Consider the following 113,609-nt stretch of genomic DNA (forward strand, 5'->3'; position numbering starts at 1 on the left):
GCTGTATATTGTCACCTTGCTTATTTAACTTCTATGCAGCATACATCATGCAAAATGCTGGGCTGAATGAAGCTCAAGTTGGAATCAAGAGTGCCGGGAGAAATATCAACAACCTCAGATATGCAGATGATACCACCCTAATGGCAGAAAGTGAAGAGGAACTAAAGAGCGTCTTGATGAAGGTTAAATAGAAGAGTGAAAAAGCTGGCTTAAAACTCAACATTCAAAAAACTAAGATCATGGCATCTGGTCCTATCACTTCATGGAAAATAGATGGGGAAAAAAATAGAAACAGTAGCAGATATTATTTTCTTGGGCTCCAAAATCACTGAAGATGGTGACTGCAGCCATGGAATTAAAAGATGCTTGCTCCTTGGAAGAAAAGCTATGACAAGCCTAGACACAGTATTAAAAAGCAGAGACATCACTTTGCCGACAAAGGTCTATATAGTCAAAGCTATGGTGATAGCTGGACCGTAAGGAAGGCTGAGGGCTAAAGAACTGATGCTTTCAAAACTGTGATGCTGGAGAATACTCTTGAGAGTCCCTTGGGCAACAAGGATATCAAACCAGTTCATCCTAAAGGAAATCAACCCTGAATATTCACTGCAAGGACTGATGCTGAAGCTGAAGCTCCAATACTTTGGCCACCTGATAAGAAGAGATGACTCATTGGAAAAGACCCTGATGCTGGAAAAGACTGAGGGCAGGAGAAGAAAGAGTGACAGAGGATGAAATGGTTGGATGGCATCACTGATTCAATGGACATGAGTTTGAGCAAACTCTGGGAGATAGTGAAGGACCAGGAAGCCTGGCATGTTGCAGTCCATGGGGTTGCAAAGAGTCAGACACAACTTAGCAACTGAAGAACAACATAGAACTAAAAATGCAAGAAATGGAAGATGTCAGCATTCTTCACACCCAGAAGACCACCTGAGGCCAAATTAAGTTAACCAGAGAAGCTCATCAAGAGATTACCTGAGGGACTTCTCTGGTGGTCCAGTGGTTAAGACCCCATGCTTCCACTGCAGGAGGGCTCGAGTTTGATCCCTGGTTGAGGAAGGAAGTTCCCACATGCTGCAGAGCCAGTTTAAAAACATAAATTACCTGAGACCAGATTGAAGGAGTGCAATCCATGCACACTCCCTCATCTTATCAGCAAATCACCCTTGAATCACTGCTATGAAACTCCTCACCCAATCTTTCTGGTTTGGGACACACAGTTTTCAAGGGCAGGAGCCTGCTGTGTCTGCTTTTGCCTGGCAAAGCAATAAAGCTATTCTTTATTCTACTTCACCCCAAACTCATATACAAGATTCGATTTAGCATTGGTGCAAAGAGGCCAAGTTTTTGGCATCCACAGTAAGACTAGATTGTGTAAGGCCTTATGGACCACTTAATGTCACTGGCCTTTTTTTGAGCAGTGGAGGATGTATTTGTCTTATGTTTCAACAGAATCCATAAGGCAGGAGATGGACTGTAAGAAGGCAAGAGTGGAAGCAAGGAGACCAGTTTGGAGGCTACTGTATTGACTTGGGCAAGAGGTGACTTTGATATGGACCAGGGATTCCCTGGTGGCTCAGATGGTAAAGCGTCTGCCCACAACACGGTAGACCTGGGTTCGATCCCTAGGTTGGGAAGATCCCCTGGAGAAAGAAATGGCAACCCACTCCAGTACGCTTGCTTAGAAAATTCCATGGGTGGAGGAGCCCAGTGGGCTACAGTCCATGGGGTCGGAAAGAGTCGGACACGACTGAGCGACTTCACTTTCTTAGGGTGGGAGCAGTGGAGGTGGGAAAATTGTATGATTCTGAATCTATCTTGAAAATAGAGCTCCCCGTCAAGTCTTGTGGTCTGAGCAACTGGGAGACTGCTGCTGGATTTTATTTAGAGAGGGAAGACTGTGGGAGGAAGTAGTTGCCTGCTAGTCTTTGCTCCCTCATAAAAAGACATTATACAGAACAGAACAAACATTTTCAATTTGATATTTTTCCTGAATGCTTAACCATAAACACTGAGATACTAAAAAGAGTCCTCATAATGACCACTTTTGAGGGCTGTGTGCTGTTCCATTCAATTCATTTACCCTAAATTACAAAACCATTTCCTTGTAATTCTCTGGACTGTTTCAGTTTACTTTTAAAATGATAGATAATCCTATAATGAATATCTCTGTGCTTTTGTGGATTTTTCTTAGATTTCTCAAGGGATTAATTCTCAGAAGTAGATTTACTAGGTGAAAGAGTAAGAACACTTAATAGCTCTTAAAGACACATTGCTAAACTGTTTTTACAAAGATTGTGGCAGTTAATAAGGCCAGCCAAAACTTAAGAGTGTGACAGTTTCACCATAAATTATATAGTAAAGGATATTAGTATTTTATTTACACTTTCTAATAAAAAGAGTAAAAGCTTCAAATTTAAAAATTTTTGCATGTACTTGATTATGGTTAGGTTGGACTTTTAAAAAGTTTATTTATGGGACTTTCCTGGTGGTCCAGGGGTTAAGAACCCTCCTGCCAACGTGGGTCAAACCTCGAGTTCAGTCCTTGATCAGGGAAGATTCCACGTGCCAGAGAGCAACTAAACTCATGAACCACAACTATGAGCACAGCTAGAGCTGGTGCTCTGCAACAAGAGAAGCCACTGCAATGAGAAACCCCTACTCATAGCAACTAGGGAAAGCCTGCATGTGGAAATGAAGACCCAACACAGCCAAAAATAAAAAAATTTTAATTAAAAATTTTAAAGTTCTGCTGACCACTGCCAAGGACAGACCCTCTAGTCATCTGTTGCAATCCAAGGAGGCCTGTCCATGTGGCAGGCAATATCGAGTTTCTACTGAGTCAGAGATCTCTGTTGTGTTCTTGTGCACTGGCGTTTGGAACTCAAGTAAAGGCCCTTTTATTTCAGGTGAAATTCCTCTTGGTAGAGTGGACCTACGCTGGTCTTTGGAGAGAGGTTAAGCCCTGAGCCTTTGGAGTGGGAGCACTGACTCCAAGATCCTAGACTACCAAAGAACTAACCCCAGGGAGTATCAAATAGTGAGAACTCACACAAAGGAAACCACTTGAATACAAGACCTGGCATCACCCAACCACCAGTAGCACCCTGTGCAGGACCCCTCATGTAAACAACAAACAAAACAAAACTACAAACCGAGTCATCAGCAGACAGGATTACCACCTCACTCAGCCTTTCCCATCACAGGAAAAGCAAACAAACAAACAAAAACTCAGCACAAATCTCACCTTATATGAAGCTTACACAAACAACTGGACCAATCTTAGGAGGGCAGAAACCAAAAGGAAGAAAGAATTCAACTTTGAAGCCTGGGAAAACGAGATCTCAGACACAATAAGTTAAAAAAATAATGAAAAGGCAGAGAAATACTGCACAAATGAAGGAACAAACTAGAAACACAGTAGTCCAAATAAATGAAGAGGAAATAAGCAAACTACCTGAAAAAGAATCAGAATAATGACAGTAAAGATGATCAAAACCCTTGAAAACAAAATGGAGAAAATGCAAGAATCAATTAACAAAGACCGAGAAGAATTAAAGAATAAACATACAGAGACAAACAACACAATTACTGAAATTAAAACTACTCTAGAAGCAATCAATAGTATAATATCTGAAGCAGAAGAACAAATCAGTGAGCTGGAAGATAAAATGGTGGAAATAACTTCTGGAGAGCAGAATAAAGTAAAAAGACTAAAAGGAACTGAGGATAGTCTCAGAGACCTCTCGGACAATATTAAATGCACCAACATTCAAATTATAGGGGTCCCAGAAGAAGAAGAGAAAAAGAAAGGCTATGAGAAAATTTTTGAAGAGATTATAGTTGAAAATGAAAATTTCCCTAACATGAAAAAGGAAATGATCAATCAAGTCCAAGAGGCACAAAGAGTCCCATACAGGATAAACCCAAGGAGAAACATGTCAAGACACATACCAATCAAACTAATAAAGACTAAACACAAAGAAAGAATATTAAAAGGGGATGGGGAACACATGTACACCCATGGCTGATTCATGTCAAAGTACAGAAAAAAACCACTACAATATTGTAAAGTAATTAACCTCCAATTAAAATAAATAAATTAAGATAAAACCAGCAGGGGAGAAGCAACAAGTAACATACAAGGGAAACACCATTCACTTAACAGCTGATCTTTCAGCAGAAACTCTGCAGGCCAGAAGGGAATGGCAGGATATATTTAAAGTATTGAAAGGGAAAAATCTACAACCAAGATTACAGTACCTGACAAGGGCCTCATTCAAAATTGATGGAGAAATAAAAAGCTTTTCAGACAAGCAAAAGTTAAGAGAATTCAATATCACGAAACCATCTTTACAACAAACGTTAAAGGGATTTATGTAGTCAAGAAATACAAGAGAAAAAAAAAGATCTACAAAATCAACCCAAACAATTAAGAAAATGGCAATAGGAACATATATATCAATAATTACTTTAAATGTAATCACTGCAGATGGTGATTGCAGCCATGAAATTAAAAGATGCTTGCTCCTAGAAAGGAAAGTTATGACTAACCTAGACAGCATATTAAAAAGCAGAGACATTACTTTGCCAAGAAAGGTCCATCTAGTCAAGGCTATGGTTTTTCCAGTAGTCATGTATGGATGTGAGAGTTGGACTGTGAAGAAGGCTGAGCACCAAAGAATTGATGCTTTTGAACTGTGGTGTTGGAGAAGACTCTCGAGAGTCCCTTGGACAGCAAGGAGATCCAACCAGTCCATCCTAAAGGAGATCAGTCCTGAGTGTTCATTGGACGGACTGATGTTGAAGCTGAAACTCCAATACTTTGGCCACCTGATGCGGAGAGCTGACTCATTTGAAAAGACCCTGATGCTGGAAAAAGTTGAGGGCAGGAGGAGAAGGGGACGACAGAGGATAAGATGGTTGGATGGCATCACCAACATAATGGACATGGGTTTGAGTGGACTCTGGGAGTTGGTGATGGACAGGGAGGCCTGGAGTGCTATGGTTCATGGGGTTGCAAAGAGTCAGACACGACTGAGCAACTGAACTGAACTGAACTTTAAATGTAAATGGGTTAAGTGCTCAAACTAAAAGACACAGACTGGGTGAATGGATACAAAAACAAGACCCGTATATATACTGTCTACAAGAAACCCACTTCAGACCTAAAGACACATATAGACTGAAAGTGAGAGGATGGAAAAATATTTTCCTTGCAAATGGGAAGCAAAAGAAAGCTGGAAAAAAAAAAAAAAAGAAAGCTGGAGTAGCAATCCTCATATCAAACAAAATAGACCCTAAAATAAAGAATATTACAAGAGATAAGGAAGGACACTACATAATGATCAAGGAATCAATCCAAGAGGAAGATATAACAATTATAAATATCTGTGCACCCAGCATAGGACTGCCTCAATACATAAGACAAACACTAACAGACATAAAAGGAGAAACTGACAGTAACACAATAACAGTAGGAGACTTTAACACCCCACTCACACCAATGGACAGACCATCAGAAGAGAAAATTAATGAGGAAATACAAGTCTTAAATGATACATTAGATGAGATGGATCTCATTGATATCTTCAGGATATTCCATCCAAATTCAGAAGAATACACCTTCTCAAGTGCACATGGAACATTCTCCAGGGTAGACCACATCTTGGGTCACAAATCAAACCTCAGTAAATTTAAGAAAACTGAAATCGTATTAAGTGTCTTCTCTGACCACAATGCTATGAGACTAGGTATTAATTACAAGAAAAAGCTGTAAGAAACACAAACACATGGAGATTAACAACATTTCTAAATAACCAACAAGTTACTGAAGAAATCAAAAGGGAAATCAAAAAATTTCTAGAAACAAGTGACAATGAAAACATGACAACTCAAAACCTATGGGATGCAGCTAAAGCAGTTCTAAGAGGGAGGTTTATAGCAATACAATCCTACCTCAAAAAACAAGAAAAACATCAAATAGACAGCCTAACTTTATACCTAAAACAACTGGAAACAGAAGATCAACAACAACCCCCCACACACACACACACACAAAATTAGTAGAAGAAAAGAAATCATAAAGATCCAAGCAGAAATAAATGAAAAAGGAACGAAAGAAACAATGGTAAAGATTAATAAAACTAAAAGCTGGTTCTTTGAGAAGATAAACAAAATTGACAAGCCTTTAGACAGACTCAAGGAAAAAGAGAGAAGAATCAGATCAACAAAATTAGAGATTAAAAAGGAGAGGTTACAGTAGACAATGCAGAAATAAAAAGGATTATAAGAGACTATTACGAACAACTGCTGCTGCTAAGTCGCTTCAGTCATGTCGGACTCTGTGTGGCCCCACAGACGGGAGCCCACTAGGCTCCCCCGTCCCTGGGATTCTCCAGGCAAGAACACTGGAGTGGGTTGCCACTTCCTTCTCCAATGCATGTAAGTGAAAAGTGAAAGTGAAGTTGCTCAGTCGTGTCTGACTCTTAGCGACCCCATGGACTGCAGCCCACCAGGCTCCTCCATCCATGGGATTTTCCAGGCAAGAGTACTGGAGTGGGGTGCCATTGCCTTCTCCGATTATGAACAACTATATGCCAATAAATATCAATAACTTCAGATATGCAGATGACACCACCCTTATGGCAGAAAGTGAAGAGGAACTAAAAAAGCCTCTTGATGAAAGTGAAAGTGGAGAGTGAAAAAGTTGGCTTAAAGCTCAACATTCAGAAAAAGAAGATCATGGCATCCGGTCCCATCACTTCATGGCAAATAGATGGGGAAACAGTGGAAACAGTGTCAGACTTTATTTTTTGGGGCTCCAAAATCACTACAGATGGTGACTGCAGCCATGAAATTAAAAGACGCTTACTCCTTGAAAGGAAAGTTATGACCAACCTAGATAGCATATTCAAAAGCAGAGACATTACTTTGCCAACAAAGGTCCGTCTAGTCAAGGCTATGGTTTTTCCTGTGGTCAAGTATGGATGTGAGAGTTGGACTGTGAAGAAAGCTGAGCACCGAAGAATTGATGCTTTTGAACTGTGGTGTTGGAGAAGACTCTTGAGAGTCCCTTGGACTGCAAGGAGATCCAACCAGTCCATTCTGAAGGAGATCAGCCCTGGGATTTCTTTGGAAGGAATGATGCTAAAGCTGAAACTCCAGTACTTTGGCCGCCTCATGCGAAGAGCTGACTCATTGGAAAAGACTCTGATGCTGGGAGGGATTGGGGGCAGGAGGAGAAGGCGACGACAGAGGATGAGATGGCTGGATGGCATCACTGACTCAATGGAAGTGAGTCTGAGTGAACTCCGGGAGTTTGTGATGGACAGGGAGGCCTGGCGTGCTGTGACTCATGGGGTTGCAAAGAGTCGGACACGACTGAGCGACTGAACTGAACTGAACTGACTGATATGCCAATAAAATGGATAACCTGGAAGAAATGGACAGAGTTCAATCTTCTAAGACTGGACCAGGAAGAAATAGAAATTATGAACAACCCAATTAGAAACACTGAAATTGAAGCTGTGATAAAAAATCTCCCAAAAAACGAAAGCCCAGGACCAGATGGCTTCACAGGAGAATTCTATCAAACATTTAGAGAAGAGCTATTGCCTATCGTTCTAAAACCCTTTCAAAAAATTGCTGAGGAAGGAACGCTTCCAAACTCATTCTATGAGGCCACCATCACCCTAATACCAAAACCAGACAAAAGTGAAAGTGAAAGTTACTCAGTCATGTCCGACTGTTTGCAACCCCATGGACTATACAGTCCATGGAATTCTCCAAAGACAACACAAAAAAAGAAAACTATAGGCCAATATCACTGATGTACATAGATACAAAAATCCTCAACAAAATTTTAGCAAACAGAATTCAGCAACACATCCAAAAGCTCATACACCATGATCAAGTTGGGTTTATTCTAGGAATGCAAAGATTCTTGAATATATGCAAATCAATCAATGTGACTTAATTGTCACATTATCATATATAATTGTCAATATATTAACAAATTGAAAGATAAAAACCATATGATCATCTCAATAGATGCAGAAAAAGCCTTTGACAAAATTCAGCCCCCATTTATGATTAAAACTCTTCAGAAAATGGGCATAGAAGGAACCTACCTCAACATAGTAAAGGCCATATATGATAAGCCTACAGCAAACATTATTCTCAATCATGAAAAACTGAAAGCATTCCCCCTAAGATCAGGAACAAGACAAGAGTGTCTGCTTTTGCCACTGTTATTCAACATAGTTCTGGAAGTCCTAGCTACAGCAATCAGAGAAGAAAAAGAAATAAAAGGAATCCAGATCAGAAAAGAAGTAAAGCTCTCACCGTTTGCAGATGACATGATACTGTACATAGAAAGCCCTAAAGATAGTATCAGAAAATTACTAGAACAGTGAATTTAGTGAAGTTGCAGGATACAAAATCAATACACAGAAATCACTTTCATTTCTGTATACTAACAAATAAAAATCAGAAAGAGAAATTAAGGAATCAATCCCATTCACCACTGCAACAAAAAGAATTAAATATCTAGGAATAAACTTACCTAAGGAGACAAAAGAATGGTATACAGAAAATTATAAGACATTAATGAAAGAAATAAAAGATGACATAAACAGATGGAGAGATATTCCATGTTCCTGGGTAGGAAGAATAAATATTGTGAAAATGACTGTATTACCAAATACAATCTACAGATTCAATGTGACCTCTATCAAATTACCAATGGCATTTTTCAAAGAATTAGAACAAAAAATTTCACAATTCATATGGAAACACAAAAGACCCCGAATAGCCAAGGCAGTCTTGAGAAGAAGAACGGAGCTGGAGGAATTAGCCTTCCTGACTTCAGATTATATTACAAAGCTATAGTCATCAAGACAGTATGGTACTGGCACAAAAGCAGAAATATATCCCAATGGAACAAGATAGAAAGCCCAGAAATAAACCCATGCACCTATGGGTACCTTATTTTTGACAAAGGAGGCAAGAATATACAGTGGGGAAAAGTCAGTCTCTTCAATAAATGGTGCTGGGAAAACTGGACAGCTACATGTAAAAGAATGAAATTAGAACACTTCCTAAACCATACACAAAGATAAACTCAAAATGGATTAAAGACCTAACTGTAAGACCAGAAACTATAAAACTCTTAGAGGAAAACATAGGCAGAACACTCGATGACATAAATCAAAGCAAGATCCTCTATGATCCACCTCCTAGAGTAATGGAAATAAAAACAAAAGTAAACAAGTGGGACCTGATTAAACTTAAAAGCTTTTGCACAGCAAAGAAAACTATAAGCAAGGTGAAAAGACAACCCTCAGAAAGGGAGAAAATAATAGCAAATGAAAACTGACAAAGGATTAATTTCCAAAATATACAAGCCGCTCATACAACTCAATGCCAGAGAAACAAACAACCCAATCAAAAAGTGGGAAAAAGACTTAAACAGACATTTCTCCAAAGAAGACATACAGATGGCTAACAAACACATGAAAAGATGCTCAACATTGCTCATTATTAGAGAAGTGCAAATCAAAACTACAATGAGCTATCACCTCACACCAGTGAGAATTGCCATCACCAAAAAGTCTACAAACAATAAATGCTGGAGAGGGTGTGGAGAAAAGGGAACATTCTTGCACTGTTGGTGGGAATGTAAATTGATACAGCCACTATGGAAGATGGTATGGAAATTCCTTAAAAAACTAGGAATAAAACCACCATATGACCCAGCAATCCGACTCCTAGGCATACCCTGAGGAAACCAAAATTGAAAAAGACACATGTATCCCATTGTTCGTTGAAGCACTATTTACAACAGCTAGAACATGGAAGCAATCTAGATGTCCATAGACAGATGAATGGATAAAGAAGTTGTGGTACATATATACAATGGAATATTACTCAGCCATAAAAAGGAACACATTTAAGTCAGTTATGATGAAGTGGATGAACCTAGAACCTATTATACAGAGTGAAGTGAGTCAGAAAGAGAAAGATAAATATCATATTCTAAAGCAAACATACGGAATCTAGAAAAATGGTACTGAAGAATTTATTTTCAGGGCAGCAGTGGAGAAACAGACATAGAGAATACACTTATAGACATGGGGAGAGGAGAGGAGAGGGTGAGATATATGGAAAGAGTAACATGGAAACTTACATTACCATATGTAAAACAGATAGCCAATGGGAATTTGCTGTATGGCTCAGGAAACTCAAACAGAAGCTCTGTATCAATCTAGAGAGATGGAATGGGGGTGGGAGATGGCAGGGAGGTTCAAAAGGGATGGGATATATGTATACCCATGGCTGATTCATGTTGAGGTTTGACAGAAACAACAAAACTCTATAAAGCAATTATCCTTCAATAAAAAAAATTGTTTTTTAAAGAAGAAAAGAAAATTTTTTTAAAGTTTATTTGTGAGATTTCCCAGTGTCCAGTGGTTAAGAATCCACCCTCCAATGCAGGAAATTCGGGTTCAGTCGCTGATTGGGGAACTAAGATTCCACATGCAGTGGGGGAGGTAAGGCCCTGCCAGTTACTCAACCCATGAACCTCAACTAGAGAACCCATGCACCACAACTAGAGAACTCCTGTGCTGCAAATACTGAGCCGGTGTGCTCTGAAGCCCTTGCCACAACTAGAGAGAAGCCTGAGCACCGCAATGAAGATCCTGTGTGCTACAAGTAAGACCCGATCCTGCGGCTGCTGCTGCTGCTGCTAAGTCGCTTTAGTCATGTCCGACTCTGTGCGACCCCATAGACGGCAGCCCACCAGGCTCCCCCGTCCCTGGGATTCTCCAGGCAAGAACACTGGGGTGGGTTGCCATTTCCTTCTCCAATGCATGAAAGTGAAAAGTGAAAGTGAAGTCACTCCGTCGTGTCTGACTCTTAGCGACCCCATGGACTGGAGCCTACCAGGCTCCTCTGTTCATGGGATTTTCCAGGCAAGAATACTGGAGTGGGTTGCCATTGCCTTCTCCAAGACTCGATGCAGTCAAAGATAAATATATTAAGTAAGTAAATATTTTAAAAATAAAATGTTTGCATTTCTTTGACTGTGAACTGGTTATTCAGAACCTTTTTCCATTTATTTACTAAAGCCCTAATAGGAAAATAAACTAGGGATATTCTGTTGAAATAGATTTGTGTCCCTTTGGTAAAAATTTTTTGAAAAGCTTTTGGTATGTGAATAATCATATTCCAGTTTTACCGACTAATTTAAAATTTGCCATTTTGGCTACAGAAATTTTACTTAAAGTAAAGCACACCTGGATCGGGTAGTGTTGTTGTCACAAATAAGGGCACACCTTCCAGATCCTCCTGGAGAAGGAAATGGCAACCCACTCCAGTAATCTTCCTGGAAAATTCCACGGACAGAGGAACCTGGTAGGCTACAGTCCATGGGATTGCAAAGAGTTGGACATGACTGAGCGACTTGACTTTCACTTCCCAGATCCTTCTCCTGAGAGGCAGTTTTCCCACTGTCTGGTCCAAACACGGCTCGCTGATGGGATCTCTGGACACTACAGAGCACAAGAGACAGGACAAGGCGGCTTTTCCAGAGGAGAGTGACCTGCATGTTGGAGAAACTCTGGAACGCGTATGAAGAATAGTGCCTGGCAGTTCTGGACTCAGGGAACAGGTCCTGGCTGCGGGGGAGGTAGCTTTCTCTCTCCCTGCTGTCCTTCCAGCTGCTCCAGAGTCAGGAAGCACCTTGATACGCGAGTTAGACTAGGAAACCTCTGAGGTCTTGTCAATCCCCAGAGCCTGAGCTTCCAAGGATTTGTCACTTTTCTGCCTCAAAGTCTTGGCTGGCCCTGGTCTTTCCTCAGGGCCCCATCTCAGGCTGCTGACCTTTTCAATCTCTTCAAAGTGAAAGTGAAAGTGTTAGTTGCTCAGTCCTGTCCGGCTCTTTGAGATCCCATCTGAGCTACCAGGGAAGCCGTCAGTCTCTTCAAGGACGATTCAAATGCCATCTCCGCAGTGGAATCTTCCCCAATCAACACCCCCTCTCGCCCTCCACTGCACCCCCTCCCCAAACTGTTAGAGCACCTGGCTGAATCTCTTCTGTGTTTCTCACTCACTAGACTCCAAGGGCACGGCTGGGGCTGATTCATTCCCTTGTCTTCACAGTGCACCTGAGAGGGACTCCACTTAGGAAGGATCTGGTGAGGTGAATGACCCTCCTTCCCAGGGGTAGTTTAACCGTGAGGAGAACTGCCTTGGTAATTAGGAAGCATCCTAGTACAATGTCAGCATCATCACTTACTAGCTATACCTCAGTTTTCCTACGGGACTGTTGTGAGGATTAAATAGACCTTGGAGAAAATCATTTCACATTTTGTTTTTCCATCAATGAGCAGCAAGTAGTTTCAGTCTATATTCCAGAAACAAAGACATAACAGGCTGTCTCTGAGCTTGAGGAGGCTCTTCAGTGGTACACAGCAGGGGAGAAAGCGATAAAGTTCCTGGAAGAGGTGGGAACCAAGTTCTACTGGCTCTAGGTACGGAGAAGGAACACATGCGTGAGTCTGAGGGGCTTCCCAAAGGAATCAACATCCGAACTGAGTCTTGACGAGTGACTGGAATGTCAACAGGTGGAAATGGCACAAAGAGCATTCAAGCAGAGGGAACGGCATGAGCATAGTGCGGGTAAAATATGGGAAGCATTTGTGGGCTGGCCAGGAGCCCTACTTGGCGGGCAGTCCAGGACTTTGGGGCTGGACGGAGTGACAGGAAATACAGCTGAATAAAAGACGGTGGTGAGAGATGAATGGGAGAGCCAAGAGGTGTTAGGGCGGCATGGGCTGTGGTCAGAGCTGTGAGAGAAGGAGAGGACTGTGTGGAGAAAAGATTGGAAGGGGCAGGTTGTCGGGGGAGGAGGCTGCTGCGGTTGTCTGGACATGAGATGGTCAGTCCTGAAGGAGGGCAATGATGGCAGTGGGGGTGGAGTGGAGGGGCACTGTGGAGAACACCTTAGAGGGGAACTGCCAGGGCCTGATGAGAGCAAAGGCCAAGAAGAGAGTGATGAGGTCCCTGTATCCTGATGAAGCCACAGACTTAGCAGTACTTTGTTACCTCATCAAAGCCACTGGCATCACTTGTGCATCTAATTCACCACTTCCCTAGGTAGATGGGTAGCTCTTCTCTGGAAAGAACCTTTTTCAGGGTGTGGTGTGGGAAGACTTGGTCTAAATCACCCTGACACCCAAATATGGGACCTGTGATCAGCAGAGCTTCAGGACTCTGGTTGCTGAGAAGATGAGGAGGGAGGGGAATATGACGTTATTTCCTCTTCCCTCTTTCTTAGATTTGAATCAAGTCCCCTGATTTTACCTTCTCATTGCTCCTTGCGCCTTCCCTTTCTGATACTTATCACAGTTTTCATTTACATATTTCTGTCATACTTGATTGGCGTCTGTCTTTTCTACTGGACTGTAAAATTACCATTGAGAACAGTGCCTGGTAACTAGGCGGCACTCAGAAATATGTTTAGAGCTTTGAAGACAGAAAGTAGATCGGTAGTTGCTGGGACGTGGGATGGGAAGCTGGGCTGACAGCTAATAGGCACAAGGAGCATTTTCACAGGTTGGAAAACTGGATTGTGGTGATGCTTGTGCAAGTGCTTACATTTATTGAAAATTACTGCGAAATTACAGCCAGTGAATTTTATTGTATATGTTATACGTATACGTTATACCTCAATAAAGCTGTTAAAATAATAAAACATTTGTGAAACGAGTAAATGATCTATCTCCCTCCCTGAGGTTGTAAACTCCGTAAGAGAAGCTCTATCCTCTAAATCCATAAGAGTGACTGGCATCCAGTAGACGCGGAACAAACAGCCCACCTAAACACTGAAATCTATGAATGAAGCGGCAGAGGAAGGACTCTGGCCAGAGATCCCCGCCAGCAGCTTCCGGGTCGCTGCTCTGCCCGCCGCCGCGAGACGAGCACGGCGATTGGCCAGCGGAGCCGGTTGTCCAGGGCCCGGACCAGGAGGGTGCTCGGAAAATCCCCTACGCGAACTCGCGGGGTGGGGCTTCCAGGGGGCGGGGCCAAGAGGGGGCGGGCTCCAGACGCTGGCTGGGCGGCTGCGCACTACTGCCGCCGCTGTCGCCGGGGTGAGAGGAGTGGACGCGATGGCAGGGCCCGCGTGGATCTCCAAGGTGAGCTCCGGGCAGGCCCGCATGTGGCTGGCGGGCGTGCTGGGTGCTGGGCGGGGGCTGGCGCGCGGGCCCCGATGGGAAGACGGCGGCGCGCGACTGGCTGGGAACAGACAGGGAGCCGGTCCCGGCCGCCCGTGCGCCTGGCTCGGTGGCCCGCAGGCGGTGTGTAGGCAGCCCCGCTCCCGGAAGGTCGCGCCTGGAGCGGGGACAGCATCAAGGTCAAGGCGGGGAGCGCCGGTCCTGTTCCCGATGAGACCCCAGTGCTACCGCCGGCATCTGTCCCGGCCGGAGCCCAGGCCTCGCGCGGAGCCGGGGAAGGTCACCAGAGTCGCCGACCAGGCTCCACCATCCCGGCTATTTCCGAAGCTGCGGCCCTGCAGCCTGCTGATCGCGCAGAGTCCGCCTCAGCACGACCCGGGCCTTCCCCCGGTCTCTACTCAGGCCCCGGCCGGGTAACCTCCCTAGCCACCGGCACGTGCGTTGGGCTTGAGAGGTTTTCTCAGGTGAGGGAATCCCGGGGTCATTTTCCTGCCAGATTTTTTTCTCCCTTGGAGCGCTTCCCAGTCTGCTGTTGTAGCTATTTCCCCTTCAAAGGACACGGGACACGTTGCACCTTGGAACCTGAGCACCCAGAGACTGGGAGAGGGAGACCAGCAACGCCTTTCCTTTACCTTATGTTGGTGAGAGTCCTGTGATCTCACCTTGACAGCTGGGATGCCTGCCAGAGCTGGAAAGGGTTGCAGACCGTCTGCAGTTCCTTGGTTCCTCAGTGGAACTAACTTTGCCTGAAAACGTAATTGCTCAAGGTCACACAGGAAATCCCTGCCAGAACTGGAAGAGGAACTCAGGTGTCTCAGGATTACCAGTTCCAAGTCCCATTTTGCCTGCTCTGTCTGTGGTCAAGGTCAGACAACAAATTATAGGCAGAGGGAAAAATGGGCCCTCAGGTCTCCTGTTGCTTTTAGAGAATGATCCCCTAAAAACCTACCATAAGCAGTTTAATTTTTTCTCCAGAAAATTTGATACTGTATTTCTCCCTTGCTTTGAGTTTAAAGTGAGGTTTGCATACATTTAATTTAGTGAAAAGTGCTCTACACCGGAATTTAGGAGACTTAGGTTTAAATCTTGGCAATGCCACCGACTGGCCATGTGACCCTGAGCAAATTACTTAACATTTGTGAGTCTTAATAAGCTATCTGTAAAATATCTATACTTGCTTCACAGAGTTGTTGAGGATTGAATAAAATAATGTGAGAGCACCTAATACATATAGGAGCAACACAAAAGTCTGAAGCTCTCCTACCTGTCAACATACTTATCTTACAGCCTTCAAGCAGACAGTTGGGCATCAGTAGCCGCATTTTATTTACTAACTGGGTTCTGCTTTGTTACCCTCTTCAGACCTGGGCTTGTGTGTAATGGTAACTTATTTCACATTCACTCCTTAAGGTAAAGCAACTTCTGTGTCATTGTCTAAAAAGAAGTCAATCCTTCAATCACTGACCTTACACCTAACACCTAATTATCTTTGATCGATACATAAGAGTTCAGAATGAGAGACTAAAACAGCTAGTAAAGTGCTAGTAAATTTGTTTTTCCCTTAGTGTGGTCTCTAAGGAAAAAACTATGCAGTAGGTATTCAGAAAGTGTTGGGTTGTGGAATCAGATGATGAGGTTCTCTGACATGGACTCCCAGTGTGACCTTTGGCAGTCATTTGACCTCTGGCAGTCATTTGACCTTTGTGGTCCAGTTTCTCCCTTTAGGGAGTGGAGTAGGTGGTGCCTTGGATGCTCCCTTTAGGGACTGGAGTAGGCAGTGCCTCTGAAGTTGACGTCCCAGGATGCTGAGCTGGGTTGTGAGTTTCAGTCAAAATAAGTCCTCTATTAAGAGTTCCATTTCAGGTTCTATTTGAAAAAGATCTGTATAAGCTTATACATATATATATATATATATTTTTTTTTTTTTTCTAAAGAAGGTTTATTTAGAGAAAATTAAAGGGTTTCTAAAGACCTTTCTGGCTCTAAAATTCTATAATTATAATGAGGCAGTTTCCCATTAGCAGGCTTTTATTGAGTACCTGTCATACTTTCAAGAGTGTATTTATATGTTTTTAAGTTGGAGGATGAAGGTAAAAAAGGAAATGAGGTGCTATGTGTGAAGTCACAGGTTCAGTCCATATTCTGTGAGCCTGGTCTTGGTCTCCTTACCTGAAAAGGGCTACTAATACAATCTCCCCAGGTTTTATAAAAAATAAAATGATGTAATATATGTATATAATACATATAACTATGTATGTATATTATACAAGTACAATATAAAGTAGAAGACAGTCTGTGCTTTAAAAAATCTTGTTTTACTTTAAGTTCTGGGTGATTTAGATGCAGTACTGCCTTACTTTTAAGGTCACAAAGGAGAGATGACAAATATGGAAAAGACAGGTTGTTAAGAGAAAGCTATTGCAAGTATTGAAGCTGTTTGCTGGAGTGGCTGGGAACTCATCAGATAGGGCGATACTTGAGACTGGATTCAGTTTTTCCAAAAGTATTCTGAGCACCTACTATGAACCAGGCACTTTCTAGGTACTGGAGATGGAAAAGCAGTGAACAAAACATGAAAATCTTTGCCTTGTGGATTTACATTTTAAATCAGTTAGTTTGGTTGGGTCTTTTGCCACAAAGACATGGGCCTGTTTTGAGTGAATGTTTTTTGTCTCTTTTTGAAGGGTGGGGAGAATGACCCACGCAGATTTTATAACATAGCCTTAAAGTGGTCTCCCTTCCTTCCAATAGCCCATTCGCTGGTGGATGAACCACGCTCTAGGGCTGAGTTTTTGGCCAGTAGTTTTGGCATAGCGTATTCTTTGGGGTCATGCCCTATCTTTTATTTTATTTTCAGTCCAGAGAGATAACTAGTTGCTGGGTTAGAGGATACAACCTGTTCTCAGCTCCTTGGCCGTTAGTGTCACTTTACTACATGCTGATATTACAGCCAAAGGTTCAGGACTTATAAGAACTGTCCCCCAAAAGGAAGACTAAGGATATAACAAATGTATCTTTGCTCATGTATCTAGCATGAAAAAAAGTTAACCTTTAAAACTTTTAATGAATTTTAGTTTTAATACCTTTGGTCTATGTAGCCAATTTCTTTTATTATATTCTGTGCATTATAATGTAATGTGACTTTGTACCAGTTTTCAAGAACTGAATTATTGAAGTTCAGAATAACCTTTTAGAATTTATATTTCTGGTATGTCATAGTGTTAAGTGGAAAAAGATGTGCCAATGGCAACATCTTTGGGTAGTGGAGTCGGTGGTGGTTGTGTTCGACTCTTGTGACCCCATGGACTGTAGCCTGCCAGGCTTCTCTGTCCATGGGATTCTCCAGGCAAGAGTACTGAAGTGGGTTGCCATTTCCTTCTCCAAATGGGGTTAGTAGGTCACATTTATTTATTTTTTTATATCTTTCCCCATACCACCAATTAACAATAATGATGGCATTACCTATATTGTCCGAAGTAGATAATTTATTTAAAATCTTCATTCTGTATGATGCATGTCAAGATGGTATTGAATAAACTTTGTTAGATTTTTATTACAAAGTATAATTTCTTAATCTTCATGGGAGAAGAACAGGCAGAGTGTGTAACTGGAGGAGCCCTGGAATAGGAGTTAGGAGACCCAGATTCTGGTCTGTTTGTGGTCTCTCTGTGGCTTTAGACAAATCCCTACTCTTTGGACCCACTGTTTCTACTGTATAATGAGTGAGTTGGGCTCTGGGATTCATAAGGACCCTGCTGGCTCTTAAAATTAGTGATAGTTTTCCTACGGTGTGTGTGACCCCCAAATTGATCCAGTGGTTAAGAATGTGGACATAAAACTGTCCAGACCATCTGAGGAAAATTCAGTGTTTGAGTTTAAAAAAAGTAGAGTTTCATTCTATTTTCAACATCTTTTGACGACTTATATTGATAAAATCGACTTTAAAAGTACATATATAGTACTTAAATTCTCAGAGCAAAGGTAAACTGAAAATTTTGGTTTTCAAATCCAAGAGAGCTTGCTACGTTGAACTAATACTTGAGAAAAATATTCCTCGGAAGTTCCTGAATTTATCTATGTGAGCTGCAGCATTGTCAGCTGTCAGGAACGGTGCCATGTCTGCCTTTTAACACTATGTGGTTAATTCTGTGCATGACATTTCTTTGTTGATATTAAATGTAGGTCTCTCGGCTGCTGGGGGCATTCCACAACCAAAAACAGGTGACCAGAGGTTTTGCTGGTGGTGTGAGTATAATTATGTCTTTTATTTTTTCCCTTTTAGAAGTTTCTCAAGAAAAGTGCTCTAATGCATTTATTATATGGCATTTAATCTCCATTTATTTAAAATTGGGGAAAAGTGGCCATACTTATACATTTAAGTTACTGATGAACATGTGTAAATCTATTAGGTCACTTGTACATTTTAAAAAAGATTGTATTATAGCTGGCTATATAAGCCTGTCACATTAATATCTTGAAGGAGGCTTGTTTAAAAATAGATAGAAATTACCCTTGAGCCTGTTACTTTATTTCACAGTCTCATTTGGATAAGACAGTTTTTTTCCAAACTAGTACAAGTTGAAAGAAAATTGTTGAGAAGCTTCAAAACCTGCTTCGCATTTTTATTTTGTAAGCTTCCCTGAAAACAGTAGATTGATCACCAATTAAGAATGCCTCAAATATCTGTAAGCCCTATAGGCTTATATGTATTGATATGTTCCTTACATAGTCTTCATAGACTTTCCTGTTAACGGATCATCTGTTTCTCATTAAATCTGCTGCTTTTAGAATTCCCTGCATTAGAGTTGTGTGCTTTAAAAACTGATACCACATTTTTAGAGCATTCTAAGACTGTGGGTCAGTGACTTCCCGTATGTTTTTATTTTACCTCCTTTTTACAGAATCTGATTTGGATTCATAATTCCTATACTCCCATATAATATCTTACCCCATGAGGTATTTATAAGAGCATAGTACTTTTTTTTTTTTTTTTTTTCCATTTACTTTCTGAACTCTGGAAGTAAAGTAGATTTTTCTGGTGGCCTGATGACATTTTGTATTACATGTTGGGAGAACAGGAAGAAGAAGCCAAAGGGGTTCTTTTGGCTCTGCTTTTGCTACAAAAGATGCAGAAAGAGGCTTGTTAGCATTTCAGATGCATTCTGAAAGCTAATGAGATGATCATTGCTCTCTGCTATTACTTAATTTTCAGGTTTTCCATTAAAATTTATGTTATACTGGTGGGAAGGCGGTTATATTTGAGAGAAATAAGAGAAACTAATTTTTAAAAAAGCATCCTTCCATTGTATAGCTAAATTCAGAAATAATTAGTCCACCTGCTTAGGGAACATCATGTGTGCTTGCTGAGTCCTGTCCAACTCTTTGTGACCCCATGGGCTGTGGCCCACCAGGCTGCTCTGTCCATGGGATTTTTCCAGGCAAGAATACTGGAGTGGGTTGTCATTTCCTTCTCCAGGGATAGTCCCAAGCCAGGGATCAAACCCCAGTCTCCTGCACTGGCAGGCAGATTGTTTACCACTGAATCACCTGGGAAGCCCCTTGGGCAGGATCACTGGAAGCTAAAAGACCAGGGAAATGAATCAGTGATTTTTTTTTTTAAATCTAAGTTTTTATTTTTTTAATTCTTAGAGAAAATTGTTTCCATCCTAGATTATTTTGTCTAGCTTAGCCAAACCAGCATAGGCAACTAGAACTGAGAAATGCCAGGGACCATTGTCTGGGCCAAACTTCTAAGTAGGGGAAAGTCCACAAATAATGGCATGTTTAGTTTCCACATGGAAGCCCTCACTTAAATCCTCTCATCATTTCCCTTTACATATTTTTTTTTTCCTGTGTTTGAAATGCTGGCTTTATTCTATTTGAAGCCTTTGCACTAAATCATTGATGTTACATTATAGATCACTTTGTCATTCAATGTGTGATTCAGACATTGCAGGCATGATCACATACCATATTCTTAATGGTTCCAAATTAACTTCACTGGGCTTATTTGGATTACTGCTGTCATTAGGGGCCAGTTTTATAAAGGAACTCAGGAAAACAGACCCTCTCTTGATGTGAAGTCTGATTTTCTGTGTGTCAAAATAGACCACAGTGCTACTCTGGAGGTGTCTGAGAGTGTTTTATAAGACTGAATGAGTTGCATGAGAAATGGAAATTTCTAGCCTCCTGTTGGAGAGGAATATGCCTGCCTTCATAGGAAACCCTCTAAATTTTAGTGAGAGAACACTGTTGCAATGTTTTGCTCTCCTTGGTTTTACAGACTTGAACAAAGTGGTCTCTTCGTAGTTTGTCTGAAAAGAAATTTCACTTGGGAAGTTTGCTTGGTAGTTTATTTTTGTTTTCTCTGGAGAGCATTGCTTAAGTTCTTTTTGAAACCTCTGGACTCAGCTAGGAAGTGGAGTTGTGGCATCTCTTGATTCTTGCCTCCACTTTGATGAGCTATTGGGAGGTAGGTCTGTTTTCTTAAAGGCATTTCTTATGAGTTAAGAACCCCTAAACTGGATTTCTTTTTGAACGATGTTCTTTTTTTAAACCTTCAAAAATCAGTTCTGACTGTCTCCTCTGATGATTTCTTATATTCAGGTTAAGACAGTAACTTTAATTCCAGGAGATGGAATTGGCCCAGAAATTTCTGCTGCAGTTATGAAGATTTTTGATGCTGCCAAAGTAAGTGGGCTTACATACTTTTGATAATAAATTGTACAAAAGTTTTCTTAGCCATTTGGAGTCTATGAACTCTTAGGATGAATTGTTCACATTTGTGTGAAGTTGGCGAGGTCTCTCATTAAAACTTCACAGATTCTGACTTGAAGAGTGTTGTTGCTGCCATCATTGTGAACGGTTTAAGCTACTGCATTGGCATCAGTTATGTGTAAAGGAATCCAAGTAGTACTGTAATTTTTATGGATTTTTGAACTCTGCCTTGGTTTAAGGTCTTTTAAGTCCTGCCAAGTCACCTGTCTCCGTCATTCTACCTTCTTAGAAAACAGAATAGATATTTCAAAAAACTATTGATATGTAGGCGATTCTGAAAGTTTTTTTTCTGGTGTGGTAATACCAAATATGAGATATTATTATCAAATAGTCTATCCTTCAATGCAGGTAGATATTTAAAAGTGGGAATTTAGGAAAGTTGGATTTTGTTTGACCTGATGCTTTATTATTGCTATTTATAGCTGCTAGGTGAAATAATATATAAAATTAAATAAGTGGTTAATTTTGATACCAACAGATAAAAGTCAAGGAATTTGATTTATTTGTGCTGAATATACATTGTTTTTCTATATGCATTTCTAATTAAAACTCCTACAGAGGAAATGATGCTTATGCAAAAGCGTTCCCTGAGGGAGCTGAACTCTGCTCACTGTCTGCTGTGAGCTCCCGGTGAGCCAGGACCGTCTTGCTCTGGTTCCTCTTCCTATGTTCCTCTTACTAGTGCATTGCCTGTTGGCTGTCAGATGTGTGTGTACACAATGAAAAGTGTGGGTGAAAAGAAAGGATAGCACTGGTTTATACCTTAAAATTCTTGCCTTTATAGGTTATATAATATTTCTTTTTTTTTTCTTAACAGCTTTATTGAGATTTAATTCATATACTGTTCAGTTCATCATGTAAAGTATGCAGTTCATTTCATTCATGGAGTTGTGTAATTATTACCACAATCTAATGTTAGAACATTTTCATCACTCAAAAAGAAACCCCATACTCATCAGCAGTCATTCCCCATGACCCTTATCTCTCCCACCCTACCCACTCCCATCACCAGCCCTAGGCAACCACTAATCTACTTTCTCTCTCTGTAGATTTGCCTATTCTGGACTCTTCATATAAATAGAATGTTAAAATTACATGGTTTTTATGATTGGCTCTTTGCACTTAGCATAATGTTTTCAAAGTTCATCCACGTATCAGTACTATGTGATACTTCCATGAATCCTATTTCTCTGCTCGTTACGATATTCTAATTATAGCCACGCTAAGAGTCATTGTGAAAAAAAGATGGGCAGGTGGCAGCTAGGAGTGATGACTGGACAAGGGTAATGTGGAGAATCCCTCTGGGCATGCTGGAGAATGACATCTCTTCTTGCATGCCAGGAACCTTCTGGACCTTTACTGTATGTGTTTTCACCAGTTGCATCCAAAGTTGAAGAAGTCTGTTTATAGCTGCAGTGTGAATGTGAGTCACATACAGTTCTTTCCAGTTCACTGTGCTCTGTGGTGTGGCATCTAGGCACCTATTCAGTGGGAGGAGCGAAACGTCACCGCCATTCAAGGTCCGGGAGGCAAGTGGATGATCCCTCCAGAAGCCAAAGAGTCCATGGATAAGAACAAGATGGGCTTGAAAGGTAGTGCTGATGTGATATGATCGTTATTATTGATTTCTGTGACAGGCGTTGTATTTATCTCTACCTGGGTTTATCTTTTGCATGATTTTTAATTTTGGCTTATACACGCTCCAGGCCATGATTCAAAACACTGGCATGTGACAGATTGGAATCAAGCACTGGGGAGGTGGTGTCATAGGATTAGCTAATGTCAGGGACATGATACAGTGCCTGGTCCTCAGGCAGTCGGTGTTCAGTGCAGTTGATACTCCAGAAAGCTTCACGAGGAAATTTCTTCCATATCTGAATCTGAAGCAGAGGGTCAAGTTAGAGGCAGAAGACATTTTTACAGGGTGTGTAGCGTGTGCTCACTGCTGCCTGAGAGTGACCAGCTATGCGTGGGCTCATTTATGATGAAGAGGGCATCAGACTTAGAAACAGAGCCCCTGTCTGTCCTTTCAAATGATGCTGGTAAAAGTGTCCCTCGTTTCATGAAGCATGCATGTTAGACGTGTCACACAGCTACTTCATGTCCAAAGAAAGGATCCTAAATACAGCTCTGATGGAATAGTGGAAAAAATGAAAATCAGAATTTCAAATACAGTTGGCCCTCCATATCCATGCATTGTGCATTCATAAATAACATGAACCAACCACGTATTGAAAATATTAAGAATTCCAGAAAGTTCCAAAAAGCAAAACTTGAATATTTCCACTGGCAACTATTAACATAGTCGTTTACATCATGTTAGGTACTATAAGTAGTCTGCTGCTGCTGCTGCTGCTAAGTCGTTTCAGTCGTGTCCGACTCTGTGTGACCCCATAGACGGCAGCCCACTAGGCTCCGCCGTCCCTGGGATTCTCCAGGCAAGAACACTGGAGTGGGTTGTTAAAGGAGGATGTGTGTAGGTTATATGCAAATACTGTGTTATTTTATAAGGGACTTGATCATCCATGGATTTTGGTTATCTGCTAGGTCCCTTCCCCTACTTGATGCTGAGGGACAAGTGTCAACATTATGAGCTTGGGTTTATAAAGAAAAAGAAAAGACCAGAATGTATTTTGTTGTCATCCGCATATTCTTCTTTATTATAGGCCCTTTAAAAACACCAATAGCTGCTGGTCACCCATCTATGAATTTATTGCTGCGTAAAACATTTGACCTTTATGCAAATGTCCGACCATGTGTCTCAATCGAAGGCTATAAAACCCCTTACCATGATGTAAATATTGTCACCATTCGAGAGAACACGGAAGGAGAATACAGTGGAATCGAGCATGTGGTATGTTCATTTGGATACTTTTTCATTTTTAGTTAGGTTGCTTTCTGTGTACTTGGGACTGTTGTTCAAATTCCCAGGTGAAAATATTTCCCAAAGACAGTTCCCTTTCACTCATTGAGGAGTTGTGGGTATTTGTCTTGTGGCCTCAAAAGGATGCCTGGGGGAGGGAGCGTGGTGCTTCGGGGCACAGGCTTGGGAACTTGTCCTCTGTTTGAAGTTTGAATCCTCAGCTTCATGGGTGACCATCTCTGTACCTCGGTTTTCCTCATCTGTGCAGTGGAGCTTATAATACGTGGCTCACTGGGCTGGGGTGAACATGACTAACCCTGCCGACATGCCATATGCATGATGCTCGCCTTGGCAGCTGGCGCCGTGCAGGCTTGGCACAGATGGTGTTGTCTGCACACACCGGCAGTCTAGAGCCACACCCTTTCAACAAGACAGGGCTTCCTCTCTTTCAGATCGTGGATGGAGTTGTGCAGAGTATCAAGCTCATCACCGAGGCAGCGAGCAAGCGCATCGCGGAGTTTGCATTTGAATACGCACGGAACAACCACCGGAGCAACGTCACAGCCGTGCACAAAGCCAACATCATGTGAGTCCCAGTGGGCGGTGCTCCCTCCAGCTGTGTGGGTGCCAAGCAGTGGCAGGGCTTGCTTTTCCTCTCTGCAGCTTGCTCACTGCTTCCTGATAGTTCTGGAAGATGGCCTTGCAGCCAGTCAGAGGGTCGGGCATTGCTCTTGTGTCAGAGTCTCCTATTTAATGTGTTTCCTCGGGTGGGTGATGAACAAGTTTGGAAGGAGCAGGAATTCCGGTCTCGGCAGTTTAAGGGAGGGGAAGAGAAGGAAGCCAGAGAGACCAGATCCCCAGATGAGGTGGCCAGTTAGCTAGTCACGTGAATAAAAGGGCAGTCGTTCCTGTGTTAGGAGGGGAATAGCAGGAATGTTTCTGAAATGGCCACCTGTTCAGGAGCTTAAAATAGTGCTCATAGCGCTAATCTGATCCAATGTATCATTCTAGCAATTTGAATTCTCCTCATCTCTAGTGCAGTAAAGGTTAACTTGGTGTGTTATGAAGCAGGTTTCCTAACCTAAGAAAAGTGTTGAGCATGTAAAATAGTAAAACTATTTAAATAATTGAGTAAGTTAACCTTGTTAAGGCAATTTTAGCATTTCCTTATTAATAGATATTTCTTAATTCTTGCTAGGTAACACTACAAAAATATAGTCTTCTTCATTATGATCAAACTACTTTACATTTTATACCCTTCTGTGCTTCCAGAAGTATCCCAACATTTAAATTTGCATTTTACTGATTGCCCCCCAAAATTTTTTTTACTATAATTGAAATCAGACATCTTGGCTTCTGGAACTTGAGTTTCTTGAACTTTACTTCTCTGATTTGATCTTTCTCTCTCTGCAAGTCTTTGCTTTCAACAATTTTTATTTGATTAAATACAGGCGAATGTCAGATGGGCTTTTTCTGCAAAAATGCAGGGAAGTTGCAGAAAACTGTAAAGATATTAAATTTAATGAGATGTACCTTGATACAGTATGTTTGAATGTAAGTATATATTCACACTTACCTGCTATGTTTTGTGGTGTATAGTGTGTACATGTGGTGCAGTTTTTGATTACTGAATGCACAAATGCATTTTTTGTAGATGGTCCAAGACCCGTCCCAGTTTGATGTTCTTGTTATGCCAAATTTGTATGGAGACATCCTTAGGTAAGTCTGGCTGCACCCTTTTAGCCTACAGTTTATTTATAAATGTTCTAAAATAAATTGTGGCTTAAGAATTTTAATCAAGGGTTATAAAAAATAGCGTTTGTTAGAAGATATGAGTTGAATTCTGATAGTGCAGGTGGTGATAATGGTTACATGTTGGGTAGGTTATTCCTTTGTTCATTTGCCAAATTAGCTCTGGACTGTAGTTCCCTGACCATTAGTTCCCTCTTCCCACTTTACAGATATTTTATTGGTTGGTTGGTTGATTTCAGTGTTTTATCATGTATAGCTAGGAAGGTGGGTGTTCATTTTTACAAGGTTTTTTTGGGGGTAACTTTTGGCATAATTTCAGACTTACAGGAAAGTTGCAAGAACAGCACAAAGAAATCCTGTGTACTCAGCACCACATTCACCAAATGTTAACATTTTTATCAGACTGACTTTATTACTCCCTCCTTCCTCCTCCTCATTTCTCTGTCTCCACACACATACATGCTGGTGGCCAAATGGTGCTTTTGTAAACCCATCATTCCTTTTACATCTATTAGTTGGCATTCTATTGTAAGGATAAGCTTTTCCTTCTGTCTGATTTGTTTACTGACTTACCTATGTCAGTTTGGACTCTCGGCTTCTGTTTTACTCAGGGGTTCTGTCCCTCACTATCGTCACTGATATCGGTGCTTAGATTGCACAGACTTGGCCAGTGTCAGTCCCTCGGAGCCGTGTCTGTGCCCTCTTGACAAAGCCCCTTATTTGCTCTCTGGCACAGTAAGGTGCTTCAGGCTCATCCTATATGTTCCTGACTAGTCCTGAAATCAGCTGTTTCTTCAAGGAGCCCAAGGTTCTCCTAGTGGAGAATGGTATGTAAAGATAGAAGTCTGACCACTAGGTGAGCTGTTTTGTTTTTCAAAATGTCCTTTGAAATGCTTTTCTGCCCGCAGTGACCTGTGTGCGGGATTGATTGGAGGTCTTGGTGTGACACCAAGCGGCAACATTGGAGCCAACGGAGTTGCAATCTTCGAGTCGGTAAGGATCCTGGTGACACCTGAAGCTGAATTCAAGTCAGAGTGACGTGAGAATCCAAGAGGGATTATCTGCATAAATATCTGTTAACTCTTGAGTTTTTCCAGTTGTCAAAAGAAAGTGAAGCTTTGTTTAGCTTTTTCTATAAGCTCAGTTGATTCATTCATTTCCCGCTGATTTCTTTTGTAATCCTTATTATTTATTGTGTTTCCTTCCTCAGTTAAAATATTTTACCAGAAGTTCACTGGATAAGATTGTTTGTTCATCTTTTTACACTTAAAAAAAATTACTTTAGCTCTTCATTTTTCTGAGGCTTTATTTCTAAAACCTGTGTCTGGATAGCTGTTCCGTAGCTATTTTCCATCAGAGAGGAAAGCTGATTAAGAGCCCAGCTTCCCTGGAGGAGAGCCGTTTGCTTCTGTCCCCCTTCTGACTGCCCCACCCCGACCCCTGCAGGTTCACGGGACCGCCCCGGACATTGCGGGCAAGGACATGGCCAATCCCACAGCCCTCCTGCTCAGCGCCGTGATGATGCTGCGCCACATGGGGCTTTTTGACCACGCTGCGAAGATTGAGACGGCGTGTTTTGCTACAATTAAGGATGGAAAGGTATCGGTGATCTTGCCGTACTTGGGCTGGGTGAAATTCATTTCCTCATTGGGTTTTGTATGTGAAGGACAGATGATGGTTCTTCTCAAGAAGGCCAAAGGATCGGACATCAAGCAGGCATTCCTAACGCAGGCTCCCTGGGTGAACTCAGGACGGGTGCACATGTTGCCTCTTCTGAAGGGAGGACCCGTGCGTTTCATCAGGGGAGGGCTGAGAAGCACCGAGGCAAGGGCACCAGTGTGCAGTGGGAAGGACAGTGATGTGGGGTCAGAGCAGGGCAGACCTGCGTATCCTGTTGCTACCCATGGGGTCTTGGCTAAGTCCAGGAATTTTTCTCAGTAGCTTTTTCCTCTTTCCAGCAAACATCTGTTGCATACATTATGAGGTATGGAGGATATAATAAAATAAGGAATAAGATAAGGTCTCAGACCTCAAGGAGCTGGAAATCTAGCAGTAGATACAGATATAGACGTGTCTGTAATACAGTGGTGCTCTGTGTTACTTTAAATGCATCTGTGATATAAAAGTAATACAGAAGTTTAATAGATGTATTAATGGCTAATACTTGAATACTTACATGATCTTATACTCTATATATATGTGTGTGTGTATATAAATATATATATAAAATCTGAGCAAATTTCTACTACTCTGTGGCATAGATACTGTAGTTAAGCCCATTTTAGAGATGAGGGCTTCCTACGTGGCGCTAGTGGTAAAGAACCCACCTGCCAATGCAGGAGACACAGGTTCGATCCCTGGGTTGGGAAGAACCCCTGGAGGAGGGCATGGCAACCCACTCCAGTATTCTTGCCTGGAAAATCCGATGGACAGAGAAGCCTGGCGGGCTGCAGTCCATGGGGTCTCAGAGAGTCAGACATGACTAAAGTGACTGAGCACATAGATGAGGAAGTTTGTCCAAGGTCTCACAGCTCCTAACTGGCAGAGTTGGGGTTCACACCTAGTCTGGCTCTTACCCAACAAGTTTCACTGTTTCCATAAGTGGTTGTGGCCTGTGGGAGGGTTGTGATCGATTATTCTGAAAGTGGGAGAATGGAGGAGATCATGGCTTTACAAGGCTGGGCCCGAAAGGCTGATCCTTAGCCTGAGATCTCTTCATTTTTTTCAAGTTATCATTTTAAAAAAGGATAAAGTACACATAATACAACATTGACCACTTTAATAATTTCTGAGGTGCACAGTCTATTGGGTATTAAATACCCAGTATTTTCACATTGTTGTGTGACCTTCACCACCATCCATCTCCAGACTTTTTCATTTTCCTGAACTGAAACTGTCCCCATTAAACAATGATTTCCCTATTTTCTGCTGTTGCCTCAGCCTCTGGCGAGCACCATTTTACTTTCTGTCTCTAGAAATCTGACTGCTCTAGGTACCTCACGTCAGCTGAGTCACACACTTGTACTGTTCAGACTGCCTTACTTCACTTAGCACAAGGTTTGCTGCTTATTTTTAAAAAAATTCTGTACTTTGAAATTTCTGTGGCCAAAATATAAGAAACCCAAGCTTGTTTTTAACAGCCTGATATAGTCATATTGAAGGGCATGTGCTTATACATATTTTTTGTTCTGACGCTGTATTAGAGAAGCTACTCATAGAACCCAGCAGAGAGATGCCTAAATTACACAGTAGGCTCTTTAAATTGCATAGGATGTGATGAGATGAGAGAATTAAATATATTGAGTTCTGTTTGGGAGTAAAGAGCATAAGCTGGTAGAAAACAGGGGAAATGGGAGGGTTTCTCTCCTGAAGAGGGGAGTTGAGTTAGTAATTTAAATACTTCCCTAGTATTGGTTTCTCGGCCTCCCCAAATAGGTCAAAATGTGTTTTTTAAAAAACAAACTTAAATTCCCCCAGAGATTTTTGCAACCTCTTGTTTAGATTTGCTGTCAATGAAATGTCCATGATCAAATGCTTCCTTAGAATCTATTGTACAGATCAAGGGAAAATTTTTGGAAAGCATCCCTCCTTCCCTTTGGGGTGAGAGCATCTTCTTTTGTTTTTCAATTTTGGCTGTGCTGGGTCTTTGTTGAGGCATGCTAGTGGGGTTCTTGTGGTGCGCAGGCTTAGTTGCTCTACAGCTCCTGGAATCTTAGTTCCCTGACCAGAGATTGAGCCCATGTCCCCTGCACTGGAAGGCAGATTCTTCACCACTGGGCCACCAGGGAAGTCCCAAGAGACTTGATCTTGTTCTCGCCGTGTTTCTGCATACACTATCCAGTTAGCTTTTCCAAGTCCGCCTCGGGTAGGTGGATGGTGGTAGAACCTGTCTCACTTTGAAATGAGGAACTAAATGAGAGAGTAGCCAGGTAACTCACTCAGCTGGTGTCTCACTGAGGACTTTAAATAAAAACGTTTTTTACTTCAGTTTAACATGTGGGTACATTTTCTGTCTTTGCTTTTTCCTTTTCTCAGAGCTTAACCAAAGATTTGGGAGGCAATTCAAAGTGCTCGGACTTCACAGAAGAAATCTGTCGCCGAGTAAAAGATTTAGATTAAGGCTTCTACGGATGGTATCTGCATCAGTCACTCCTAGTGGACGCCACATCAGCCTGTGTTAGAATACTTCCCATTATGTATGCATTTATGCATTTGTTGCTTGTTTCTTGACAGAGTACATTTTTAGACCTGGCCTTTTTTCTTAAAAATCTGTGCAGAGGGTGCAGGTAATGTCCCCAGGCCTGCTTTCAAAGGACTTCTTCCAAGTGCTTGTTTTATTTATTAAACGTCTATCTGGTATACATTTTTTTGTAAACTCTCAAGTGAACGGTTATCATTTGCTGTTGTTAACCATTTTATGCTTCAGTTAAAATAGTTTTTCTTTCACTGTAAATATCATGATACAGAAATACTAAGAGAAAACATCTAACTTTTTAAAGAAAAACACTGATATTCTTGGTTTACGAAAAATATAATGGAGATAAAGTAGAATGTTGGCATAATAGCATGAGAGGATATTCTTATAAAACTAAATGGGCACAAGAGAAATTTCCTGGGAAAGTTTACATCAAAAACAGTGAATATGGTATATTTCTTAGTGATATGGAAAGTAAAGACTAATTTGTACTTTACATGAATTACTGAGTATAAATAAAGACTTTGGATCGGAGAATATATAATGAGAGATGTAATTTTTGTTCAGAGGATACGGGTAATATATTGGGTATAAAGACACAAGTGGATCGTGTGTTCAGTTATTTTTGTTATCTTGAGATTTACTGTTCTTGGTAAGAGCTTTTAATGAAGTGAAGGGGTGGTCCTTCCTTTTCACTGGACATATATCAAGCATGGTGCCTAACACAGCCCTCGATCTCCTGTCCCTTGGTCCCTTGGGGGACCCTGACTCGGACCTGGGAGCAGTCCCTCTTCCGCAGCCTGTATGGCGCTGTCCAGAAGTGGACCATGCTCCCACTGATAGGGCTAACAGGCCTCACCATATAAATTTTGACTGCAATTGAGGAACCTGGAGTACTGGCTATTAATTTTACATTTCACTGGCTTCTCCTTCCCCAAAGCACCAAATCACCACCCTCTGCCTCAGCACCACCAGGGAAAGAGGAGCTGCAAACTCAGCCTGAATTGATTCACAAAATCGTGCCACCCTGGGGCTTGGCTCAGCTTTTGACCTTCAGGCACCTCCCCATCCTTCCTCCAGTCCTCACCTTTAGCATGATTTGTCTTTAATCTTCAGAAACTGAGTCACTATTTTCATGAACTCTTTGGTCCAAACCAAAGGCAGCTCATGTCCTCCTTGGCCCTCGTGTAACATCTCCAACCTGCGGCTTTACGTTGTCACGGGGGGGTTTTAACCACAACCAATACTCCTGTCTGGGTCCTTTTTTGAAGCTCGAAACCAGACAAATATCTTATATGTATTTTATTCTGTTTAAACTGCTGCTGCTTCTGTTTTATTGAATTGTGCTAATCATCGGTGACCCTTCGGTTTACACAAATAAAGAATTCCCAAACGAATTGAGCTGTATGCTTTCCTCTACCCATTTAGATGCCTTGTTTCATCTTGGCTCAGCTTGCTACTAAGGATGGCTGCTCCAAGTATTCAGAGTGGGCAGAGGGGCATGGTGGTCACAGACTGGCATGCTTTCATGAGAACATTCCCCTTGACCCCCTCCCTCACCTTTGCTTATTCCAGGGCACTAAAGGTCACTCGTATACCTATCGCACACTATCCTGTGGGCTGAATACCCACCACTCTGGACTCATCTGTTGCTCAGTTGACAAAATCAGGTGCTTGTTGACAGTTCTGTTAAAAAGTTTAATTTCAAGTTACACATTAAATACAATCAAATAGGCAGCAGCAGTTTTATTAAGCATCAGAGTCAGTGGGCGTGTGCATTGATGGAACGCCTGGTAACGGGATGATGGGAGCGGCAGCAGCCAATGAGAGTCCACAGTAGGCCAGCCGGAGAGGGGAGTCACAGATGAGGGCTTTCCCGGTTGCACACTTCATCCAAGCTGTCATCCCTCTCCTCCCTCCCCTCAGCACCCAGTCTGCCTCCAGCTGGCCGGTGAAGTGAGCTAGCAGCGTGTTAAATCTACCTGAAAACTAAGATTCCCAAACTGTCAGCCCTTTAGTTCTGGGAAGGAGAGCTAATCCGTTGTCACCTGAACAAAAAGCACGCATGAAGCTTCTCTGGATTGTCGGCTATTGTTGATGTAAGGCCTGGCAGATACCAGGACTGTGCCTAACCTGGAGAACCTAAGAGACTTGCCAGAAGTCCGCGTGCCCAGACCAAAGAGGACCTGAGGGTCAGGAAGACGCTCCAGTCTGCCATCTTAAGGAAAAACCAGGGAGGGATGACCCCTGCTTACTTTTTTTGCTCTTGGTAAAAGGAATCGATGACATCTTTGTACTTCTCCAGGACTGCGAGCCGCTTCAGTTTCATTGTGGGACCTAAGAGAAATTGGAAGAGATGAGTGAGGCCTGGGCTCTGAGATGTTTGTGAAGGTTATGTGGTAAAGCTCTAGACTCACTAAGTTCCGTAACCCTGGAACTAAGCCAGACCAACGAGTAGCCAGCCTCCAAAACGGCCCATGGTGATCCCTGCACCTGGCAGTCATACCCCTTGTGTGGCTCCTTCCCACACTGTGCCAGGGTTGGTCTAAGTGGCCAGTAGAATACAGAGGAAGTTGGGTAGTTTACATGATGTAACTAATAGGCAGATCATCCCTGCATTTCAGTGATCACTAATACAATGTTGGACATTATGCTTTGATTGCTTGTGATGGGGGCAGGGGAAAGCCCTGGCCAGGGAGGGCCTCTGCCATGGTCTTTATGAGAGGTCTTCCTCGTTTCACTTTTCTTGGCCTTGGTTCTCTCCTTTCAGGCAAGGCTGAAAGGGCTCTGCTTTGGGTAGCTTAGATTCCATTTTGTGCTAACTCATACTTGGCTGTGTAACTGGAGACTTCAAGATCAAAGCCATTTATAGAAACTGCTTAGAGAGGACATCTGTCTGGTTGACCTTACATTCAATTTGTTAGCACCAGACAGCCAGATAAACTCAGGGTCTCTGATAGCAGCTCAGCATTACTGTAGATATTTGCCTCTGGGTTCAGCCTGACGGGTTGGAGGGAGTCTCATTGAAAAAGCCATTTCCACCTTGCCCTGTGTCATGAACACCCCAAGATGCTACAGCCAAGAGCGACTTCATCCATCTGGCTGAGGCCACCCCAGAGGTCTCTTCTGATTCTGTGGACCATTGGTCCAGAAGGGTTTCATCCCTTTACCTGTTGCATGAGCTGCCTTTACAAAAGATTATGGTGTTCTCACTCCCTGGAGCCAAGTGAAACTCTAGCCCAAACTCTAACAGGGCCTTGGTGTCTGCTTGGTGGTCCCATTGTGCTTTCAGAGGAAAACAATTTCTCAGTCAAAGCAAAGTTAAATGTCGTATGTTCAAATGAATGAGTTCCAGCACATGTACATTGAACAGGCTCTACCCAAACACAAGCCCAGGCACTGAGCAGTCAAGGTCCTCCCACAGGAAGGAGGTAGGTGTCACCTGAAGTGCCATCAGGGACCTTCGGTTTGCCAAGGCTGCTTCCTAGTGGGCACCTCCCAGGCTCTGCCATGGCCTCTGCCCACCTGCACAGCCCCTGCAATTGTGTAAAGAAAACACCTACCCAACTCTCCACCTGAAATGGAGAAGTCCTTCTCAAGAATGGCCCACTTCTGGATGTGGTAGGGTCGTGCAGCTGCATTCATGTTGACTCTCTGGATCCCTTCTTCGATGGCCTGATACACGGCCTCATCCTTCTTCCCCACAACCTCAGATACCGTGGTGGCTTTGCTGCCAACCCTCTGGCAGAACTCTACAGCTTGTTCCGTCAGATTATCCGTGGGCTCAAAGGTGTCAGGGTCCAGAGTGCACTGAAAAGCCAGAGACAGATCAGAACCAAGCCTCGCTCCACAGGTCGCATGCCCGGGCCTTGGAGGAGGTCTCACTGCTGATCATCATGGATGTGGATCACTGTGAGCTGTTTCAGAGAGATGGTTCTAGAACGAATAGGATGTGCTACTCAGACTGCTTGAGCCCCTTAGGGCAGGTAGAAGGAAGGGAGGACTGAGATTTAGATGACCTCGGCCAATGAGATCATCTTTTAAAACAGGGGCCACAACTCTGGGCCTGTCTACTACCCCAGAATCAGATACCAGACATCAAACTGGGAGGTATCTACAGCACTTTGTACACTGGACTGTACTAGAAAACAGGATCACCAAGACAGCACATTACTAACTCTAAAACGGGGCAGAGGGATTCCTTTATGCCACGGCTGCCCCGTAGTACAGGAAGAACTGACAACTTATTCCAGAATACGGTTGTGCCATCCGCACTGTCTTGGCCAAACGTTGCTTCTGCCTGGGGCAAGACCCACAGACCACCCACCGGCTGCTCCTTCCCCCACCCCCCAGACACACCTTCAAGGTTAGCAGCATGGACAGGAACTTCCTCTGGTCTCCAATCAGCATGGCATTCCTGATGATTGGCAGCTCCGTCTTCACGGCCTCCTCAATGGGCACAGGGGGCACGTTCTCCCCACCAGCTGTGATGATTAACTCTGAGGAGGCAAGGCCAGGCCCCCAGCATAGGCTTTAGTCCAGGGGCTCAGGACAAGTACACCCAGATTCTGCCCGGAGAGCTGACCCTCTATGGCCAGAAGGACCCAGGTTCGATCACACACCTGCCTGCATGATTTCCAGAAAGGTATTCACCACTCACTGAGCTTCAGTTTCCCCTGGGAAATTGAGGTGTGGGGTTCCCACAGGGATGCTGAGGGCATTGGGCAACATAAATAAAGCACCTCTTCCTCGGAGGTGCCCCCAGCTTTCTTCCCTGGGGGAGCCAAGTTGCTCATGGGAAATTTGAAGTTTCATGCTTTATTTTAAATTTTACGTCCAATTTGTTTTCTACTTGGCATCATATCCATGTTTGGGTCCATGTTTGCATATAGAAATACAAAATATTACCCCTCACGTCTCAGTAGTTAGGACTCAGTGCTTTCACTGCTGGGGCCCAGGTTCAATCCCTGGTAGGGGAACTAAGATCCTGCAAGTCGAGCAGCATGCCCCACCCTTCCCTCCAAAAATTACATCCTCCAATTTTCTGGAAAGGCTTGCCTTGTTTACAGAGGGAGTTTGAATTCCGGCTTTGTCATTTATTAGCTGTGTGACCTTGGGCAAATTACTTAACCTCTCTGGTTGTCCTCATTAGTTAGGTTGGAGTAATAGCAGTATCTTTCCCACGGGAGACAATAATAAGTAAAACAATGTCATTCATTCATTGTTTTTCATTGGCCATTCATTCATTCACCTAAAAACCTTTAACTGGCCCTACCTCTCAGCTCTGCAGCAGCCTGGCACCCACTACCTTGCTGCAGCTGGGGGTGGAGGGGCCCGGAGGCGTGGTCAGAGGGAGCAGGTTCCTCCAAGCCCTGGAACAACCCCACAGGGAGTACTGAGGTCCCCAACTTCTCAAATGTTCATCGATGGCAAGGCATGTGGCATTAACTAAGACCTCAATACTTATAGTGGGTACAAATAGTGGTTGCAGTATAATTGCTCCCACGTCCCATCACAGCCTCGAACCCAGCTGGCGGCACTCACCTTTGAGACGCCCCGTGATATAGAGGAAGCCATCGGCATCCAGGCGCCCCGTGTCTCCGGTGTGCAGCCAGCCCTCGGCGTCAATGGCCTCACACGTCTTGTCCTCCATGTTCAGGTAGCCCATGAAGATGGTGCGGCCCCACAGGCAGATCTCCCCGATGCCCTCTGCGTCCTCATTCACCAGCTTCACCTGGCAACCTGGCACCACCTTGCCGGAACTGGGTGTAGAGAGGCCAGGAGGGATGGTCAGAGGGAGCAGTTTCCTCCAAGCCCTAGATCAGTCCCTACAGGGAGCCCTGGGGCCCCCAACCTCTCAGTGTTCATCGACAGCTAGAATGTCCCCTCCTGGGATTTTTATATTTTAATAGGGTCCTCATAGCTAAGAGGTAGGGCCAGTTAAATGTTTACAGGTGAATGAATGAATGAATGAATGGGCAAAATCTTAATGGGATAACTTCATGTGCTGTGATGGGCAGGCAGGGAGGGGAGATATTTAAGTACAACAGAGAATCCTTCAACTCACTCCCCAGAGCTGACTGCCTTCCCAGTGCACCAGAGGACTGGCCCAGTCCCCACCAGCTCCCATCACAGTTGGAGCCTGGGCCATCAACAATGCTGGGACACCCTCTAACACACCCCATGCTACTGGAGGGAGGGAACAAAGGGATGTTCCTCCCTCAGAACCCTGCTTAGGGAGCCCCTGAGCTGCAAGGCTGTTTATATCCACAGACCCATGTGACACTGTCACAGGGACCACCCCCACAAGACTCAGGCCTGGCAAAGGGACTTGGCCCAAGATAGAGCTGTTGGCACTTAGGGATCCATGGTCCAGTGGTCTGGGCCCAAGGTCCTAATCAGCAGATAGGCACCGACAGGTATCAGCAAAGATGTTCAGGCCAGCATATGTGCCAAAACCTGGGACATACCTATAGAGTCGGTAGTTGTAGGGGCTGGACATGAAGTGGGGGCCTGAGGTCTCGCTGAGGCCGTAGCCTGCATACAAGCGGATGTTGAGGCCCAGGAAGAAGTGCTGTGTCTCCGCAGTCATGGGGGCTGCCCCGTAGAAGTTCTTCTGACACTTGGCAAAGCCCAGCGCCTGGCGGACCTTGGCTAGCACCAGGTAATCTGCCAGTCGGGTTGTGAAGGGCTTCAGATCGCTGGTAGGAGAGAGAGAATGGCTTGCAGAAGACAACACATCCACACACATGCATTAAAAGGGAGGGGGTGGTCAGTGGGTACCCTGAATGGCAATTTCAGTTATCTACTCTGATGGATGATGTGGTGATGCTGAATCCATCACTAAATATTTTCAATATTGGCCCTTCCTATGAACATGCATGCACACATGGGTGTATACATGTAGTTTTGTGCAAATACATCTTGAGCAGGAAGTCAGAAAAACAGATTCAGCTGTGTATGACAACACAGATGCACAAAAGCGAACATACAATAACATGCACATGTAGACACTTGAAGTATGTATGCACGGACACGTGAACACACATGTCTGATCCCATTTGAAACCCCGGAATAGAGTCGTTTATACATATTTACTTTTCACATCCTTGCAAATGAAATGGCACAGACACGTGTACACATCGCGTGTGACACGATACAGTTTCACAGACACACTAGTGGTGGAAAGCATTTCCAAACTGGAACAGGCCAGATTTATGCTGTCGACCCTCCTACAGCACTGGGTGAGAATTTAAAAGCAATCAAAAGGCTGTGGGTGGAAGATTGGGATGTTGGGAAGGCTGGTAAAACCCCCATCACTGTGGCCTCTACTTGAGCCACCTTCTGAAGTCAGGAGTCCCCTCAGGAGACTGCCAGAAGCTGCTCCCAGGGAGGTGAATGCTACTCCAGAGGGAGCAAGTCAGTTCTTGCAGTCAGAACCCAAAGATGGGGTTACTGTCTCCTGTGGGATCTGGGAGGAGAACAGGGGTTCAAGCCCAGCCACTGATGGGGCCTCTGAGAAGGGGTCGGGATAAGCCTGGCCTCTCAGATCCTACATTGTGTCCTGGGGTTACGAGCCAGCCCTGCTGCCTCCCCAGGCCTCTTCTTCCCTGGTCCCCTGTACCTGCTCGGGCAGGTGAGGTTCTGCTCCAAGGTCACCGACATGGCCCAGAGCAGCATCTTGCGCCAGATGAAGCCAGACTGAGCCGCCACCTCCTGGATCTGCTCCATGATCTTCTCCCACACCCGAGGCACCCCCATGTGGGACGTGGGCTCCACCTCCCGCAGCGTGTTCACCAGACTCCCCTGTTTGCCACCAGCGAGAGACAGGCTTGTGGTGGAGAGCCAGCTGGGAGCCAGGAGGCCTGTCCCCAGAGTCAGCGTGCACCCGTGCAGGCCCCCTGCACACAGGCACTCGCACAGGTGCACACCATGCAACTCACGTCCCATACTATTGGCTAGGACACAACAGCCATCCCTTCCCCGCTCCTCTTTGTTAACAGAACCCTGATGTTGCTCAGGTGCCAGGGTGGCCAGTCCTGGTAGCAGCCACTTTTCTATCAGTCTAACTCAGACATGGTCACCCCATTCCTCTAAGCAGTGACTGGGCTTCCCAGGTGGCACTAGTGGTAAAGAAACCATCTGCTAAATCTGTTCAATCCCTGAGTTGGGAAGATCCCCTGGAGGAGGGCATGGCAACCCACTCCAGTGTTCTTGCCTGGAGAATCCCATGGACAGAGGAGCCTGGTGGGCTACAGTCCATAGGGTTGCAAAGAGTCAGACATGACTAAAGCAACTTAGCACACACACACACACACAAGCAGTGACTAGTCGAGGAATGGACATGGGACATGATTTGGACCCATGTAGGGGGAGGAAGAAGCCTGTTAGAGGGCATCCGGGGATGTTCTCCTCAAGGTAAAAAGAAGGAGCCCAAGCACAGGTGTAGTGTATGAGACCGTGATGCAGGGCAGGGCTGTGGCCATCTGGGACCATCCTGTGATCTTACACTGAGGGTGGCCTGACCTTGCTGGTGTTGCGGACCCACAGAACCACTCTGACTCAACTTCGCTTTACGTAATATCATTGAGTTCCCTTCTTGTTTGGTCATCTGAGTTAGGCTGTGAACACACAGGGGACCGGCAGGCTCACAAATGCTCGCACAGGGCCCACAGACACAAGCACACACATGGGCACACGTACAGGCAGAGGCAGACTGACCTTCAGAGCATCAGGCTCGGCAAAGCAGACCTGGGCCCCCCACTGGATGCCTGTCCACAGGTCATAGATCTGGGCGGCAATGTGGCTGAGAGGCAGGTAGCTGACCACCACCTCCTGTTGGATTTCCGCAGGTTGGATGTCACCGGCCTGGCTGCCGTACCGTGCTGTCCACGTGATCTGGAGGATGGGCAGATGGGCGCCGGGCAGTATCTTCAAGTCAGCTCTGGAAGTGCCCACACCTGGAGCCACCCTAGGGGCTTGGGGTACTTCTTTGGAGTGTTCTTTGAACACCTTCCTGGGCATCTCTGCAGGCACCCCTCTGGGCCAGGCCTTGCCCTTCCATCCCGCTCCACTTTGCTGGGCTCAGTCTGGACCACAGACTTAAGAGCTGTCGTACTTATCTCAGATCTCTGAACGGAGGGGCTGAAGGAGCCCCCTCGAGGGCTGCTGGGGCAAGGCCATTGCCCAGATCCACCCTCAGCCCACCCCCACACATCTGGGCATCCGTCCTACATTGTCCTGACTCAGCATCACACCCTTGGGGTTCCCGGTGGTGCCCGACGTGTAGACCAATGCACAGCACTGGTTAGGCTTCTGGGCGTTGATGATGACGTCCAGGGCCTCCTCAGGCACCTCATTCCCCAGCTCCATGAGCTCCTCCATCTGCACCAGGTGGGAGAGTGGGGGCAGTCCCGGTGAGCTGGGTGGGCTCGCACAGGCCCCCGCTGCCCCCCAGGCCCCCTACCCGTACCGTGTACACGCTGGGCATCCGCATGGGAGGCGCTTCTCTATATATCACTACTGCCTTCAGATGTGGTAGGTGTTTCCAGATCTGTGTGGACAGAGAAAATAAGTGGGGTTTCATTAAAAATAAAAGTCACTTCTTAAGAAGAGCCCCATCCCCAGGTGTTAGCCAGCCTGGCAGGCGTCTTGTGGCAAAGGTTGTTGGTCCCCAGCTCTGACCTTCGACTCAGCAGGACACATGCCACCCTTAATGCCTGATTTCCCATCATGAGAACTTTGGAGCATCAGAGGTGGAATAAACAGGCGGCAGGGAATGACTTCTCTTAAAGGAAAGCCAGACAAGCTGGGGCCTGGCTGAATGGAACAGAAGACTGTGTAACTATGGAAGAGAGAAGCAGAGAGGAAGGGGTAGAGGAAATCAGAACTCAGTTATCTCACTGAGTTGAGGTGTCAGAGGTCAGAGTTCAGGAAAGCTGGGGTGCCTAGAATTTGTGAGATAGAATACCAGACAAGAGAGAACTGGCAGAGAAAGAGTTCGATGAATCTCTTTAGGTGTCTTCTTGAGTCTTTGGCGGAATACCAATCCGCACAGGCATAGGTGAAACTTCAAGAAACTGGAAGAATAGATGCTGGAGGAAGATCAATGGCTGGGGCTAGAAGACAAACAAGAGCTTGTATGGGGCCAGAGATATTTGTGTTTCCATCAGCCAGAGTGAAGGGCCCTTAGGAGGTATGAAATACAGACTTCAGAAGCGACAAGTGTTAGCTATGGGGCTAAATCAGCCTTAGAGGAAAGGCTATGTAAACCTGCCCTGAAAGGCTTCATTAAACACAAGTTTCAAAATGAAGTTGAGAAAGAGAAAAAAACTTGAATAAATTAACATGGGTGAGAAAACTAAGAAACCTAACATACATGTAATTGGAGTCCCAGGAAACATTTTTTAATTGAAAAAAGCCTGAGAAATTTCTAAATTTGATTAAAACTGTAAATCCATCAACTCAAGACTCCCAGTGAATTCCAAGCAGGGTAATCACAAAGGAAAACCATTCCAAGACACAGCATGATCCCATTGCTGAAAACCAGTGATAAAAGAAAAAATCTTAAAAGAGGTCAGAGAAATAAGATATACCATGTGGAAAGGAACAAAGATAAGAAAGTACAGACTATTTATCAGAAGTTATGCAAAGTAGAAAACATTGGGATGGAGTCTTTAAAGAGCTAAAAGGAAAAAAAAAAGAAACCCCATTAACCCTGAATTCTAAATCAAATGAAAATATCTTTTGAAAAATGAAGGCAAAAATGAGAAGCTGACAGAAGGCAATTGCCCTTGGACTTGTATTCCAAGAAATGTTGAAGAAAACTCTTTAGGAGGAAGGAAGACGAACCAGATGAAGGGGAGGACATGAAGGGATGAAGAGAGCCAGAAACAGCATATATGTGGGCAAACCAAAAAGAACATCTTCCCTTTCTTTAAAAAAATTTTGAATGATACATGACTATTTAAATACTACATTGTAGTGACTTCTCTGGTGGGTCCAGTGGCTAAGACTCTGCTCTCCCAGTGCAGGGGCCCAGGTTTAATCCCTGGTCAGGGAACTAGATCCTACATGCTAAAACTAAGAGTTGAGCTCCCATGCCACACTGGAGAGTGAAGATCCCAAGTGAGGCAACTAAGATCTGACATCAGTTCAGTTCAGTCGCTCAGTCGTGTCCAACTTTTTGCGACCCCATGAATTGCAGCACGCCAGGCCTCCCTGTCCATCACCAACTCCCGGAGTTCACTCAAACTCATGTCCATTGAGTCGGTGATGCCATCCAGCCATCTCATCCTCTGTCGTCCCCTTCTCCTCCTGCCCCCAATCCCTTCCAGCATCAGGGTCTATTCCAATGAGTCAAATCTTCTCATGAGGTGGCCAAAGTATTGGAGTTTCGGCTTTAGCATCAGTCCTTCCAATGAACACCCAGGACTGATCTGCTTTAGAATGGACTGGTTGGATCTCCTTGCAGTCCAAGGAACTCTCAAGAGTCTTCTCTAACACCACAGTTCAAAACCATCAATTCTTCAGCGCTCAGCTTTCTTCACAGTCCAACTCTCACATCCATACGTGACCACTGGAAAAACCATAGCCTTGACTAGACGGACCTTTGTTGGCAAGTAATATCTCTGCTTTTGAATATGCTATCTAGGTTGGTCATAACTTTCCTTCTAAGGAGCAAGCATCTTTTAATTTCATGGCTGCAATCACCATCTGCAGTGATTTTGGAGCCCAGAAAAATAAAGTCTGACACTGTTTCCACTGTTTCCCCATCTATTTCCCATGAAGTGATGGGACCAGATGCCATGATCTTCGTTTTCTGAATGTTGAGCTTTAAGCCAACTTTTTCACTCTTCACTTTCACTTTCATCAAGAGGCTTTTTAGTTCCTCTTCACTTTCTGCCATAAGGGTGGTGTCATCTGCATATTTGAGGTTATTGATATTTCTCCCGGCAATCTTGATTCCAGCTTGTGTTTCTTCCAGCCCAGCGTTTCTCATGATGTACTCTGCATACAAGTTCAATAAGCAGGGTGACAATATACACCCTTGACATACTCCTTTTCCTATTTGGAACCAGTCTGTTGTTCCATGTCCAGTTCTAACTGTTGCTTCCTGACCTGCATATAGGTTTCTCAAGAGGCAGGTCAGGTGGTCTGGTATTCCCATCTCTTTCAGGATTTTCCACAGTTTATTGTGATCCACACAGTCAAAGGCTTTGGCATAGTCAATAAAGCAGAAATAGATATTTTTCTGGAACTCTCTTGCTTTTTCCATGATCCAGTGGATGTTGGCAATTTGATCTCTGGTTCCTCTGCCTTTTCTAAAACCAGTTTGAACATCTGGAAGTTCATGGTTCATGTATTGCGGAAGCCTGGCTTGGAGAATTTTGAGCATTACTTTACTAGCATGTGAGATGAGTGCAATTGTGCAGTAGTTTGAGCATTCTTTGGCATTGCCTTTCTTTGGCATTGGAATGAAAACTGACCTTTTCCAGTCCTGTGGCCACTGCTGAGTTTTCCAAATTTGCTGACATATTGAGGTGCAGCACTTTCACAGCATCATCTTTCAGGATTTGAAATAGCTCAACTGGAATGCCATCACCTCCACTAGCTTAGTTCATAGTGATGCTTCCTAAGGCCCACTTGACTTCACATTCCAGGATGTCTGGCTCTAGGTGAGTGATCACAGCATCATGATTATCTGGGTCGTGAAGATCTTTTTTGTACAGTTCTTCTGTGTATTCTTGCCATCTCTTCTTAGTATCTTTGGCTTCTGTTAGGTCCATACCTAACAGAAGGTCCTTTATCGAGCCCATCTTTGCATGAAATATTCCCTTGGTATCTCTAATTTTCTTGAAGAGATCTCTAATCTTTCCCATTCTGTTGTTTTCCTCTATTTCTTTGCATTGATCACTGAGGAAGGCTTTCTTATCTCTCCTTGCTATTCTTTGGAACTCTGCATTCAGATGCTTATATCTCTCCTTTTCTCCTTTGCTTTTCACTTCTCTTCCTTTCACAGCTATTTGTAAGGCCTCCTCAGACAACTATTTTGCCTTTTTACATTTCTTTTTCTTGAGGATGGTCTTGATCCCTGTCTCCTGTACAATGTCACGAACCTCTGTCCATAGTTCATCAGGCACTCTGTCTATCAGATCTAGTCCCTTAAATGTATTTCTCACTTCCACTGTATAATCATAAGGGATTTGATTTAGGTCATACATGAATGACATAGTGGTTTTCCCTACTTTCTTCAATTTAAGTCTGAATTTGGCAATAAGGAGTTCATGAGCTGAGGCACAGTCAGCTCCTGGTCTTGTTTTTGCTGACTGTATAGAGCTTCTCCATCTTTGGCTGCAAAGAATATAATCAATCTGATTTCAGTGTTGACCATCTGGTGATGTCCATGTGTAGAGTCTTCTCCTGTGTTGTTGGAAGAGGGTGTTGCTATGACCAGTGCGTTCTCTTGGCAAAACTCTATTAGCCTTTTCCCTGCTTCATTCCATATTCCAAGGCCAAATTTGCCTGTTACTCCAGGTGTTTCTTGACTTCCTACTTTTGCATTCCAGTCCCCTATAATGAAAAGGACATCTTTTTTGGGTGTTAGTTCTAAAAGGTCTTGTAGGTCTTCATAGAACAGTTCAACGTCAGCTTTTTCAGTGTTACTGGTTGGGGCATAGCCTTGGATTACTGTGATATTGAATGGTTTGCCTTGGAAATGAACAGAGATCATTCTGTCGTTTTTGAGATTGCATCCAAGTACTGCATTTCAGACTTTTTTATTGACCATGATGGCTACTCCATTTCTTCTAAGGGATTCCTGCCCACAGTAGTAGATATAATGGTCATCTGAGTTAAATTCACCCATTCCAGTCCCTTTCAGTTCGCTGATTCCTAGAATGTCGACATTCACTCTTGCCATCTCTTGTTTGACCACTTCCAATATGCCTTGATTCATGGACCTGACATTCTAGGTTCCTATGCAATATTGCCCTTTACATCATCAGACCTTGTGTCTATCACCAGTCACATCCACAACTGGGCCTTCTTTTTGCTTTGGCTCCATCCCTTCATTCTTTCTGGAGTTATTTCTCCACTGATCTCCAGTAGCATATTGGGCCCCTACCGACCCAGGGAGTTCCCTTTCAGTATCCTATCATTTTGCCTTTTCACACTGTCCATGGGGTTCTCAAGGCAAGAATACTGAAGTGGTTTGCCATTCCCTTCTCCAGTGGACCACATTCTGTCAGACCTCTCCACCATGACCCGCCCGTCTTGGGTGGCCCCACACGGCATGGCTTAGTTTCATTGAGTTAGACAAGGCTGTGGTCCATGTGATCTGACAAGATCTGACACAGCCAAATAAATAACTAAGCAAGTAAATAAAATACTACATTGCAGGGCTTATAACTTACGTAGAACTTAAGCAGGAATGACAATCGCACAAAGTATGGAAAGGGGATGCAAGTACACAGTTGTAAGATTCATATGTTACATGCAAAGTAGTACAATATTACATGCTGATCGTATTTGAAAGTAGACTGTGATGAGTTAAAGATGCATATTGTCAGCCCTAGAGCAAACACTAGAGGGAGAGCTAAGAAGCCAGTAGATAGAATGGAATGAAAGTGAAAGTGTCAGTCGCTCAGTCGTGTCCCACTCTTTATGACCCCATAGGCTGTAGCCCACCAGTCCATGGAATTCCTCTGTCCATGGAATTTTTCTGAAAAGAATGCTGGAGTGGGTTGCCATTCCCTTCTCCAGGGGATCTTCCCGACCCAGGGATGGAACCCACATCTGTTGCGTTGCAGGCAAATTCATCTGAGCCACCATTCAGTCGTGTCAGACTCTTTGTGACCCCATGGACTGCAGCACGCCAGGCCTCCCTGTCCATCACCAACTCCTAGAGTTTACTCAAACTCATGTCCATTGAGTTGGTGATGCCATCTAACCATCTCATCCTCGGTCATCCCCTTCTCCTCCTGCCCTCAATTTTTCCCAGCATCAGGGTCTCTTCAAATGAGTCAGCTCTTCGCATCAGGTGGCCAAAGTATTTGAGTTTCAGCTTCAACATCAGTCCTTCCAGCAAATATTCAGGATTGATTTCCTTTAGGATGGACTGGTTGGCTCTCCTTGCTGTCCAAGGAGCTCTCAAGAGTCTTCTCCAACAACACAGTTCAAAAGCATCAGTTCTTTGGTGCTCAGTTTTCTTCATAGTCCAGCTCTCACATCCATACGTGACTAGATGGACCTTTGCTGGCAAAGTAATGTCTCTGCTTTTTAGTATGCTGTCTAGGTTGGTCATAACTTTTCTTTTAAGGAGCAAGTGTCTTTTGACTTCATGGCTGCAGTCACCATCTGCAGTGATTTTGGAGCCCCCCAAAATAAAGTCTCTCACTGTGTCCACTGTTTCCCCAGTTTTTGCCATGAAGTGATGTGACCAGATGCCATGATGTTAGTTTTCTGAATGCTGAATTTTAAGCCAACTTTTTCACTCTCCTCTTTCACTTTCATCAAGAGGCTCTTCAGTTCTTCACTTTCTGCCATAAAGTGGTGTCATCTGCATATCTGAGGTTATTGGTATTTCTCCTGGCAGTCTTGATTCCAGCTTGTGCTTCATCCAGCCCAGCATTTCTCATGATGTACTCTGCATGTAAGTTAAATAAGCAGGGTGACAATATACAGCCTTGATGTACTCCTTTCCCAATCTGGAACCAGTCTGTTGTTCCATGTCCAGTTCTAACTGTTGTTTCTTGACCTGCATACAGATTTCTCAGGAGGCAGGTCAGTGGTCTGGTATTCCCATCTCATTTTCCACATTTTGTTGTGATCCACACAGTCAAAGGCTTTGGCATAGTCAATAAAGCAGAAGTAGATGTTTTTCTGGAACTCTCTTGCTTTTTTGATGATCCAGTGGATGTTAGCAACTTGATCTCTGGTTCCTCTGCCTTTTCTAAATCCAACTTAAACATCTGGAAGTTCATGGTTCACGTACTGTTGAAGCCTGGCTTGGAGAATTTTGAGCCACCAGGGAAACCCATAGAATGGAATACTCAAAAATAAAACAAAACAAAAAATTGCATTCAAAAGAAATCACGAGAGAGGAGAAAAGGATCAAGGGATGGATGGGATCAAAGAACAAATAGGAAAGAACCAAGTGGTAGTTTTATAGACAATTTTGTCAGACTAGATAAAAAGTATGACTCAACTATATGCTGTCTAAAGAGACTTGCTTTAAATATAAGGACATATGTGGGTTAAAAGAGAAACAATGCAAAAATATATACCATGCAAACATTGATCAGAAGAGATCTGCAGTGGCTATATTAATATAAGACAAAGTAGCTTTGGAAGAATGGTTCTCAGAGGGACATTTCTTAATGATAAAGGGGTTAAGTCATCCAGATGACATAACAACATAACTATGTGCATACATGACAGAGTTTCAAAGTACACAAAGCAAAACCAGATTTAAAAGGATAAATAAATAATCCACAATAATTGAGATTTCAACCCTCAGTATTTGTTACCAGTAGAACAAACAGATAGAAAATTAACAGGGATATAGATGAGTTAACATATCAATCAATTGACATTATTAATATTTATAGGACATTCTACCCAACAAACTGAAGAATGCACATTCATTCAAATATGCATGGAACAGTCACCGACATAGGCCAGTTTTTTATCTACCACATCTACTTTGTACAAACAGGATGTTTCAAGTAGCAAAGAGCCCCAGGTGATGAGAGAAAGTTCTTTCTTTGGAAAAGAATCCTAGCTGATCAATTAGAAAACCAGTGTTTTCCCATGGCTCATGTATTCAATAATAATTAATTCAGGCAAAGTTCATCAGTGGAGAGTGATGGGGAATGCTGCAGTGGATGAGCAGGTGGCCACCCGAATCCAGGGAATGAAGCTCAGCGCCAGTCTAAGCGGTACCACCTGACATCACATGCCTCCTGAAGCTGTGCGATGGGAAGCACACAGCACCACCCACGGAGTGTTTTTGCCAATTAGCACCTAATCTGAAGGGCATCGAGGCTTGCGATCTAAAGGAAGCGTGGAGGTTACAGGGATAAGCTACACAACAGCTCAGGACCCCTGACCTGGTTTCTGCAGCATGTCTATGACAGAGGCTCTCACACTTGAGCCTGTGTCAGAATCACCGGGAGGTGTGGGCCCCACACCCTGTTTTTTAGAATCCGTAGGTCTGGGTGGGTTATGAAACTAAGTTCCCAGGTGATGTGACTGGTCCTGGACCACACTGGTCTATGGTACCGGACAAAAGGTGGGGGCTCTGTTTTGAATTAAAAGACTCCTAAGAGACACCACCAAATGCAACACATGGGCCTGGTTTAGATCTCAATTCAAACGAATTGCCTGGAAAAACACATTGTCAGTATTAGATGATAGGAAAGAATTCTTTGACTAGTGTAAATAAAGGCGATAAAGTTGCTGTGATGAAGAAACTGTCTTATATTTTATAAATATTGAGCTATTTAGGGGGTGAAATGCTGTGATGTCAGACATTTGCCTTCAAATACTTCCTACTGATGGGTGTGATGAAAAAACACTGATGATTATTAAATCTGGATGATCACTCTATGAGGGTCCACTATACTTTTCTCTCTATTTATGTTTGTCTGGAGAGTTTCAGAACACAGATTTTAGTCTGGCCAGTCCGGGGCTCCAGGTCCCACCATCCCAGGAGGCTGGAGACCACTTCTCCTGCCCTCAGGAGCAGGGGGGCACCGAGGTCCAGGTAACAGCTCCAGAACCAGAGCCAAGTCAACCCGGAGGAAGCCTCTCTGAGATGCCAGGAGCCACGGAGGGCCTTGCAGGCTGTTGGGTACAGCTGGGGCACAGAGGTGTCCTCAGGCCACTGAATGCCAGTGTGGTGTACATAACAGGGTCAATCAAGAAGGGGCCTTAAATGGATCAGGAGGCATCAGTGTGCCAGAAAGGTGCCAGCTGCCCCAAGAGGCACTTTTGGGCTCCTACTGTGCCCTACAGTCTCTAGAAGACACTGCAGCACTTGCTCTGGCTTGGCCCAAGCCCCACCCTGTGGCAGCCCGTACGCCCGTTCCCCACCAAGACTCAGACTTGGGTGCTCATGTGTCAGTGCCCTGAACCACCCAAGGGCACTCAACACTTCCCTGAAGGGAAAACCATGGAAGGCCATGGGCTGGCTGTGGGGGATGAAGGGTATGTTCCTTGAGCTTCCTGGGTCTCAGTTTTCAGACCTGACAAATGGGTCAGCGGCCATCACCCTGCTGTGCTGATGTGTGCTTGTCCTGAGGAGGGTTGCTGCTGAGGATGATGGGTGACTTTGGCAGGGAAGGTGGAGGTCTGTGAGGGTGCCTAGCCTGACCCCCGTGGCTGCTGCCCCCTTTCCCCCAAACCTTCAGGATCTTTTCCAGCTGTTTCTGTGTGTCGACCACGATGATGTTGGCACGGCAGTCATAGGCGATATACTGACAGGCCTCAGGGGAGCTGGTCGTGTAGATGCCGGTGATGATGCCACTGTCAGAGACCCGGGAAGATGGGTGTCTGGGCGGGTAGAGCAGCCCACCCCCTCAGCCCCGACCCCTGCCCAACACACCCACAGCCCCTGGCCCCAGAGAGCTCCCATGGCCGGCCAGGCAGCTCAGCACAGCTGCCCTGGGCAGAAGGGGACAAAAGCGGGTCTGGAGAGGGCCCCAGGGAAGAGATGAGATGTTGGGGAGGGGGTGGGGGGCCCCTAAAAAGAGTAATGACCCTCTCTTCACTCTTTGCCCCCCTCCAACCCACTGGGAACTCTGCCCCTCCCTCAGCCACTCACCCTCCGAAGACTGCGCCCACTGCTGAGAAGAACCACTCCGGGGAGTTGAAGGCGAGGATGGCCACGCTGTGGGCCCGCTCCAGGCCGAGCTCCAGATCAAAGGTAGACAGTCCGGGTCAACCAGCAGGAAAGGGGCCTCTCATTCTCACCAAACCCCCCTTCCAGACAGCAGGGGACTCTGCCGGCCCACCTCAGGGACCACCTCCCAGGGTCAGAGTGTGCCCTGGGGGACCAGCCACTCAACAGCCCTTGCTGCCCCTTCCAGGCCTTCCCGGGGAGCCCACCCCTCAGCCCAGTGCACCAGGCTTCCCAGCCCCCTCGAGCGGGCCGACAAATGAGAAGCTTGTGACACATCCTGGCACGTAGTAAGGGTCCAATGAACGTAAACCCTCAGCCCCAGGCCAGAATGGACCATTAGCTCAATGAACAGGACGGTTTTACAGTGATCTTGTCTAAGGGCTTGTCCAGTGGGGTATCGGAAGGAGGTCTGTGAAGGCCAGAACTGAGGTCAGGCCTTGGGCGGCTTCCTCACCTTCAGGAAGCCCTTGGCAGCTTTGCGGGCCAGCAGGTAGTACTGGGTGTAGGAGATGTGTTCCCACGTGCCCTGCCTCTTGAAGCCCATAGCACTGAGGTCCCCATACTTGTCCAGAGTCGTGGAGAACATCTGATGAACAGTGCGGGGAGTCTGCGAGCAGATGGGGTCTATGCGTAGGCGGACGCGCCCGTCGGCCCGAGTCGTCCATAGCGCCTCCTCTGCAGGGTCAGGGAGACCACAGCTTGCATTGTGCCAGCCAGGGCTTGTCCCCAGGGGACTCTTGCTCCTTCCCTGGGCAGAGCTCCCAGGCCTCTGGTTCCCACAACGCCTTGAGCACTGAGCCACAAGGGCTGGCAGACTGGTGAGGAGGCTGCCTGGAGGGGGATGCCTGACGGCCCTGAAGGATGGGCAAGGCTCTAGGGAGGCAGCAATGAAGAGGGAGGGCAGAAGGAGGCCTTGGGGACCCTAGACATTTTTCTGCTAGGGTCCATCATGCCAGCTGGAATTTGCCCCCAGAGGCTGGGTAGTCAGCAGTGGATGTGGGGGTTGCCCAGAAGAGCAGGACTCTCGGATCCTCTGGGGTTTCTACCCTTCCTCTGTCTCCTGAGAAGTGGTTGGGGACAGACCCAAATGGCAGAAGATCAAAACATCAAAAATAGCAACACTTCCAGGGGGCTAGAGGAGACTGGAAACTAGCCGGCTCTGATCACTAGCCTGGAAAATTTCCCAGTCCCACGAGATAATCTAACCATCTCTTTGCTCATCCCTGCCAGGGCCAGGCCCCATGTGAAACCCTCACGTGGGGATCTCATCTCATCTGCACAACATGGGTCTGGTAGCCCCCTTTTACAGATGGGGCAGCTGCAGCTCAGCGAGGCTCAGTCATTTCCCCCATGTCACACAGTGGGAAAGGCATGCCTGACACTGTCCCGGGCACCACCTACCCATTAAGTTTACTGAGTGCGATAGATGAAACAGAGCTTTACCATCTCGTCCGTGAGATGTGGGGTGAGCTATTTGACCTCTGAGTCTGTTTTCTCAGGGGAAAGCTGAGGGTTTAGTTCTCAGGGATGTTATGAGGGTCAAAAGAATGAAAGAGCTTCAGCATGTAGTTGGTGCCCAATAAATGCACACCTTGTTCTTCCTCCCTTTTTCCGGATCATTTGCAAAGGGGTTGGGTGGTCTAGACACTTGTCCATGGGGCTGCCTTCTGGGGCCAGAGCAGTCATTCTACGGTGAGTCACCGGTGAGGGAGTGGGGACCACAGGGGCTACGGCGCCACCTGCTGGCCAACCCGCTCTGAGAGGGAGAGGTCCCACTTCCTTGGACTTCCATCTGGAGCCAAGACCAACAGTGAGCTGTATGACAGACGGTTCTGAGGCAGCCAGCAGATGGACCTTGTCTCTTCCTTCAATACTCTAGGGTTTCATGTGAACCCTGGAGTTGGCAGAAAGAGGTGGAGGCCCTGGGGCTGGGACAGAAGAGCCCACCCTTCCTCCCATGGAGGCCAGGGACGGGGAACAGGGGACATACATGCGTGCTTAGTTGCTCCATCGCGTCTGAATCTTGGGGACCCTTTGGGCTGTAGCCCGCCAGGCTCCTTTGTCCATGGAATTCTCCAGGAAAGAATACTGGAGTGGGTTGCCATTTCCTCCTCCAGGCAACCTTCCCGACCCAGGGATTGAACCCACGTCTCCTGTGTCTCCTGCATTGCAGATGGATTCTTTACCCACTGAGCCATCAGAGAAGCCATTAAAAGGGGACATGCTGCTAAGTCACGTCAATCGTGTCCGACTCTGTGCGACCCCATGGACTGCAGCCCACCAGGCTCCCCAGTCCCTGGGATTCTCCAGGCAAGAATACTGGAGTGGGTTGCCATTTCCTTCTCCAATGCAGCGAAGTGAAAAGTGAAAGTGAAGTCCCTCAGTCGTGTCCGACTTTTAGCGACCCCATGGACTGCAGCCTACCAGGCTCATTGCCTTCTCCAAAAAGGGGACATATCCAGGCCCAAATAGGAAAACAGAATGTCTGGGGCAGGGGCATGGCTGCTTGGAAATGCAGGCTAGGGCAGAGAGAAGGTCACCCAGTGCCAGGCAGTGTGTACTGTTGAAGGCCAAGACCAGGCTGGCTGGCATCCATGGCTGCCTTCTCTGCAGAGGCCCATCACCAGCCGCTGCTGGACCCCCACGCCCCCTAGTGGAGGTTTGAGTCAGCGCCTGCTGAGGAGCCCTCTCCAATTGCTCCTTAGACTTCTCCAAGCCCCTTCTTCCAGGTTCTTCTTCCTGGAACCCCAGCCTGGCAGACCCCAGAGATCAACCTCTTTACAGTCTCCAACCCCTGCACTTTGTGCAAGTCTGCTCACATGAGCAGACCAGGGTAAAGACACAGCCTGTAGAGTCAGGTCAACCTGGGTTCAAATTCCGTTCTGCCATTCCCTGTTGCGTGACTTTGGCAAGTCTTTCTCCTCCCAGCTCCATTCGAATAGTCTTCAAGCGCAAAGGGCTGGCAAGAGAGACCAGAGCCTCATACAGGTGGCAGGAATATAAAATGGTGCAGCCATGATGGTAGACAGTTAGGCAGTTTCTTAAAAAGTTAAACGTAAATCTACTATACAACCCAGCAAGAAATGAAAGTACGTACCCCACAAAGACTTGAACAGGAACATTCATAGCAGCGTGAGTTACAGCAGTCAAGAGGTGGAAACAACAAATGTCCATCAACTGGACACTATTTGGCTCTACAAAGGAACAAAGTGCTGATACAGGCCACACCATGAATGAAACTCAAAACATATCTGGTGAAAGAAGCCAAAAGGACCACATATTGTCTGATTTCATTTCTATGATACGTCCAGAAAAGGTGGAAATGATAGAAAGCAGATGAGTGGTAGCCTGGGACTTGGGAATGGGGAGTGACCACAAATTTGCATCAAGGGTCTTTTTGGGGTGATGGAAATGTTCTAAAATTGAATTGCAATGAGGCTGGTACATTTGCAAATTTGCTAAAAAATCATTGAAAAGGTGACTTTTTTCAATGAAAAAGTGAAAAATCATTGCATTTACAAAGGGCAAATGTACACCTGAACAAAACTGCTTTTAAAAATGGAAAGATGGGAGGAAATGAAATTCCCTGGTGGTCTACTGGTTAGGACTCTGCACTTTCATTGCCAAGGGCCCTGGTTCGATCCCTGGTTGGGAATCCCACAAGACATGAGATACAGCCAGAAAAAAAAAAAAAGGAGGAAGAATGCTAACACCACCCCCCAAATTGGCACGAGAATTCTGTAAGGTAGCCCAACCAGAGTGCCCAGAGTCTGGCAATCACTTTCCAGTAGCTGGTAGCTGTCTTCCCTTCCCTAGTACAGGTTCTTCTTGGTGCTTAGGACAGAAAAGGTATATTTTCCTGTGGGCGTTCTAGTTGCTCAGGTTCCACTACATTTACCTGTTCCCCCAGGCTTGCCAAGATAATGAGAGATAAGTCTTACAACCTCTTGTGAAAGTTTCGCTCAGCCAAAAGTTTTCACTTATCAATTTTTAAGTGAACCTTTTTTTTAAAAAATTACAAAACTATATGTTTGTTCTAAGAAACAGGAAACGTTAGAAGTACATAAAATAAAAATGGATAGGTCTTCCTTAAGTCTAGGTAATCACTGTTGTCATTTGGTGTGTGTCCTGCGTATACAGGGGCTTCCTAGGTGATGCTAGTGGTAAAGAACCCGGCTCCCAATGCAGGAGACCTAAGAGACGTGGGTTCAATCCCAGGGTTGGGAAGATCCCCTGGAGAAGAGAATGGCAACCCACTCCAGTATTCTTGCCTGGAGAATCCCATGGATAGAGGAGCCTGGCAGCTGCAGTCCATGGGGTCGCACAGAGTCAGACACGACTGAAGCGACTGAGCACACACACACGCACTGTGTATACAAATATATGTACAAGGAATTCATTTTAACTTTGTGGCTGTTATCTTTTTAACCAAAGGGGGAAAAAAAAGAATCATGTTACTATTGTATTAATCAAGGGTAAAGGGTCTTCCCTGGTGGCTCAGACGGTAAAGCGTCTGTCTGCAATGCTGGAGATCCGGGTTCGATCCCTAGGTCAGGAAAATCCCATGGAGAAGGAAATGGCAACCCACTCCAGGACTCTTGTCTGGAAAATTCCATGGACAGAGGAGCCTGGTAGGTTACAGTCCATGGGGTCTCAAAGAGTCGGACATTACTGAGCAACTTTACTCAGGGTAAAGTAATCAAGGGTAGCAAACCCAAAATGCCAACAGGGGGCAGGTGGGTAATGTATCAACATCAATAATAAATAATGTATAATACTAAACAATAAATAAATGAATTGCCCCAGGATTTGCAAGTGAAACTCAGAGGCACAGTCTTGCTTTTCACAAAGAAATAGGCTCCCTCCCATTTTCTTTGAGACACATGGCTCCTGTAGTCTGCCTTTTGTTTCTCTGTTTTTGACAAAAACAGAGAATTGTGCAATATTTCGCTAAGGGAAGCTGTAATACAAGGGCAGTGACCATTGTCCCGACCCCAGACTCAGGGCCAGGGAGGTAACAGGGAGTAGCGGAGACTGGCAGGGGGATACAAGCCTCTAAAGAGGGCAGCTGCTCCTTGGCTCTAGGATTTGGTGCCCAGGAGGAATGGAAACCAAGAGCTACCTGAAATCTGGGTGTTAAAGTACAATCACTTGATTTTTTAATGTTGCTCACATTTTAAAAAATGTTATATGGACCCAATCAAACATTATCATTATCCAAATCATCCATCTTTAGCTTTTGCGACATTAGTATCTATCTCTCTGGACTTCCCTGGTGGTCCAGTGGTTAAGAATCTGCCTTGCAATGCAGGGGATATGGGGTCAATCCTTGGTCAGGGAACTAAGATTCCCATGTACTGCAGAGCAACTAATCTGGCGAGCTGCAGCGAGAGAGTCCACCTATCACAGTGAAATATCCCAAGGGCTGCAACTAAGACCCGGTGCAGCCAAATAAATTAATATTAAATTTAAAAAATCTAGTAAAACAAAAGATTTTAACTTAAAAAAAATCTTTCTCTCCCTCGTTGTGTGTGGCTACATAATACTCCATTGGCCATATCAATTTCATAACATAATGTACATATCATAACAGCCTCCCCACTGAAAGATACTCAAGTGATTTCCAGCTTTCAGCCCTGTTCTAGGCTGTCCTAAGGATGGATTTCTAGAAGTGGGTTTACTGCATCTGAAGAAAAAAGCACTTAAATTTTGATGGCTATTTTGGATAAAGTTCCTTTATTTGGTTCCTTTTCTCCCACAGAATACATGGTTCTGTCTTTTTGCTGCATTGGGTTTTTGTATTTTTTTTTTTTTTAGCTCAGGTGGTAGAGAATCTGCCTGAAATGCAGGAGACCTTGGTTGGATCCCTGGGTTGGAAAGATCCCCTGGAGGAGGAAATGGCAACCCACTCCAGTATTCTTGCCTGGAGAATCCCACGGACAGAGGAGCTTGGCGGGCTGCAGTCCATGGGGTCACAAAGAGTCAGACACGACTGAGCAACTAACACACACACACACCTCTCTTTTTATCCATGGTGCCTATGATTCAGGGATAAGTTGTCTCACCTCCTTCTTAGAAGAAGAAAAGAAGGAACAGACAAGGGAAGGAAAGGCAGTTGGTCTGTGAGTTCAGTCTCCTCTTAGCCTGGTTGCTTTGTGACAGGGATGAGAGCCCTGGCCTCTGGTGGAACCACGCCCTTCAGGAAGTGTGACCAGGCAGCTTGGCTCTGGCCTGGCCCTTTCTCTCCACGTTTACTGCACAGGCTCAGCTGTTGGAACCCCCAGACCACCAGAAGAGGAGACTCTGGTGTGAAGGGGTCTACCCTGCCCCTGGCCTCCCAGAGAGAGGCCCCATCATTGTCCTTCCCATGAAGGAGTTAAAATGATCACAGCTCCCGTTTACCGAGCACCCTCCTGTGCCAAGTGGGCTGCGTGCCATCTGGTTGTGTGACCTCACACTGAACAACCTTCCATATTGTGCTGTAGTTCACTCTATGACTCTCAGAAAGGCTAAGCCACAGCTGGCAGAGCTGGGATCCCCACCCACGGTCTGACTCCCAAAGCCACACTGGGGTTGCAGTAGGGTTCCAGGCTGACCTCAGCACCCACACCTCCCCTGCAAAAGGACCATCCTGTCTCCTACCCAAGTCCTGTGCTCAAGCTCAGGCTCAGTGACCTTGGGCAGTCATGATCTCTGGCCACTTCCTCTTCCTACATTCCAGAGTTTCCCAGAACCACCCTTCTTAACCCATATCTGACCTGTTCAAAGCCTCCCACATCTCCCCTTGACCACAGGGTGATGCCCTCACAGTGGTTTCTAAGGAAGGCCCTCCTTAGAAGGGCTCACCAGCCTTTGCCACCTTGACGTGGCCAGCCTGAGCTGCTCCCAGTGCCCTGCATTCCTGGCCACCCCATGCCTTTGCCCAGGCTGTGACTCTGCCTTGAACACCCTTCTTCCATCACATCACCCTCTCCCGCCCTTCAGGCCCCAAGTGCAACCCCCTCACTGAGGAATTTCAGTGCCCAAGCCTCACTGCGGGCCGAGTCCTGGTCGAATGTGCCTCTCCCATCAGGCTAGTGGCTCTCCAAGGCAGGTCTGACTCCTCCCTGGGTCCTGATCACAGACGCCTGGCTCTGAGCAGAGGTCAGGGGGCCTTCAGGGAAGCAGGAGTCAGCCTCTGTCCCATCCCAATCCCAGAGGGCTGGACCAAATGACTGTGTCCAGGGCACCCAGGCCTGCCCCTCGCTCCCTGCCTCCCTTCTCCCCAGGTGGCCTGAGGGTGGTGCAGGACACATTGGTGCCCAGGCATAGAGAGAGGTGGGCATCCAGAGCAGACGCCTGCTCCAGCAGCCCATGCCAGGCTGAACCTCTGTCCTAAGCGCCCCTAGGTAGGGCTGGCAAGACCCAGCCTTGCCCAGTGTCCTCCTGAGTCCACCATAGCTCTGTGGCCTTGGGCTTAGGAATGGATGGGAAGGAAGGCAGATGAGTGCCCCTGCCTGAGGTGCCTCATCCATCCTCCCTTCTCATGCATCCCCATCTCTGGGCCTTTGCTCACACCATTTCCTCTCCCAATCTCATCTCTGTCAGAGGAGAAGTCTCTGGACAGCATGTTGGAAGATCCAGTCTTAGCTATCAGTGCGGTGGGCAGAGCAGTCAGAAGGGTCCCTTGCCTATGAAGCCCCACTCCCCTGGCCACAGCGATGAGACCAGAAGCCCACACCTGCACAGGGACCGTGAGGTCACCGTGCAGGGCCCCGTAGGGATGCTCCTCGTGGCCCCTCCTGCAGAGATCATGGGGTGGTGGGAGTCCTAGCAGGTCTAGGGAGCAGAGAGAAGCAGGTGGTTTCAGCCAGGCACAGAGAGGCTGGGTTTGAACAGTGGTGGTTGCCACTGGAGTAGGGAACCATGGAGTCCATTTCTTCCCACCCCCACCCTACCCCCACATAGCCACTTTCTAAGCTTCCTCTCTTCCCTGCCTGTCCTCACGGTCACCTCCATCCACTAAAACCATCTGAACTCACCTACCTTCCTATGTACCTGGGTTTCTCCTGAAATCAAAGAACATGAAGTAGCAAAGATTTGTAATAAATAAACAGACAAGAGTTGGCCTTTGTACTGTGGCAAGAGCACTGTGTCATGTAAAAGTGTCAATCGATATAATAGGACACTGGCTAAATTCGATCGAGTATAGCCATATCATGGATTCATAGGCAGTCATCAAAACAAAGTATTTACAACATATTTAATAACGCAAGGAGATATTCACAATATAATTTCAAGTAAAAAAAAGGAGCAAATAAAAGTGCATATAAAAATACATAAGTAAAACTGAAAAGATTTGCATCAAAGTAATGTTGTTAAAAAGCTTAGCACATTTTGGCTGCTCAAGAAATAGCTCTCTGGCCTTCTTGACTAGACTCTGAACTTCTGATGCAAGTGTTGGACTTGCAATAAATGTTTGCCAAAAGAATGAATAAAACTACACACACATTGCCCAGCAGGGATATCGACTGAGACCTCAGGGTTGGGGGGAGGGGAGGGCATCCTTGAGAAGTGGAGGCAGGGCATTCCTACACACAGCACACAGAAGGAGAAGGAACGGAGTCTCAGAGTGAGCAAGAATGGCCAACGTCAAAGCAGGTTAGGGGCAGAACTGGGACAAGGCACCAGTTCAGGAGCCAGGGGGCTGGTTAGTGAATGAGGTTTAGGCTCTGGGGGTCCATGGTCTGTTCCCTTGGGGAAGAGAAAAGTGGTGCCTGGGTCCCTGACCCTCTGCCACAAAGTGACCTGCTCAGAAGTGAGCAGGAGGGAGGGGTCGTGAAGGGGCTCAGGGCTGCTGTGGTACCTCTCAGCCTGCCTCCCGGGAGTGAGTCCTTGGAGGATAGCAGAGATGTAAGAAATCAGAATGGGCTGCCAGGCCCTTATAGTTGTCCCCATCTCTTTGCCTTGACACTCAACAGGGGCATAGGTCTGCCCTGTGCCTGGCCAAGCTCACTGCTGTCATCATAGCCAAAACATGGCCAGGATCCAATCAAGGTCCCTGTCACCCAGTTAGGCACCCAAGAGCCAAATCAGACCTAATTCTAGAAGGCAACCAACAGTTAGACCAATAGCCTTAAGCACACATCCAGAGAGTGTCCGCTGAGTCTTGGGCTGGGCTTTCCCAAGGCCCAGATTGCACTTTGTACTGCCTTCCTCCTCCCCCTCTCTCCCCCTCCCTCCCTCCCTGCCTCTCATGTTTCTCCAACTCCTCTTGGCCTGACCAGTCCTGTATTTTATCAATTGCCCTTTATGCTGAGGGTGACTGAGCAGGCGGGGAGCTGTGTTCTCTGGGGCTCTGGAACAAAGGCTTCTAAACAGCAGAGGAAGCCACTCCTAATTCACTGGGAAAGGTCGAAACAGGAGAGCAAGAGTGAAGAGGAGAAACCCGGAGTGTTTTCTGCAACCTGTGGGAAAGGCCTTAGAATGAAGCAGATTAAGCAGAAGGAGGGAGACTCTGATCCTGGATCAACCCATGTTGTTCCCCAGCCAGGACAGACCTCCCTTCAGGGTACCGGATCCCACAGCCTCTGTTGCAAAGGCCCGTCTGGTGACAAGCACCAGGAGGATGCCCCTTCACACAGGGACCCTCTGCTAAGAGTCTTTGGAACCCATTTACCCCTGCCAGACACTCTGGGGATATATAAGGCAAAGAGGCCATGGTGGCTTCAGGACCTGGCAAGAGATTAAAGTCAAGGCCTGCCCGGGCCACAGCAGTGTATCCAGCCCCAGGCTCACCTATAATTGGCAGAACTGGACATTTTCATTAAGGTAAGTTTTCCGCAAGTATCCCCAGAGGCTCTGCTTTTTTCGACTGTAAAGGTTAAGATTACCACGTGTTCCCATTTCCTCTGACCTCTGCGAAGTCCTTCTTACCTTCCCCTACACTCGCTTCAGGCTGAAATGATAGCAGATCTTCTACCTCACACTGTCTCCAGGAGCCCTCCCTGCCCCAACCACAGGCTCTGAGCTCCCTGAGCTCTTTCCAGCAGAAACACCATGTCTGCCCTTGAAACGTGTGGGAGGGTAGGAGCGTGGGACACAGAGAGGCCTGGAAACCAAGCCGGGCTGAGTTCTCAGCCTCCTGACCTCCAGCTCAAAGCTCCCCTGTGGATGTGAGAATCGCCTAGGGAGAGTGGGTGTGGGGAATAGGGCTGACCAGCACTTCTACCAGCCCCATCCCCAGCAGCTGCTCCCCCTGGACACCCTCCCCTCCCTGTGGTCTTGACATTGCATTGCTCCAGCTGGGGTTCCTGCTCAATTTAGAAAGGGCTAGGAAAAAATATATGTCTAGCTTCGGCACAAGGCTGCCTTTGTATGGAAGTCAGATCCCCGCAGCTCTGCAGCCTGACACAGTGGGGCTGTTCCCGGGAGAACAGCCATCTGGGCTGCTCAGAGCCCAGCCTGGGGAGCACAGTTCAAGGACCCGCCAGCTCCTTGGGAACTTCAGGAGACTCAGGTGAACACTGAATCCTGCAGGCAAGGTTCCAAGAGCTCCCCAGAGAGGCTGCAGCTCCGCAGTTAGGACACAGGGGCTGGCCAGGGTGTGCAGGAGGGGAGGGGACCCCACCTAAACAGTTCCAAAGAGGAGTGTGCCAGTTCCGACTTTCACATCTTACTAGCTGTGTGACTCTGAGAAGAATCACGGAACCTCTCTGAGCTCAGTTTCCTCTACCAAATGAGATTGATAGACGTGCCTACTCTACTGCTGCCATGAAGAGAAGATGAAAGAATGCAAGTCAGTCCCTTAGCACAGAGCCTGTGCTAAGTGGCTTCAGTCGTGTCCGACTCTGTGAGTCTGTGCACTGTAGCCCGTCAGGCTCCTCTGTCCATGGGATTCTCCAGGCAAGAATACTGGAGTGAGTTGCCATTCTGGTCTCCAGGGGAACTTCCCAACCCAGGGCTTGAACCTGCATCTCTTAGTCTCCTGCATTGATAGGTGAGTTCTTTACCATTAGCGCCACCCAGGAAGCCCAGCACCGAGCCTAGCAAAAGCTACTCTTATTACGGGGGCAGATGTGTGGGGATTTAACCCATCTCATAATCCCCTGAAACCTTCTCCCTAACAGTCTTTGGTGCAGATGGTTGCTTTCTCTCAGTTTTATGGAAATGGCAGTTTTTAGGCCCCTCCCCATGTGTGGCTGCTCCAATATCCTCTTCCACACAAGGCGGGGGCTCTTGGAGCCTCTGGGGAATTGTGAAACTAAGACCCAGGGCCAGACTGGCACCCGGTGGGCACTCAAGCCGTGGTGAATCTGGATCTTAGTGCAGCTGCATTCCAGAGCCTCCCCCTCCACACTTCAAAACCCTGGAGGCTGCACGAGATGGAAATGGGCAGAGCATGACCCATGGGCCAGGCTTGTGGGAGTCAATGAGGTCGGCTTGGCACTGACCTCGGACCCTGTGCCTGGGGTCCCTTGGGCAACTGTGCTGAGAAACCGCCTCAGTCCCTCCCAGATTGTCCCTGTCTCCTAATCCCCAGCTCTAGATGCTAAACTCCCAAGGGCAGACCACTCAGTTCAGGCCTAGGCCTAAGGGGAGTTTAAAAATCTGAGATGAGTTGGAAATTGTCCTCATCCAGGAAGTCCACCCTGATCACCCAATTCCTAGATAGCATGCCTTCCTTCTTCAGCCTCAGTGTGTCCTTCGCCCAGAGCCTGTCTGCCCTCAGACTAGGAGTTCCTGGCGGGCAGGAAAGAAACTTGTCCACCTCAGTATCCCCAGCAGCCTAGCCCTGCACGAAGGATGGGGAGTCCAGATGCACCCCCAGCCTGGCTGTTCCCACAGCTTTTGGAAGTTCTGGCAAATCTGAATGGCCTCGCTGCCTCCCCTACAGTTGCCTCCTCCTTCCCCACCCCTCCATTCAAGCTGGTAACTTGCCCCCACCTCACTCTGGCCTGGCCCCTGGCTGCTAGCCCTCGCTGACGGACCCTCTCTGGGATTCCCTACCCACCTGTTTGAAATCTGCTTAGTTTCTGCCCTACTGCTGCAGGGCTGCCAGGTACTAACTCAGGTTAAGCAATTACACCCAACGGGGTTGGAGATTACTCCTTTCTTCTTGGAAACATTCCAGACACCGAATGCTCTGAGGACACCGAGCTTGCACCACTTTAGCTCCCTTCCTGCCCTTCAAGTTGCAAAACACCAAAGCCATCACCCACAGCCAAGACTTCTGAGCTCCAGGGCTTTGCTGTGCACATTCCCCAGGTGCTGACAGCTGCTGCGTGAGCACTGCAGAGACAGAATTATCTAGTCAGGAAAGTAAGCCTGAGCAAGGCAATGGGACCTACCAGAGGTGAGACACAGCAACAGAGCAAGTCAGCTAGCTGCCCTGAATCCCAGGACGAGATGCTGGAGTTGCCTGGGCCCAGCTGGCCCCTCTCCTGGGCTCTCTTGGTGCCTTTCGAATGCTTCCCCTCAAAAATCGGTCAACCTGGGGCCTCCCTGATGGTCCAGTGACTAAGACTCCGCACTCCCACTGCAGGGGGCCTGGGTTCAATCCCTGGTTGGGGAATTAGATCCCACATGCCACCACTAAGACCCAGAGCAGTCAAATAAAAGAAAGAACAAAAAAGAAGAAGAAATCAGTCAATCCTTTCCTTGGTCCTAGTCTTTCTTCATCTCTGAGGAAGAGCAGAGAGGCAGAGTCCAGGAAAGTACACATTACAGGCCAGATCCCTGCCAAAGCCATTCCGAGACACCCAGCCTGGGCGAGGGGCAGCTGCGAGCCCCACCAGGGTGAGGGGAGTGGCATTTGGTCTCCAGGACGCCAGGCAGCAAGGGAGTTGGGGATCCAGAGCCCTGGGCTGGCGTTACCACCTCTTCAGTCTCAGCTTCCTCACCAATGAGGAGCATGGTGATCTGGGCCCAGTTTCTGCCTCGAGTCCATGACAGAGTTTGTGGCAGAGCAGAGAGGTCCTGATTCTCTCCCTGCCCTCACACCAGGCCTGTCCTCTCCCCAGGAAACCCAGGTCAGAAGAAAAGCTGAGGGAAGAGACCTTGGAATAAAGGCCCCAGTCCTTCTCCTTCCTCCTGTCCCCAATTCTGGCATCTTTTACTGCCCCATTCGGGGACCCTTAGAACTGGCCTCCCCAGCCAGTCACACTTCAAATGCTACCACCTGCTACCCCTAAACCCACAATCCCTGTCTGAAGACACCAGGCGTACCCACGTTGGAGATCATCCTACAAAATACTCAACCAGTCCAGACTCTACCACCTAAAAGTCAACTTGCTATCTCCCTGACCAGCTCCCACCCAAACCCCCCTCAGGGACCTACCCCTAAGCCTGGCTTCTCTGGGGGAAGCTGGGAAAGCTCTGAGAAAACCAGCACCTCTGAGGGACCTCATCCCCGGGCAGCTGACACAGACCAGAGACATGATGGCAACAATGGGCCGTCCCAAGGACATCTCGGAACCGGGGAGGCAGTGACCCGCTCCCCTGGGCACCGGTCACTTCCACTTTTTTTAAACTTCCACTGTTGCTACAATATCGTTGTACAGCCAATAAAAGTGAACAAAAGCCATGTTGTTACTATCATTTTGATGAGTCGCCAGGGTAAACGCCTCCCTCAAGGTGCAATTATCTGGAAGTAAACGTCATTAGAAGAGCACGCGGCCTCCCAAGTCTTCAAAAACAACTCTGCCAGTGACTGCCGGCTAGCCTGCCCCTTGGCCCAGCAAGAAACTGCCTCAACCCACTTGGAAACTCCAAGGCCTTGTTTATCTGGGCCTCCTCTCCTCCTTTACCAACCCCAAGCCGAGATCCCAGGTACCCAACACGTGAGGCCCCAGGTGTCTTTCCATCGCTGACCTCTCTTCTTCCCAAGCTTCCTGAAGAGAAAAACCTTCCTCCCACCACCTTCCATCAAGCTTGGCCCTGATGGCCGTGAAAGGAGAAGGGATGTAGTGGGGTCCCTGGGGACGTGGAGATCAGTATATCTACCTGGCCTGTCCCCCCAAGTTTTGTCCTGTGGGTCACCTGGGTTGCTTCGTAGTGTTCTGTTAACCCCCTCCAGCACTCCCAGTACAGCTACATCCCTGTCCCGCCCACCCAGTCCTGCCCGGCAGCCTCCCAGCCAGCTCACCTGGAGGATTCAACTGGGCATCTTTCACCTTCTCTGGGGTCGAGAGTTTGAGAGCATGGCTTAGGGGCTCTTTGGAGAGCGTCTGCCCATCAGTCAGGGAGCTGGAGGGGTAAGGGGGAAACAATTGTTAGAAAATAACAGGCTGGCCTGGGCTCTCGATGCCAGCCCAGAATGCGTCGAGCACCCCCGGGGGTGACACTGGCATCGCTGTATCCTAGGGGGCTCAGGGGACAAGACCTTATTATTTGCAGGAGTTAACCTCACCCCCCGGAGAAGGCAATGGCACCCCACTCCAGTGTTCTTGCCTGGAAAATCCCATGGATGGAGGAGCCTGGGAGGCTGTAGTCCATGGGGTCGCTAAGAGTCAGACACGACTGAGCAACTTCCCTTTCACTTTTCACTTTCATGCATTGGAGAAGGAAATGGCAACCCACTCCAGTGTTCTTGCCTGGAGAATCCCAGGGACGGGGGAGGCTGGTGGGCTGCCGTCTATGGGGTCGCACAGAGTCGGACACGACTGAAGCGACTTAGCAGCAGCAGCAACCTCACCCCCATGCCACGCTCTCCCTTCAGTTTCTAAGGGCTCAGTAGAAAGCAAAATCAAGCCCTGCTCTACTCTAATTTGCTGTGTGACCCTGGGAACACACATGACTCTCTCTGGGCTCAGTGTCCCCCTCTGGACAAGGACAGGCTTGGAGTCCAGCTTGCAAGGTTTGAGGATTGGGAGGTGCCTCCAAGTCTCTCACTCCCATACCCACCAGCCCTCAGGCACTGAGAGCAGCCATTCTTAGACGCTCATGCAGAGCTGAGGACATTCCTACAGCTCTCATGGCTCCTAAGCTGGCCCCCAAATGAGGCCCTCTTCCCAGTGGTGTCTGTGAAGGTGCCCTGTGTCCATTCCCTGATGGAGAGGAGAGGCATGGGACCAGGGAAACCTGGGGCTCTTGCCATCTGTCTTCACTCCTGGTCTAGATCCCCTTGCCTTCAAGGCTTGGTGGCCCTGCACAATGAATCATCTTCTGGTCAACACAGCCCACGGGGTTATTGGGCCTCTGTTATATACTCAGCCTCAATGCTCTTTCGCATGATTCCTCCTCGAAGGAATCTGGCCAGACCTCAACCTTCTGGGTGGATGAGCAGATGGGGTTCAGTATTCACCTCAGGGTCAAACAAGGCTATGGTGTTACTCAACTCTGGGGACTCGTGTCACAGTGATAGGCTATATAAACAGAGCCTGGAGTTGTGCAGTGTGTAACCTGTGCAGCTGGTCTTGGCAGCCCTGAGGCAGGACCCTGGCTTCAGAGTCCCACCTGTCTGTCAGAGTGGAGCTGGTCCCATCCCTGCCCAGTTCCCAGGCACCTGGCTCAGTTACCTGCTTTTCACATTCGCTCTTACTTCTTGCTGGTACCGCAGGTTCAAACTGAGTTTGCGAACACACTCAGGCCCACCTGGCGGTAGTCTGTTTAAGAACCTGAGATAGATTTGAAAGCAAAAGACATCATGAGGTTTTGAAAGGGGGAGGGTGAGGAGGAGGGAGATAAGGAGTGGGGTGCCAGGCTGGTCCCCTTCTTGGGAACTTTGTGAGCAAGGCTGGGCCACAAGGCTGGAGCAGCCCTTCTGTTGCTATGGTAACCTGCTCCAGGAGGCTGCCAGAAGGACTGAAAAGCGTGCTTCTGGGATGAGGCCTGTTGTGCCAGCAGAGGGAAACAGAGGCTTCTGAAAACCGTAGGACGTGTCCTGTGACTTTGGATCATTGGTCACTGCCACTACTCTCTTGGGTCATTGAGTAAAAGCTGCTTCCACTTTGGGGCAAAGAAGACTGTGATGTCACCAAATGACCCCTGAGCTCTGGGCTCAGGCAATTACAGGGCAAGCTGGGGCACACACACCCAACTAGGCTGAGGGTCCCACACTGAGAGTCTGGGGGTGGAGGATGGTATCCCGTGAACTCGGTATAACATCCATGCTCTATCTTGGTCCCTGCCCTCAAAAGATAGGGCTGCCTGCTTAAAGTGATCAACTTTTGAAATCACCCGCTGGGTAGCCACCCCCACACTGGCCAAGGCCATCGTTGGCTATAATCTCCCACCATCTTAACTGCTGCCTCACAAACAAGCTTGTTTTTAAATCCCCACCATCAAAAGGTACAGGCGGCATTTCTGCCACCTAATCAAATTTGCATAAACTCGTTCTGGTTTTAAAATAGCTAAACAAACAGTAAATGAAGGAACACCTCAGGAAGCCAAGGGCCCAGCCTAACCATCAGATTAGAGCCTCCTTCAGTCTATGGGGAGGAGAGACGGTAGGAAGCAACTTCCTGTGGGGCCTTTCGGGAAGCGTCTGCCCCCTACCCCTGCCACTGCAGCAGCAAACCTCTTGTGACTCAGTCGCCTTTGCTGTCCTCTCCTCTCCCGTGTCCTGAGCCGACCCTCCCTCAAGAAGAGGGTGGATCCTGTCCCCCTGCCTGTACTTGGCGAGACGAGAACCCCTTGAGGATGGCCCACGGAGGGTCTTACTCAGCCCTCTATGGGCCTGAAGAAATTTGCATGCTTAAGACAAGGCCAGGAGAAGGCAATGGCACCCCACTCCAGTCCTCTTGCCTGGAAAATCCCATGACTGGAGGAGCCTGGTGGGCTGCAGTCCATGGGGTCGCTAAGAGTCAGACACGACTGAGCAACTTCACTTTCACTTTTCACTTTCCTGCACTGGAGAAGGCAATGGCAACCCACTCCAGTGTTCTTGCCTGGAGAATCCCAGGGACGGGGGAGCCTGGTGGGCTTCCATCTATGGGGTCGCACAGAGTCAGACACGACTAAAGCGACTTAGCAGCAGCAAGACAAGGCCAAGATCTAATTATCCAAATGAGTAAAGAGTACTCTGCCCCTTGGCTCAAACCTTCAAGATTTAGTCCCCTTAAGGGGAGGGCACCCTTTTCCATCGACTGAAACAGAATGTGCTGAACCTTCCTATGACTTTTTCCTGCTCACCCAGGGTCATGCTAGTAACAAAATCTACCGGTTTGGTTGTGACACAGAAGTGAGTCAAACTGCAGGGCATGGAGGGCCACCTGTCCTTTCCTGAGGTGGCTGCTGCCTCACGTGTCGCTGCTGGCCATGCTTGTCTTTAGTCTTTAATCCTTGCCTGCATCACCAGTGGCCACTTCGTGCCACTGTCACTGTGCTGGCCTCCAGTGACTCACCTCCCTCCTACTCTGTGAGGTTTTTCCGGTAGCAGACTAGTAAATAAAATAGCCAAGCTTGTTAGAATTGTTAAGTCAGAGGAGATGGCTTCCAAAGTGGAATTTATGTTTTCCTCAAAGAAAAGAGATATGGGGAGAAATCCCTTCTGTTTTGACTCCTCAAGAGCAATCTGGGCCCCTACTGATTCTTGCTGCTGTTCCAGAAATCACAAGTGGCTGGCAAATCATTGTGACAGGGGAAGTGTGAATATTATATAGTCAACCCATGCAGCCTGTCGAAGGTGAGGAACACAGTATTCCCTCCACTACGCCTGGAACATGGCACTCCAGAACTTAGCTCAGTGTCACAGGAGAAAGTTCCTAAGTAGCAGAATGACAGTGACGACGAGAGAACGGCCCAAGGGGACTGACTTGCCTCTGCTTTTCCATTCCTTGGAGAAAGAGGAAAATCCGAAAAAGATCCCTGATGAGGACGCTAAGGTGGTGTTGGTAGTAAAGAACTCACCTACCAATGCAGGAAACATAAGAGATGTGGGTTCAATCCCTGATTCGGAAAGATCCCCTGGAGGAGGGGCACAGCAACCCACTCCAATATTCTTGCCTGGAGAATTCCATGGACAGAGGAGCCTGGTGGGCTATGGGCCATGTGGTCGCAAAGTCAGACGTGACTGAAGCAACTTAGCACAAGGATGCAAACTGTTCTCAGCCCCAGTTCACACACACGGACTGTGAGCATCCTGCCTTACTCACTTTCACAGAAGCAAGAACTTCTTCAGCATCTGCCCTGTAGTAGCATGGGGAGCAAGAAGCACTTCGAGGGCACGTACGAGCAGGTATATTGTGCGGTGTGGGGGGTAAGCAGAGGCGTCTGGGAGGGCTTGCACTCTCCTTTCCCTGAACTGGCTCTCCTTTCTCCTCCTAACTTTCCAGAAGATCTGATGGGAATCATTTAAAAACAGAGCCTGCCAATAGCTTCCTTCAGCTCCTCCTTCAGGAAGCACTTCTGGATGATCCCCAACACCCTCTCACCCTTGTAGCCCTCAAACACGCAGGTTTGGGCTTTGAAGGCCACCCGTAGCTTGGGAAGCTTCTTGAGAGTAGGGGTCATGCCTGATTCAACCCTGTCCTCTGGCCCTAAGTGCTCTCTGGCAGGCAGTTGGAGCTCAGTAAATGTTGGTTGGATCTAATCCTTCTCAAGTCGTCACTATGTGTGTGACATTTAAGTCAAGGGGAGCCTTCGTTTTTCATGTGAACCCCTCATGGATGGAGATCTAGCTCCTATTTATTTCTGTTGCCCTTTCTTCCCATTCAGCACTCTGGTCTGTGTGCATTAAGTACTCCATAAACGCTTTCTTGAAACAATAGAGTACTCAGATTTACCCAGAGTCGGCCTGCCTGTGTTTGAGTCACTTTACTTGCTGTACAACCTTTGGAAAGTCATGCACCTCTCTGAGCCTCAAGTTTTCTGCCTAAATCCCATGGCTATTGTGAGGATAACAGGATACATGTAGTGCTTAGGCTCTCACGAATCTTTTGGTGAATAAGTAGGAGGAAATTCTTTGGTGAGATTAGGAGGGTTACTAAATGAGGTGAAAAGTCCCAATCCAAGTCTGGGTGTCCAGGTACCCTGCCAAGCCCAAGAACTCTCCTTCCTGGAAGGCAGTGTGGGAGCCAGGAGGTGGGAGGGGGTAGGATCCTTGTTCCTTACACGGTCCTCAGGATGGAGCTGGCAGACCTGAGCAGGAGTGCCTCTGGCATTGTCCCCGAGAAGTGGCCACACCCTGCAAGCTCACCCCAGAGAGAACGAGAACCTCAGAGAGCCTGTTCAGGTGTCCCCTGGGAGAGCCGCATCAGCCCCAGAGAGGCCCAGCACCACCAAAGCGCCCTGCAACAGAGATACAGAGTGAGTCACCCTGTGGCCTGGCCAGGTCTGGGGCGACTGCCCTCCTTCCAGGGCATACCTCACTGGTTCCCGGCCTCGGTACCTGTCTGTAATTCACCATCACTTAAGCCCACATGCTCTGATCACATTCGGAACAACACAGCCTCACAGCAGGTGGCTGCCTTGGGCCCCAGGGCCAATCAATTACCAGGATGAGCAAATACATCAGATTCCCAGCCTCCTCACTCCTGTCCACTATTAGTAAACCCCTACCACCACCACCACCAACACCATCACCACTCTTTCCCATCCCTTTCTTGTTCTGGTTCTCACCTCTCTCTGTCCTGGGGGCAAAGGGAGAACCTGTCTTCTACGTGCTGCAGGATATTTTCAATCGAGGGCATTGTCCAAATACTTCCCCAAATCCTAAAACCTCCTGAGTAGGGAGGGGAGCTGTGCCTCCTTCTGATCCCACGGTCCTGGGCACACAGACACAGCTGCACAGCTGGAGCTCTTGACGGCAGTGGCTTCCTACTGGCTTCCCTGCTGCCCCGCACAGCAGACCCCACACTCCATACCGCTCGTTAGTTGGCCTGACCTGCCTGTCTCATCTCAAAGATAAGGCTCCCCTGGCATCTCTCTTGCGATCCCTGATTCCCAGCCGGAAGACCCCCACCGAGGACTTACAGTGATGGACTGTGCACCTCCAGGGAGGATCTGGCTGCCACAGGGTGTTCACCTTCCTCCTTGGGGCTGGTAGGCACAGGGCACAGCATTCGCTGTGCTCCTTCACCTAAGGCATCGTAGGTGTGGGAGCCAGTGCTGCAGGGTCCCTGGTGCCAGGTGATGAGGCAGTGGGGCTGGGCGGGAGTGGGGACCCGCCCCAGTCTGCCCTGACACTGTCGGTGAGGTGTGGCCACAGATACCTCTGACCTACCTGGCACAGGTCCTTGCTGCCCACCTCTGAGGCTTACATAAAGAGGGGTGGGAGGCAAGGGAGGGCCTGCCGATGCCAGTGGGTGTGTTGTCTGTCATCCTTGGCAGAGACGCAGGAAGACACTGTTCCTGCTGCAGGGCTTTCTGCCTGGAGCTGGTGCTGGGCCCCAGGGGTTAGGCAGGCAACCTGAACATTTTTTCCTTTGCTTTTTCAAACTTTTCTTTACTAAATACACATATTGTGCCTAGTGTTTTATGTGTGTTGACTCTTCACGTCTTCCAACAGCCCAAGGTGGATTAATGGTGCCATTTCCCAGGTGAGGTGACAGAGGCCCAGAGAACTTTATTTTATTTTTTTCTCCTTCCTCTTTTATCCCCCCCTTTTTTAAATTGGAGGATAATTGCTTTCCAGTGTTGTGTTGGTTTCTGCTGCACAGCAACATGAATCAGTCATAATTATATATATATACACACACATAATTGTATATATACATGGGCTTCTCTTGTGGCTCAGCTGGTAAAGAATCCACCTGTAATGTGGGAGACCTGGGTTCGATCCCTGGGTTAGGAAGATCCCTTGGAGAAGGGAAGGGTTACATATATCCCCTTCCTCTTAAACCTCCCTCCTACCTCCCATCCTACCCCTCTAAGTCATCACAGAGCACCAGGCTGGGCTCCTTTGTTATACAGCAACTTCCCACCAACCATATATTTCACAAATGATGGTGTATATGTCAGTGCTACTTGAGAGCTTTAGACATGTTCGATGTTATGCCCAGCAAGAGGCAGAGATGTCATTTGAAATCCAGCTTTCCATAACTGACTTTGAAACCAGGACACCATGTAAGCTGGATTTGACCATTATTTGCATCATAAAACTCGGCTGACAGCTCCATCTCACGTTGCCTCTAGAGAGCCCCTCTTCCATGGAAACAGTATCTCTGCACGTTGCCCTTTGTCCTCTAATGCCCTCACCACTTCCACCTCATTCCAGAGACTCTTGGGTTTGTGGCATTATATCTGCATCTTCTAAAACCTGGGCCCTGCTCTCTGGAAACACCCCTGCCAATCACTGTGCTATTTCACCTTCCAACCCCAAACCCCTTCCCACCTGAGTTGTCACCTGCCAACTGCCTCTCGGGTGAGCAGGTGTTGGAAGAGGTGAAAAAACAGAGGCCACTGGGTTTTAGGGGAAAATTTAAGCAAGCCCTAAACTGAAGGCTCAGATGCAGGGCACAGCAGCAGGATGGGGCAAGGGTTATTCCAAGGCTCTCCACCCATTCATGGCATATGACTCCCAGATTGCTACACTAAGCTGGTGTGTCACTACCAGCACACCAACTTCAAGAGAATTCTCCCCTTTCAATTCCAATTTCTTAACAGCTTTTTTCTTAGCAGTGATCCTCGCCCACTACCACTTTGGGGCACCTGACAATTCAGGCCTGGGGTGCTGCCCCTGAGCCTCTCATGGGTCAGGAGCCCCTTTGAGAACCTGCTGGAAGCCCTCCGCTCACCCCTATCAATGTGCCCAAATGCTCTTGCAGTTTCAGGGCACCCAGGGTGCTTTGGAAATCCATACACTCCAACCCCAGTGAACCCCAGATAGAAATGCAGATCCTTCCTCTGTCCTAAAGAGAGTGTGGGTTGCCCCACTTTTTTCCTCTTCCTCCCACTCTCCTGGCAAGGATAGAGCATTGATGTTGGAGTTGGCACTGGGGGTCGAAGTTGGTGGGGATGGTGGGAGAAATGTCCTCACTTTGGGGGGCTAGCAGGAATGCATGCCCAGATCCCTCAGCTCCTCCCAGGCAGCTCGACAACTCCTCTAAATGTAGAGTTTCCAAACTGATAGGAGGCTGGGCAAATGGGCTTATTCTAGGCAGGAGGACTTGGGAGATGTGTCATCTTCCCTTTCTATCCCCTCTCAAAAACTGCAAGCTTGCCTTCCCTGGCACACATTTCCCACTGTTCTTCAGACCCCTCCTCCTCCAGGAAGCCCTTTGGGAAGGACCCCCAGCTCTCATGCTTCTTGCTGGAGCCGTGCTAGCTGTGTCCATCCCAGAGCGCTTAACGTTTAGAGGCTGGGTGTTACTTTTTAAAACCGAACTGTCTACTATGAAATAGAAATCTTAAGCCCATATTCTCAGAGTTGGAAATGACCTCTGCCTGCCCCATGACTGCCAGCTCCAGGAGGCTCCTCCTTCCTACTATGATTACTGAGTACCTCCTCTGCAGACATTGCTCGGGGCCTTTGGGGTGGAGGCAAGCCCTTGTCTCAAAGGCAGAGCCTGGTCCCTGCCTCAAAGTCTTAGAGATGATGGAATTGACAGTTAATAAGTAAAGATGCTTTCAAGGTCACTGTGGGGTCACCAGACCAGGCTGGGGAAAGGGTACAAGGAAATTGAAGGAGGAAAGATGGATAGGGGTGAAGGTTTACTTAACATGAGGCAGAGGACAAGTGCCCCAGGCAGTGGTGGAGCAGAGGAAGCTGGTGTGGACAGGAGAGTGTCCAAGTGCCACAGACTCAGGCTGCGGACCGCCCCCAGGCCTGGGACCACAGCCCACAGATGGAGCTTGTCCAAGGCAGAGATCTTCTGGGAACACACGGTCTCTCAGAAAGGGTGAGGGCAGGGCAGGGGTAGCCCAAGACATATCTTGCCAGGTTCATCAGAAGGAACATATTCGGGGCAGGCACCTGGGGCCCTTGACTGTGACTGATCCCCAGTGCAAGGAGGATCAGTGTTTCTCCTCCATCTTTGCCTAACAGGAGTGCTTGCTGAGAGGCCAAAGGCTTGTCTCAGCTTCATCTTGGCTCCTGCCATGGTGGATGTGGGTGTCCCACCAGCCAGCTGACTTCTAACCCAATCTGCAGCACCAAATGCTTAACCTTCTCAAGCCATCACACAGCCTACAGGGTCACACCAAGGTCCTCTGCATGGCCTAGGAGGAGTCTGGTCATGCCCTAGATAGGTCCCTGGACACTGGGACATGTGGATTCTAGTTCAAATTCCACCTCAGTTGGATAACCTTGGGAAAGTCCCTGGTCCTCTCTGGGACTCAATTTCCCCAGGCAAGTCACAGGCAGAGGGCTTTCCAGTTTTCTGTTTATGACTGGTGATTTGGATGTCTGGGCTGGAATTCTGCTGTGCCAGGCAAGGACAAGGCTACAGGACTGGGTGTTTCTGGACTCCAAGGCCTGAGAAGCTGGGCGGAGCAAGGCAAGAATAATGATAGTAATGGCTGAGTTGACTCATTGGAAGAGACCCTGATTCTGGGAGGGATTGGGGGCAGGAGGAGAAGGGGATGACTGAGGATGAGATGGCTGGATGGCATCACTGACTTGATGGACATGAGTTTGAGTGAACTCCAGGAGTTGGTGATGGACAGGGAAGCCTGGCATGCTGCGATTCATGGGGTTGCAAAGAGTCGGACACGACTGAGCAACTGAAGTGAACTGAAGTGAACTGAATGGCTAACAATCACCACGTTTGCACTAGTGACGTGTGCCAGGCAGGGTTCTGTGCACCTTATACATATATTGACACATTCAGTCCACTCAACAGCCCAATCACTATCAACAGCTCAACAGTGCCTATCACTATCCTCACTTTACAGATGAGGAAACTGAGGTACAAGGAGATTATGTAATTTGCCAAAGGTCTTTTGGTTAGCAGAGTAGGATGCAAACTTGGGCAGGTTCAGTGTGTACCTTGGGCAGGCTGTACCTGATAGTCTCCGGCCTGCTGGGTGATTTGAGTGGGTGGGGCAGGGGCCAAAGCGAGTGAGGTGCAGAAGGTGGGCGTCCCACGGTCCTCGGAACTCCCACTCCCGAGCATTCATGATTAGATGTGTTTATTACGCCCTTCCTCCAAAATTTTGAAAAATTTGGGGTAGAAACAAGGTTTAAATCCTCAAACCATTTTCTTCTATTGTATTGATGACTGACAGAGAGAACTGTCAACTGGTGTTTTGCATCGTAATTGGGAGGCAGCATGAAACTTGGAGTTGACGCAGTTCTGGCAGACAGCAAAGAAGCTTGCCATCTCCCGTCACTCGCCGTTTTTATTTGAAGACCCACAAGTCTGACTTTGGGTTACACTTTTTCTCCTGTTATGGCTTCAGTTAGTCCGTCTATAAAATGAAGGGGTGGAAGGGATGGTCTCTAAATTCCAGCTCTGATGATAGGTGGTTTTCCATGTTTCTACTAAGGAGATGAGAGGAAGGAAGAACACTGCCATTTTTCAGGTTCTGGACCAGTTCTTAGCCAGAGAAACTTCATGGTGTCAGGATGGGGGCAAGGTTGGGGTTTAGACTTCTGCCAACAGGGGTGTTATGCCCCTGCAGCATATGGATGTTGGCTCCCAGACTTGGTCCCTGTCCTGGAGGAGCCCATAGTCTAAAGATAGGCATGAAGGAGACAGGCACATATATGGCCTACACACACGAGAGACATCTGTGAGCCTGGCAGGTAAGGGTGTTGTGCAGTGTGGACACAGAGCCTCGGGAGACTGATCTCCTAGGAGAACATCATTTCACTTTATTAACAATGAGAACTAATACTTACTGAACAATTAGTAGGTGCCAGGCACTGTTCCAATAATGTCATACGTGTCAACACATTTACTTATCTCAACAATCTTATAAAGCAGGTACTAAATTATAATCCCCATTTAAGAGGCAAATGAAGCACAGAGAAATGAAGTAACTTGCTAAAGTCTACAGAGCTTGTAACTAGAATGGTTGGGATTCAAATCTAGGCAATCTGGCTCCAGATTTTATGTTACGAACCATAATGGGCATTGCTTAAAATTGAGTGAGGCTCTCTGAGGCTCCTTATTCCTCTCCACACGCTTCAGCAACATGGGATTTGGTAGGAGAAACTGACTCAGAAAGGCAGAGCACTGTGGTTGAGACACAAGTTTAATGCGCAGGTAATTTTAAATTCTTCAAGTAAATATACTCCTGACATGTCATTACAGTATCCAACATGTAATAAAAAATGATCAGACATCTGAAAAATCAGGAAATGTGGGCCAAAATCAAGAGGAGAAAATAGCCAATAGAAACATACTCGGGCATGACACAAATGTTGAAATAAGCATGAGTGCTTGCTCAATTGCTCAGTCCTGTCTGACCCTTTGCGACCCTTTGGACTGTAGCCCACCAGGCTTCTCTGTCCATGGAATTTCTCAGGCAAGAATACTGGAGTGGGTTTCCATTTCTTACCCGAGGGAATCTTCCCAACCCAGGGATTGAACCTAAGTCTCCTGTGTCTCTTGCATTGGCACGCAGATTCTTTACTACTGAGCCACCTGGGAAGCCCTGGAATAAGCGTACAAAGACTTTAAAACGGTTACTAATAGTTCAGTAATTTAAAGAAAAAATGATAGAACTGATGAACAGATGGAAAATCACAACATAAAAATAGAAAGTATAAGAAAAATACAATCTCTGAAATGAGAAATTTACCAGATGAGTTTGACAGCAGATTGAAAAGTTCGTATACCTGAAAGTTCATTCCCCTTAAGACAGAATAATAGAAATTATTCAATCCAAAGAGCAGAGAGAAAAAGGTTTTTTAATTGAACAGAACAAAACGTTGCTGAAAGAAGAAGACAAAAAGCTAAGTAAATGCAAAGGCATCTCAAGATCAAGAGACTTGATATTGTAGATCCCAAATGGATCTTCAGGTCAACATAATCCCTATCAAAATCCTAGCTGGTTTTTCTACAGAAATTAACAAACTGGTATAAAATTACTATGAGATTTCATAAGACCCAGATAGACAAAATAATCTTGAAAAAGAACAAGTTGGAGGATCCACACTTCTTGATTTCCAAACATACTATAATGCTACAGTGTCCTGCTTCCATGGTGGCTCAGCAGTAAAGAATCTGCTTGCAATGCAGGAGATGCAGTTTCAGTCCCTGAGTGGGGAAGATCCCCTGGGGGAGGGAATGGCAACCCACTCCAGGATTCTTGCCAGGAAAACCCTATGGACAGAGAAGACTGGCAGGCTACAGTCCATAGGTTCACAAAGAGTCAGACGCGACTGAAGCGACTGAGCACGCACGGCCAGTGTGTCCTTCAGTAATCAGGATAAAGTGGTACTGGCGTAAAACAGACGTACAGATAAATGCAGTAGAATCTAGAATCCAGAAATCAGTCTTTGTATTTATAGTCAATTGATTCTCAACAAGCTGGAATCAAGATTGCTGGGAGAAATATCAATAACCTCAGGTATGCAGATGACACCGCCCTTATGGCAGAAAATGAAGAACTAAAGAGCCTCTTGATGAAAGTGAAAGAGGAGAGTGAAATAGTTGGCTTAAAACTCAACATTCAGAAAACTAAGGTCATGGCATCCGATCCCATTACTTCATGGCAAATAGATGGGGAAACAGTGGAAACAGTGGCAGACTTTATTTTGGGGGGCTCCAAAATCACTGCAAATGGTGATTGCAGCCATGAAATTAAAAGACGCTTACTCCTTGGAAGGAAAGTTATGACCAACCTAGAAAGCATATTAAAAAGCAGAGACATTACTTTGCCAACAAAGATCTGTCTAGTCAAGGCTATAGTTTTTCCAGGACTCATGTATGGATGTGAGAGTTGGACTATAAAGAAAGCTGAGTGACGAAGAATTGATGCTTTTGAACTGTGGCGTTGGAGAAGACTCTTGAGAGTCCCTTGGACAGCAAGGAGATCCAACCAGTCATTCCTAATTATGTAAAGTTTAAAAATAAAATAAAATAAAATTAATTTTTTTTTTTAAATAAAGGAAATCAGTCCAGAATATTCATTGGAAGGACTGATGTTGAAGCTGAAACTCGAATACTTGGCCACCTGATATGAAAAGCTGACCCATTTGAAGAGACCCTGATGCTGGGAAAGATTGAGGGCGGGAGGAGAAGGGGACGACAGAGGATGAGATGGTTGGATGGCATCACCAACACAATGGACATGGGTTTGAGTAAACTCCGGGAGTTGGTGATGGACAGGGAGCCCTGGCGTGCTGCAGTCCATGGGGTCGCAAAGAGTCAGACACGACTGAGCGACTGAACTGATTCTCAACAAGGGTGCCATGACAATTCAATGTGGGAAGTAGTCTTTTCAACAAGTGGTACTGGGGTGACTCAATATCCATGTACAAGAGTATAAAGTTGGACACTTTCCTCACACCATACACAAAAAATTAATTTGAAATGTATCAAAGACCCAAATGCAAGAGCTTAAACTGTAAAAATGCTAGAAGAAAATATAAGAATAAATCTATATAGACTTGAATTAGGTAAAGCCTTCTTAGCTATGACACCAAAAGCACAAGAAACAAAAGAAAAATAGACAAATTGGACTACATCAAAATGAAATCTCTTTGTGCTTCAAAGGACATCATCAAGAGAGTGAAAAGATAACCCACAGAATGGAAGAAAATATTGGCAAATCATTCATCTGGTAAGAGAATTAGCAAATCATTTATCCTGATATGAGAACTCTAATGATTCAACAAAATAGAAAAATAACCCAATGGAAACTGGGCAAAGGATTTGAATATACATTTTTCCAAAGATAAACAAATGGAGAAGAAATGTGTGATGTCCAGCATTATCAGCTATCAGAAAATGCAAATCAAAACCAGAATGAGGTAACACTTCATACCCACTAGAATGGCCTTATAAAAAAGATGGATACTGGGAATTCCCTCATGGCACAATGATTAGAACTCTGTGCTATCACTTCCCAGGGCATGGGTTCAGTCCCTGGTCAGAGAACTAAGATCCCACAAGTGAGGATGTGCAGAAATTGGACCTCTTGTACACTTCTGATGGTAGGTAATGCAGCTGCTTTGAAAACCAGTCTGCTAGTTCCTCAAAAGATTATGCATGGAGTTATATGATCGAACAATTCCACTTTTAGGTTTATATCTGAAATAAAACATATGTCCATACAAAAACTTATACGTAAATATTTATTGGAGCATTATTCATAATAGCCTGAAAATAAAAACTCAAATGTTCATCAGCTGATAAATGGGTAAACTAAATGTGGCATGTCAATACATTGGAATTTATTTGGCCATAAAAAGAATGAAGGACTGATACATGATAGAACATGAATATGAATCATGAAAACATGCTGAATAAAAGAAGCCATTCACAATAGATGATATATCATATCAGATCATTTAAGTGAAACATCCAGACTAAGCAAATCTATATAGACAAAAAGTAGATTAGTGGTTGTCTAGGACTGGGGGCTTGAGGGAAAATGGAAATGCTAATGGGTTAGGGGTTCATTTTGGGTAATGAAAATACTTTAAAATAGACTGTGGTGATGTTTGCACAAATCTAGAAATATACTAAAAATCATTGGATTTTATACTTTAAATGGGTAAAATTTATGGTATGTGATTTGTATCTCAATAAAGCTGTTATAGTAAAAAAATAAATGGAGCCTCAGCTACCTGTAAAACATCAAATATCTTTAAAAATGAATGTAAATATGAGACAAACAAGGACCTATTGTTGGTACAGAGGACTATATTCAATACCTTTTAATAACCTATAATGGAAAATAGTCAAAAACAGAATGTGTGTATATATATATATTTTCATATGTATACACACACATTTATGTATAACTGAATCACTTTCACTTTTCTGTACACCTGAAACTCACACAACATTGTCAATCAACCATATTTCAATATTTTTTAAAGTGAAATGATATCTAAATGACATATGAGAGTTTTTTCATCACCACGCTTATGTGATGACTTGAAATCATGTCTGCAAATTCTTTACACTCTTCCCATCAATCATCTTATTCTCCTCTTCTTAAGTATGAGATGGCCTTAATGACCAGCTTCTAACAAATACCATGTAGCAGAAGTGACACTATGTGATTTCCAAGGCTAGCTCATAAAAGGTAATACGGTTTTCACCTGATTCTCTCACAATACACACTTTTTGTGTCCCTGACCTACCATGTCAGGAGTCAGGCTACCTTGAAGCCACTATGAAGGAGACCATGTGAAATTAAATAGAGGAGATACTGAGCCTTCCTGGTTGATCCAAACCCCAGCCTATTGCGTCTCACCACCTCAGGCATCAGACATATGAGTAAAGAACACTGGAGACAACCCCAGACCCAGCCACCAGCTGTCATGTCAAGAAAACACTCAAGCAGACTATACTAGAGAAGTCCACTGGCAAAACTAAAGGTCTTTGGTGAACAGCAAGTGTGGTAAGTTGAAAATGCCCCCTACCTAAATATTCATCTTCTAATCTCTCAAAACTGAATATTACCTTATATGCTCCCCCATCCAATAAAAGGGGGGTGTTGCAGATGTGATTAAATTGAGGATCTTGAGACAAGGAGTTGATCATGGATTATCTTGGCGGGCACTGAACTCAGTCCCATGAACTCCTTATTGCAAAATTCAGACTTAAACTGAAGAAAGTAGGGAAAACCACTAGACCATTCAGGTATGACCTAAATCATATCCCATACAATTATACAGTAGAAGTGACAAGTAGATTCAAGGGATTAGATCTGATAGACAGAGTGCCTGAAGAACTATGAATGGAGGTTTGTGACATTATACAAGGGGCAGTGATCAAGACCATCCCCAAGAAAAAGAAATACAAAAAGGTAAAATGGTTGTCTGAGGAGGCCTTACAAATAGCTGAGAAAAGGGAAGCTAAAGTCAAAGGAGAAAAGAAAAGACATATGCATCTGAATGCAGAGTTCTAAAAAATAGCAAGGAGAGATAACAAAGTTTTCCTCAGTGATCAGTGCAAAGAAATAGAGAAAAACAACAGAATGGGAAAGAGTAGATATCTCTTCAAGAAAATTAGAGACACCAAGGGAACATTTCATGCAAAGATGGGCACAATGAAGGACAGAAACAGTATGGACCTAACAGAAGCCTAAGATATTAAGAAGAGGTGGCAAGAATATACGGAAGAATTAGACAAAAAAGATCTTCATGACCCAGATAATTATGATGGTGTGATCACTCACCTAGAGCCAGACATTCTGGAATGCGAAGTCAAGCGGGCCTTAGGAAGCATCACTATGAACAAAACTAGTGGAGGTGATGGAATTCCAGTTGAGCTATTTCAAATCTGAAAAGATGATGCTGTGACAGTGCTGTACCCAATATGCCAGCAAATTTGGAAAACTCAGCAGGGGCCACAGAACTGGAAAAGGTCAGTTTTCATTCCAATCCCAAAGAAAGGCAATGCCAAAGAATGCTCAAACTACCGCACAATTGCACTCATCTCACACGCTAGTAAAGTAATGCTCAAAATTCTCCAAGCCAGGCTTAAACAGTACATGAACCATGAACTTCCAGGTGTTTGAGCTGGTTTTAGAAAAGTCAAAGGAACCAGAGTTCAAATTGACAGCATCTGTTGGATCATCAAGAAAGCCAGAGTCCCAGAAAAGCATCTATTTGTGCTTTATTGACTATGCCAAAGCCTTTGACTGTATGGATCACAATAAACTGTGGAAAATTCTGAAAGAGATGATAATACCAGACCACTTGACCTGCCTCCTGAGAAATGTATGCAGATCAAGAAGCAACAATTAGAACTGGACATGGAATAATATACTGGTTCCAAATCAGGAAAGGAGCATGTCAAGGCTGTATATTGCCACCCCATTTATTTAACTTCCATGCAGAGTACATTATGTGAAATGCCAGGCTGGATGAAGCACAAGCTAGAATCAAGATTGCTGGGAGAAATATCAATAACCTCAGATATGCAGATGATACCACCCTTTTGACAGAAAGCAAAGAGGAACTAAACAGCCTCTTGTTGAAAGTAAAAGAGGAGAGTGAAAAAGTTGGCTTAAAACTCAACATTCAGAAAACTAAGTTCATGGCATCTGGTCCCATCACTTCATGGCAAATAGATGGGGAAACAATGGAAACAGTGACAGACTTTATTTTTCTAGGCTCCAAAATTACTACAGATGGTGACTGCAACCATGAAATTAAAAGATGCTTGCCTCTTGGAAGAAAAGCTATAACCAACCTAGATAGCATATTAAAAAGCAGAGACATTGTTTTGCCAACAAAGGTCCATCTAGTCAAAGCTATGGTTTTTCTAGTAGTCACGTATGGATGTGAGAGTTGGAGTATAAAGAAAGCTGAGTGCCAAAGAATTGATGCTTTGAACTGTGGTGTTGGAGAAGACTCTTGATAGCCCCTTGGACAGCAAGGAGATCCAACCAGTCCATCCTAAAGGAAATCAGTCCTGAATATTCATTGGAAGGACTGATGCTGAAGCTGAAACTCCAATACTTTGGCCACCTGCTGTGAAGAACCAACTCATTGGAAAAGACCCTGATGCTGGGAGGGATTGGGGGCAGGAGAAGGGGACAACAGAGGATGAGATGGTTGGATAGCATCACCGACACGACGGACATGGGTTTGAGTAGTCTCTGGGAGTTGGTGATGGACAGGGAGGCCTAGCGTGCTGCAGTCCATGGGGTCTCAACGAGTCAGACATGACTGAGCAACTGAACTGAACTGAACTGGATTGCAATCCCATGTATCACAAGAGGGAGGTAGAGGGAGATAGGGGGAGATTTGACACACACACAAAGGAGAAGAAGGCAATGTGAGCAGAGAGCAGAGACTGGAGAGGTATAACCACAAGCCAAGGGTAGATGTTGGTAGAGGAAAGAAGAGGAAAAAGGAGAGAGGCAAAGAAGAGGAGATTCTCCCCTGCAGCCTCTGAAGGGAGCACAACCCTGATGACACCTTGATTTTAGCCCCATGAAACTGATTTCAGACTTCTGCCCTCTAGAATTATGAAAGAATAAATTTATTCTGTTTTAAACCACTAAGCTTATGGTGATTTGTTACGGTGGCAACAGGAAGCTAACACAGCCAATGAAGAACAGAGGTCTGCCAACAACCTTATAGATAAGCTTGAAAGAGGATCTTCCATCCAGATGAGTGTTACCCTGGCTAACATCTTGAGTGTAACCTCATGAGAGACCCTGAGCTAGAATCACTTAACTAAGTTGCACCTGAATTACTGACCCATAGAAACCATGAGAGATAATAAGGAATTGTTGTTGGCTTGAGGCACCACAGTTTTGAGTGACTTGTTAAGCAGCAAGAAATAACCACAACATTTTCACTACAAGAAATGCTACAAGAGTGTATTCAGGGAATAATGTTTATTCAGGTTTATAGTGGGAATTACCCCAGATGAAAACATGGATCTGCTAGGGGAAGCACACTGACTGAAACCACCCACCCTGGCCAGGCACCATAGCAACTATTTGCATGAGTTGTTTTAGGACAAGATGTCCTGGTAAGGAACACGGAACTAATAAGCCTCCACCAACCAGAAGAGTTCGGGAAAGGTCAAGAGGAGACACCATATGTCTGATCACGTCCCAGAATCCTTTTTTCTGGCATCCACCTTGGCTGAACAAGGTGTGCACCACCAGGAAGGACTTTGAGTCAGAATAATTGGCTAAAGACAACCCAGAAACTAATCCCATCACCATAAAGCCCAAGACCGCAAGCCATGTGACAGAGCTGCTCTCCTGGGTTCCCTTACCCTGCTACTCTCCTCCCGGTGCCCTTTCCCAGTAAAATCTCTTGCTTTGTCAGCACATGTGTCTCCTCAGACACATTTCCTAGTGTTAGACAAGAGCCCAGTTTCAGGCCCTGGAAGGGGTCCCCCTTCCTGCAACAGATCTACAAGAGGGAATAAAGATCACTGGAAATACTAAATATATTAGAAACAAGGCAAGGATACCCGCTCTTACTGTCTCTATTCAGCATTATATTGGAGGTCCTAGTCAGTGTAACAAGGCAAGACAAATTAAAAAGTGAAATGATTGGAAGCAGGTAGAAGAAATAAAGCTATCTGTTAAATAACAAATTTGTATGCCTAAAAAATCCAAAGGAATCTACCAAAAAAAAAAGCACTAGAACTAACAAATGTAATTAAGTAAGATCACAAGATTCAAGGTCAATATTTTTTTAAAATCAATTGTATTTCTATACAAACAACAAATGATTAGAAAATTAATTATAAAATACAATTTACATAGTATCAAAACCCATGCAATTCTAAAGAACAGGTTTAGGAAAAAAGTGTGTAAGGCATCTACACTGAAAACTACAGTTCATAGCTGAGAGAAATCAAAGATCTAAATAAATGGAAATACATACCATGTTCATTGATCAGGAAATTCTCCCCAGTTTGAAACATAGATTCAATTTGTTCTTAGCCAAAATTCCAACAGTCTTTTTTGTTGAGACTGACTTGTTTAGTTGCTAATTCTTGTCTGACTTTTTGTGACCCTATGGACTGTAACTGGCTAGGCTCCTCTGTACATGGGATTTCCTAGGCAAGAATACTGGAGTAGGTTGCCATTTGCTTCTCCAGGGGATCTTCTTGAACAAAGGATTGAACCTGAGTCTCCTGCATTGGCAGGCAGATTCATCACCTCTGAACCACCAGGGAAGTCCCGTGACTAGATAATTCTAAATTCTGCATGAGAATACAAAGGAGCTATTGTGTGGCCTTCCCTGGTGCCCCAGTGGCTGACTCTGCACTCCCAATGAAGGGGTCCCAGATTTGATTCCTGATCAGTGAACTAGACCCCACATGCTGAAACTATTATGGAAATGAGTGGGGGCAGGGAAGGGAAGCCAATAAGCAGGGCAGATCAGGTGGAAAGGAAAGTTTGCTTTATTTCAGGTGCTGGCAACTGCGAGGGGAAGGTGGTGGATATCTTTCCAAAGGCTGACTCCTTCCCCTGACAAGCATGGGGTGAGAGCATTTATAGACAGAGTAGGGGATGCTGTTACCTGCAGAAACAACATAGTCATCTCTAACAGTCATCTTCAATCGGTCATCAGCGGTCTGACTAGCATCATCTTGGTTGTTTTAGGTACAGTTAGTCTTCAATTCGGGTGCACTTGTTCTCATTTTTTTTTGTGGTCAGTTTTCAGAATTGTGGAAGCTCAAGTCCTGGGTACAGTCTGGTCATCATGTAGTTAACTTTTCCACCTGGTGTTTTGGTATCTTTAAGACAGCTCACACGATATGGCTAAGAATATTATCTACAGCCCTTGAGAACGGAAGGTCCCTAACTATGTTTAATAACTACGTTATTATTATTTGGTCTCCTTAGACTGTTGTCCTTTGTTTCAGTATTTCTCATTTCTCTGATTAAACTTATTCTTTGACTAAAGTTTTCCACAGACAAAAGGAAGGCAGAGGACATGATGGGGGGGTGGCGGGGGGGACAAGGACCATACAGTCCTGCTCTGTTTCAAAACTAAGAGTTCAAATGACACAACCAAAGATCCTGCCTGCCACAACTAAGTTCAGCCAAATAAATAGATAAAGATAAATATTAAACAAGCAAATGAACAAACAAAAAAACCCAAAGGAGCTGTTGTGTTATTAACCGATTATATTATAACAAGCATCCCCAAGTGTAGTGACTTTTTAAAAATAGGCATTTATTATCTTGCAGTTTCTATGGGTTAAGAATCTAGGTTTAGCTGAGTGCCTCTGGCTCAAAATCTCTCATGACGTTGTCATTAAACCGTCAGTCTCAGCTGAAGGTTTAACTCATGGGGTTGTGGGCAGAACTCAGTTCCTTGCAGGTTGTTGGGCTGAGGATCTCAATCCCTCGCTGGCTGATGGCCAGAGAGGTCTCCCTCAGGTCTTTGCCACGTGGGCCTCTCCCTCAGAGAAAGTAAGTAAGAAAATGAGAGAGAGCAGTAAAAATGAAATCATGGTCTTTTTATAACCATATCTCTGAAGTGAAATCCCATCACTTTTGCCATATTCTGCTTCTTAGAAATAAGTTAGTAGGTTGGTCCCCATTCACGGATATGGAATGACACAAGAATGCAAAAGGCAAGAGTCACTGAGGCACATCTTAGAGGCTTTCTGCCACGCCCAGGACAGCCAAAACGATCGTGTTTATAAAACAAAGGAACAAAGTTGAAAGACAAACACTATCTGATGTAAGACCTAGTATAAAGCTGTAGCAATGCTGACAGTGCGGTATTGACATAAAGAGAGAAAAATAGTTCAGTGGAAGTAAACCCAGAAATAGACTCAGACATGTAGCCAGTTGACGTGTTTTTTTTTTAAACAAAGGGGCCATAACAATTTAATACAGAAAAAAAAAATCATTTTCAACAAAGGGCATTTGAAGAACTGGATAAATATGTGAGAAAAAGGAAAATATTAATTTGAGATGGATCATGGGCCTAACTATAAAAACAAAAACCATAAAGCTTCTCATAGAACATGTAGAGAAAGAGTTCTACGTGTTCATAGAGGGACTGATATCAAGAATTTATGGAGAAATCTCTACAAATTGATAATAAAAGTTTTAATAATAAAAGCCCAATTACAAAATGGGCTAAAGTTTTGGATAGATACTTCACAAAAGAAGATGCAGAGATGGCCAACAGGCACATGAAAATATGCTCAACATCATTATCAGGGAAATTAAAATTACAATGAAATAGCACCATTCACTCACCAGAAAAGCTATCATTGAAAAAGAGTAACAATAGATAATGATGACAAAGATGTGGAGCAACAGAAACTTCTTGTGGGAATGCTAGGACCACTTTGGAAAACCTCTGGTGGCTTCCTTATACATGTATTTGTTGTTCAGTCGCTAAGTCATGTCCAGCTCTTTGCGACCCCAAGGACTGCAGCATGCCAGGCTTCCCTGTCCTTCCCTATCTCCTGGAATTTGCTCAAATTAGTGTCCATTGAGTCGGTGATGCTATCTAACCATCTCATCCTCTGCTGCCCCCTTCTCCTTTTGCCTTCAATTTTTCCCAGAATCAGGGTCTTTTCCAATGACTTGGCTTTTCACATCAGATGACCAAGGTAGTGGAGCTTCAGCTTCAGCATCAGTTCTTATAATGAATATTCAGGATTGATTTCCTTTAGGATTGACTCGTTTAATCCCCTTATATGTATACCTATCTTTTGACTGACATGGAACAACAGCCTGGTTCCAAATAGGTAAAGAAGTACGTCAAGATTGTGTATTGTCACCCTGCTTATTTAACTTATATGCAGAGTATATCATGCGAAATGCTGGGCTAGATGAAGCACAAGCTGGAATCAAGATTGCTGGGAGAAATACCAATAACCTCAGATACGCAGATGACACCACCCTTATGGCAGAAAGTGAAGAACTAAAGAGCCTCTTGATGAAAGTGAAAGAGGAGAGTGAAAAAATTGGCTTAAAATCCAACATTCAGAAAACTAAGTTCATGGCATCCGGTCCCATCATTTCATGGCAAATAGATGGAGAAACAATGGAAACAGTGGCAGACTTTATTTTGGGGGGCTCCAGAATCACTGCAGATGGTGACTGCAGCCAAGAAATTAAAAGATGCTTGCTCCTTGGAAGAAAAGCTATGACCAACCTAGACAGTATATTAAAAAGCAGAGATGTTACTTTGCCAACAAAGGTCCATCTAGTCAAAGCTATGGTTTTTCCAGTAGTCATGTATGGATGTGAAAGCTGGACTATAAAGACAGCTGAGCGCCAAAGAATTGATGCTTTGAACTGTGGTGTTGAAGAAGACTCCTGAGAGTTCCCTTGGACAGCAAGGAGATCTGACTAGTCATTCCTAAAGGAAATCAGTCCTGAATATTCATTGGGAGGACTGATGCTGAAGCCGAAACTCCAGTACTTTGGCCACCTGATGCGAAGAACTGACTCATTTGAAAAGACTCTGATGCTGGGAGGGATTGAGGGCAGGAGGAGAAGGGGATGACAGAGGATGAGATGGTTGGATGGCATCACCGACGCAATGGACTTGAGTTTAAGCAAGCTTTGGGAGTTGGTGATGGACAGGGAAACCTGGCGTGCTGCAGTCCATGGGGTTGCAAAGAGTTGGACATGACTGAGCGACAGAACTGAACTGACCTTTTGATACAACAACCTAGAGACTTCTCCAAGGAAATCAGTATATATGTCCACAAAAAAAAAACCTTATACAAGAGTGTTTGCAGTAGCTTTATTCATAAAATCTCCAAACCAGAAACAACCCAAATCCTCTCAACAAGAGAAAGGATAAACAAATTGTGGTATAGCCACATGACAGCATTCTAGCCAACAGCAGAAAACAACACTACCACTGAAACACTTCACAGTGTGGAGGAATCTTGTAGACACTGTGATTAGTGAAAGGAACCAGGCATAGAAAAGCACATACAGTGGGTTCCATTAGTATGATGTTCAAGAGCAGACCGAAGAGTGGCTTTTCAAATCTAGTTATTTAAGGATGAGTGGGGGTGAAAGTCGACTAGAAGGAAGCGCAGAGAACATTCTGGAGTGATGAAAATATTCTATCTTTCTATTGAGTTGTTGATTACATGGGTATATGCTTTTTGTCAAAAGCCATCTAGTGAAAAATTTGCTTCCATTAATAAAAAACACAACGCATTACATTTTGCAGATGTAAATGCTTATGCTACAGCTTCTTGGGGCTAGAGTCCATGCTAGGTCCTAGATGTCCTTCACATGGTCACAACCTTTGCAGTTTCCAAAGTACCTTCCTAGCCCTGACTTCATTGTTCCTCACAGGCTCCTTTGCAAGGAACCAGGGCTGCCTGTGGAGGAGGGCTATAGAGCCAGGACCCAGGGAGCACACATGGAACCCAATGTGATACAGGACTTTCTCCCGCCACTGCCCCTGTCTTCTGCAGGGACAAAGAGTTAAGTAAGTTCCTCGTCCCTGGAGGTCTTCAAGTCAGGGTAGGTTAATAATATGGGAATGTTGGGTTAGACTCAATGACCTAAAGAAAAACTTCACTGGCCTGAGAGGCTGTCAATAGGGAACTTGCCTGGGGACAGAGTGAGTCAGCTTCTGGTTCAGTGCTCTGACTCCAGGCCAGCCTGGGTTCTGCTGTTCCCAGTTAATGACTCTGTAGCCCCTGCAAAAACTTAGCTCTGGCCTGGGTTGACCTGCATCCTGAAGGCATCCAGATCTGTATTCAGATGTCTGGGACAGGGTTATTTTGCCCTAGGGACTCTGATTTCTGGGATGTGCTCTGCCCTTTATCCTAGGACTCTTGACCTTGCCTTCCAGTGACACTTATAATATACTCCCATGTCCTCTGGGACAATATTTATTCAACAATAAATATTATATATTTTTGAGTTTGAAGACTACACTGCTGCTATTTATTTATTTTTTAAAAAGTTTTAGCCGTACCAGGAAGCATGTGGCATCTTAGTTCCTCAGTCAGTGATTGAACCTGCCCACGCTGCATTGGAAGCACAGAGTCTTAACCACTGGATCACCAGGGAAGTCCCAACAGGAAACAATCTTCAATAGACAAATGTATACTCACAGAAACCGATAAGTAGCAAAGAATCCAAAATATGAGAGAGAAAGTAATTCTACTACAATAACCATTTTTTGTACCACGGGGAAGTGAGGGGAAGGAAGTTGGGAAAACTGGAAGGCCCTGGATATTCCATATTCTTAAGGATGCCTGTATAATTTCCATAGTATTTGCATTGTGATTGTTTGTTCCTCCCAGACTTGCATACCCCAGAGATGGGGAGCTCACTCCCTATCATCCACAGGAAGCTTTGGCAGTGAGAGCAGCCTTCTTCACCAGGCTTGCAGCAGTCTCCTGTGCCTGCCCCATGCCCCTGACTCCAAGGGGTCTCCTCTCTGCCCCCAGTGCAGAGCAGGCAGAGCTGGGAAAGGCAGCTGGGAGTCCAGGAGTACGGTCAGTTCAGGGTTCACTGTCCTCCTCTGGGCCACACTCAACTCTGCAGGTTCCCTTCCTCTAGCGTCTGCCTCCAGCCCACCCAACTCCAGCCTGTCTTCACCGCTGCCAGAGCCACCTCCACAAACTAGGCTCCTCTTCTGCTTCTGCTGCATCCATGCCTCCCAAGTCTCCTCTTTGCCTCCTCTGACTCTGGTGGCCCCTAGTCTGGCCACACCGGCCTATCCAGACCTAGCAGTTAATCTGGCCCAATCTAACTGGTCCGATGGCTACCTTAACTCTTCCACAACCACACCTTCTGTCCACAGAATGACCCTGCCTGCCACCAGGGCATCCACGGCCCTTCAAACCCAGGATGAACTGTCCCCTCCTCTGGTTCTTTTAAAGCCCTTCCTCCAACTTGGGCTTCTTCCAGCTCAGGGAGGCTGGTGCCTGTACTGGACCAAGAATTTAACAGGACTCGACATATCCAATGGGTACCCCTGATGGACGGCACAGTCTACAACTGTGGCCTCGAAGGACGCAGAGCACAAGCTGCCAGGTCAGCATCAGACCCGCCCCAGCTCCAGCCCCGCAGAGGCTCCTTCCCTCCAGCCCTGCAAGTGGTGTGATACAAAAGGAAACTCATCTGGGGGAGCCTGGCATGCAAACCCTCCTCTGCTCTCAGTCTCCAGCTCCCCGATCTCCGGCCTTCCTTCCGAAACCCTGGGAAGGGGAGGGGGGGAAAGATAAGGCCTCTCCCAGACTATTGGAGGAGTGCAGACCCACCCTGGCCCAGGAGCAGCAGCCTGCCAGGGGCCGCAAGGCCAGGAGAGATGGGCAAGCCTGAGATGGAGCCCTGTGCTCCTGGGGCCGGTCTGGAGGGACGAGGAGCATTACGGCCATGGTAATGGCTTCTGACTTTAGAACATGTTAAACAAGGGTTCAAAGCTCTTTCCTCGTAGCTATTCTGCAAGGCCTAGGAGGTTCACTGTGCCTGTGAGGGGTGGCCCTTGTACCTTTGGAAGCATTTCATACACACCAGCTGATAGACTCTGCACAGATTTTCTGCAAGGTCAACAGAGAACAGGCTTTTGTCTTCCTTTGAACAGAGAGTGATAACGAGACTTAGAGAAGCTAAACAACTTACCCAAAGTTGCTAAGCAAGAAAGCGGAGGGGGACTGACCTTCTGAGTTTTCTGCCCTCTCTTCCCTCATAGGCCCCCTCATATACCTACCATTCCCGGCTCTGCCTCCCTTTCATAGAGTCTGCAAAAGAGGCCCCCGCCTCTGTGAGCCCATTCCCCAGGGTGAGGGAGCTCCAGCCAGCCCCCTTGAATCCTATCGACCCTCTGCGTGTGGCCCACGTCCAGGGAAGGGGCTGGACCTCAAGCTCTTGGAGGCCTTGCAGGTAAGGTGCCTCTGCTTCTGTGAGTAAAGGAGCCCACTCTGGGCTCTCTGGAGACCCAGGGCAGGGCCCAGACCCTCAGCCTTGGGGGGCAGGGGGGTCCTCTGCCTGTCCGTCACATTGACATTTCTTTCATTTGCTCCATCTTTCCTTCCTCATAACTCCCATGAGAACAATGGCCATTCACTCTGTAGCTCAAACACCGGCAACTCTCCCCAGAGGGCTCAGCCCCTGGCATTTCTCCCTTGTCCTTCTCCCCTTCTGCACTGCGCACTGCAGCCAGCGAGACCTCGCCCCTCCCTGAGTTCCCCATCTTTCTTCGCATCTTCTCACCATCCCAACGCTGTTCCCTCTAGCCGCACGGCACTTCCTCTCTGAATGTCAGTGCCCTCCTGGCCATCCAAGGCCTGTGTGATGTTCGGGACTTTCCTGATGGTCCAGTGGCTAAGACTGCACGTTCCCAAAGCAGGGGGCCTGAGTTCAATCCCTGGTCAGGGACTAGATGCCACATGCTGCAACTAAGAGTTTGCAGGCTGCAACCACAGATCCTGTGGGCCGCAACTAAGACCCAGCGCAGTACCCCGCCCAAAAAACAAACAAAATAGTCCGCGGTAGAAGCCCCTCTCACCTCCTCTGGGCCTGTACCCTCCTAGCACAGATCACAGGCATCTGGAGGTCTGTGTGTCTGCCTTCTCCCTGCCCTCTTGTTGGGGAATCCTGGGGCCAGGACTGGGTTCCAACTTCTCAGGATCCCCCATCCTTGAATGGGGAGGGCCTAGGCTAGAGTGGGCACTGGTGATGACTGACAAATTGAATCTGCTTCCTCTGGATCACAGTTGCGCTCAGTCGCTCAGTCCTTTCCGACTCTTTGTGACCCCACTGGGGTGTGCCCCCCAGGCTCCTCTCTCCATGGGGATTCTCCAGGCAAGAATACTGGAGCGGGTTGCTATGCTCTCCTCCAGGGGATCTTCCCAACCCAGGGATTGAACCCAGGTCTCCCGCGTTGCAAGTGGATTCTTTACCGACTGAGCCACCAGGGAAACCCAGATTAGTAGAACATATACAGCAGAAGGGCTTTGGGGGAACTTCACCTCCTGCATTCATATCCAGACAGGGAAGCTGCAGCCCAGAGAGGGGCAGGGACCCACCAAGGTCACACAGCAAGTTGGAGCCGGACTCTTTGGCTTTCCCCTGTCCTTGTCTGACATTGACCCCACATGCCAAAGTTCCCCCTTGAGAAGACAGGGATACATTCTTATTGTCTTCTTCTTCCTCCAACCAACTGCAGCCCCCTACTCATGCCCTCATTCTTCGGCTGAGCCCCTCTGGGCCACACAGGGGAGTACGCATGTCCCACTCCAGGGCTTATCCCATTTAGCGATCATCCAGACCCTTTCTTTCGTTTCCTAGATGAAGAGACTGAGGCTCAGAGAGTGAAGCAGCCTACTCAGGGTCACACAGCAGAGTCAAGTCCAGAACTTGGCCATGGGCTCAGTGGACAGAGACCCAACCTCCAACTTACCTGGTTCCCACGTTTTCTTGGGTGGTCCCCAGGCTTGCATCCAGCAGGCTCTCCTGCGGGGCTGCTCTGCTGTCCGGCATGCTGGGGTTCTAGGGGGGACAGCTGCGTCCAGCTCCAGAACTGTGTGGCACCAGCCTCGGGCATCTGCCAGAGAGAGCGGTCTCCCTCAGCCTGGGAGGTTGGCCTTGACGGGGCAGGGGGGCGGGCCTGGGGCCGGGGGAGGCGGCGACTGGAGTGGCCCAAAGAGACCTATTTCCTCTCCATTTTTAGAAACTCAAAACACTCCTCAACGGTGAAATTGCTCAAGATTAAAACTTTCCTTTTCTTTGTGGTTTTGTTTTCACTCAAGATGAGAAGAATTTCAATGAAGCCAGTGTTCTTTTTCATGCAAATCTGCTCTGGTTCTCCCAGGAAGTCTGGCCAATGGGCTCAGGGCTTCTGGGTCCCCAGAAAACCTCCTCACTGGCTTGAGAGGCCATGTCAGAGCACAAGGGGTTCTCAGCACCAGTCTGGATTCAGATCCTGCAGTAGCTCACCCTGCAAACCTGCCTCACTGTTGACACAGCACCCAGGAAGGGGTTTTATCCTCTCAACCCACCTCCCCCAGGTTCTGCGCTGAAGGCTGGAGCTCTGAGCAGGACCCGTGGTTCCTGCCCTCAAGGAACCCCAGTCTGAAGGAAGGAGAGAGACATTGCCAACACTGAGGACTACGGTACAGTTGACAGAAGCATTTGCACGGAAGCAGATGTCATAAGGGACCCAGGAGCATGACTACCAGGGCCTCCTAGTAGAAGTATGGATCTGCGCCTTCAGTTAAAGGAAAGCAGGGTGTTGATGGTGGGTTTGCAGGCATCTGTAAACAGATGTGGGAAATTCACGTAAGGCAGGGCAAACTGAGGGCTTTCTTGGAATACCAGGAATCTCCTCCCTTGGGCAGTTCTCGCCAGAACAAAGTACCGTGAACTGGGTGGCTTAAAAGAGAAATGTATTCTCTTACAGTTCTGGAGGCCAGAAGTCTGAAATCAAGGTCTTGGCAAGGCCTTGCTCTAAAGGCTCCAGGAAAGAATCTTTCTTTTTCTCTTCCGGCTTCTGGTGGCTCCCAGCAATCCTTGAAGTTCCTTGGGTCATAGCTGCATCTGTCCAGTCTTTGCCTGAGTCTTCACATGACTGTCTTCCCCCCTGTGTCTTTGCCCTTATATCCCCTTAAGGACGATAGTCATCAGACTAGGACCCATCTTCATCCAATATGACATCATCTTAAAAAATTATATCTCTAAAGACCTTATTTTCAAATAAGGTCACATTCCGAGACTGTGGGTGGGCATGACTTCTGGGGGAACATGAGTCTGCTGAAACTGTCTACAGGAGGCATTGGTGGAGACTCCTGCAAGATGTCCCCAAAAGTGGTTAGTAGGTTCAGCTGGGTCACAGGTAATACTGTCTTAACTGGTGGACGCAGGTGGCTGAGAAAGAGTTTGTCAGCATTCATGGAAATTCAGGGCATGGACCCCAGGGTGCTGTCTCCCAATACATTGAAGGCACATTAGACAGGAGGCCTGAAGTCTGGCTTTGAGGCCTGAATCTTCCACTCACCTCTTCTCCCTGTGACCTTGGGCAGGCCTCTGTCCCTCTCTGGGCCTCAAATTGACTGTTTGGATCACAAGGGTGATGGCTTGGAGGCTGGCCAAGGTGGCTGCCAGCTCCAACTGGACATGAGAAGGTGATGGGCCGAGTCATGCTCACGGGCTGACTGGGTACGCTGAGAGGGACATCATTGTGAGTGCTAAGTGGTGAGCCTGCCACCAAGGAGATACTGAATCAGAGAAAAAAGACATCTAATTCTTAAGCTCAAAAGCTTTGGTTAAGATGAAAGCCTGAAAGGTTTGGAAAGATGTGCAATGTGGCAGAACAAATTCTCCCTCCCCCAACCCCACCCCTCAGATTCTTAGGGATCTTGAGAGCTGAGAAGGGAAGAAACTTCCAAAAGGAAGCCAGACCCTGAGTGGGGCTCAGAGAGGAGCTCCCTAGAGTACATTTCCTGAGCAGTAAGAAGGGAAGAAGTTAGTAGGGCCTGAGGCTTCCCAAGAAAGTGACAAGGCCCTAGATTATGCGGCACAGGCCACAGAGGAGGAGATGGTCCAGGGCACCAGAACCAAGAGGGCCTGGGCAGCCCCCCTCAATGCAGCAGTGGAGCAAGGGTCCACATGAGCAGAGGGCAGGGTCAGCGTGCTGGCCACAGAGGCTGATGGGAGAATGGGTATTCAGTGGGCCCGGCAGGAAGAGTTGACCCCACCTGAGGCCCAGGACCACAGATCTCATACAGAAGGAGGGGGACAGGGAGCAGCAAAGTCTAATTTTGCTGAGCTTTAAAAACAGTTACCTAACTTCATTTGAAAAAGTGTCTATAACCATGTGCTGGTTAGTCGGCCTTTGTGACTGGATTCCCTCTCCATGGGCTCCGTCCCCCGGGAGCTGACCTGTATGGGCATCTCCGAGGCCCCTGGCCTCTGGTCAAGTTAGGCCAATACAGACAGCAGTGGAACGGAGGGCCGATAGAAAGAGGTTGGGAATTTGATTCCTCGTGCTCTCTCCCTGCTGGCCACAGTTTTGGCAGCAGCTTCCTCCTGGTCCTGGCAGCTGAAGGTCCTGTCTGACCTCCTGCCCAGACGGCTTGGGACCTCAGGAGTGGTCCAACTCCCTGCTGTGGCTTTCCCATCCTTTGCGGCCCCCTTTACCCTGCCCTCCCCTCTCTAACTTCCCCTCTGAGTGGGCCATCTCTTTTTTATGGGGACCCTCACTGATAAAGCAGGAACATAAAATGTACAAAGGGAGTTGATTGTTTAACGGGCACAAACTTTCCTTTTTGAGGTGATGGAATGTTTTAGAAGTAGATAGAGGTGTTGGCTCCACAAAATGGTGAATGCACACCATGGTGAATGCACAATATGACACAGAATTGTGCACTTTAAAATGGTAACATTATGTGAATTTTTTTCTCAATAAATTTTTTTCTTAAAAGAGGCACAGAGAACTTCACAGTGAAAAGTGTCAAGTTTCCTTCCATCCTTCTCCCTCCTTTGCTCACCCATTTCTTCTCCCAGAGCCACCACTGTTAAAACTTGCTTTTGCATCATTCTAGAAGTATTCTAGGGGCTTCATCTGGGGCTCAGAGGTAAAGAATCTGTCTGAAATGCAGGAGACATGGGTTCAATCTCTGGGTTGGGAAGATCCCTTGGAGAAGGGCATGGCAACCCACTCCAGTAGCCTTGCCTGGAGAATCCTATAGACATAGGAGCCTGGCGGGCTGCAGTCCATGGGGTCACAAAGAGTCATGACTGAAGCAACTGAGCACACACGCATGCAGAAGTATTCTCAGTTCAGTTCAGTCTCTCAGTCGTGTCCGACTCTTTGTGACTCCATGAATCGCAGAACGCCAGGCTTCCCTGTCCATCACCAACTCCTGGAGTTCACTCAAACTCATGTCCATCGAGTCGGTGATGCCATCCAGCCATCTCATCCTCTGTCGTCCCCTTCTCCTCCTGCCCCCAATCCCTCCCAGCATCAGGGTCTTTCTAGACATATACAAATGGTAACACAGTATGCAGTTTTGTATCTTGTTTTTCACACTTGACAATGTTCTCTTTCCTATTGTACTGAGGGCTTCCTAGTGCTTTTGTTGGGATGTACAGCATTTCATGGATGGTCTGGCCGGGATGCATCTAATCTGTCCTGGGCAATGAACATCGAGGTTGTTTTCAGTCTTTTGATGAAACAAACAACCTTATTTCTGCACCATACGCACTCGAGTTGGTCTAGCTCTAAGATAAATCCCTAGAAGTGGAACCATTGGGACTCGACTTAGTTTAAACTGGAAAATGACAGTTTTTTTGTGTGAAATGGATACATTAATTATTCTGTAATAGGAGGAAGGGGGAAGAGATTTTAAAAATTCATGGAGTTACAGAAAAATAAAGTTTCAGTTTTGCCTACATGAGTTTGTTGACTGGGAATATCTGTTCCTTCCGTGTGTGTGTGTGTGAGAGAGAGAGAGAGAGAGAGAGAGAGGCTAAAATGTTTTCTGCATCAGTTGGAGGGCTCTCCTCTTGCTCTGGCTGCGTGGGGGGCAGGGGGATGTGGTTGTTGGCTAGGAGCTCTAGGGATCTCTAGGATGCTCTGGGGGCCAAGGGCATTGCATTGCAAGGAGGGCCCAGCCCACTGAGTGCCTTTCAGAGAGACAGCCCAAGGATGGTATGGGTGTTCTTAACTAGACTCTGGGAATCCCCTGAAGTCACAGGCAATGGGTGTGTGTGTGTGTGTGTGTGTGTGTTTGCCTTTTTTGGGGGGGAAAAGGCTCCTAGCTCTTTGTAGACCCTCAGAATCTGTATCTGACAGTGAGGAACCACAGGACGTGGGAAACCCCAAACTTTGCATTTAAACAGATCTGGGTTCAAATTCTTCATCTTCTGCTTATGACCTGCGTGACCTTGGGCTAGGGCCCCACCTCTCTGAGCCTGCGTGTGTGCTAAGTCACTTCAGTCATGTCCAACTCTGTGCAACCCTATGGACTGCAACCTGCCAGGCTCCTCTAACCAAGGGATTCTCCAGACAAGAATACTGGAGTGGGTTGCCACGCCTTTCTCCAAGCGATCTTCCCAACCCAGGCATCAAACCTCTCTGAGCCTGAGCTTTGTCATAGTGATGGGGGTCAGTAATCAATGCTTCTTGGAGTTGTGGGTAAGGAGGACTAGAAGACTGGGGAGACAGGGTGAGTCAGGGCTTTCTTGAGGCACTGCTGTATCTCTGATGATAATCTGGTACCTACCTCTCTGCCTCCCTCCTTCCCCTGGGGCCCGGTGAACACCACATTCCCTCCGCTGGTCCACACTAAGGCAGAAACAGAGGTTCCCAGAAACATCTGACCTAGAACATGTTGATGCAAAGGAGTGCACAGAACCAGTTGTTCCTCCTCCTGAAATTAGATAAGAAAAGAGAGGAAGTGGAGTGAGAGTTGAGGGGGTACATGGGAAGGGAGAAGCTAGAAGGATTCAGGACAGGGTGTGCTGATGGGGGAGCCCCGACCCCATCAGATGCGGATGACCAGCCTTTGGGTCCTGGGCCCCTGTGAGCCTCCCTGAGCAGTGGGTCTCAGATCACACACCTCCCCCGCCCCAGCCAGGGCTGAGGCCTCAAAGGCCTTGTTCTGAGAAGCATACTGCAAGCAAAGTCTGCAAGCACACTGCACTCTGCCAGAACTGTCTCAGGCTTCTTTTATCAGAATAGAAGCCAAAGTCCTCACGCTGGGCCATGGGGCTCTCTGATCTGGCCCTGACCCCCTCTCTGAGCTCTCCTCCCACAACACCTCCCGCCTGCCTCGCTTCCCTTCCCTGCTGCCCGTGTTCTACCTCCTGCCACAGATTTTGGACAGGTTGTTCCCTCAGCCTGGGACACACTGTCCCCATGTATCATCCAACTCCCTCTTCATCCCTTCAGCATTCACTCAGATAATCACCTTCTCAGTGAGGCCTTCCCCAACCGCTGCAGCTAAACCCATACCCCCACCCAGCACCCTGCTCTCTTTCTGTTTATTTTTTCTCCATGCCTTCACCATCACCTCACTTCAGGATACTCTGTGCATCAACATCTATCTGTCCACTAGGACACAGGCTCCTACAAGGTAGCAATTCCGTCTCTTTAGTTCCTTTCTTAAAAACAATGCCTAGTATTACTATCTATAAAATGGACAACTAATAAGAACCTCCTGCATAGCATGGGGAACTCTACTCAATACTCTCTAATCACCTATATGGGAATAGAATCTAAAAACGAGTGAATAAATGTACCCTGATCCACTTTGCTATGCACAGAAGCTAACGGGGCATTGTAAATTAGCTATTCTCCAATAAAAATTAACTGAAAAAAATAATCATACAACTGCTTAAAACTGCGTTTCTAAAAAGAAGGCCTGTGATGGCATTTTGGAAAATAAAATGTAGCCTTTTCACTTCAAAAAAAGAAAACAAAACAGTGCCTGGTAGAGGGTAAGTGCTAAATAAATGTTGGTCAAGTGAATGACTTTTCAAAAAAAGTTTGGAATATAGTTGCTTTGCAATGTTGTGTGAGTTTCTGCTGTACAGCAAAGTGAATCAACTATATGTATATATGAACGTGAAAAGTGTTAGTTGCTCAGTCGTGTCTGACTCTTTGCAACCCCATGGACTGTAGCCTGCCAGGGTCCTCTGTCAATTTGCCTCTGTCAAATCCCTAGTCAATTGCCTTATTTTCAAATATTTTCTCCCATACTGAAGGTTGTCTTTTTGTCTTGCTTATGGTTTCTTTTGCTATGCAAAAGGTTGTAAGTTTAATTAGGCCGCGTTTATTTATTTTTGTTTTCATTTTCACCATTCTATCAGTGGGCCAAAAAAGATCTTGCTGCAATTTATGTCAAAGAGCCTTCTACCTATGTTTTCCTTTAAGGGCTTCCCTGGTGGAGACCTGGGTTCAATACCTGGGTTGGAAAGATCCCCTGCAGAAGGGAACAGCTACCCACTCCAGTATTCTGGCCTGGAGAATTCCATGGAATGTGTAGTCCATGGGGTCACAAATAGTCAGACACGACTGAATGACTTTCACTTTCACTTTTCGAGAGTTTTATAGTGTTTAGCCTATTTAGTTCTTTAATCCATTTTGAGCTTATTTTGTGTATGGTGTTGGTGTTAGGGAGTGTTCTAATTTCATTCTTCTTCTTTTTTTTGCTCATCTGGGTCTTGGTTGCAGCATGCAGGGTCTAGTTTCCTGACCAGGGAATCTAACCCAGGCCCCCTGCTCTGGGCAGAGTCTTAACCACTGGACCACCAAGGAAGTCCCTCTAATTTTATTCTTTTACCTTTAATTCTCCAGTTTTCCCAGGACCATTCACTGAAGACTGTCTTTTCTCCATTGTATATTCCTGCCTCTTTATCATAGATTAGGTGACAGTAGATGCATGGGTTTATCTTTGGGCTTTCTACTCTGTTCCATTGATCTATATGTCTGTTTTTGTGCCAGTAACATACTGTCTTGATTACTGAAGCTTTATAGTATAGTTTGAAGTTTGGGAGCCGAATTCCTCCAGTTCTGTTTTTCTTTCTCAAAATTGCTTTGACTGTTCAGGGTCTTTTGGGTTTCCACACATACCCTAAATCCTTTATCCTAATTCTATGAAGAGTGCTGTTGGTGATTTGATAGCAATTGCATTAAATCTGTAGATTGCTTTGGGAAGTATAGTTATTTTCACAATATTGATGCTTCTAATCCAAGAACACGGTATATCTCTCCATCTGTGTAGTCTTTGATTTCTTTCATCTGCATCTTATGGTTTTCTGAGTACAGGTCTTTTGCCTTCTTAGGTAAATTTACTCCTGGGTATTTATTCTTTTTGTTAAATGATAAATGGGATTGTCTTCTTAATTTCTCTTTCTGATCTTTTGTTGTTGGTGTATAAGAATGCAAGAGATTTATTTGTATTAATTTTGTATTCTGCGACTATCGGTAGCTTTCTGGTGGCATTTTAAGGATTTTTCTATATACAGGATCATGTCATCTGCAAACAGTGACAGTTCTACTTCTTTTCCAATTTGGATTCCTTTTATTCCCCTTTCTTCTCTGATTGCCATGGCCAGGAATGCCGAAACTCTGTTGAATAATAGTAGTGACAGTGGACTTTCTTCTTTTGTTACTTAGAAGAAATGTTTTCAATTTTTTACCATTGAGAATGATGCTCGTCATATATGACTTTATTATCCTGAGGTGGGTTCTCTCTATGCCCACTTTCTAGAGTTTTGTCTTTTTTTTTAAATCATAAATCAGTGCAGAATTTTGTCAAAAGCTTTTTCTGCATCTATTGAGATAGTTTTTATTCTCCAATTTGTTAATATGGTGTACCACATTGATTTGCACATATTAAAGAATCCTTGTATCTCTGGGATAAATCCCACTTGATCACGGTATATGATCATTTTCATATGTTGTTGGATTCTGTTTGTTAGTATTTTGTGTCTATGTTCATCAGTAATATTGGTCTATAATCTTCTCTTTTTGTGATATCTTTGTCTGGTTTTGGTATTAGGGTGATAGTGGCCTTGTAGAATGAGCTTGGGAATGTTCCTTCCTTCACAATTTTTGCAAGAGTTTGAGAAGGATGGATGTTAGTTCTTCTCTAAATGTTTGATAGAATTCATCTGTGAAGCCATCTGGTCCTGGACTTCTGTTTGTTGGAAGACTTTTTAATCACATATCCTGGAGAATGTTTCAACTACATTACTTGTGTTTGGTCTGTTCATATTATCTATTTATCCCTCGTTCAGTCTTGGAAGGTTGTACTTCTCTAAGAATTTGTCCATTTATTCCAGGTTGCCTATTTTCTTGGCATATAGTTGCCTGTAGTAATCTCTTAAGATCTTTTGTATTTCTGCAGTGTCATTTGTAATTTCTCCTTTTTTATTTCTAATTTTATTGATTGCATCCTCTCCTTTTTTTCTTGATTAGTCTAGCTAAAATTTTATCGATTTTGTTCATCTTCTCAAAGAACCAGCTTCTAGTTTTATTAATCTTTGCTGTTGTTTTCTTTGTTCCTCTTTCATTTACTTCTGCTCTGCTTTTTGTGATTTCTTTCCTTCTACTAACTTTGAGTTTTGTTTGTTCTTATTTAGGTGTAAGGTTAGGTTGTTTATTTGAGATTTTTCCTGTTTTTTTCCTGAGGTAGAACTGTATTGATGTAAAATTACTTCTTAGAACTGCTTTTGCTGCACCCCATAAGTCTGGGGTCACCGTGCTTTCATTGTCATTGGTTTGGATGTATTATTTCCTCTTCAATTTCTTTAGTGATCTCTTGATTATTTACTACCTTATTGTTTAGTTTCTATGCATTTGTGGTTTTGTTTTTTTTTTTTTTTACAGTTTTCTTCCTATAATTGATTTCTAACCCCATAGCATTGTGGTCAAAAAAGATGCTTGATACGATTTCAGTTTTCTTAAATCTACTGAGGCTTGATTTGTGACCCAAGATGTGATCTATCCTGGAGAATATTCTATGTGCACTTGAGAAGAAAGTGTGTTCTGCTGCTTTCAGATGGAATTTCCTATACATATCCATTAAGTATACCTGGTCTAATGTGCCATTTAAAGCTCATGTTTCCTTATTACTTTTCTGACTGGATGATCTGCCTATGGATATGAGTGGGGTTTTAAACTTCCTCGCCATTATTGTGTTACTGTCAATTTCCCCTTTAATGGTCATTAACATTTTCCTTATGGGTTGAGATGCTTCTATGTTGGGTGAACAAATATTTACAATTGTTATATCTTCTTCTTGGAATGATTCCTTGATCATTATGTAGTATCCTTCCTTGTCTCTTCTGACAGTCTTCATTTTAAAGTCTATGCTGTCTGATATGAGCATTGCTACTCCAGCTTCCTTTTGATCTCCATTTGCATGGAATATCTTTTTCCATCTCCTCACTTTCAGTCTATATGTGTCCCTAGGTCTGAAGTGGATCTCTTATAGACAACTTATATATGGTCTTATTTTGTATCCATTCAGCCAATCTGTGTCCTTTGGTTGGAGCATTTAATCCATTTATATTCAAGGTAGTTATTGATACGTATGACCCTGTTGGCTCTAGGTCAGTAATCACAGCATCGTGATTATCTGGGTCGTGAAGATCTTTTTTGTACAGTTCTTCTGTGTATTCTTGCCACCTCTTCTTAATATCTTCTGCTTCTGTTAGGTCCATACCATTTCTGTCCTTTATTGAGCCCATCTTTGCATGGGCTAGTTTTCTTGAAGAGATCTCTACTCTTTCCCATTCTGTTGTTTTCCTCTATTTCTTTGCACTGATCACTGAGGAAGGCTTTCTTATCTCTCCTTGCTATTCTTTGGAACTCTGCATTCAAATGGGTATATCTTTCCTTTTCTCCTTTGCTTTTCGCTTCTCTTCTATTCACAGCTATTTGTAAGGCCTCCTCAGACAGCCATTTAGCGTTTTTGCATTTCTTTTTCTTGGGGATGGTCTTGATCACTGCCTCCTGTACAATGTCATGAACTTCTGTCCATAGTTCATCAGGCACTGTCTATCAGATCTAGTCCCTTAAATCTATTTCTCACTTCCACTGTATAATCATAAGGGATTTGATTTAGGCCATACCTGAATGGTCTAGTGGTTTTCCCCACTTTCTTCAATTTTAGTCTGAATTTGGCAATAAGGAGTTCATGATTTGAGCCACAGTCAGCTCCTGGTCTTGTTTTTGCTGACTCTATAGAGCTTATCCATCTTTGGCTGCAAAGAATATAATCAGTCTGATTTCAGTGTTGACCATCTGGTGATGTCCATGTGTAGAGTCTTCTCTTGTGTTGTTGGAAGAGGGTGTTGCTATGACCAGTGCGTTTTCTTGGCAAAACTATATTAGCCTTTGCCCTGCTTCATTTTGTACTCCAAGGCCAAATTTGCCTGTTACCCCAGGTGTTTCTTGACTTCTGACTTTTGCATTCCAGTCCCCTATAGTGAAAAGGTCATCTTTTGGGGGTGTTAGTTCTAAAAGGTCTTGTAGGTCTTCATAGAACCATTCAACTTCAGCTTCTTCAGCATTACTGGTCAGGGCATAGACTTGGATTATCATGATATTGAATGGTTTGCCTTGGAAACGAACAGAGATCATTCTGTCATTTTTGAGATTGCATCCAAGTACTGCATTTTGGACTCTTGTTGACTATGATGGCTACTCCATTTCTTCTAAGGGATTCTTGACCACTGTAGTACATATAATGGTTATCTGAGTTAAATTTACCCATCCCAGTCCATTTTACTTCGCTGTTTCCTAAAATGTTGATGTTCACTCTTGTCATCTCCTGTTTGACCACTTCCAATTTGCCCTGATTCATGGACCTAACATTCCAGGTTCCTCTACAATATTGCTCTTTACAGTATCGGACCTTGTTTCCATCACCAGTCACATCCACAACTGGGTGTTGTTTTTTCGGCTCCACCTCTTCACTCTTTCTGGAGTTATTTCTCCACTGATCTCCAGTAGCATATTGGGCACCTACCGACCTGGGGAGTTCATCTTTCAGTGTCCTAACTTTTTGCCTTTTCATACTGTTCATGGGGTTCTCAAGGCAAGAATACTGAAGCGGTTTGCCATTCCCTTCTCCAGGGGACCATGTTTTGTCAGACCTCTCCACCTTGACCCGCCCGTCTTGGGTGACACAGCATGGCTTACAGTTTTATGTGATTAGATTGGTTAGTTTTCTGTGATTGTGGTTTTTGGTCTGTCTGCCCTCTGATGGAGAGTGATAAGAGGCTTATGGAAGCTTCCTGATGGGAGAGACTGACTAAGGGGGAAACTGGGTCTTGTTCTGATGGGTGGGGCCATGCTCAGTAAATCTTTAATCCAATTTTCTGTTGATGGGTGGAGCTGTGTTCCCTTCCTGCTATTTACCTGGGGCGAAACTATGGTGGAGGTAATGAAGATAATGGTGACCTCCTTCAAAACATCCCATGCATGTACTGCTACACTCAGTGCCCCCAACCCTGCTGCAGGCCACCACCAATCCACGCCTCCACCAGAGACTCCTGGACACTCATGGGCAAGTCTGGGTCAGTCTCTTGTGGGGTCACTGCTCCTTTTTCCTGGGTCCTGGTGCGCACAAGGTTTGTTTGTGCCCTCCCAGAGTCTATTCCCCAGTCCTGTGTAAGTTCTGGCAGCTCTACGGTGGGGTTAATGGTGACCTCCTCCAAGAGAATGTATGCCATACCCAAGTCTGCTGCACCCAGAGCCCCTGTCCCTGCGGCAGTCCACTGCTGAGCCGTACCTCAATAGAAGATGCTCAGGCACTGTTCTGTCTCAGTCTCTGTGGGGTCCCTGGATCCTGGTGTGCACAAGGTCTGTTTGAGCCCTCTTAGTGTCTCGGGCAGGAATGGGGTTTGTGTCTAAACACAAATTCGCCCCTCCTACTGTCTTGCTGGGGCTTCTCCTTTGCCCTTGGATGTGGAGTATCTCCTCTCGGCCACTCCAGTACTGCACAGCTGCCGCTCTCCACTCCAGTGCCACGCAGGATGTGAAAAATCCTGGAATGTGAAGTCAAGCGGGCCTTAGGAAGCATCACTATGAACAAAGCTAGTGGAGGTGATGGACTTCCAGTTGAGCTATTTCAAGTCCTAAAAGATGATGCTGTGAAAGTGCCTCACTCAATATGCCAGCAAATTTGGAAAACTCAGCAGTGGCCACAGGACTGGAAAAGGTCAGTTTTCATTCCAATCCCTAAGAAAGACAATGCCAAAGAATGCTCAAACTACCACACAATTGCACTCATCTCACACGCTAGTAAAGTAATGCTCAAAATGCTCCAAATTCTCCAAGCCAGGCTTCTACGTGAACCGTGAACTACCAGATGCTCCAGCTGGTTTTAGAAAAGTCAGAGGAACCAGAGATCAAATCCACTGGATCATTGAAAAAGCAAGAGAGTTCCAGAAAAACATCTATTTCTGCTTTATTGACTATGCCAAAGCCTTTGACTGTGTGGATCACAATAAACTGTGGAAAATTCTGAAAGAGATGGGAATACCAGACCACCTGATCTGCCTTTTGAGAAATTTGTATGTAGGTCAGGAAGGAACAGTTAGAACTGGACATGGAACAACAGACTGGTTCCAAATAGGAAAAGGAGTACGTCAGGGCTGTATATTGTCACCCTGCTTATTTAACTTATATGCAGAGTACATCATGAGAAACCCTGGGCTGGATGAAGCACAAGCTGGAATCAAGACTGCCAGGAGAAATATCAATAACCTCAGATATGCAGACGACACCACCCTTATGGCAGAAAGTGAAGAACTGAAGAGCCTCTTGATGAAAGTGAAAGAGGAGAGTGAAAAAGTTGGCTTAAACCTCAACATTCAGAAAACTAAGATCATGGCATCCAGTCCCATCACTTCATGGTAAACAGATGGGGAAACAGTGGAAACAATGGCAGACTTTATTTTGGGGGGCTCCAAAATCACTGCAAATGGTGATTGCAGCCATGAAATTAAAAGACGCTTACTCCTTGGAAGGAAAGTTATGACCAACCTAGACAGTATATTAAAAAGCAGAGACATTACTTTGCCAACAAAGGTCCGTCTGGTCAGGGGTATGATTTTTCCAGTGGTCATGTATGGATGTGAGAGTTGAACTATAAGGACAGCTGAGTGCCAAAGAATTGATGCTTTTGAACTGTGGTGTTGGAGAAGACTCTCGAGAGTCACTTGGACTTCAAGGAGATCCAACCAGTCCATCGTAAGGGAGATCAGTCCTGAGTGTTCATTGGAAGGACTGATGTTGAAGCTGAAACTCCAATATTTTGGCCACCTGATGCAAAGAACTGACTCATTTGAAAAGACCCTGATGCTGGGAAAGATTGAAGGCAGGAGGAGAAGGGGATGACAGAGGATGAGATGGTTGGATGTCATCACCAGCTCAATGGATATGAGTTTGGGTAAACTCTGGGATGTGGTGATGGACAGGGAGGCCTGGTGTGCTGCAGTCCATGGATTTGCAAAGAGTCAGACACGACTGAACGACTGAACTGAACTGATGTCCCTGTTACCATTTTCCTGATTGTTTTGGGTTTGTTTTTGTAGGTCTTTTTTCTTCTCTTGTGTTTCCTCCCTAGAGAAATTCCTTTATTATTTATTGTAAAGCTGGATTGGTGGTGCTGAATTCTGTTCAATTTTGCTTGTCTATAAAGCTTTTGATTTTTCCACTGAATCGGAATGAGATCCTTGCTGGGTAGAGTAATTTTGGTTTTAGGATTTTCCCTTTTATCACTTTAAATATATCCTGCCACTCCCTTCTGGACTACAGAGTTTCTGCTGAAAAGTCAGCTCATAACCTTATGGGATTGTTATTTGTTGCTTTCCCTTGCTGCTTTTAATATTTTTTCTTTATATTTAATTTTTATTAATTTACTTAATATGTGCCTGGTATGTTTCTTCTTGGGTTTATTTTATATGAGACTCTGCACTTCATCGACTTGGGTGGCTATTTCCTTTCCCATGTTTGGGAAGTTTTCAATTATAATCTCTTCAAATATTTTCTCAGATTCTTTCTCTTTCTTCTTCTAGGACCCCTATCATTTGAATGTTGGTACATTTAATGTTGTCTCAGAGGTTTCTGAGACTGTCTTCATTTTTTTTTTTCATTTTTTTTCCTTTATGCTGTTCCACAGCAGTTATTTCTACCATTCGATCTTCCAGCGCACTTACCCACTCTGTCTCAGTTTTTCTGCTGTTAATTCCTTCTAGTATATATTTTTTATTTTAGTTATGGTGTTGTTCATCACTATTTGTTTGTTCTTTACTTCTTCTAGGTCCCTATTAAACACTATTTTCTCAGCCCATACTCTTCATTCTATTTCTAAGATTTTGGATCATCTTTACTTTTATTTCTCTGAATTCTTTTTCAGGTAGGTTGCTTATTTCCTCTTTGTTTACTTGGCCTAGTAAGTTTTTACTTTACTTCTTCATCTGTGACATATTTTTCTGTTGTTTCATTTTTTGTCGATGGATGGGGCTGTTTTCCTGCCTTGCTGATCGCTAGGTCTGAGGCGTCCAGCACTGGATCTTGGAGGCAGCTGGGTGGAACCTGGTCTTGGTGATGAGATGAGGACCTTCAGGAGAGCTCACACTGATTACTATTCCTTGGGGTCTGAAGTTCTCTGGTGGTCCAGTGGCTTGGACTTGGCACTATCATGGGGGCTCGGGCCTGACCCCTGCCCTGGGAACCAAGACCCTCCAAGTCATGGGTTTTTGCAGTGTGGCAAAAAACAAAAACAAAACCTCCCCAAACAAACAAAGCCCAAAACAAATGATAAAAATAAAACAGAACAAAAAATAAAAACAGACACACAAACAAAAAAGAAAGCAAACAGACAGATACAATCCTAGACAAATAGCAAAAGCAAATCCAAGCAACCAAAAAACAAACCAACAAGGAAAAAAAAGGAAAGCAAAAACAAGTAACCCAAAGAAACATGAGCTCCCAAATCAAAACCAGTAACTAACCTAAACAGAAAACAAAAGTTAAAAAACTGAAAGAAAAGCTAAGAGGACAAAAGACAAAAAAAAAAAAAGACATGAAAATGACAAGAACAAAAATAAAAAGTAAAATAAATAAAAGCAAGATTAAACAACACAAAAATATCAAATGGACAGATAACAACAAAAACCAAAAACAGACAACATGCAGAAAAGAGCAGAATAACAGAATAAAAGATAAAATAAAAGTAGAAAAATAAAAATATATTAGAAAAAAAGGAAACATCAAAGCAAAACACAACAGCAAAAAAAAAAATACAAGAAAACAAAAGAAAATAAAAAATAAGATTTTGTATATATAAGAAAATTGAAAGTTCCCTGATGCCTCCGCTATTGGTGTCCTTATCCCCATGGAGGGCTGCATCTAACCCCTGCCTCCCTAGGAGGCCCTCCGAGACCTTGAGGTAGGTGCCTGGACCCACTGTGTCTGCCCCACCTCTGCAAGTGTTCCATCCTGAAGCACACATGCCCACACGGGCCAGCTGGGGCACAGGCTTCCACAAGCTGGAGGAGGCTTGTGGCGGGGGGTGTGGGGGTGGCAGATCAACTGAATGACTTCTGACCTGTGAGTATAGATACGGACTCTAACCATTACAACATAATCAACAGTTCTTGGGTGATTAACAGTTCTTCTCCAGGTAAAAGGGCCCCTCCATGTAACCAGTGGGATGACTGAGACAATGATTAAACCTGAAGATGTGCTGTTTGATTGAGACAAAAAAAAAAAGAAGGGTGATTAGGGACACCAAGAGAAACAACTTGCAGAAATGAATGGTGGTGCAACAACAAACGTGAAACACTTGGAAACAATTAAGTGGAAGAAGACAGAGTTGATATGTGGGTTGGGCTGCGTCCTGCAGGTCTGCAAGACGGGTAGTTGCCCAGCCTTGAGACTGAAGAAAGCCTGAAGATTGTGGCAGAGACATCAATGGTCTATTAGGCAAGGGATCCTATATGTCTCAAAGAGTTCTGGGACAACTTCACTCTGTGGGCAGCACCTGGCAAGCAGGAAGTGGCAGCCATCTTTGTTACACTGGGGAGAAGAGGCTACCATTTATAGGGGGAACAGACATCAGCTGGGCTCATTAGTTACCAGGGACTAAGTAAGGCCTATAATTAGAGGATTGGATAGTCACGTGAATGAAGCAGGAACGAGTCTAGCAGGGGATGTACAGAAAGCAAGAGAACAGCCATCTTGAATGGCCTGAGCATACAGTGTTCTCAGTGCTGGCACGTTGCTTCTTGAGAAACCTAGGCTCTGGAACACCTGGTTACAGATGGAAACATCATTGCACTTTGCTGCTGGGCTCTGCAGAGGAGGAGAAGTACTGTCATAGCAAAGCAATTGCTGTGCTTGCTATTAATAGTTTTTGAATTTGAGAATCAAAACCAGTTTTCCAATCAATCTCTTAGCCCTTTCATGATTTTTCCTACATCTGCATGCCTTGGGTGTTTACCATCATTTAATATTTTTCTTCGCCTTAACTCAGTTTTAGCATTTAGGAATCGACTCTAGCTTCATCCTAAGCAATTAGATTTGTGAAAACACATACTGAAGGACTCATTATATACATGCGTACATAATGCATATTAAAATAAATATAAAACCATTTTGTAAAGTATTTGTCCATGTACCACCGTGCTCACAATGCAGGGAGCACAGTTTCGATTATTTATACTATTTGATATATAGGATATATATAATATATGTACATATATAATATTTGATCATAGGATACTTTTGGAAACTGCTATAGAAAAGCTTGGAAATTTGAATTTTGTTTTCATTAAAGAATGTAAATGTTATTCATCTGAACAAAGTCAGAGTTAAGGGCCAGTTGACAGAAGTCACAGGATAGATGGGAGTAGGGTTCTCTCAGACTTTCATCTTACACTGAGGGTTTTGAGATACTGTGCCAAGTGGATGGAACAAGAGATAGATAAGAGGCTGTTTAGAGCTACAGAAATGAATAGTAGAACCAAAAATTGAAGTGATCAAGCACTGGAAGGAAGTGCGGAGGGGAGCTAAGTATATGAGTGCAATCATTGTTCACAGGTGTCCTTTGCAGTAACAAATCACACTCTAGAGAGATAAGCACATGCTTGAAACCAGTAGAGCCCTCGCAAGAGATAGGTTATAGATAAACATAGAAATGAGTGAGTGAGTGTCACTGTCATGTTCAACTTTTTGCGACACCATGGACTGTAGTCTGCCAGGCTCCTCTGTCCATGTAATTCTCCAGGCAAGAATACTGAAGTGAGTTCCCATTCCCTTCTCCAGGGGATCTTTCCAACCCAGGGATCAAACTCAGGTCTTCTGCATTGCAAGCTGATTCTTTACCATCCGAACCACCAGGAAGCCCTAAACCTAGAAATCTTTATAGGTAAGCAACAAGGATTTACTGTATAGTACAGGGTTATTTCAGAGAAGGCGATGGCACCCCACTCCAGTACTCTTGCCTGGAAAATCCCATGGACGGAGGAGCCTGGTAGGCTGCGGTCCATGAGGTCGAGAAGAGTCGGACACGACTGAGCGACTTCATTTTCACTTTTCACTTTCATGCATTGGAGAAGGAAATGGCAACCCACTCCAGTGTTCTTGCCTGGAGAATCCCAGGGACGGCAGAGCCTGGTGGGCTGCTGTCTCTATTTTGTATTTATAGTTATATTTAATAACTTGTAATAACATATAATGGAAAAGAATCTGAAAAAGAATTATATATAACTGAATCATTATGCTGTATACCTCAAAGAACTAACACAACATTGTAAATCAACTACAATTCAACTTTTTAAAAAGCTTAAAAAAAATTTAAAGAAACAGCTAAAAAAAAAAGAATAAAAACAGTTTTAAAAAACCCCAAATGGTTTGTCTCTGCTAATCCCATGCCTCTAACTTGTTTCTCCTCACTCCCAATCTCCTTTGGCAAACATAAATTTGTTTGTGAGTCTGTTACCATTTTGTGTATACATTCATTTGTATTATTTTTTAGATTCCACATATGAGAGATATCATACAGTATCTGCTGCTGCTGCTAAGTCGCTTCAGTCGTGTCTGACTCTGTGCGACCCCATAGACAGCAGCCCACCAGGCTCCCCTGTCCCTGGGATTCTCCAGGCAAGAACACTGGAGTGGGTTGCCATTTCCTTCTCCAGTGCATGAAAGTGAAAAGTGAAAGTGAAGTCGCTCAAGTCCTGCCCGACCCTCAGCGACCCCATGGACTGCAGCCTACCAGGCTCCTCCATCCACAGGATTTTCCAGGCAGGAGTACGGGAGTGGGGTGCCACTGCCTTAATCAACATACTTCAATAAAAATAAATGAATGAATTCCCTGGTGGCTCAGATGGTAAAGTGTCTGCCTACAATGTGGGAGAATCGGGTTTGATCGGGTGGGGATGATCCTCTGGAGAAGGAAATGGCACCTCACTCCAGTACTCTTGCCTGGGAAATCCCACGGGAGGAGCCTGGTAAGACACCTCCCACACCCAACCTGCCAGGTGCCTCTGGGCTTGGGCAGGGGGGAGCATGGTGTATATTTTCTGTATCAGTTCCTCTGGGCTACTTTTTTGTTACCATGTATATGTGTCACATCGGAGAAGGCAATGGCACCCCACTCCAGGACTCTTGCCTGGAAAATCCCATGGATGGAGGAGCCTGGTACGCTGTAGTACATGGGGTCGCTAAGAGTCGGACACAACTGAGCAACTTCCCTTTCACTTTTCATTTTCATGCACTGGAGAAGGAAATGGCACCCCACTCCAGTGTTCTTGCCTGGAGAATCCCAGGGACGGGGGAGCCTGGTGGGCTGCCGTCTATGGGGTCGCACAGAGTCGGAAATGACTGAAGCTACTTAGCAGCAGCAGCAGCAGCATATGTATTACATATGTATTTTTTTTTTGAAATGCTGCATCCTGGCCCCACGGCTTGGAAGGGCAGGAGCACTTTGGGCCTCTGCTGACCCCTGCTGGCCACAGTGCCTCCCACCTCTTTTCTCAAGATACATGGATCTTGCCACCCCCATCCCCACCCCCACCCCCACCCACAGAAACTGTCTTCCTCCATCCCCCACGGGATACCTGTGTCAGCCGCCGCAGTGTGCCCTGGACATCGGGCCCCAAGGCCTCAGCTGTGAGACCCCTGCACACCGAAGAGCGCTGTGGCCCCGGGCTGCAGCCGCGTCCTCTCGTGGGGGTCCCTGTCTGTGATGAATAGGGGGGGGGGGGCGGTGGCGGTGGTGGGTGCGGTGCAGAGTTCGGTCCTGGAATCAGAGCTGAGTTTTCTCCAGCTGCAGACAGAAGACAGGGATTTCTGAGGTTCAGTCTCCTCTCCAGGGACTCAGCTTCTCAGAGACTCAGGCCACCAGGGTAGAAGTTTGCTGAGAGTAGGGGCAGAGGAAGATGGGAGCACAGACGACTCTACAGATAACTAGTGGGGGAAGACTGTAAAGGGTGACGGGGCCACCCAGGACCAAGTCCTTTGTTGGAAGAAGTTAGGGCAGAAAGGAAGGAAGGGAGCAGACCTAGACGCCTGCCCCACGTCTGCAGAGGACACACTTTCTCCCCTTACCCTGATCTTCCCTCACCTAGAGAGGCCTGGATGGTGGGCCGCGTGACCCTCACACTCAGGGTCTGGATGGGACAGGCCGAGTTTGAGCACACTGGCTTCTGGATTAGCTATGTGACCCAGGCCGAGTCACCTTACCACTCAGAGTCTCAGTCTGCTCATCTGTAAAATGGGGACTCTTGGTTGCCAGGGGCCAGAAACCCTAAATGAAACCAGCTGAAGCAAAAAGGACAGCAAAATGACCCATACAATCCAAGACAAGGCTAACAATTGAACACGGGAGGGTGCAGGTGCCGGCTGGGACCCGGATCCGGTCTGTCACGTGGATGGCTGGCCCTCACCTCTCCCGTCCTTTCTCCTTCCTGGGCACCACACTCCTCACTCTGCATGGGCTCCTTCTTGTGGACACACAGGAGAAAGTTTGCAGTGAGTCCCTTCCCTTCCTCCCCTCAACGAAGTGTTCCCAGGAGCAGAGCACAGGGCCTGTCCAGATGTCCTCCACAATGTAGCAAAGAGCTGTGTTCTCCTGTGGGATGGTGTCCAGCTCACAAATGCCCTTACTATCTTGTATTTGCTTTCCTCCCTTTTCTTCCTTCCTTCTTTCCCCTCTCCTTACTTTTGTGCCCTACGATGCACTCCCAGCAAAGCCGTAGAGCATAAGCTTTGCCTTAGGCTCTGTTCTCTAGGGAACATTGGGATGCTTACAAGCTGTGTGACTCAGGCACATTACTTAACCTCTCTGTGCTTCAGTGTGAATGCACACCAAGTCACTTCAGTTGTGTCCGACTCTTTGTGACCCTCCAAGCCTGCATAAGCCTCCAGGCTTCTCTGTCCATGGAATTCTTCAGGCAAGAATACAGGAGTGGGTTGCCACGCCCTCCTCCAGGGGACCTTCCCTATCCAGGGATCAAATCCAGGTATTTTACGTTTCCTAGCATTGGCAGGCAGATTCTTTACCACTAGTGCCACCTGGGAAGCCCATGGTTCAGTGTTCTTATCTGTAAAATGGAGTCACAATAATTCCTAACTCTTAGGGTCATACTGAGTTAGTACACAGAAAGCACCTACAACAGAGTGGAAGCTTTCAGTAAGAACGAATGTTTATTTTTTTGTTACCCTAAAGCCCGGGGAAACTCTGTAACTTGGGATGGAGGCAGGCCATCATGAGAAAAACAGAGGTTTGGACAGCTTTCTTCAGGGTCTCTCATCAGTTACAACCTCAGGGCTGAGGGTGCTCGTTGCTGCCTGGGCTGGTGCCCCTGAGGGTGGGAGAGTGGGCCGCGATGGGCAAGGGGCTGAGAGCTAGCATGACTTGATTTCAGCCTGTGCGACCCTGGACATGGCCGTCGCGTCTCAGAACGTCTCTTTCCTCACCTGACAGTGACTATAACTTATACACAGCTGTTTCTGAGGCTCCTCCCCTGGGCAGGAGCCAAGGGTGCTCCAAAAGTTCAACCCAGAAACCCAGTGAGCACTCAGGTGAGGTCCGTAACTTCAGACCTGAAAGGCCAGGGGTCGACGTCTTCCAGCCTTCTGCCTCCATTTTGCAGATGAGGAAATTGAGGTCCAGAGAGGAGAAATAACCTGGCTGACATAAGGGAGAGGGGCTGTGGCGCTGGACAGGGACAGAGGGGTGCCCTTGGGGGAGGGGCACACAGGTCCTCCTCTCTGAGCCCGAATGCTGGCCTGGGAAGACCCTCTTCTGGGACACACCCCAACATCAGGGAGCTGGCAGTGGGCTCTCCTCTGAGCTTGGGACATCGCCAGCGTCTGCCTGGGCTGGCTGTGTCTGTGACCTCCCCAGGGGATGGCCAGGAGTGGGAACAACAGACAAGCGGCCAAGGCCTCAGCATCCTGGCGAGTGGCCTGGGCAGCCAGGAGTCAGGCCCAGGCAGGCTGGGACAGTCGGCGCTGCTCCCCAGGAGGACTGAACACCCGAGCGTGGAGAATCTGCTCCTGGCTCAGACCCAGTGTCCTGCTTAACGACAAACCTCCAAGGCCAGGCTGTTGGGGGTGAAGAGCCCTTTGTGAAGGATGAAGAGTCTTTGACTGAGCCAGGGAAGTCCCCTCTCCTGTCAGGGTTAGGGTGACCCTTTTCTCTCCCAGGACCTGCTCCTTGATGTCCAGAGGGCCCGAGCTGTGCCCAGAGAAGTTCACAGTCAGGTGTGAGTGATGGCTCTCTAATGATGCTGGGAGCTCCAGCCTTCTGAAACAAGGTGCTGTGTGTACCCAGAGCCATGCCAAGCATCCTCATCCAAGGGTTACGCATGCCTCATGACAGCCCTGCCCGGAGGCATTATTACCCGTCCTCCAGGGGTGGAGGGGTAACCTCTGAGGGGTGGAACATGTCGAGGCCCCACAGCTAGCTCTCACGGACGTGGGATCAGAACCCAGGCAGTGTGGCCTTCAATCCAGGCCTTGGTCTCCAGTGCTGAGGGCCAGCCGGGCTGTGGTGGGAGCCCAGAGGAGGCCTCTGCGGCCACAGCATGGTGAGCAGGTGCAGTCACCCAGGAACGGGGTCTTCCCTGCTTGTTCTCTGGAAGCCCAGAGGCACTCACAGTGCAGGGCCCAGTCTCAGGTGAGTGAATGGGGCCTCTTTTCTGTAATGTTGCCCAAGTGTCTAGAAAATGATTTTTTTTTTCTTTTCCCAAATAGGAATCTGGTCACCCCAATAGACCACTCTTGCCCTGGTAGAATTTTCAGAGCTCTTTTCTTTATGGGGGTCTTTCTGAGTCAGAGCCCTGACAAACCTTGGCTCTCCCCCCTGCCACCAAGTAGGCCTGGAGCAAACAGCCCCCAACCCTGGCTGAGCGGAAACAGCCTTGATCAGCCTTCTGTGGACCCCTAGTCACAAAAAAGCTATCTCAACCCCAGGGACCCTCTCAGCACCTATAAACCGACTTCTCTTGGGCTTTGCCACTGTTTGAAAGAACATTCGCACTGCAGGGCCTGGGAGGCCAGAGAAGGTGATATAAAACGGCAGACAGACGGAGAGGGCCCAGGAAGAGAAGCCAGCTGGCCCCTTGCCTCGCTTCACTCCAAGCTTCCCACACTCACCTTCTCTGGGAAGCTTTCCAGATACCCCTACATTCTCCAGCTTTCTTTGATACATTTCATAGAGACACCCGTCTGCCACTCACAGCTAAACTGCCACTTCTGCTCAGCCTGGGGCCATAGAAGCCTACTTCTTTCTCCTGCTGGCTCCAAGGCTCTGATCACACACTCAGCTGGATAATGGCAAATAAATGCGGCCACGCATCCATCCCTCCATCCCTCTCATGCAGATCAGCCAGCATTTGTGACTGTGCCAGGGGGTCCCTTGGGGTCACAGGGATGAGTAACACTGGTCTACTTATGAGTTACAGCCTTGCACA

General features: G+C 46.1%; 2 protein-coding genes across 4 annotated transcripts; one reads left to right on the plus strand and one right to left on the minus strand.

Annotated features, from left to right (window-relative positions):
- The first annotated feature begins 14,135 nt into the window (after nucleotides 1-14,135).
- Nucleotides 14,136-30,369, plus strand: IDH3A (isocitrate dehydrogenase (NAD(+)) 3 catalytic subunit alpha). The gene is given in 11 exon segments (NM_174644.2): nucleotides 14,136-14,204; nucleotides 18,426-18,488; nucleotides 20,850-20,933; nucleotides 22,498-22,612; nucleotides 23,687-23,874; nucleotides 24,336-24,469; nucleotides 25,335-25,437; nucleotides 25,538-25,602; nucleotides 26,544-26,628; nucleotides 27,082-27,234; nucleotides 29,671-30,369. Coding segments are annotated over 11 exon segments (1,101 nt in total). The 5' UTR covers nucleotides 14,136-14,177; the 3' UTR covers nucleotides 29,755-30,369.
- Nucleotides 30,370-31,509: 1,140 nt separating this feature from the next.
- ACSBG1 (acyl-CoA synthetase bubblegum family member 1) lies at nucleotides 31,510-90,753 on the minus strand. 3 transcript variants are annotated; one of them, XM_024981755.2, is made up of 16 exons: nucleotides 90,565-90,753; nucleotides 64,232-64,330; nucleotides 62,860-62,960; nucleotides 49,189-49,409; nucleotides 48,657-48,745; nucleotides 48,238-48,358; nucleotides 39,303-39,383; nucleotides 39,065-39,214; nucleotides 38,552-38,728; nucleotides 37,455-37,636; nucleotides 36,301-36,531; nucleotides 35,375-35,592; nucleotides 34,190-34,329; nucleotides 33,394-33,640; nucleotides 32,086-32,167; nucleotides 31,515-31,819 (listed from the first exon to the last, which is right to left on the minus strand). In XM_024981755.2, the coding sequence occupies exons 1-16, from the start codon at nucleotides 90,642-90,644 to the stop codon at nucleotides 31,792-31,794; spliced, it is 2,247 nt and encodes a 748-aa protein (XP_024837523.1). In that variant the 5' UTR covers nucleotides 90,645-90,753; the 3' UTR covers nucleotides 31,515-31,791.
- Nucleotides 90,754-113,609: the final 22,856 nt, after the last annotated feature.

The sequence above is a fragment of the Bos taurus genome, chromosome 21 (assembly GCF_002263795.3).
Source record: "Bos taurus isolate L1 Dominette 01449 registration number 42190680 breed Hereford chromosome 21, ARS-UCD2.0, whole genome shotgun sequence".
NCBI classification, from domain to species: Eukaryota; Metazoa; Chordata; class Mammalia; order Artiodactyla; family Bovidae; genus Bos; species Bos taurus.

Coding starts and splice junctions, on each gene's coding strand:
- ACSBG1 (XM_024981755.2), bottom strand. CDS start 90,644: ATGCCGGACAGCAGAGCAGCCCCGCAGGAGAGCCTGCTGGATGCAAGC. Junction 64,331..90,564: donor CAAGAAAACGTGGGAACCAG/GTAAGTTGGAGG, acceptor AATCTATCTCAG/GTTCTTAAACAGACTACCGC. Junction 62,961..64,231: donor AGAGCGAATGTGAAAAGCAG/GTAACTGAGCCA, acceptor TTACCCCTCCAG/CTCCCTGACTGATGGGCAGA.